Here is a 144,179-nt window from a genome sequence, read left to right on the forward strand (position 1 = left end):
GACACCACCCTTATGGCAGAAAGTGAAGAGGAACTAAAAAGCCTCTTGATGAAAGTGAAAGAGGAGAGTGAAAAAGTTGGCTTAAAGCTCAACATTCAGAAAACTAAGATCATGGCATCTGGTCCCATCACTTTACGGGAAATAGATGGGGAAACAGTGGAAACAGTGTCAGGCTTTATGTTTCTGGGCTCCAAAATCACTGCAGATGGTGATTGTAGCCATGAAATTAAAAGACACTTACTCCTTGGAAGGAAAGTTATGACCGACCTAGATAGCATATTCAAAAGCAGAGACATTACTTTGCCAACAAAGGTCCACCTAGTCAAGTCTATGGTTTTTCCAGTGGTCATGTATGGATGTGAGAGTTGGACTGCGAAGAAAGCTGAGCGCTGAAGAATTGATGCTTTTAAACTGTGGTGTTGGAGAAGACTCTTGAGAGTCCCTTGGACTGCAAGGAGATCCAACCAGTCCATCCTAAAGGAAATCAGTCCTGAATATTCATTGGAAGGACTGATGCTGAAGCTGAAACTCCAGTACTTTGGCCACCTTATGCAAAGAGTTGACTCATTGGAAAAGACCCTGCTTCTGGGAGGGATTGGGGGCAGGAGGAGAAGGGGACGACAGAGGATGAGATGTCTGGATGGCATCACTGACTCAATGGACATGAGTTTGGGTGAACTCTGGGAGTTGGTGATGGACAGGGAGGCCTGGTGTGCTGCGATTCATGGGGTCTCAGAGAGTTGGACACAACTGAGCGATTGAACTGAACTGAACTGGATAAAGACTGGTGCTTAACTCTAGAAGAATGAGGGAAGAATCCAGGATGATTTCCAGGTCCCAGCACGCAGTGATAGATATCACTATTAGAAAGACAGTAGTGTGGGGGATTGGGGGTTGGGGGTTGTCCTAAATTACTTAGGACACATCAAGTTTGAGAAACCTGTGGGACATCAGATGGATGTACAAATTTGAAGCACAGCAACTGGACTCATGGATGTGGATGGTAGAACCTAGGAAGGATTTTGTGATGAGCCATGGAAAACACCAATATTTAAAATAGGTTTGCCAAGGAAAGGAAGGTCAAAAGATAGAATGGAGAGAAGGGGGAGAACTGGGAATGTTCATAGAAAGCTGCAGGATTTAGGGAGAGAGCAGCTTTGAGCTCTAGTGCAGGCAGAAGCCACATTCAATGGAAATAACATAAATGGGAGATAAGGAAGTAGGAGTAAAAACATGCAGACCACCCTTGCAAGAATCTTGGATGAGAATGGCTGGGAAAGTGCATGGTAACTGGAAGTCGTACAGCCTCAAGGTAGTTAGGTGTGGATTTTTAAAAAATTGCTCAGTTTTTAAAAAAATTGAGATAATTCACATACCATAGCATTCACTCTTTCAAAATGTATTATTCAGTGGTTTTTTAATATATCCACAAAATTGTGCCATCATCACTCTTAACTCCAGACCATTTTCATTACTCCAGAAGAAACTCCATGCCCATTTGCAATCACTCTCCATTTTCCCTTCCCCCAGCCTTTGGCAACCACCAACCTATTTCCTGTCTCTATAGATTTGCCTATTCTGGATACTTCATACAAGTGGACTTATATACTATCTGATTTTTTGTGCCCGGCTTCTTTCACTTAGTTTTCAGTTTCGTCCAAATTATAGCAGGGATCAGTACTTCAGTTCTTTTCATAGCCCAGAGAAATTCCACTGTATGGATAAATCATAATTTGTTTATCCAGTCATCAAACAATGGACGTTCGAATGTTTGACTTTTGGGTTATTATGAATATGCTTTTGGGTCATTATGAATATGCTTTTGGGTCATTATGACATTTGTGTACAGGTTGTTGGGTAGATATAAGTTTTCAATTCCCTTGAGTAGTACTTAGAAGTGGAATGGCTGGGTCAAAACTGATTCTTGTTGGGAGAGACCTGGTCTTGTTTACAGGCTGAGGGTGGCGCAGAGGGAGCAGTGACAGATATAGGGAGGAGCTGGGGAGAAGGAAGCTGGCGCTGGAGAAGGGTTACTTTCTTCAGCATCCCTCCTTTTCTCTGTTGGCACAACCTTAATGCTCTAACCTCGCTTCACAACTGCTGGACCCTCCGCACACACATCATACTTGTTGACCAGGGATAGAATCCAGAGCGTGAATAAAGCACCCCCAGACCTGGCGCAGATGCATCTGAGCCAGTGGTACGTTTTTTTTGCAGCAGTTTCTAGTTTGGGGGTCTCCTTTGGTTAGAGCCTGGCCCATTCTGTTTTTTTTTTCCCGTAGATTCCTTCACAGGTGAATAAAGACAATTCATCGTGGAGTCTGAGTCTGACTTCTGGTTCTTCAGGTTACCCAAGGCTCCCAGTCGTGCCGGATAAAGTAAGATGCCCAGCACAAGAGATGGGGGACCAACTACGCCAGCACTCAGCGCTATAAGCTGTCCATCGTAGCCACTGCGCACGCGCCGCTTCGCGGCCAAGGATGGAGCGGGGGAGTGGGCGGGGCGGTTACCTCCCGGACCAATCGGAAGCGAAGGCCCCCGCCCCCCGGGCCGGTGGACCGAGCTTGACCCCGGCGGTGGGCGGAGAAGGCGGGGCCAGCTGCGCGGCCGCGGAGGGGGCGGGGCCCGGGGCCTGGAGGCGGGGCCTGGGACTGTCAGTCCCGCGCCCGCCGCTGCCGCCGAGGTTACTTACATGCCGTGGCCGGGTGGCTGCCGGCGCTGCAGACCGCCGTCCGCCGCCTCAGCATCCCGAACCGCCTTCCGCCGTGCCGGGCCGGCGCGCAGGTAAGGCCGGCCGCACTGCCGAGCCATCGCGTCCCCAAGCTCGGCAGCGGTCCGCCGCGCGGGCGCCCCCTCCGGGCTGTGTCAGCTCCGCGGCTCCCTTTGCCTCCCGGGGGCGGTCCCGGGGGGCGGGACGACCGTTCTCCCCATCCCCCTCACACCTCCCGGCGCCGCGCCTGCAGACGGGTCCCCGGGCCGCGCGGCCGCATCCCGGCGTGGGGCTGGTCCCGAGAACTCCCTTCTCAGGTCGATTACACAATCGCTGGGGCTGGGAGCGGGGTCCCTTCCTGAGCCTCGGCCCCACACCTGTCCCTGCGCCGCGCTCGCAGGCAGAGGGCAGACACCCAGCACGTTAGTGGGGGCCCGGAAAGTTTCACTTTGTGGTCCGGGTTTGTTGACATCTGAGCGATGCGGGGAGATGGAGGCTGAACGGCGAGGATGCGCCTCTCCAGCAGCTTTGGCTTTGCCCCGGGTGGCCCTGGTCCAGGTTTCCTTTCCAGAAGTCCTGCCGAGAGCCCTGCTCTGGGCTGGAGGCTGCTGCAGGGCACACGGGTCTCTCCGCCTTCACGTGAAGTTAGCTGGCCCTTGGCTTGCAGCATTCTGGGGACAGCTGAGGCTCTAGCTCTTCCGCCTTTCCTAATTGAGCGTTGATAGAACATGTAGGTGAATTTACTTAGCATTTCCCTGACACTTTGTATTTGTGAGGCGCTTTGCCGTCCCTGATTAGTTAATTAACAAGGTGGGAAAGCAAAATAGATCCTGAAATGCATGGCTAATGCCTTTAGTCTAGAAACTCTTTTTAAGAACCACTGAGAGCTTTAGGCTGTCTGCGGTGAGAGATGCTTTTGGCCGAGGTGCTGCCGTGAGAGCTGTTCAGTGTCTTCTGGTTGCCTGAGAAGGTTTTGGTGATCACGGCAAGGCTTTCTCTGCCTCTCCCTGCTTATACTGTTTATTAAGGGTCGCCAATCTATGGTGGATTATTTGGATCTCTTCACTTAAGCAAAGGAGCAATTAGAAGTGTTGCTGACAAAGCAGTTAAAAAAACAAACAAAAATCCTGAGATTCAAAAAAGTTGGATGGTTGTGTGCTTTACCAGGTTACCTCTTCTGTGCAGAAAACCTTGGCACTTCCTGATCTCTTCCCATCTTCCTGGTAGGACTGTATCCAGCTGGGCTGGTGTTACTGGTTTCTCATTTAGTCCTTAGACCTCTTGCTGCCTGTGGTTTGTAGACCTGCCTAGGGACATCCTCCAAGAGTGGGCTTAATTAGCACTTTTATCTGCCCATTAAGCAATATAGCTTGAAATCTCTTGTAATCAGGCACTGTTGTAGTGTTGAATCTTTAATAATACCTAATTCATTTTAATAGTGTTTCTTTAATAATCTTTCTATTAGTATGCCAGTTCTGCAACACCAGTACTTTTAGTATAGAAGCAGCAATTTACTCGAAATATTATCATGGCAAAAACAATTCTCCAACAGATTTGCAGCCCACTTTACTTAGATAATTACTGCTAGAGGCTATTAAGGTTTTTTATTCTTTGGCACGGTAGGTATTACAATGCATTTGATCTATGAGGTCATTATGAGGTCATTTCTCTTTGCAGAAATGATTTCAGTCACTGTGTCACTTAAATTTTTGTGGACTAATAACATGTGAGTTTTCCCCCATGCTGATTTCTTTTTGAACAAGGAACAAATTTAACAAGATTTAATCTTGACTTTCCAGACTTAATTTTAAGAAGGATAATATTTACTGTATTTTGAGGGCTATATTAGAACTATGATGCTGATTTTATTAGCATGGGTAGCAGGCATTGTTTTGTGTGCTTTATAGGTATTAACATATCTAATTCTCACAACAACCCTGTAAGGGAGGTACTATCATTACCCCAGTTTCAGACAATGAAATTGAGGCCCAATTGATTGACTCAGGTCACGTAGTTAAGTAAATTTTGCAACCCCATGGACTGTAGCCCGCCAGGCTCCTCTGTCCATGGAATTCTCCAGGCAAGAATACTAGAGTGGGTTGCCATTTCCTTCTCCAGAGGATCTTCCTGACCCAGGAATTGAACTCCTGTTCTCCTGCATTGCAGGGGGAGTCTTTACTGTCTGAGCCACCAGGGAAGCCCCACGTAAATGACAGCTACATCCTAATGACAGCAGCCTGAGTTCAGAGTCCAGGTACTTAACCCTGTGCTATCCTGCCTCTGTAAGTTATTTTTTTCCCAAGTAATATTTCTACTTGCTTCCTGATCGTGCTCTGCACTGTGTGGAGAAGAGCACTTACAGTGTAATAATGAACACTGGGAAAGGAGTTCTTATTCTGGTTTTAACTATGTTGCCAACTAATCTGTGATTTTGAAGCGAGTACCTGAGTTCCCTGCCTCCCATTTCCTCATTGGTGGGATAATTGCAATTGAAGCAGATGAACTAACCAGGCTTAACCTCTTGGGGAGCTAGAGAGATGAGTCAATGCATGTAAGAATTAAATCTTCTCTTCCCTAAGGCACAGTATAAGATCAAGTATCAAATGAGTAGGGTGTGTATGTGTGTGTGTATGTGTTATGGAGAAGGAGTGGAGGGCACACGTCATATGCTTGGAAGTTGTCACCATGAGAGTGCAGTCGTTGAGACACTTCATCTTAAAATATTTCAGGACTGTTTTAATTCTGTTACCGCCAAAACCATTCCTTTGTAATTGAAAAAAAAAAAAAAAAAAAAAAAGACAAGCAGAAAAGAAGTTATATTATGGAAGTGGGGTACCATGTGCTGGACTACTTCAGGAACATTCACGGATGATCATTTAGTATCACATTGCAGGAGGCTTGGGGTCAGATGGCAGGACCTGAATGGCAGATCTAGGAGTTCCCAGCATCATGGCAAGTCAGGATTAAAAGGAAACTTTACGGTCCTTGCATCTAACACCCTCTTCCCTTCCTCCCTTCACCACCTATCCAGTGGATGAATCCCCCACGGGTGCACACCTGTTTCACTCAATGTTCATCCTGCTCCTGCTTGGACACCTCCTGGGCCATCTATTTGGTGTGCTTCGAAAATGTGCTCCAAAGAAGAAGGGATTGTATCCAGTGATAGGGAGCGAGAAACGGCCGAAGGATTCTGGTCTCTTCTGGCTTGTGCCCTTGAAAGATCATCGTCCATGTGAAACCTGGGTTAGAAGGGAAACTCTCAACCAGGGAGATCAGTTAGGAGGCCTTGGCCAGAATCTAGGATTGAGGGGATCCAGGCTGAGACAGGCAGTTAAGTGGGATTGCAGGAGGAATGGAGCCCAAAAGACAGCATCCCCTGTGCCCAGCACCTGCCTGTCCATAGCATCAGAGAGGAGGAGCATGTTAACATCTCCATGGGGTCAGGGGGCCATTGGGAGTGGAGCTGGGAGATTCAGCTTTGTATGTAAATCCTCCGAAGCTGAATAATAGACAGACTAGTGTAAGGCCTATGCAGAACAGAGAGCAGAGAGCAGATTTTCTTTCTTCTGAAGGGGAGTGTACCACAGGAAACTCCCTCTGTGTAATGAAGAAATAGAACAGTATTTCCCCTTGGGTGTTGTCACCTCGCATGCTGCTTGCTTAGCCTTTTGTTTTGCTTCTTGGCCATGATGGCAATCTATTGATATTTGAAGCTCTACCAGGAGGGTGTGTTCTGGGTGCTTTCTTCTAATTTCTTGGGGAAATCTTCTCTTGGGGCTTCTGTTCTCCAGTGACACCTGTCGACTATGTGCTGGAAGGCCAGCACACCTCACCTCATTAGGAGTTTCCCCTCCCAACAGAGATGGTGTGGCACTTTAGAGAGGACTTGCTGTGAAATGATGTCTGCATTGGCTTGAAAACAGAATAATCTGGAGGAAACAAATAAGATTTACACAGGAAGCCACAAGACAGAAGAAATAGTTACAAGTGTTAGGAGTTCATTTTTCTCTTGTTCCTTTATGTGTTTCTGACTTGGGATGTGATATTTCGTCAGTATTCTTATTTAGAAATATATACATTGAAATATGTTATCTAATAGTGTATGTGGAAATAAACTGTATATCTCAATTTTTTTTTTTTTTTTGCCAGGACCCTATTGATCTTGGTTTTTCACTCTTTTAGACCAGTGGTTTTCAACAAGGAGCGATTTTGCCCCCTAAGAACTCTTGGCAATGTCTTGAGACATTTTTGGTTGTGGCAGCTGGGGACAGTGTATATGCGATGGGCATCCAGTGGGCAGAGACCAGGGAAGCTGCTGAACACCCCACAATGCACAGGCTGGCCCCCCCCCCCAAACAGGAAATGCTGAGATGTTCATAGGGTTGGGTTGAAAAACTGCACTTTAGATGATGAAAACAACTTCTTATTAGGAGCAAATTGAAGTTAGAAGGAAGAGGAAGAAGAAAATATAAAGTGTTCCTTGGCTCCTTGAAAGTGATAACAGCACCCTTGCTTCTGACTCGCAGGAGGGAGAACCAGCTTAACAGACGCTCGTCTGCCACCCAGGAGCTATTTCAATAACTGGATTGCTCAACACGGTAGTTTGGAACAGGAAGTAGAGGCCCTTGGAGTGGGTTGAGGTTGTCAGGGTAATTTGTGGAGGCACAAGGGTTTATAGGTCAAGAAGGGAAGCTGGGTCTTGCCAGAATAATTCTGAAAAGTTCTAGGGAATTTTTCAAAGGTGGTTTGTTGAGGACACTGAGTGTAATGCCTCGAAGATACTATCTCTGTCCTGGGAGTGCAGGAACCCTGGAGGCTGTCGATCTGAGCACTTTCCAGATTCTTCTGTGTCCAGACACAGAATGGAGAGGGTTGAGCACCTGATATTGTTTTCAGGTTGTAGCTGTGTTCTCCTGAAACGTTTGTTTCAAAACTTTTATATTATGGAAAATTTGAAACATACCCCAAAATGGAAAAAAAAGAGTATAATGAGCTTCTATTTGCCCAATGCCCAGCTTCAACGATTGCCAATTCCTGTCTCTCTTGATCTATACTCCACCCATGTTAGACTACTCTGCACCCCCACCTTTTAAATCTAGAAAATAGCTTAAATAATTACTGATGGCCTGCCTATCTGTGGAGGCTTGACAGTGAAGGAGATAAGTGATTTTCCGGTGCTTGGTACCCCCTGGAGGAAAGCTGATAATGGACGTGCGTGATTATAACAGCCATGAGGGCCTGAGGAATAGGAATAGGCCCAGGCAGATCTGGGATGGGGGAGGTCAGGTTTCCTTGGTGGGGAAGCACAGCCAATCAGAGACAAAACTCTTTTTAAACCTCATGGAGGGCGAAACCTATTTAGAGTTCCCTGCCAGGAGAAAGGTGTTTCTGATTTCTGCAGTCCAGGGTGCTCTCAGTTCTTGCATTGAGCTTCATTTGCATGTTTCATTTTAGGATGACCCCTTTCCTGTTTCATGACCCTTAGGTGTGCGTTGTGTGGCCCTCCAGCTTGCACCTGGCTCCTTCCTGGAAAGCGCAGGGCAAGGTGGGCGAGAGAGGCATTCCTCCTGATGGCTTTGGGTTCTCTGCCGTAGCAGTCGCTCCCCTGCATTTGATGGTGGATGTCGGACAGTCCTGCTCCAGCCCCCTGGCAGCCCACACCAGATGGAGTCAGCACTGCCCTTTACACCTGGCCAGCAGGGGTTTTTTTCCCTCCTGGTTATGTCTCCTTGAGCTACAGGATTAAATTTTTTAGGCCACTGGAGAATTGGCATGCATCTACTTGACTCAGTGTTGTGTTGTAATATGCATACAAAACCTGGCTTCAAAAGTTGAGAGAGTTCTTGAATAATCAGATAATTGATGTCTATGAATTTTCATGAGTGCTGGTTTCTACAACTGTATTCATTCTGGACTAGGTTCACCAGTATTTCCATTAGTGTGAAGACCTGGGCCCTTGCATGACTGTATTTCTTATCCGCATTTTATTTATTAAATGCATCTTTCCCCTCTACTTATCCCACAGAAGATTAAGGTGGTATGAGCTTGTGAACATCCTGTATCACAATTGTAGATTTTCAGCTATCATGCCTTTCTATGGGAAGACTGCCTGCTACTCTATTAATAAAAGTTACCTATTCTGTGCCTCTGCTATGTACCAGGCACTTTGCTTATATTAATTTCATTCCTTAGAATGCTTCTAGGTAGGAATTAGTATTCTCAGGTTGCAGATGAGGAAACTGAATTTTAGAGAAGTTAAGGAAAGCTAGGAGGTAGCACTGGGTTTTAACCCGATTTATTTGATTCCAAGGCTGTAATTCTTTCCACTAAGCCATGTCTCTCATGGGTAAAAGTTGGTGGGCATTTGCATCAGGACTGGCAGAGAAGATAGGGCAGGTGCTGTAAAAGGGGACCGAGAGTTCTGGTTACTCCAGCTAATGAAATCTTCACACTGAACCCCTTGGGAAACATTGCTCTTGAGTGTGATAAATTACCTGTGTCCTATTTTTGAGCTGACTGTGTAAAACAGAATTGCTCACAAGTAGCCCTGAGCCAAATTTGATCAGCAGATGTGTTTGATTTGGTCTGCACGGTGTTTTGTTTTAAAAAAATTGGATTAGTTGTCATCATTTTTAAAGTGGGAGATTTCACATTACAATTTCCAAATTTCCAAATTTCTTGGCTTCTCTTGAACCATCAGAAGATCTGGCAACTCCAGACCCACATTCCTCCTTGGCAGGAGTTAGTTCTAGTAGCTGCACTTCTTTGGATGTAGCAGAGACTCCTGAGTTTGCCATCTTTACCACCTTGCCCTCTTCACTCACTTATATTACTCACAGGACTCTGAAGACACTTGTTAGAGGCACCCTTGTATCGATAGAGTTCATGTACATTCTCTCTGCCATGGTCAGGGATGTGTTCGTGGAGGCTTGTTCTGCATCTGAGTTAAAGACTGCCAGCGTTTTCCCCATTTTTAAAGAGTTTGGAGAAGGTGACTCTACTTGGTATGTGAATAGACATGTCTACCCCCCACCCCCCATCTGTTCCTCCACAGTGGTTAATTGGATTCTGGGTGGGTTCTTGGACTAAGGCAGACCAGTCAGATATGGGATTTAGACACTGAGCCGAGGAACCTCAGGTGGGAAAGACTTGTAGACTCAGCTACAAGGATGTTGGAGGTGCCTGATGAGCAGAGAAGCTGGACGGCAAGTAGTGAGAGACGGTGTGACAGCAAAGATGGAGGAGCTGCACAATTTCTGCTTTCACTGTACTTCTTGCAATTGGGTTCCTTTGTAGCCATAGCATTCATTCAGTGGCATTTATTGGGTGCTTACTATGGCTCCAGGTACCGTTTACATGCTTGTGATACATCAGTGAACAAAAACAGACAGAGGCCCTGTTCTCATAGAGTTTATATTTTGGTTGTAGAAAACAACTCCAAACAAAAAAGCAAGTAAGTATAAGAAAAATAAAGTGGTGATAAGTGCCAAGAAGAGAAATAAACTAGGTAAGGAGACGTGGAGTGGATGTGTGGGGTAGTGATGTGTGAGAGCAGTTGTTCAAGGAAGACCTCCTGACAAAGTTATATTTGAGCAGAGATGTGAAAGAAGGGAGGAGTGAACCATGAGGGAACTAAGGTTGTAGCAATTTAGCAAGTGCAAAGGTCCTGAGGTGGGCATATGCTTGACCTGTTTGGAGAGCAGCAAGGAGGATATTGTGGCTGGAATGCAACAATAATGGGAAAGGAGAGAAGGGAGAGAGGGGATTAGGGCCTCACAGCTGTGTTAAATACTTTGAATTTTATTCTAGTGAGATAGGAAGCCATTGGAAGATTTTGAGGATAGGTGGCATGGTTTGGCTTATGTCTTAAAAAAATGTAAATGTTGCTATTTATAGTGGTCAAGACATGGAAGCAATCTAAATGTCTTGCAGATGAATGGATAAAGAAGATTTGGTATATAGATATACCATGGAATATTAGTCATAAAAAAGAATGAAATAATGCCATTTGTAGCAACATGGATGGACCTAGAGATTATCATACTAAATGAATGAAGTCAGACAGAGAAAGATGAATACCATATGATATCTCTTATATAATATATGGAGTTTAAAAATAATATGCATGAATTTATTTATAAAACATAAACAGACTCATAAACATAGAAAATAAATTTAGGATTACCAAAGGGAAACAGAGTGAGGGGAGGGATGAATTAGGAGCTTAAGATTAGCAGATGCAAGCTGCTGCATAGAAAATAGGTAAGCACACACAGGCAACTCAATTCAGTATTGTATAATAACCTAAATGAAAAAAGAATCTGAAATAGGGCATATATGTATTCTCAGTATAACCGAATCACTTTGATGGATACCTAAAACTAATGCAACATTGTGAATCAACTCTACTTCAATTAAAAAATTGAGAAATGTAAATACCTTACAGAGAATCAACTGTAAAGCACCTAAGGTATCTGTAGGACAGCTAGTTAGGAGGCTATGCAATAAACCAGATAAAATACAATGGTGACTCGGACTAGGGTAGAGATGGAGGAGGTCAAAGTGGACAAGTTATTAATATATCTCAAAGATTGAGTTGACAGGACTTAATGATGTATTTTTCGTACTGCATATGAGATACAGGAATCAAGATGATTCCGACCTTTGAGGATAAACATTATTTCAGTAGTTAGCAGTTTTCCCCTCTCTCCCTTGAAAACGTTCAAAAACAACAAGAAAGGTGAAAAAGTAATAATGAAAATCTTGCAAACTCCATTTCCAGCTCAACTAGGAGAGAAATTTAATCTATAGACTTCAAAATGTGTGTAAAGACTGTCCCAAATAGATGAGATCAGGGGGAAGCCAGGTGGGAAGAAGTGAATGAAGGCGGTACAGAGACAAGAGAGAGAGCAACAACAAAGATCAGATCTTAATAAGTACCATAAACATCACATTCTATAAGGTGAAAAGTGTACCATAATGTGTAAAAGCTATATCCCTTGCTTGCAGTAATTTTTGTGGAAACTGGATGTATAGCTGGTAGAAGCAGTCTCCTGACATAGTTTGATTCAAAGAGGAAAAAGAAGAATGACTGTTAAAGAATCACATAGGAAAGTAGCCATATCTGTAGGAAGTATTCTGTCTCTATGGTAGCAAGGAGGAAGAGAGCCTTTGGGTTGTGAAAACAGGTAATTTGAAAGGGTATCCTGGTCGTCCTCCCCTCTCTTGCCAAGAGGCTGCTGCTGCTGCTAAGTCGCTTCAGTCGTGTCTGACTCTGTGCGACCCCATAGACGGCAGCCCACCAGGCTCCCCCGTCCCTGGGATTCTCCAGGCAAGAATACTGGAGTGGGTTGTCATTTCCTTCAATGCATGAAAGTGAAAAGTAAAAGTGAAGTCGCTCAGTCACATCTGACTCTTTGCAATCCCATGGACTGCAGCCTACCAGGCTCCTCCGTCCATGGGATTTTCCAGGCAAGAGTACTGGAGTAGGGTGCCATTGCCTTCTCCGCCTGCCAAGAGGAACCTCATGCAAATACTGTAGCTGTTAAGGAAAACGAATTCAGTGATCATGAAGATAGGAAATGGTAGACATTTGTTTCTGATAATGATAGGTAAGGTTATTTGGACTGCAGTTCCCTTTGAAAAATATTAAAATGTTGGAGATATTTTTTAAAATTTAAAATTAAGACAAAAACTCTAAAGAGCTGAGAAGAGAAAAAAGAACTGTCAGGCCAAAATCTATGATCCAGTGAAATCATAGAGAGAGATGTACAAATCACTAGAGCACTTAAGTAGCTTTTATCCTGAGAAGATTTGTTGATCCTAATAAATATGGGCTTTGGTTTTGGCAGCCTTGAAGACAAGGAATTTAGCGCTCAAAGTTCAGGGATTGCTCAAGGTGGATAGTCTCATAGGAGACTGTCTCCAAACAAAGCTGGAACTATTCAGGGTAGAGGTGAACCAGAAGTAAAACCATGCCTCCCCATCCTAAGTGGCAACAGGGAAGGTGCTCAGGTACTGAGAAGAGTGAGAGAGAAAAGAAAAGGTAGGTTGTAGTCACTGGCTGGGCTTTGTACAGATTTTGAGGATGGTTTTGTATCACCTTGATTCAGAGAACTTCAAACCATGAATTAGCTTTAAGATACTTCCAGTGCTCCCTTCCCCTACCCTCCCCTACCCTGGCAGAAGATGAATCTTCTCTAAAGGAAGTAATCTTTCTGGTTTTCCAGGTCCAGTGAGCAGTAACAGCCAGAAACAAAACATGATGAGTGAACAAAAAGACTCCTAAATTTTTTATGTATTGAATTATCAGGGACAAATAAATAACTATACTTATTATGTCCATAATAATTAAAGCAAACTTATAAATGTCTTCAGAGAATGACTAACAATTAAAAGTTACTTAACAGGTTAGAAAAAGACCAAATTGAACTTCTAGAAATAGAAATACAAAACTGAAATCTAAAAACCAAATGGATTACTGTTAGACAACATATTAGATCAAAGCAAAAAGAAATAGTGAATTGGATGCTATATTATAAGAAATTACCCAAAATGCTGCATAGGGAGACAACAAGACAGAAAATATGGAAGAGATGTTAAAAGACATCTAGAGGATAGATCAACTATACTTCAGTAAAATTTAAAAAGAGACATGGAGGATAAAGTGAGGAGTTCTAATGTACTTTTAATTGAGGTTCCAAAAGGAAATGGCGAATGGATCAGAAGCAACTATTTGAGGAGATAATGACTGATGTTTTTCCAGAATTAATAAAATATGTCAAGCCAAAAGTTCACAAGAAGAGCACTAAAGGCAAAGAGAAAATTCTAAAAATATCCAGAGAAAAAGACAATTTGCCTTTAAAGAGCGATTTGCACACTTCTCAACAATGGAAGAGAGAAAGCAGTGGAATGTTTTCTGTAATGAAGTAGCTGATAACCTAGGATTCTATGCACAGAGAAACTATCTTTCAAGAAGATGACAGTATGAAGACATTTCTATGTAAAGAAAATGTAGTTTGCTACCACTTTATGAGTTTGCCTCCCATTAACTTCACTGATTTTTTTCCTTTAGGCAGAATGAAAGTGATTCCAGTGGTAAAAGATGATAGTAAAGAGGTAAACTATGTAGGTAAACATAAGAAAAATGAAATATAAAATAGGATTTTAATATCTTATGCATTAAAATATGGAAAATTGAATATAAGACAATGATGGCATATAAGTTAAGAAAGCATTCTAAGGCCTTGGTATTTCCTTTAAGGAGAGTAAAGATTAATAATTATTCTTAGACTGATAAGTGAACAATGTATGTTGCATTTTCTAGAATAACCAGGGAAAGAATAGAAACAGAGTGTATGATATCCCAGCTAGTTGAGAAAGACTTATCTATAGCTTAAAACTACACAAAGCATGAAAGGGAAAGAAGGTAAATGTATACTGTCAAATGATAAGCACAGCATCAGGTGAATCAGATATTATGGTTAAAAACATCACTGGGGATAAAAAGTTATTTTACCAGGAAAAATATCAGTTTGAAATATTAAATATATGCTCATAGCATAGCACAATATATAAAGAAAAGGATGACAGAACTATAAGGAGCAATAGAAATATCTGCAATCATAACTAAAACGTTTTGAAGAAGAACTAGGTCAGAAGACTTGCTCTATGGATATCAAGTCTTATTATAAAGCTGTAGTAATATTGAAAGAGTGGAATTGATTCAAAGATAGCTTATCAATTAGCACAAAATAGGGTGCCCAGAAACAAAACTGTGCATTTATGGACTTTTTATGTATTGCAAAGTACACATTACAGGTTAGTGTTGAGTTTTCTGATAAATGGTATTCGACCCATGGATATGCATATGGAAAAACACAATCTGACTATCACTGTATACAGTATGTAAAAATAAATTTCAAGGAGATTTAAAAAATTAAACATGAAAGGAAAAACTGTAAACATTTTGATAAATAAGAGAATGCCTTCATAATCTCTGCATGGGAATGACTTCTTAAATAAGATGCAAAGAGTGTTAAATTTAAGAAAAGATTAACAAAATCGATTCAGTTCAGTTCAGTTCAGTTGCTCAGTCGTGTCCAACTCTTTGCGACCCCATGAATTGCAGCATGCCAGGCCTCCCTGTCCATTACCAACTCCTGGAGTTCACTCAATCTCACGTCCATCGAGTCAGTAATGCCATCCAGCCATCTCATCCTCTGTCGTCCCCTTCTCCTCCTGCCCCCAATCCCTCCCATCATCAGAGTCTTTTCCAATGAGTCAAGTCTTCACATGAGGTGGCCGAATTACTGGAGTTTCAGCTTTAGCATCATTCCTTCCAAAGAAATCCCAGGGCTATCTTCAGAATGGACTGGTTGGATGTCCTTGCAGTCCAAGGGACTCTCAAGAGTCTTCTCCAACACCACAGTTCAAAAGCATCAATTCTTCGGCGCTCAGCTTTCTTCACAGTCCAACTCTCACATCCATACATGACCACTGGAAAAACCATAGCCTTGACTACACGGACCTTAGTTGGCAATGTAATGTCTCTGCTTTTGAATATGCTATCTAGGTTGGTCATAACTTTCCTTCCAAGGAGTAAGCGTCTTTTAATTTCATGGCTGCAGTCACCATCTGCACTGATTTTGGAGCCCCCCAAAATTAAGTCTGACACTGTTTCCACTGTTTCCCCATCTATTTCCCATGAAGTGATGGGACCAGATGCCATGACCTTCGTTTTCTGAATGTTGAGCTTTAAGCCAACTCTTTCACTCTCCACTTTCACTTTCATCAAGAGGCTTTTTAGTTCCTCTTCACTTTCTGCCATAAAGGTGGTGTCATCTGCATATCTGAGGTTGTTGATATTTCTCCCGGCAATCTTGATTCCAGCTTGTGCTTCTTCCAGCCCAGGGTTTCTCATGATGTACTCTGCATATAAGTTAAATAAGTAGGGTGACAATCAATATACAGCCTTGACGTACTCCTTTTCCTATTTGGAACCAGTCTGTTGTTCCATGTCCAGTTCTAACTGTTGCTTCCTGACCTGCATACAGGTTTCTCAAGAGGCAGGTCAGGTGGTCTGGTATTCCCATCTCTTTCAGAATTTTCCACAGTTTATTGTGATCCACACAGTCAAAGGCTTTGGCATAGTCAACAAAGCAGAAATAGATGTTTTTCTGGAACGCTCTTGCTTTTTCCATGATCCAGCAGATGTTGGCAATTTGATCTCTGGTTCCTCTGCCTTTTCTAAAACCAGCTTGAACATCTGGAAGTTCACAGTATTGCTGACGCCTGGCTTGGAGAATTTTGAGCATTACTTTACTAGCGTGTGAGATGAGTGCAATTGTGCGGTAGTTTGAGCATTCTTTGGCATTGATTAGGTTAAAAGTAAGAATTTATTTTAATTAAAACTATTATGAAAATAATGTAATAATAAATTACAGCACTGGAAAAGAAATTTTTGAGCTTTATGAGGACAGGCACTATGTCTATATTATTCATCACTATACTCCAGCACCTTGCACGGTATCTAAAACCAAAACTTCAGCATCCAGGGTGCTATGTAATAAGTACCTACAACCATTCCCAAATGATGAGGCTCACCTGCAGAGCAGAATCCACATCATAAACCACACGCATTAATTATTACTTTCTTCTACTGCTCTTCATTCTTTTGAAAGGAAGAGGAGAAAACATAGGGGTGATAGCTTAACCAGCCCATGGTTTAAAAATATTCAGTATAGAAACTATGTGTTTAGGGTTGGGCAGATTGCTGAGAAGCTTATATAGAAATATGAAAATAAGGATTTCCTCCTGGATGAATTTATAGTCTAGTTGGGAGACTGACAAATAGGAAAAGATACTTGACAAATCTGGATCATTAAAAAATGTTTTTTATGCTATTAAGTACATGGGAAGACAGAGATAACAATTCCAGATGTGGTAATTGAGAAAGATATCATGGAGTGGGGGAGATGTGATCTGTGTATTGATGGAGGGTCAGCTTATCAATAGGAAGAGAGAAAAGGAGAAGGTATTCCAAGGGAGGGATGAGGATGAAGCATGCTTGTAGGCAAGAAAAACTTAAGGTGCTTTGGGGAAGCAGACCCCTATGACAAGATTGGAAGGAGACAGATTAGAAGTATAGATTCTTTCAGAATAAATATGAGTGAATAGCTGGAAATTTTTTTTTAAAACAACCATAGTGATGTGAACTTAAAAGCTTTACTAGTTATTCAAAGTGTATCCATAGGTAAAGTAAGTAAACCCCGTTGGTGTTGGCAGAGGAATTGTAATTGTGGTGGACATCTGTGGACTCTGTGCCCAGCAGAATTCACTCTTTTCCTGCTCATGGGACTCCAACTCTGGCATTATTACATGAAGCCGAGGATGAAGCCCCCATGGGGGAGAGCATAGCAGACATTATTGGAGTCACACTTGGTTTTTCTTTCATTGCTGATATAAATTTGAGTTGGGTTGTCTGTTATTTGGAATTAAAAGAATGAAAACGGACACAGGAACAGACAAAAAGATCAGGAGAACAGAGTGGAGAATTCAGAAACAGGCTTAGATTACACATGAGAATTTCACTCCACTGGATGCTCCTCTGTCTTCTTTGTTATAGATCCTCTCTTCCCGGTTTCTGAAGTTGGAGTATCCCAGAGTGAAATGTTGAAAGTTTTCTCCCTGGGATATCTGCTATCACCACTTTTATTTAATTTTGTATTAGAAGTCCTAGCTATTGCAGCATGGGTAGAGAAAGAAATAAGAGGCATTGGAAAGTAAGAAATAAAACTCTGATTATTAGGAGTAACATGACTGTGTATTTAGAAAAACCAAAGATAAACTCTTAGAATTTATAAGTAAATTTATCAAGGCTGCTGAATATGAGGTCAATATATAAAAATCAATTGTACTCTATGTTTTAGTAACAAAAATAGAAAATGAAAATTAAAAAAATGATGCCACTTATCCCCCCACACACATCACATTTATAGGAATAAACGTAATAATGATGCATAAGATCTCTACACTGAATACAAGAAGACATATTGAGAGAAATTAAATGAGACTTAAAGAAATGTAGAGATATACCATGTTCATAGAATGGATGACTCAATGTTATAAAGATGTCAGTTTCCTTCAAATCATTCTGTAAATTACATGCACCATTCAAAATTCCAGTAGGCTTTTAAAATGGGCATTGGCAAACTGATTATAAAATTTGTGTGGAAAGGAAAGGGGCCAAAACAAACATGAAGGAAAAGAACAAAATTGAGAGAACTGTCAGATATATAGATAATTATACAGCTATAGTAATTAAGACTGTGATGTATATACCAGAGTAGACAAATGGCACAATGGAACATGGGAGAGGGTTTAGGGAGAAATTCTCATGTGCTCACTGATTTACAACAAAGGTGATGCTCAAATGTAGTAGAGAAAGGATATGTTTTCAATAAATTGGTGCTGGTTCAAAATTAATAGCCACGTAGGAAAAATGAATCTCGATCCCCTTCTTCAAACCATTCATAGAATTCAATTCCAGATGCATTGTAGATCTAAATATGGTAGTAAGATAATAAAGCTCTTAGAAGAAAGTGTAAAAGAATGTCTGCAACCTTAGAATAGGCAAACATCTCCTGAGTAAGACACCACAGCACTAACTATAAAGGAAAATATTGAGAAACTAGATTAGATTGAAATTAAGAACTCATCATCAAAAGACATCATTAAGAGAATGACAGAACAAGCCACAGAAGTAGCTGGTGCTGCTGCTGCTGCTGCTAAGTTGCTACAGTCGTGTCTGACTCTGTGCGACCCCATAGATAGCTGCCCACCAGGCTCCCCCGTCCCTGGGATTTTCCAGGCAAGAACACTGGAGTGGGTTGCCATTTCCTTCTCCAAAGCATGAAAGTAAAAAGTGAAAGTGAAGTCGCTCAGTCGTGTCCGACTCTCAGCGACTCCGTAGATTGCAGCCTACCAGGCTCCTCCGGCCATGGGATTTTCCAGGCAAGAGTACTGGAGTGGATTGCCATTGCCTTCTCCAACAGAGTAGAAGATATTGTAAAGAACTACAAATCAATAAGAGAAAGGCAAGTAGTCCAGACAAAATAGAAAAATGGACAAAAAACTTTACACAGCAGATGTTCAAATGGTCAATAAAAAGTACCCAACATCACTAATTCTCAAGGAAATGTAAATTAAAGCTACAATAAGTATATCTTGGTATCCACCAAAGTGGCTAAAATTAAAAAGTCAGGCAATTCCAAGTGTTGAAAAGAATGTGGAACAATTGGAATCTCATATATTGTTGGTGCCTTTTCATGCTGTTTATGGGTTTCTCGTGGCAAGAATACTGGAGTGGTTTGCTATTCCTTTCTCTACTCTAATGGCAGAAAGTGAAGAGGAACTAAAGAGCCTCTTGATGAGGGTGAAAGAGGAGAGTGAAAAGCTGGTTTAAAACTCAACATTCCAAAACTTAAGGTCGTGGCAGCCTGTCCCATCACTTCATGGCAAATAGAAGGGGGAAAAGTGGAAGCAGCGGCAGACTTTATTTTCTTGGGTTCCAAAATCACTGCAGATGGTGACTGCAGCCATGAAATTAAAAGATGCTTGCTCCTTGGAAGGAAGACTATGACAAACCTAGACAGTATATTAAAAAGCAAAGACATCACTTTGCTGACCAAGGTCTGTATAATCAAAGCTATGGTTTTTCCAGTAGTCATGTACAGATGTGAGAGTTGGACCATAAAGAAGACTGGGTGCCGAAGAATTGATGCTTTCGAACTGTGGTGCTGGAGAAGACTCTTGAGAAAGCCTTGAACAGCTAGGAGATCAAAGCAGTTAATCCTAAAGGAAATCAACCCTGAATATTCATTGGAAGGACTAATGCTGAAGCTCAGATATTTTGGCCATCTGATGCAATGAGCCAACTCACGGAAAAGACTCTGATGCTGGGAAAGATTGAAGGCAAACAGCGAAGAGTATGGCAGAGAATGAGATAGATAGCATCACTGACTCAATGGACATGAATCTGAGCAAGCTCCAGGAGATAGCAAAGGACAGGAAGCCTAGTGCGCTGCAGTCCATGGGATCACAGAGAGTCAGGCACAACTTAGTGACCAAACAACAAGAACATTATTGGTAGGAGTGTAAACTGATACAACTACTTTGGAAAACTGTTTGGTAGTATATACTAAGGCTGAACACTCTATACCCTACCCTAAATTTCATTCCTAGCTATGTACCCAACAAAAATGTATATTTATATATATATATGATTACCAAAAACATGTGAAAGAATGTTCGTAGCATTCACATTATTCACAATAGCTTCAAACTAGAAGCAAATCAAACTGTAGAAAGGATAAATAAATAGTAGTATATTCATACTCTAGCAATATATGTAGAAATAAGAATAAGTAATCTAAGCTACATGCAGAAACTCAATGACTCTCACAAGTATAATGCTGAGAAACAGAAGCCAGACACCGAAACAGGCAGAACTAATATCTGGGGTGTATAAACCAGGATAGTGGTTACCCAGAGGTGATAATGACTGGAAGGATAAATGAAGGGACTTCTGAGGTGTGGATTGTGTTCCGTCTCTTGAACTGCATGGTGTAGTACATGGGGGAGTTTACTTATGAAAATTCATCCACCTGTACATTTATGTGTTGCACACTTCTCTGTATGTATGTTGTTGCATTAAAATTTTTACTGAAAGCAACCTGCATCTTTGCTTCATTTCTTAAACTGAAGGAAATTGTAGCTAGATTCAGTATTTAAATAGAAAACAAAAGTTACACAATTAAAAACAGATGAACATTTTTACAATCTTAGAAGCATAAATTGGGCTGCATACAATTAAAGTTTTCTTTGTAAAGCAAAATTAAAATTATAGTAATACCAAAATCAAGTGTCAGCCTGAGAAAAGCATTTGTAAAATAATAATATGTGTTGCCAATCATATTAAATATTAAAAGATCAATAATAGCGAGTATTGCTGACATTTGGCTAAAAGCTACTCTCCTCCTGTGTTATTGGAACTCTCTATTTCCGTAGCATTTTTTGAGGAGTTTGACAATATCCTTTAACATTTAAAATGTGATTCCTATTTGACCTAACAATTCATTTCTAGGAATTGTATCTTCCTAAGAAAATATTTCCTAAATATTTTCATAACTGCATGGAATTATATGTATATATATATTTATCCATATGTACACATATACATACATATAAAAATATTCACTAAAGCATTTTAGAGTCGGACACGACTGAGCGACTGAACTGAACTGAATTGAAAGCAATTTTTGTAATAGTTAAACCTGGAAATGTTTTTAATGTCTATCAGTGGGCACTAGTTAAATAAGATACATCCCATGTAATAAAACATACTATGTCAGGTAGAAAAACTGAGGTTGATCTCTATCAACTGAAGAAATCAGATGACTGGGGGAAATTGATTGTGCAATGGAAAGAGTAAGTTGGTGAACATTTGTGCAGTGTATTCCTGTTTCAATAAACATCTATTTCATTGGAAAAGTCTGGGAAAATCTACACCAAACTATTAACTATGATGATGAGATTTTGGGAAATTTCACTTTCTAAGGTATCTGTTTGAGTATTTTAATAATGATGAGCATAATATTTCTGTAAGCAGTAAACAATGTAAATAAAAATCACACAACAGCAAAATAATTATTTATACAGAATGACCCCATGAAAGTAAAAATATTTAAGTACATGTATTCAAATTGGTAGAAAAAATACTAAAATGTCATCAACATTGGCTATTTCTTGGGAATGAGATTACTAATTATTTTCATATTTTTTGTATTTTCCAAATTCCCTACAGTAAGTGTGTGTTGATTTAATAATCAAAAGATACTAATCAGGGCCTTCAAATTCTGTCTGTATTTTACCAGCTTTACAATAATGATCAAACTCCTTGTGAAGGCATTTCTTTTCATCTTTCCTGCCTGTCTATCCATATTTATCTGCCACTCATCTTCCACATGCATCCTGCTTTTCATTTTTCTACAGAATACAGATTCTTTCTCTTTGGAAATAATGTAAAGAAAATAAAGCATACAGAGAAAAGGCATGGAAGTTCCCTTCCCAATTCCACTGCCCTCCCAAGAGCTTTTTCTGTAGCTTCACTCACGTGTGTATGTCCATGTACAAATACAGTCTTTTTTTAAAGCATAAAGGAGATACTTGCCCCCTACTTCTTAACCATGTTCTGTTGCTTGCTGTTCCTTGAACTGTTCCTGCTGTTTCACCCCTGCATGACTAGCCAAAAGCCCCCTTTGCCCTCTCCTCTAGTCCCTGTGCAAACAGCAATTACAACACCTAATTATTTTGATGCTTTCACTAGGGACTTTGAATGGGAGAAGTTCAAAAGGGACAAAGCATGAAAGGGAAGCAGACAGAGCCCTAGCCATGTGGACAGCTGAAGGACAATGGGGAAGGTGGCAGGATACCATTTCAAGTTATTCACTGAGGTTTTTGTTCCTCTGGTTCCTCTTAGTCATGGCACATCCCCCTGCCTAGGCGGCTAGGGCATTTCACATTCATTGCCTCAGGGGACAGGTGACATAGTGGAATTTAGAAATCAGTGCCTGACTCTTGCTTTTCCAAAGCCTGGTCCTCTTGGGGGCACCAAAGAACTCAGCACATAGACAACAGATTTCGAAGGATGCCTGATGAGTAAGAGAAGTGCTCCTCAGACATTCCCCCTCCTAGTGGGGTCATTATGCCCTTGGTGAGGGGTGGGGATGGGGGAGAGGAAGGAGTAGAGGACGATGTTTATGGCCCTTGAGGAGGCAGGCTGTCCCCTGTGTCTAGGATGAGTCCTAAAGGACAGTGAGTACCAGATGCTCACAAGCCTGGGGAACCAGACAGAGTGCAGTGGAAATCCATGCGCCTGTGTTTAGGCAAAGTCTGGAGAGGAGGTATGATTCCAGTTCCCATCACCAATATGGCCCTGGAGGATTCAAGTAGAATGGCTTCAAGTCTTAGGGAGGCAGAGAAGCCCCCCAGCACTTCCCAGGGCCCTTGCTCAGCACAGGGGAAAGTGCTCCTAAAGGGATGGAAGGCTTGGAGGTTGGCTTAGATAGTGGCAGAGAAAGCCCTGTGGTTAGGAGAGAAGGTCTCCATGGTACCCAGAGAGGACCAGTGATCCCACCCTCTGTAGGCAGATGGGAGTGGGGGATAAGTTGCAGGACCAGGCGCCTCTCTGCCTCTGGCACCTTGGCATGCAGTAAGGAAGGCCATGGAATTTGGATATTACCCTAGGAAGATGGGGTTGGGCAGAGACTTTGAATTGCATACAATTACCAAATGGAGAATTTCAAAGTACATCAGATTATTAGAGAGCAGTAAAGTTGCATTCCTTACACACCTGAGTCTGAGAACAGAGAATTGTCTCTGTTATAAATAGAAGAGGTTCAGTTTTATTTCTTTGCTTTTGTTTTGGTACTGTTGGGTTTTGATGTAACTGGCCATGATCCCAGGGATTTCCTTAAGTATGGCCTGTGGAGGCTGTCTCACTTTTTGTCCTGATGTACTGATTTTAGTCGGGGGAGCTGCCATGGACCTTTGGAGGCCGACAGTGATTTGACAGTCACAGATGTCTTTTCTATCACACCTGTACACGAGCAAAGCAGGGAAAGATGAAATCAGTGGAACGGGACTTTTTAGGGCAAGAGTATAAAGGAACCCAGCTTGGAACTCAAGGAACTCAAAGCGCTTGCTGAATAATCCAAGAGATGTAAATGAAAACCAACAAGGAATCATTTCTTAGCTTACAGAATGTGAAGGACAGTGCTTGTCACGGACTTAACATTAATTCAAGGGTTGGTTGAGTAATTTTCAGACTTACACTCAGCACTGATTCATAGAATTTAATTTTGGAAACCACCTGGCAACTTCAGCATCGTCAGTGCCCAGAATCTTCACTCAAGTAGATGTCACAAGACAACGAGCTGATGGAAAGAAGACAGAATAGCACCACTGGACACACAGTAGAGGAAATTGTCCCTCACCCCACCCTGCAACTTGTGGGATCTTAGTTCCCCAACCAGATATTGAACCCATGCCCTTGGCAGGCAGTGAAAGCTTAGAGTCCTAACCACTGGACTTCTAGGGAAATCCCAAGGAAGTTGTTTCTTCGTAGCAGTTCTGGGTACTCTCTGAAGCTCAGGCTGAGGATGTTTTTGCTTGGCTCAGCTCTGCTGTCCCACCACCATTTCAGACTTTGCTGACCTTTGCCACAGAGTCTAATCTACTCAACCCTTCTTCCCGTGCCCTTTCTGCCTTCTTGCGTATGCTGTGCACACTCTGCTGACTTCTTTGCTTTGTGCTGGGCTTTGCTTTTTCTTCTCCTCCCTGAACTCTTACCCCATTTGCCCCTGGCCCTTCTGTCCCCTGGTTGGTCCCATTCTTTCCCTGTGATGTACTCATCCTTGCTCAAGAGCAGCTCCATTGTTAATTTTGTGGCTGGCCTTTTTCTCTTCACCTCGCAGACTCTTCCCCCAGCTGGGGAGGAACATGTATCTGCTCTTCAGGAAATGCTGTCCTTTGGTGGAAAAGGACTGGCTTCCTGGCAGTACCAGCATGAAGCTCCTTCTCCCCTGGAAGCAAACAAAACCCCTTTATCTGTGGAGCTTCCTATTTCCTCCACTGAGAGCTGTGCTTTTCAAACATGGGGCGTTAAGCCAGGGGCACATGGAATCGTAGGATAAACTGGGCACATCTCCCTGGCTGTCACTTGAAACTTTGAGGGAAAATAGTTTTGCATTTTTCTTCCTCATAAAAACGATTGCCACGTATGAGTTGAAGAATATTCTGGAGGGCAACATAAAATTCCAATGGCATTTAAAGATTAAACTGAAGATACAAAAATTTCTTGCTTGGGTAAGCTGCTTTGGGTTATGTCTTCAAGATTCTTGGGGTGTCTTTCCACTCCTCAAGAATATTGAGCAGCACATAAAGCAGTCCCTGGAAGTAGCAGATTGTTATGGGTTTGACGCAGTGAATTTGGCACCTCGGCCTGATTTAATGAAGTTGGGGAAAATTTTGAAATATTAATAGAGATTTCTTTTCTTCCCAGCCCTTAAAGTTTTCCTATGTCCTGCTTATTCTGTTATTAATTTATTGTTTGGGGAGCACTTGGATTGTTGTGGGGCTTCCCTGGTAGCTCAGCTGGTTAAGAATTCACCTGCAATGCTGAAGACCCCAATTTGATTCCTGGGTTGGAAAGATCCCCTGGAGAAGGGATAGGCTAACCACTCCAGTGTTCTTGGGCTTCCCTGGTGGCTCAGCTGGTAAAGAATCCACCTGCAATGTGGGAAACCTGGGTTCGATCCCTGGGTTGGAAAGATCCCCTGGAGGAGGGAACGGCTACCCACTCCAGTATTCTGGCCTGGAGAATTCCATGGACTGTATAGTACATGGAGTCTCAAAGAGTCGGACGTGACTGAATGACTTTAACTTTGGATTGTTATAGCAGGAATGTAAGGATAAAGAGACAATCAGAGATCCTATTGAGATTTATAAATAAATGTAAATTCATAATGACTTCTGATTTGTAAGAGTTGGCATTTGAGCATCAAAAGCAAATCTTTGAGGGAATCACGGTGTTATGGTTTAAATTATATCCCTCCAAAATTCATATGTCTTAACCCCTAGTACCTGAGAATATGACCTTATCTGGAAATAGAATATTTATAGAAGTATTCAAGTTAAAATGAGATCTTTAGGATTGGCTCTAACCCAATAAGCCTGGTGTCTTTATAAAAGGGGAAATTTGGATACAGAGATGCTCATAGAAGGAAGGTGATGTGAAGGGACATAGACATATGGCCATCTATAAGCCAAAGAGAGAGGCTAAAACAGATCTCTTCCTAATTCCTCAGAAGGAACCCCCCTCACTGATATCTTAATCTTGAACTTTAGCTTCCAGAACTGTACAGTTAAGTCGCTCAGTCATATCTGACTCTTCATGACCCCATGAACTGTAGCACGCCAGGCTTCCCTGTCCATCACCAACTCTCTGAGCTTGCTCAAACTCATGTCCATCAAGTCGGTGATGCCATCCAGCCATCTCATCCTCTGTCGTCCCCTTCTCCTCCTGCCTTCAATCTTTCCCAGCATCAGGGTCTTTCCCAATGAGTCAGTTCTTTGCATCAGGTGGCCAAAGTATTGCAACTTCAGCTTCAGCATCAGTCCTTCCAATGAATATTCAGGACTGATTTCCGTTAGGATTGACTGGTTTGATCTTGCAGTCCAAGAGACTCTCAAGAGTCTTCTCCAACAGCACAGTTCAAAAGCATCAATTCTTCAGCTCTCAGCTTTCTTCACAGTCCAACTCTCACATCCATACATGACCACTGGAAAAACCATAGCTTTGACTAGACAGACCTTTGTCAGCAAAGTAATGTCTCTGCTTTTTAATATGCTATCTAGGTTGGTCATAGCTTTTCTTCCAAGGAGCAAGCATCTTTTAATTTCATGGCTGCAATCACCATCTGCAGTGATTTTGGAGCCCAAAAAAAGTCTCTCACTGTTTCCATTTTTCCCCATCTATTTGCCATGAAGTGATGGGACTGGATGCCATAATCTTCATTTTTTGCATGTTGAGTGTTAAGCCAACTTTTTCACTCTCCTCTTTCACTTTCATCAAGAGGCTCTTTAGTTCTTTGCTTTCTGCCATAAGGGTGGTGTCATCTGCGTATCTGAGGTTATTGATATTTCTCCCAGCAATCTTGATTCCAGCTTGTGCTTTATCCAGCCCGGCATTTCACATGATGTACTCTGCATATAAGTTAAATAAGCCGGGTGACAATATACAGCCTTGACATACTCCTTTCCCAATCTGGAACCAGTCTGTTGTTTCATGTCTGGTTCTAACTGTTGCTTCTTAACCTGCATACAGATTTCTCAGGAGGTAGGTGAGGTGGTCTGGTATTCCCACCTCTTGAAGAATTTTCCACAGTTTGTTGTGATCCACACAGTCAAAGCCTTTGGTGTAGTCAATAAAGCAGAAGTGGATGTTTTTCTGGAATTCTCTCGCTTTTTCTATGAACTGTAAACTACAGTTTTTCCAGAACTGTTGGCAGTAACTTTCTGTTGTTTAAGACAGTTTATTGGAGCCCTAGCAATGTAAGACACACGATGTAATAATTATACTAGAAGCAACAGATTGGAAATTTCATGTTTCATCGAAGTTAAGATGTCATCGGTTGGAGGAGCTGTGATAGAGCATATCTTGCCATGGGTTCAGGGAAGGAAGTCCAGTGTCCTACCTTGATGCAGTAAGGCTGAGCCTTGCAGGTGGCTTGAGATGAATCCAAGAGCAAGACTATTACAACTGTGCTTCCCGTTCTGGCTGTTTCCTGGGTAAAAGCCCTGTAGAGAAGTTCTTTGTATCATCATGGTACAGGACCAGCAAGTTACAAAACATCAGGGTGGGAAGTTTAAGTCTGATGTGAGAGTGTAGCTCACAACAGCATCCAAAACTCCTGGTCTTCAACGTAGTTTTGAAGTAGCAAAGAGAGCTGTGGACTAAGAGATGGAGTATGAGTGAGCCAGTGAACCCGTGAACCTGAAATTTGTGATTGAGATGAAAAGAGTACAGATAACCCCTCTGGACTTGATGCTTAGAGGCTAACATGAGGACCAGACATTAGTGAAGGATTTGGTGAGAAGAGAGACCAGTACCCAAAGATCAGGTGGAAGGAGGTAAGTGTGATGGAGGCCAGAGCAGGCACCATGTTCCCAAATGCTTGAGCCATGCTGGACAGAACCCTGGCAAGAAGGATGATTATGGTGTGATATTTTGAATTGACAAGTTGTAGCTTGAAATGCTTACTTTTACCCAGAAGTGACTGGGTTTACCTGGAAATAACCTAGATTAAATTTCTGACTTTGGAGGGAATTAGGAGAGAGGTATCTCAAGACAAATTAATTCTGATTAAAATTTATTTGAGAAAAACATATTTGGCTTTATGCATTTGAATCTAGATTAAAATATTTTTACACAGAACATTAATTTTGCTTCTAACCCGTTACCTCCCACATTATATAAATTTCACTTGCACCAAAAACACTTGGTTATTTGTCTTTTCCATTTCCTCTTGGTTTCCTAATCTGTTTTGGATTACAGGCCACTGAGAATGCTATGAAAACAGTGCTTTCCCAAGAAAAATGCACATATACATGTACATATCAAATTTGGCATACAATTTCAGGGACTTCCCAGATACTCGGAAACCTCTCACATTGTCAAAAATGGGAATAAAACATTGGTTTGTGTTAATAGAAATATATTAATAATTCTGGTTTAAGATGATAGACTTGAGTGCATTCATTTTCTTTCCTTGCCTTCCTAGGACCCACTGAAATGACAATTAAAGAAAAATAGAAAAAAATGAACCCATGACAGCTCTGAAAATAGGAATGTGTACCATGGGTAGATAAGAAATTTCATCAAATTTCTGGAAGACAGAAGTGAGATGGGCTTGCATTCTGTTATTTCATGTGTGCAATGTATAATAGGAATCCATGGCCTAGATCGCAAGTGGGAAATTGTGTTGGAGTGGGAGCCTTTCTTCATAGAGTTAATAGAATTGTTACATGTAGAGGATTAGTAAACTTTGAGGCAGCATTTGGGTGGTTAACTATAAGGATGTCCTCAGGACATTTTGGCTAAGTAGCTCCTTCCTTTCTTAGGTGTGCGTAGAGCAATTTGAATTCTAAGAATTGTTTTCTGAACTTGTAAAAGGTTTGCAAAAGGACAGTCCAAGTAATGAAGCTGAAACAAGGCAGCAAGGCAGGCTGATATTTGAAGGAGATCCATGGGATAAAATGGAAATTCTGGGGAAGAGCTAGAAGGTTAAACAAGAAAGTCATCTCAGATTAGGAAGGAAATGCACTCTTCTTTGACAGTGGTGGGGTTTCCAAATCCATCTGCTTGTTTCCTACCGAGATACACTGAAAAGAAGGACCTCTGTCTACACAAAGGTTCAGTCTGCCTTCACATTCAGAACAAACAGACCTTCTTAACTACAAAAGGAAGTCAGACATGTTACTCACACTAGCCCACAAAGTCCTTCACCAGTAAATATAAATGGTTAACTAAGGACCACCAAATGTCTGAGGGAAATCAACATCATAAAAGACAGGGATGAAAATAAACAAGTCACCTGAGAGCATATGAACTTGTAAAAAACAGTTCAGGGATTTCACATAGATAAAACAATGACATAGAAGACAAGAAAAAATTCTCAGGAATTAAAAATATAGTTATTGAAAATTTGAAAGCACAGTAAAAATGTCTAAATAATAGAAAGGACACTGATAATTTCCAAATGAGTGAACAGGAAGATAAAGTTAAGAAAATCTTTCAGAATCTAGAGCCAAAAAAGGTGGCAGGATTAAGAGATATGAGAAAAAGACAATAGATATAGTTTGAGAAAGTCTAACATCTATATAACCGATACAAAAAATAATCAAATTAAAAATAAACTTTCTCTGAAGAATCAAATTCTTCAATTAAAAGGGGCCATTGCGTATTAAGGGAGAAAAGATCCAAACCAGGACACATTCTGATGAAATTTCACTACTCTGAGAATGAAGGCACAGAAAGAGGAAAAACCAGATTATTCACAAGGAAATGAGAGACAGATTTGCATATCATTTCAGTAATCAGTGGTAGATGCTAGTATATAATAGAATAATGCTTTCAAAATTCTAAAGGAGAGTGAACCAAGAATTCTATACCCAGCTGTATTAATTAGGGTGTTTTTGACTGTAAGGAACAGAAAGAAAACCTTGAGTGGCTTAAACAAGAAGGAAATGTACTATATTACATTATAGGAAATTCAGAGATAGGACAACACCAGGGTTGGTAAATTAATCCGCTTAATAATGGCAAATAACAAGCAAGATTCCTGATTCTTCTCATTCTGCTGTGTCATCCTCAGCTTGTTAGCTTTGGACACAGGCTGGTTCCTTTCTGTTGACAAGATGTCCAGTCATTCCAAGCATCACATCCAGAAATAAGAATCTCCAGAGGAAGATGAGAATGTTTCTTGTTCAGAAGCTCCAACAGACTTTCCTTCATGTTTTGGCCAAAATTTTATCACACACTTATTCTAAAACTAGTCATTAGGTAATAGGATAGCCATAATTAATTTAGACCAGTCAGGAAGTACCCCTGGTGGATACATGGAGAAGGAGGATACCCTGCCTAAGAGAAGAGTCGATTATGAAAAGTGCGGGAGTGGAAGCTTGTGAATATTGCGAGATGCACTAGAGCACCAGATCTTGGTTTCCAGACTAAAATACATTGTGGAAAATGTGTTTATTGTGGTTTGATCATTTGAAGCAAATGGGGAATAGAAAGACTATGGAAGCATCTAGCAATGAGCCAATGATACTTCCTAGTTGGTAAACTTTCACTTTTACCCTGTGGTGACCTTAAAGCTATCTGAGTGAAATAATTTTATAGAAAAATATCTAGATCTGGAAAGTCCTAGGAAAATCATAAAAAATAAGTTAGTTATGAAAGATGATACCCTACTTCCAAATCATTCCTGTTGAACCAGCCAAGAAAAGATCATAGGCATTTGGCACCGTGTCACATTTCCCACTTTAAGCTAGAAGCAAGAGCGTTGAATTTCAGTTAACTCTGATGATTGTGCAATTTAGCTAATAGTCTTAACTTTTAAACACTGGAGAATGAGAGGAAGTTTTGTCAGATGCATGGTGTATTCAATTGATGGCAAAGCTTTCTACACTCAACACCTCAACTACTGATTCATAGTGTGCTTCTAACAATTCACTCTTTCTTAATATTGGCTGAAAAATCAGAAGGATCACCTTCAGAAAGATACACTGTGGCACCAATACTGGGACCTCAGGTGAGGTGCTATAGTACCAGTCCTCCAGTCTTCCATGGGAAATAGAAACCTCTTGCATTCATAAAGGTAGCCTCTCACTTGAATCTTTACAAAATAAAGGAAGGCTGTGCAGCCCCAAGGTTTGTGCTGGGACTTGCTTCATTCATTTATCATTCAACAAATATATGAGGGTCTACTATGTGCCTGACACTATTCCAGGCTCTCCTAATAGATGAAACAAACTATAGTCATGCAGCTTACTTTTTAGATAGTGTATTAAAAATCAGAGACATTGCTTTGCCTACAAGGTCCATATAGTCAAAGCTATGGTTTTTCTAGTATTCATGTACAGATGTGAGAGCTAGACAATAAAAAAGGCTGAGCGCTGAAAAACTGATGCCTTTGAACTGTGGAAAAGACTCTTGAGAGTCCCTTGGGCAGCAAGGAGATCAAACTAGTCAATCCTAAAGGAAATCAAGCCTGAATATCCATTGGAAGGACTGATGCTGAAGCTGAAGCTCTGGTACTTTGGCCACCTGATGCAAAGAGCTGACTCATTGGGAAAGACCCTGATGCTGGGAAAGATTCAAGGCGGGAAGAGAAGGGATGACAGAGCATGAGATGGTTGGATGGCATCACCGACTCAACGGACATGAGTTTGAGCAAACTGTGGGAGATGGTGAAGGACAGGGAAGCCTGGTGTGCTGTGGTCCATGGACACAACTGAGCAGCTGATCAACAACCTACAGAAAACCCTATATTGTAATAAGGAAGTTTTTTGTTCTTTGGAAGGAGATAAGAACTTTGGGACAAGTAGAGCAGGGTGAGGGGAATCAGAGGTACAGGGTAGGCCTCACTGAGAAGGTGACATTGGAGTCAAGTCCTGTAGGGGATTGGGTGGAGAGGGCAGTTCTCCAGCAAAAGGAATGGCCAGGAGAGAGGCCCTAAGGTGGGAGCATCCAGAACAGCAAGGAGGACTGTTGTGGGGAGGTTTCTCTTCCTCCCTGAAACAGATACTGTTGGAGGTAAAGACTCTAGAACTGTATATGACAGACATGCTGGCAGATAAAGCTAATACTTGAAACAAATGGGTTTCTCAGGTGGTGCTAGTGGTAAAGAACCTGCCTGCCAATACAAGAGACATAAGAGACACAGGTTTGATCCCTGGGTTGGGAAGATCCCCTGGAGGAGGGCATGACAACCCACTTCAGTATTCTTGCCTAGAGAATCCCATGGACAGAGGAGCCTTGTGGGCTACAGTCCATAAGGTTGCAAACAGTCGGACATGACTGAAGCAACTTAGCACAGTGCACATATTTGCTAAGTGAATCACTATATTAGTGTATCAGGAATCGAAGATTACTGGGCTCCATCCCAAAGGTTTCTGAGCTAATGGGTCTGGGTGGAGGGCTCCAGAATACGCCTTTCTAGAAAGTTCCTGGGTGTGCTGATGCTGCTTCTTTGGTCACCATTCTTAGAGAACCACTGCTCCATGGACAAAGGGATTTCTCTAATAGTGAAGTCTGCAGTATGTTTTAGGTATAACCTCTTGATGATGTGTTTAGGGATATATCTTTCACATGAATAAAGTCAATACCTCAGTAGTTTGTATAGTGATATGTTGTGAAACTCAACGGGTCATCTGGCCAAACCATTTGCCTTTTGGGCAATCATTCTTACTGTTTTAGGGCATCCCCAGATGGCACGTGGTAAAGAACCCATCTGCCAGTGCAGGGGGTGCAAGAGCTGTGAGTTCAATCCCTGGGTCGGAAAGATCCCCTGGGTTGGGAAGATCCCCTGGAGTAGGAAATGGCAACCAGGACTCCAGTATTTGCGCCTGGAAAATTTCATAGACAGAGGAGCCTGGCAGACTACAGTCTATAGAGTCGCAAAGAGTTGGGCACAACTGAGTGTGATAACATGACAACCCCATTTTTACTAATGAGGCAGTCAAGACCCAGAGAGGTTATGTCTTGCCCAAGTCACATACTTAAGTTTTAAGATAGAAGTTGCTTATGCAAAAGTAATGAAGATTAAAGTGCCCCCCCCCTGCCCCCCGCCTTGTTTCTAGAACCAGGAGATGCAGACCTGCTTAAGGTTTGCTCTGTGGTTGGGGAAGGGACACATTTTGGTTTTAAAGGAGAAAATCACAGCTCTGAAACCCCTGCTTTCTCTTTGCTACATTTTTAGGCCTGGAATGCACTTTAGGCTCTGCTTGTTTGGAGCACGTGTTCTTCTGGATTTCTCCCCTGGCCCTGGGATTCATGTCCTAGGGTTACTTCTCTCTCCTCCTTGGCTGTGCCCCGGGGCCTGTCCCCTCCCTTGCTTGTCATCCTCTTTGTGAAGGATGTCCTCTGGGCAGGAGGGGTGGCCAGGCTGTATTCTATGACTGGCCTCGTCAGCACTGACAGTATGGAGAGGAAGCCTGCCGCACAGGATGCCTTGTCACTCTGCCCAGCATTTGTGCCCAACCTGGGATATTGGTGTTGATTTGGCCCTTTTTTGGTGGCAAGATTTGTGAGACAGAAAAATCACATATTTAACAGCAGTTTCAGTTTAGTTCAGTTTAGTCGCTCAGTTGTGTCTGACTCTTTGTGACCCCATGAACTGGAGCACGCCAGGCCTCCCCGTCCATCACCAACTCCCAGAGTTTACCCAAACTCATGTGCATCGAGTCGGTGATGCCATCCAAACATTGCATCCTCTGTCATCCCCTTCTCCTCCTGCCTTCAGTCTTTCCCAACATCAGGGTCTTTTCAGATGAGTCAGCTTTTCCCATCAGGTGGCCAAAATATTGGAGTTTCAGCTTTAACATCAGTCCTTCCGATGAACATCCAGGACTGATCTCCTTTAGGATGGACTGGTTGGATCTCCTTGCAGTCCAAGGGACTCTCAAGAGTCTTCTCCAACACCACAGTTCAAAAGCATCAATTCTTCTGCATTCAGCTTTCTTTATAGTCCAACTCTCACATCCATACATGACTACTGAAAAAACCATAGCCTTGACTAGAGGGACCTTTGTTGACAAAGTAATGTCTCTGCTTTTTAATATGCTATCTAGGTTGGTCATAACTTTCCTGCCAAGGAATAAATGTCTTTTAATTTCATGGCTGCAATCACCATCTGCAGTGATTTTGGAGGCCCGCAAAATAAAGTCAGCCACTGTTTCCACTGTTTCTCCATCTATTCACCGTGAAGTGATGGGACTGGATGCCATGATCTTAGTTTTCTGAGTGTTGAGCTTTAAGCCAACTTTTTCACTCTCCACTTTCACTTTCATCAAGAGGCTTTTTAGTTCCTCTTCACTTTCTGCCATAAGGGTGGTGTCATCTGCATATCTGAGGTTATTGATATTTCTCCCGGCAGTCTTGATTCCAGCTTGTGCTTCTTCCAGCCCAGCGTTTCTCATGATGTACTCTGCATAGAAGTTAAATAAGCAGGGTGACAATATACAGCCTTGACATACTCCTTTTCCAATCAGTCTGTTGTTCCATGTCCAGTTCTAACTGTTGCTTCCTGACCTGCATACAGGTTTCTCAAGGGGCAGGTCAGGTGGTCTGGTATTCCCATCTCTTTCAGAATTTTCCACAGTTTGTTGTGATCCACACAGTCAAAGGCTTTGGTATACTCAATGAAACAGAAATAGATGTTTTTCTGGAACTCTCTTGCTTTTTCAATGATCCAGTGGATGTTGGCAATTTGATCTCTGGTTCCTCTGCTTTTTCTAAAACAGCAGTTTAATTTAACTGAAATGTCAAGTTTACGTCTGCCCAATACACAACAGAGGTTTTTTCTCTCCTGTGCTCTTGAGGTGCTGAAGGTGACATTTTTTGCCCTAAAAAGACATTTGCCCATTGAATCAGTCTCTTTACTTCCTTGAACCTTAGGTTCCTTGTCAGCAAAGCAAGAAACATGATCTTTCTTTAGAAAGGAGACGTTTGAAGGTTCTGGGGCACCATGGCTTGGTTCCCTGCCAATCTGGGCAGCCTCAGGGGAGGGGCAAGATTTCAGGATCTGTACCAGGAAGGAGTGCCTGAAAGACTCGCTTCCCAGAGCGGGTTCTCTTCCATCGCCTTCACCCTCTCTCTGGATCCATTGGCATCAAGGGTGTGTCAACAAGGAGCCCTTTGCTGAATTAAGCACATTGTGCTTGGCAGAGGGGCTCAGAAGACAACAAGGACTCATTTATACTATGTGTTCTTTTCTCCCCTTTTGTATCACATTATCTTTGATAAACCATTTATTTATTTACTTTTATTGATGTATAGTTGATGTACAATATTATGTTTAGGTGTACAACTGAGTGATTTACAAGTTTTACAGGTTATCCTTCATTTATAGTTATTATAAAATATTGGCTGTGTTCCCCGTGCTGTACAATATACTTTTGTAGCTTATTTATTTTATACATACTAGTTGGCCCTTCTTTTTTTATTCAGTTCAGTTCAGTCACTCAGTCGTGTCCGACTCTTTGCGACCCCATGGACTGCAGCATGCCAGGCTTCCCTGTCCATCGCTGACTCCCAGAGCTTGCTCAGAATCATTTCCATCGAGTAGGTGATGTCATCCAACCAACTCATCCTGTCGTCCCCTTCTCCTTCTGACTTCAATTTAAAGAAAAATTATGTTTAGCAGCACTGGGTCTTAGTTGCTGCATTTGGCTTTCTCTAGTTGCAGTGGTAAGTGGGCCTACTCTTCATTGCTTTGTGGTGGCTTCTCTTGTTGCAGAGCATGGGCTCCAGGTTGCATGGGCTTCAATAGGTGAAGCTTATGGGCTCAGTAGTTTTGGTGCATGGGCATAGTTGCCCTGAGGCATGTGGGATCTTCCTGGACCAGGGATGGAACCTGTGTCCCTTGCACTGACGGGCAGATTTGCAACCACTGGACCACCAGGGAAGTCCCTAGCTGGTACTTGTCAATCTCCTACCTCTGTCTTGCTCCTCCCCCTTCCCTCTCTACATTGTTAATGGCTAGGTTATTCTCTATATCTGTAAGCCTCTTTCAACGCCAATTATAATTTCTGTATAGGTCACTAACATTAAAAAATTAAAATATTAGTTGGTGGTTAGGAAAAAAACTCCAAATCCCTGGAAGGCAATAATGAATGATAGTGTTAAAATCTACAATCTCCTCACCCATGATAAGGGCTTCCCAGTTGGTAGTGGTGGTAAAGAGTCTGCCTGTCAATACAGGAGACATAAAAGACATGGGTTTGATCCCTGGGTCAGGAAGATCCCCTGGAGGAGGGCATGGCAACCCACTGCAGTATTCCTGCCTGGAGAATCCCATGGACAGAGCAGCCTATCAGGCTGCATTCCATAAGGTCACAAAGAGTTGGACACAAATGATGTGACTTAGCACATACTCATACCCATGATAAAAATCTCTTAACAAATTAGCAATAAATGGGAATTTCCTGTTCTGGTAAAGAGTATCTGCTAAAACTCTCTAGCAAACATTTTCCTTAGTGATGGGATCAGAAATGTTACAAGAAAGCCTGTTACCCACCAATTCTATTCAACATTTTACTGGAGGGCCTAGCCAGTAAAATAAAACAAGGAAAAGAATTAGGGACTCCCCATGGTCCAGTGGTTAAGACCCTGCACTTGGAATGCAGGGGCCATAGGTTGGATCCCTGATTGGGAAATTAAGATCCCATACGCTGCATGGCATCACCAAAAAATAAAATAAATAAAAAGAAAAAAGTTAAAAGAAAAAGAATTAAAAAGCACGAATATTGGAAAGGAAGCATAAAGACCATCATTATTTCCAGATAATGTAATAATTGTATATTTAGATAATTCAAAAGAATTGTAGAACTTTATCAAAGTTACTGACACAAGGATAATATTTTAAAAATCAATTATATTTCTGTATGCAAGCCTCAAATAAATAAAAGTTGAATTTAAAAAACAGTATCATTTACAATGGTGTCAAAACCATAATGTAGTTGGTCATAAATCTAATAAAAGATATACAAAATCTCTATATGAAATTACTGTAAGCATTATTGAAATAAAGAAAACCTAGATAAATGGAGGGTTATACCATGTTCACAGATTATAAAGTCAGTATTTTAAAGATGTCACCTCCACATTGATCTACAGGTTTTTGTTGTTGAGTTGCTGAGTTCTGTCTGACTCTTTTGCGACCCCGTGGATTGTAGCCTGCCAGGCTCCTCTGTCCATGGGATCTCCCAGGCAAAGTGGGTTGCCATTTTCTCCTTTAGGGGATCTTCCCAAACAAGAGATGGAACCCACCTCTCTTTGCATTGGTAGGATTTTTTTTACCACTGAGTCACCAGGAAAGCCCCATCTATAGGTTTAGTGCAGTTATAATTTTTAAAAAGAGCTGCATTTTTAATAGAAATTGACAAGCTTAGTCTAATATTTATATAAAAGTAGCCAAGGCAGTCTTGAAGAAGAACAAAGCTGGAGTACACTGCTGTGTACTGTGCATGCCTGCACGCGAAGTCCTTTCATTTGTGTCCGACTCTTTGCGACCCTGTGGACCATAGCCTGCCAGGTTCTTCTGCCTGTGGCATTGATTCTCCAAACAAGAATACTGGAGTAGGTTGACATGCCCTCCTCCAGGGGATATTCCCAGCCCCTGGATTGAACCTGCGTCTCTTAGGTCTTCTACATGGTCAAATGGGATCTTTACCACTAGCACGACCTGGGAGGTCCTGTGCTAGGTATCAAGATCTATTTTAAAGCTATCGTATGGCACTAGAAAAGACACACAGACCATTGAAAGAGGATCTAGTTCAGAGCTAGACTGACACGGAAATGATCACCTGGCTTTTTGACCAAACTGACACTTGAGTGCAGCGGGGAATGGCAGTCTTTTCAATAAATGGTTCTAGGTCATTCACAATCCACTTGGTATCTATCTATCTACCTACCTATCAATCTGTATGGTTGATGTATACTATGACAATCCAGATTAATTACAGTTTTAAATATGAAAGGCAAAGGAAAACATCTTTATGACCTTACAGTAAGCAAAGATAAGTAAACAGGACACAAAATATACTAACCATGATAGGAAATGTTGGCTTCATTAAGAGTAAGAACATCTGTTCATTAAAAGACACCATTAAGAGAATGAAAATGTAATCCTCAGAGTAGGAGACGATAACATATATTTGACAAAGGATTTGCAACAAGGATATATAAAGAACTACAAATCAATAAAGAAAGATAGAAAACAGTGGAAATATGGCCAAAATTATTGAACAAGAACTTCAAAATAAGGGCTGTCCCCATGGCCAGTAGACATTAAGAAAGGTGCTCGATGGCATTAGTCATCAAGGAAATTCAAATACCCGTGTACCCACTAAGGTTTAAAATTTTAAAAAGACAAATAACAGCAAGTGTTGGCAAAGATGCAGAACATGTAGAACTCTCATATACCATTGGTGAGAGCATATAATAAATTGGTATAACCATTTTGAAAATCCCTTTGGTGATATCTACCAAAACTTAATATATGCATATTATTCTATGACCAAGCAATTACATCCCTAGATACATATCCAACAGAAGTGTGGACATCTGTTCAACAAAATATAAGTACAGGACGATTTTTAATAACTCCAAACTGGAAGCCACCCAAATTTCCTTAAACATTAGGGTGGATAAGTAATTTGTGGCACAGAAAATTTGCACTCTCATCTTAGGATCTAAATAAGTATCTCTCTTGTTTTCACTGTCCTGCCACCATGTGTGAGCAAAATGCCAAAATCAGGGAGCTTCCAGACCTTGACCAGGCAGAAGGAGGGCACCTCTCATGGCCCATGGCTCAATCTGCTGTATGAGTGCATGGGCAGGGTGGGCAGGGAGGACCTGCAGCCAGAATGGCATCTGAACACTTTCCACCTGGACTGCAGGCTTGTCTGTAAGAAAGGGGAATTCTTGGGGTATAACTGATCCATGGAGTCAGTTCACAGGTCTGGAGCTCTCTACACCACAATAGATCCCAGTGGATTGGTGGTCAACACGGTGGTGTCCAGCTGTGGCCTGGTCTCTATATTTAAAGCACCTCTAGTTGATTTTATGGGCTTCCCTGGTGGCTCAGACAGTAAAGAATCTGCCTGCAATTCAGGAGACCTGGGTTCAGCCCCTGGAAGATCCCTTGGAGAAGGGCATGGCAACCCACTCCAGTATTCTTGCCTGGAGAATTCCATGGACACAGGAGCCTGGCGGGCTACAGTCCATGGGGTTGCAAAGAGTTAGACACGACTGAGTGACTATCACACACGAACACAGGTGATTTTAAGGGGCAGCCAGAACTGAGAGCGTAGTAATAACGGGGAACCTGACTGCTTTTTGCAGACCTCTCTTTGCAGAGGTCTGCAAGAGAGTCTGCTTTGCAGACTGCAGGGCCAGTCTTCATCTTTTCTGGCACTGGGCAGGTAGGGGGATATCCCAGTGAGTGAGGCTGTCACGTGAACAGACAGGTAAAACTCTCTGACAGGTGTGATTTGCATTCCTTTGTGACTGATGTAGCCAGTAGGAGTCTGAGCCGTGAGAGGCCCCTCTGGTTACCTTGACTGCTGGGCTATCTGGGTCTGGCTCACCGAGGTCTCTGCTCTGAAGCTGTCTGTTGAGAGGAGCTGCAGTGGGTGGCAGGGGCGGAGGAGGTAATTTGGTCTCATCTTGGCAAGACGTCCTCTGAATCAACAGGCGGTGCTCAGACAGTTGCTGATTGTCACATTGTGTGTCTGATGCTTTTCTTTTTTTTTTTTTAAACATAAAGAAGTACTGTTTCTAAAGAGAACTGGAAATCAACCAGAAAAGTGTGAGTTTAAAGCTTGTCTAGAGGTGGGGAGACACTTTTTGCAATTTGGCTGTTTTTAGTGCATATGAACAGAGGCATGGGTACTCACCGATCACACTGCATGCAGATCACATGCTGGAGAGCATCCTGGAGACCCCTGCCCGTCCTGGGTTAGTCCTCTAGTTAATGGATTGTGAGAACATTCCAGGGGGTCCTGGGAAGGAGGCCAGGTTAGGGCGTGCGATGGTGGGGCAGTTAAGAGATTTAGGTAATGGCTATTTACTAAACGGTGAAAAATATCTGGGCTTCCCTGGTGGTTCAATGGTAAAGAATCCGCCTATAATGCAGGAGATGCAGGTTCGATCCCTGGGTGGGGAAGATCCCCTGAAGAAGGAAATGGCAACCCACACCAGTATTCTTGCCTGGGAAATCCCATGGACAGAGGAGCCTGGCGGGCTACAGTCCATGGGGTTGCAAAGAGCTGGATACAACTTAGTGACTAAACAACAGTAACAAATTCAGTATTTTACCAGCTGTATGCCTGTCAGGTGCATACTGTCCAGATCCTAGGTCTGCTTGTAAAAGATGCTGGAAACTCTAGTTAACCTCAGCTAGAATGTGAAGCAAATTGGGGCTAGGTGGAAAGTATTATGAGGGTGTGGCCGTAACTGTCTGGTCATTGTCCTATGTCCTCAGAACCTAGCCCATGGCTGGCACATAATAGGTGCTCAATAAATACATACTTGATCCCAGAACCTAGTCTCTCTGCCCTTGTGACTCTCCTAATAATAGGTGCCACAATATTCAAGGAACACTATTGCACATGGCAATGAGCTGCCTTGGGTCCTGTGTAAAGAGGTGAGCCCTACATGCGAGGCTGCCTTTGTGGGCCCAGCATCTGTGGCAGGGAGAGGATGTTTTCATGCCTTTGGTGTAGGAGGAGCCCTTAATCTGGATTAGTTAAAGCAGATTGCTTCCAGCTTCTCTTGACAGTGTGTCCTGGTGTCCTAGCCAGCGTTGGGACCATGCCCGTAGGTTCATGCTGTGGAGCTGACAGTTCTGTGTCTAGATTATGTTATTACATCTGCTTGCTTGTTCTTTTGCAGATTACTTCTTTTAGTGGAGTATTCATCACTGTTTTTTTTTTTTTTCTTTCTGTCCCTGAATCTTCATTTTTACTTTATGATCTATCTTGAGTGGGGTGACTCCAGGGTTGGGATTAACAGCATGGACTCTGGAGCTGGACTGCCTGGGCTCATATCCAGGTGTGTATGAGTGTGGCCTCTCTCTGGTTTGACTTCCCCATCCATGATGGAAATAGTAATAGATCCTGCCTCATGGATCATTGAAAGTATTACTGTATGTAACAGACTTAGGGACAGGGCCTGGCACATATAAAGGGACATATTGAGACAGGCTGGGACCTGAGACCAGGGACCCTTTTTCCTGCAGTGCTGCAATGCTTGCATCAGGACAAATGTCTCCTCTAGCAACACAATACAAAGAAACTATAAGGAGCTACAAATAACCGTGTGCCCCTGCAGCTGGGGCAAATTATGGACAACATGTTACAAAAAGACCAAAAAAACTTCAGTTGCCACTTCTGAAGAGCCAGGAGCAGAGCCAGGAGCAAAACCAGGAGCAAAAGCAGCAGTCTATGCATGCCTGCTGCACTCAACACATCAGGGTGGGCCAACCACCTAAGCCAGCCCTCTGGCCTGACCTGATACACTGCTACTTTTACCCCATTCAAGGAACCAGCTCGCCCTGACTCAGGGAGCCAGCAAGCAAGGAAACCTGCTACTTGTTTTCATTCCCTCCTGCTGCAGCAGAAGCCCCAATAAACCCTTGCCTGCATTTCTTATCTGGCCTCTTATCAATTTCTATTGATGGGGGAAGGCCAGGAACCCTGGTTGGTAACAGTATGAATGCTTGTTCAATCTCTGATCTGATTTAAATGACCATATTTTAAATATTCTAACGTAAGACACAAGAGCTGGACATAGATATCTCTTATACTTGGGGGTGTGTTTAGGGAGTGATTGGATCCTTTGGTTCTCCATTTTGCAATTCAGTGAAGCTTTCTGTTTTGAGTATTTTGTGGAAATCTTTGTCAGGGGAGTCGTTTAGGTGCTAGCTTGAGTGTGTCTTTAGTATACCTCTCAGTAGCACGTATTGTAGGAGAGCCACCATCCACCAGCAGTGAGGCACGCTCACACTCAAGTCTGGGGGACTGTGAAGATATTTGAGAAGGAAGAAATCCTCCTAAATATCTGGGAGATAGACTGATGGTTAAAGCTGCTATGTGCCAGACATACTCTCCCGTCCTTCTCTTCTTCCACTGGAAGCTGCTCCCTCACTTCGTGTGGTCCTGGTGGGGCTGACTATGAAGGTGACATACGCCGCTCACGGGCGTGAGCGACTGTCACGTGGGGCATGTGACCTACAGTTGGCTGGACCGACTGTAGTGTATGTATCCTTCCAGCCATAGTGGGTGGTTTTAGGGATGGGTCACAGAGATGCCTCCCTGGGGCTCTTCTACCAGATATAGGGAGGAAGACTGTTCTCTTCACTTGTGCCAGCAAGTGGTAAGGATGTTGGCCTGGGGCTGCTAGAAATTCTCCATCCTGTGTTATGGGAAGAGTCCATTTACAGCAGTAAAAAATGGAGCTAGTCTGCAAAGAGAAGCAGGAACAAGCAGAGTAGAGAAAGAAGGAAACATGAGCATCATATGAGCACCTAGATCAAGCTTTACCTGAACCAGTCAGCTCACTAAACTTCTCAATATGTGAGTTAATAAATTCCTATTTTTTGCTAGTTTGAATTGAGTTTCTGTTAACTGCCTTTAGAATAACCCCATCTAGCAGAGTTCAGAAATGTTAGAAGATGCTAGATTTTCTAGAGTGCCCTGACATGGACTCATAAGAAAACACTGAAAAAAAAAAACCCAAAGAACGATGGATCAAATTGTTGTCTGGTTTGACTTTCTTGATTTCTGAGAGTGGGTCACCAAGCCATTTCTTCTGTGACTTGATCACTGTCCTTACTGAATGTCACAACTAACTCTGTGCTTTCCATTGTGTTCCCTGTCCTTTGGAGTGCGTTCCTTTGACTTCTCAACTTCTTGATAGCTAAGGTCACCATTCACAGGTCCACTCAAATGCTTCTTTTCTGACACAGTCTCTGATCCTGCTAGTCAGATCCCTTTTCTTTCTTCTCTGTGTTCTAAGTTTTCTCTATCTATTTCAACTTGCATTATGTTTTAATGAATTTTCCACATGTCCCATTTGTCCTCTGGAGTTTTCCTGGCTTTGAGATTCTGATGGTACTGGCTTGAATGCCCACTGATGTGGGGAGGGGGGGAATGCTGATAAGATCCTTGGGGTGGGATTGCTGGGGAGGTACCCATAAAAAATCCACCTGTATCTCCCTCCAGCACTTTTATGAGTTAATTTTTATATTTACCTTTTTGCTCCAATTCTAATTTCTTTTGAATTCAGGGGCTTTAAAAATTATTATGGAGGATTTTTACTTTTTTATTTAGTTGGTTTATGTTTTCTAAATTTTCTACAATGAGCATGTGTTGCTTTTATAATTAGACAAGAGTATTAAAAACATGAAAAATAATTCCCAATTATGTAGATGAGATAAAAATAAGAGTGGCAAAATAGCCTGAGGGAAGTGCTCAGGACAGCTTGTGTGATCCTCTGGCAGTCTTCTTGTATGACAGGAGTCGTAAGAAAACCATTTATGAACTAATGCTTGATTATTTCAAATATTTCAGGTGGTTTTGAATGGTCAGATCTCAGACAAGGGTTTATGATCTTATTTTCAGCTATTAGCTTTGGCATCTAACACTCTCTAATGTAGATGCTCAACTTTACATTTGACAGAACTAAGCCATATACCAACTACTTAACTCTCAGGATGATTAATATCTGCTGGGTAGTAGACAAACATTCACTTAAGGTAGAAGACAGAGGCCTGTTTGCAATACTTAGCATTCTCAAAGAATACATAAAATTGAGCAAAAACCATGAAGTCATGAGGGTATACATTTTGCTTGATCTCCCCTTCTCATTTGTGTGAAATAGCCAGGATCAAAAGTGGAAGGAAACAGTGATGCTCCATTTAATGGGGCAAAATTCAGTGTCCAGTCCCCTGAAGGAACAATAGTGAGACAAAAATGATTGAATCCCATACTTAATTTAGAAAAAATTAAGACAGAATAAAGACTTTTTTGATATGAAATGTGAACTTAATGTATTATGTTCATTTTTTTTATGGTATACTGACTTTTCTTTTAAACATTAGTCTTATATTTTACCCCATTGCTAATCCTTATTTTTAATAGGCAGGCTTTTAACACCCTAAGGAGCATTTTGTTCACTGAAGTTAAGCCAGAGGACTTTAGGATATTTTAGAAACACATCCACTGAAATTGCTGACTTCTCCAGTTTTGACAGTTTACTAAACTGATACAACAGGTAGTTCAATTTAGCTGCTGTGAGGAGAGCAATTGTTTAGCACAGTTTGATATTTAACACTGCAGCTTAACCGTAAAAAATACAATTTATGCTAATATGTTCTATTCAGGCCTGTTTCCAACAAAGCCTACAATTTAGCCACTTCGAGTTCTCACAACTGCTGTTTACTAATAATGCTTGATTTCAACAGCAAAAAACATTCCTTCAATTCAAACAGCATGGGAAACTCGTATTTTGAAGGAAGTTAATCATTTGGTGATTCTTTAATCCTTATGCTGAAAGTTGCTTGTAATTTTCACATCTCCTCTGTTTTCTTTCTTCGTGTTATATTATGTTTTGGACCCTCACAGAATCAAAACAAGTACAGCGTGTTCAGAGTTTATGTAAGGGATGCATTCTGAAAGTACTCACGTAATTCGAAACTCACACAGTTCAAGTCTGATTCTTACAGAGGAATACATTTAAACTAGGATTTGCTTGACTGTGCATAAAGAGCAGAGGGATTAATTGTTTTATATGACGCTGTTTAAAATTAGCCCAAACTGCAACTGCACTGTGTATCTTTCACCTTCTCTTACATGTCTGTGGAATCGTTAGATTGTCCATCTCTTTGCTGCTGCTGAGTGAAGAAAGTAATGGAGCTCCTCCCTGCCCAGGAAGCATGGAGCAGCCACACAGGGATGGTGGTGGGATGTTAAAAACATGCCATAGAGTCATTGGCACTCTTTCCATTGAGAGGCTGGTCTGTGCCCCTTCCTCTTGAATTGGGACCAGCTGTGGTTGCTTTGATTACTAGGGTAGAGCAGGAGTGACACTGTGACTTCCAATGTGTAGCAGGCAGAATAATGCCCTCCCTCCATCCCTTTGTAGATGTTCATGTCCTAATTAGTCCCTAGAATCTGTGAATATGTTGCCTTACTCACAGAATGGGCTTTGTCAATGTGAGGAAAGATTTTGAGATTATCCTGGTGGATCCAGTGTAATCACAAGGGTCCTTATGAGAGGGAGGCAAGAGTGTTAGAGGTAAAACTAATACAATTATGTAAAGTTTAAAAACAAAATAAAATTAAAAAAAAAAATTAAAAATTAAAAAAAAAAAAAAGAGATTTGAAGATGCTATGCTGCTGGCTTTGAAGATGGTGGAAGGGGCCATGGGCCAAGGAATGCAGGTGGTCTCTAGAAGGTGGAAGAGGCAAGGGAACAAATTCTCCCCTAGAGTCTTCAGAAGAAATTCAGCTCTGCCAGAATCTCAGTTTTAGCTCAGTGAGATCCATTTGGGACTTCTGACCTCTGAAACTATAACCTAACAATGATAATCTCTCTCATCTTTCATTAAACCCACCTCCATCTTTCCTTTTGCTTATGATAAAGCCTTTGAAACTTACATATTTTGAATGATGTATGTGTCTGCTCTTGTGTATGTATCTATATCTATATATTGATATCAAGTTTCATTTGGTATTTGAATTATATATCTTTTCCAAATTTCTTTATAATTATTTTGCAAATGGCATACATACAGCAGGATTTTTTATGTTCAGTCCGGCAGTCTGATTTTTAGCTGGACTACTTAGCTCATTTATATTTAATTTTACCTCAGATCTGTTTGGCTTCCCTGGTGGCTCAGAGGTTAAAGCGTCTGCCTGCAATGCGGGAGACCTGGGTTTGATCCCTGGGTTGGGAAGATCCCCTGGAGAAGGAAATGGCAACCCACTCCAGTACTCTTGCCTGAAGAATCCCATGGATGGAGGAGCCTGGTGGGCTACAGTCCACAGGGTCGCAAAGAGTCAGACACAACTGAGTGACTTCACTTTCTTTCACTTTCAGATCTGTTTAGGTTTACATCTCTTATTTGGGCTTGCTGTTTTTTCTACCTATTTCTATGTTTTGTTTTCTTTCCTTTCTTGCCTCATTTTGGTTAGTGGCTCAGGTGATAAAGAATCTGTCTGCAGTGCAGGAGACATAGGTGTGATCCCTGGGTCGGGGCAATCACCTGGAGAAGGGAATGGCAGTCCAGTCCAATATTCTTGCCTGGATAATCCCATAGACAGAGGAGCCTGGTGGGCTACAGTCCATGGGGTCACAGAGAGTCAGACAGGACTGGGTGACTAGCATTTTAACTTTCACTTTCATATTCCTTTTTTTTTTTCCTGTTCCTGGTTCTGAATATAGGCACTCCATTTATATTCTTTTAGTGATTCTTCATGAAGTTATAACATACATGTTTCACTCATCAAAGTCTAAAATTGATTAATAAATTTCTTTATTCTCTTGAATGGTACATTGACCTCAGAACCCTTTAATTTCATTTACCTCCCTCCTGATTATAAATCATGTTATCAGGTATTTTTTTCCTTAAAAAAAACAAGAAATTTTTTTAGTTTTAGGCAAATAGTGTTAATTTAGATATATTTATAACTTTGTTACTTTTTCAGCTTTTCTTCCTTCTTGGTGCTCACATCTTTTACCTGGGGTTACCCTTCTCAGAAAAACATCATTTAGAATTTCTTTCAGCAAGTAACTCTTCATAGCAAATTCTCTCAGTTCTTGCTTGAAGATGCCTTTACTTTGCTCTCATTTTATTATTTTACTTATTTATCAGTTTTTGGCTGTGCTGGATCCTTGTTGCTGCATGTGGGCTTTCTCTAGTTTGGTGAGCAGGTGCCACTCTCTAGATGTGCAAGGGCTTCTCACTGCTCTGGCTTCTCTTGTTGCAGAGCAGACTCTAGAGCATGGGCTCAGTAGTTGCGGCTGCTGCTGCTGCTAAGTCACTTCAGTCGTGTCTGACTCTGTGCAACCCCATAGATGGCAGCCCACCAGGCTCCCCCGTCCCTGGGATTCTCCAGGCAACAACACTGGAGTGGGTTGCCATTTCCTTCTCCAATGCATGAAAGTGAAAAGTGAAAGTGAAGTCGCTCAGTTGTGTCCAACCCTCAGCGACCCCATGGACTGCAGCCTTCCAGGCTCCTCGGTCCATGGGATTTTCCAGGCAAGAGTACTGGAGTGGGGTGCCATTGCCTTCTCCGCAGTAGTTGGGGCACACAGGCTTATTTGCTCTGTGTGGAATCTTCCCAGAGCCAGGGATTGAACCCATGTTCCCTGCATTGGCAGGTGGATTCCTATCCGCTGTACCACTAGGCAAGTCCACTCCTATTTTAAAAAGGTGTTTTCAATGAGGCTATATTTCTAGATGGGCAATTGTTTTCTCTTAATACACTGAAGATGTCATTCCATTGTCTTTGACCCCCATGGTTTTTACTGGGAAGACAACTGCCAGTGTTTCAAAGTAATCTGTTTTTTCACCCCTGGCTATATTTAAGATGTTTTCTTTGTCTTAATCTTATGAAGTTTCACTCTGATGTGTCTGGTGGTGGATTTTTCAGATTGTGTTTCACTGAACCCTTTGAATCTGTGATTGTTCATTTGTCCTGCAAAATTATCAGTGATTCTCTTAAAATATTGCTTTTACCCCATTCTCTCTTCTCTACCTGGGACTTGAAATAAATTCATATAGGACTATATCCTCTCTATATTTTAATATCTTCTCTGTATTTGCTCTGGTATTTTCTCTCTTTGCAGTATTTTGGTTAGTTTCTTTGGACTTTTTCACTAATTCTCTCTCCAACAATGTCTAATCTATTGTTAAACCCAGACATTGATCTTTTGTGCTTTTTTTTTCTTGGAGATTCTCTTTAGTTATTTTCCAAATCTTTCATGTCATTTCCAGATTCTTGTTCCCTGCAGATATTGTCAGACTTGTGCTTTATTTCTTTAAACAAAGTAAGCATGCTTGTTGTATACTTTGCATTTCATAATTACAATAATGATAATCTTGGCTTATGTGTTTCTGCTCATGTTGTCTGCTTATAATATATTGTTTACTAGGGTGTTTTGATGGATTTTTTTTGTGAGTTTCTCATTGTCCTTTTAAAAAATAGTTTGTGAGAATCCTTTGAGATGAAGATGCTCTTCTCCAGAGAGATTTTTTTGTTTCTCTCAGGTGCCTAGGATTATTCCTGCTCCAATATCATTTTAAAATAAATTTACAGCTTGATTTTTTTGGGGATAGGGTCCTACACAGTGGAAATACATTTGGCAGTGAATTCTTGCAAGTACTGCTTTTTCTCTTTCTCTAGTTCTCCTTTCCACTCATTTCTTAACTCTCCACAGAGCTCTGCTCAAATATCACATCAGGGGAGCCTTCCTTAACTACTCAGTATAAAATACTATTCTTGGGACTTCCCTGGTGGTCCAGTGGCTAAGACTTCATTCTCCCAAGGCAGGGGACCCCAATTCAATCCCTGGTCAGGGAACTAGATCCCACATGCCTCAGCTAAAGATCCCACATGTCACAGTGAAGACTGAAGATCCCATGAGCTGCAACTAAGACCCCGTGCAGCCACATAAATAAATAAAAATAATAAAATATTAAAAAATTAGGTTGGTGCAAAAATAATTGCAGTTTTTACATTATTGAAATTTGCTCTTGATATTGGAGTACATTCTAAAATACTTTCTAAAGTGTGGTTATTCTAACCACGTTCTAAAATGTGGTTATGTTATATATCATTTTAATGTACACTTCTTGCTTTATGTTTTTTTGCTAATGAGTTATTACTTATATTTGTTTTAGACTATGGAAATGATGTTAGACAAAAAGCAAATTCAAGCGACTTTCTTATTCAAGTTCAAAATGGGTCATAAAGCAGCGGAGACAACTTGCAACATCAACAACGCATTTGGCCCAGGAACTGCTAACGAACGTACAGTGCAGTGCTGGCCCAAGAAGTTTTGCGAAGAGATGAGAGCCTTGAAGATGAGGAACATAGTGGCTGGCCATTGGAAGTTGACAACAAATTTAGAGGCTCTCGAAGCTGATCCTCTTACAGTTACACAAAAGGTTGTTGATCATTCTATGGTTATTTGGCATTTGAAGTAAATTGGAAAGGTGAAAAAGTTCAATAAGAGGGTGCCTCATGAGCTGACCACAAATCAAAAAATTTGTCCTTTTGAAGCATAATCTTCTCTTATTCTATACAACAACAATGAACAATTTCTTGATCAGATTGTGACATGTGATGAAAAGTGGATTTTATATGACAATCATTGACAACTATCTCAACGATTGGACTGAGAACAAGCTTTAAAACACTTTCTGAAGCCAAACTTGCACCCAAAAAAGGTCATGGTCACTGGTGGTCTGCTGCTCATTTGATCCGTGACATCTTTCTGCATCCCAGCGAAACCATTACATCTGAGAAGTGTGCTCAGCAAATTGATGCTGCTGCTGCTGCTGCTAAGTCGCTTCAGTCGTGTCCGACTCTGTGCGACCCCATAGATGGCAGCCCACCAGACTCCCCCGTCCCTGGGATTCTCCAGGCAAGAACACTGGAGTGGGTTGCCATTTCCTTCTCCAATGCATGAAAGTGAGAAGTGAAAGTGAAGTCGCTCAGTCGTGTCCGACTCGTAGCGACCCCATGGACTGCAGCCTACCAAGCTCCTCCATCCATGGGATTCTCCAGGCATGAGTACTGGAGTGGGGTGCCATTGCCTTCTCCACAGCAAATTGATGAGATGCACCGAAAACGGCTACACCTGCAGCAGGCATCTAATTCTCCACGGCAACTCCTGGCCACGTTGTACAACCAACTCTTCAAAAGTTGAATGAATTGGGCTACAAAGTTTTGCCTCATCCGCCACATTCACCTGACCTCTTGCCAACTGACTACCACTTCTTCAAGCATCTCGACAACTTTTTGCACGGAAAACGCTTCCAAAACCAGCAGGAAGCAGAAAATGCTTTCCAAAAGTTCATTGAATCCCCTAGCATGGATTTTTATGTTACAGGAATAAACAAACATATTTCTCATTGGCAAAAATCTGTTGATTGTAATGGTTCCTATTTTGATTAATAAAGATGCGTTTGAGCCTAGTTGTAATGATTTACAATTCACAGTCCAAAACTGCAGTTGTGTTTGCACCAGCCTAATACTATCCCTGGGTAGTGCTACTTTCAGCCCACCTTATTTTATTCATGGTACTCTTTGCTATAGAGAATACTTTGGAATTACTCATTTATGTGTTTGTTGAGACTCTCCTTTCCCTATCACATATGAGTGAACAAACATTCAGATACTCAGAATCTTTTAGACTTGATTTAATATGATACAGTGTGCCTGTGTGCGTGCAAAGTCACTTCAGTCATGTCCAACTCTTTGCAACCCCATGGACTGTAGCCTGCCAGGCTCCTCTGTCCATGGGATTCTCCAGGCAAGAGTACTGGAGTGGGTTGCTATGCCCTCCTCCAGGCCTCCAGGGGATCTTCCCGACCCAAGGGTCAAACCCTCATTTCTTATGTCTCCTGCATTGGCAGGTGGGTTTTTTTTTTTTTAACCACTAGTGCTACCTGGGAAGCCCACAATACAGCAGACAGAAAAAGAATAATACAGCAGACAGATTTTTTAAATCAAATAGCATGTGGAATAATGTATTGCCATTTATAGATCTGCTAAACTAAAATATAAAACCTCTTTATCTCCCCACTACTAACTCAGTTTTTAAAACATCACATTTTAAATATAATTGAATACTTTGCATTGAATATTCTGCCAGAAGTTGAGTGCATATTCTAAATAATAGTTTGTTAAATGGACAATGCTTAATAAATATATTTGTGCTAAAATTTTCCTATTCAATATAGGAAAGCTATGTCACTAGTTCAACAAATATAGAACCTCTGTTATACATGGAAGACTTGCTATTATGGAAATTAATATGATAATGTTTTTGTTAAAATAATATTTAGTATCTTGTGCAAGGAAAAACCTGAGCAGATTACTTCAGTTTGGCATTAAAATTGTCCTCCACTTCTGTCAGCAATAAGCTGTTTATATACAAGTGGGCTCTCCTCTCTTGGAGATTTTCTGTGTTTTAAGTTCTAAAGGGGGCTTAGAGACCAGGTTGTTCTCTCTCCCCAGGGCTTTACAGATGAGGAAACTGAGGCACAGGTAGTATGACATGAACGAGGTCACGCTTAAGAGAGGATATTAAGATACAGACATGATACAGTCTGGCAACAGAGAAGAGAGAGCAAGAATGGGATAAAGGATCCAGGTCTCAGCTCAGCAGACTTCCCATCTGCTATGGCTGCCTCCTCTTCTATAAAGATCTTAACTTTGAACTAGTGAGACTATGTCTGTGACAAGGTTAGCATGAATGGATGGATTAAAAAAAATGGTTATTGGAGTATTGTTGCTTTACAATATTGTATTAGTTTCTGCTATGCAGCAAAGTGGATCAGCCATACATTTATCCCCTCTTTGTTGGATTTTCTTCCCCTTTAGGTCACCACAGAGCACTGAATAAAGTTCCCTGTGCTCTACAGTAGGTTCTCATTAGTTACCAATTTTATGCATGGTTGGTGGTGGGTTAGTCATTAAATTGTGTCCAGCTCTTGAGACCCCATGGTCTGTAGCCCACCAGGCTCCTCTGTCCATGGGATTTCCCAAGCAGGAATACCAGAGTGGGTTGCCATTTCCTTCTCCAGGGGATCTTCCTGACCCAGGGATCAAACTTGCATCTCCTTCCTTAGCAGGTGGATTCTTTACCACTGAGCTAACAGGGAAGGCCCATATATGTCAGTCTCAATCTTATGCGTCAGTCCCAATCTCCCAATTCATCCACCCCTCCTCTTCCCCCTCAGTGTTCATACGTTTGTTCTCTGCATCTGTTGTCTCTGTTTCTGCTTTGCAGATAGGTTCTTCTGTACCAGTTTTCTAGATTCCACATATATGTGTTAATATATGATATTTGTTTGTATCTTTCTGACTTACTCTGTATGACAGTCTCTAAGTCCAGAAAGGATTGCTTTTTAAATTCACTTTTGTATTCATAGAAGTGATTTGATACCTTAGCCCTGGGCTGAAAGTTTTGCTAGTGTGACAGTGAAAGTCGTTCAGTCATGTCCGACTCTTTGTGACCCCATGAACTGTAGCCTGTCAGGCTTCTCTGTTCATGGAATTCTCCAGGCCAGAATACTAGAGTGGGTAGCCATTCCCTTCTTCAGAGGATCTTCCCCACCCAGGAATCAAACCTAGGTCTCCAACATTGCAGGCGGATTCTTCACCATCTGAGCCACAAGGGAAGCCCAAGAATACTGGAGTGGGTAGCTTATCCCTTCTCCAGGGGATCTTCCCAACCCAGGAACTGAACTGGGGTCTCCTGTGTTGCAGGCGGATTCTTTACCAACTGAGCAACCAGGGAAGCTGCTAGTATATTAGGAGGCAAAGTTATAGCTGACTACATCTAACACAGGCAAAGGGGCAAACATCTCACACAGGTCCCTTTGAGCCACTATCTTTGGTGGCTAGGTGGGATGGCACAGAATCCCCTCCTTCTACCTACTGGTCATCCCCCTGATCCGACAAGCAGGGGGAGCTCAGCATTTCTCAGAATAAACATTAAGGAGACCATTCAAATTCTTTACAGTGGCCTCCAAGATTCCATGTGACTGGGACTTCCCTGGTGGTCCACTGGTTAAGACTGCACTTCCAATGCAGTTGGCCCGGGTTGGATCCTTGGTCAGGGAACTGGATCCCACACACCAGGGCTGAAGATCCCTCATGGTGCGATGAAGATTGAAGAGCCCATGTGCCACAATTAAGACCTGGTGCAGCCAAATAAATAAATGAATGCTAAAAAAACCCCAAAGATTCCATACGACCCGGCCCCTGCCTATTGTTGTTTCATCACTAAGTCATGTCTGACTCTTTGTTGCCCCCATGGACTGTAGCTTGCCAGGCTCCTCTGTCCGTGTGATTTCCCAGGCAAGTTTACTGGAGTGGGTTGCCATTTCCTTCTCCAGGGGATCTTCCCCACCCAGGGATTGAACCCACTATCCTGCATTGGCAGGCAAGTTCTTTACCCCCGATCCACCAGGGAAGTCTGGCCCCTACCTACTTCTTGCGTATTAATTTACACTGCTACAATCTAGCTCCTTCTGGAACTCACCATGCTTTTCATAGTTCATAGCCTGGCCCTAGCTTTCCATTCTTCCCAGGCCTGGCTCCTTCTCACCCTTCATTTCCCAGCTTAACGTTGTCTCCTTAGAAGGACCCTCCCTGCTGCTCTGTCAAAAGCAGGCTCTTCTTTTTTGTTTGTTTGTTTTCTGTCTCAGCACCTTGTTTGTTTCTTACCTGTGACAGTTGATAATTGTTTTATTTGTTTCTCTATTATTTGTTCATGAATTTATTCATTCTCTGCTCCTTTACTAGATGATGTGTCCTAGGAGGACGGGAACCTCTTGTGTTTGATTTAGTGAGCCTATGGGCTCCTTGCCTATAAAAGGCAACCAGTTAACACCTACTGAATGAATGAATGTATAATTAAATGACCTCAGTTAGAGTTACCTCTAAACTCTCTATCCTGTGGCTTGCAGGGAACTTGCCCTGAAGCAAAATCAGATTGATGTGTTAGAAGTGAATATACGTTTTCACAATAAACAAAACTTCTATGCCATCTTGCCCTCCATAGTTTCTCTATTTATCCTTTATCTCTTATCTGTCTCCTCTGCCTTTCAGGTGATTTTTCTTCCCCCTCCTCTGAAGGCAGGCTCCTTACCATAGATTTGATTTTCTGCAATGTTAATCCTGCTTCTGGATGTTTCTCCAGCATTTTTTCAGTTCTGAATTCATATTGCTTTTTTCTTCATTTCTCATTAGCTCTAGCATGTCAACTTTGATTTTACAGCATTGATATCTTCGTTTTTCTTTTCCACTAAGGTGTGTGCATGCCAGGTCACTTTCGACTCTATGGACTGTAGCCCTCCAGGCTCCTCTGTCCATGGGATTCTCCAGGAAAGAATACTAGAGTGGGTTACATGCCCTCCTCCAGGGGATCTTCCCAACCCAGGGATCGAACCTACTGTTCTTAGGTCTCCTGCATTGGCAGGCAGGTTCTTTATCATTGGCACCACCTGGGAAGCCCCTCCACTAAGGTGATACTCCTTTTAAGTTTCCTTACGAGAACAAAACATTGTTTAAATTCTTTCTTATATTTTTTCTTGTAGTTTTGAAGGGCCCTTATTTATTGTTGGCTTATTCTTTTTTTTTTTTTTAACCAAAGAAAATTCTACCAAGACCTAATATTTGGTCTGAAAAATAGTTTGAAGTTTTTTTCTTGATTTCTCTACTTACTTACCTGGCTATGCTGGAGTACTCCACTTGGCATGTGAGAGTCTGTATATTTTTGTTAAGTCCTTCCATTGCCCAGGAAAGTGGATTGAGGGCTGAGCCTTTAGATAGGGTAGTCATCATCAGTAAACTATGCTTCTATTTTTCTCTCTAGCTAAAAATAAAGCTTCCCTCTTCCCCAAACAAAATAAGACCTCCAGGAGCTACCCAGGCACTCAGAGGGAGGTGAATAACGGTGTCCTAGTGCTTCTCTTTGGCACCCACTCCAGCACTCTTGCCTGGAAAATCCCACGGACGGAGGAGCCTGGTGGGCTGCAGTCCATGGGGTCGCTCAGACTCAGACACGACTGAGCGACTTCACTTTCACTTTTCACTTTCATGCATTGGAGAAGGAAATGGCAACCCACTCCAGTGTTCTTGCCTGAAGAATCCCAGGGATGGGGGAGCCTTGTGGGCTGCCATCTCAGGGGTCGCACAGAGTCGGACACGACTGAAGCGACTTAGCAGCAGCAGCAGTGCTTCTCTTTAGCTCTGGTGTCCTGTCCCATCCTACTTGGGGGTGAGCTAGCCACGTAGGAGTATGGAACTTGTGTTTCCAAGGCTTGGCTTGGTGTGACTGTATTTTTTTCTCCACCCAGCTGCACCTGTTTGCTGTTGCTGTTTTCTACTGAGACCGTTAATCTTTGTTGGTTAGTCTCTCATCCCTTTCCTTCCTTCTCATTCACTTTCCAGACAGGGGTGGATCTATCTATCCATGTGTCTATACTTAAGGAAAAGGATAGCAGTGTGCACCAAGTTTTGAACTATTGAGTGTGTTCCCTACTATACAGTATTTGCATACTGAGTTTTAAATGCATCACAGGGGACTTCCCTAACAGAAACAGAAGGTTAAGAAGAGGTGGCAAGAATACACAGAAGAACTATACAAAAAAGATCTTAATGATTCAGACAACCATGGTGGTGTGATCATTCACCTAGAGCCAGACATTCTGGAGTGCGAAGTCAAGTGGGCCTTAGAAAGCATCACTACAAACAAAGCTAGTGGAGGTGATGGAATTCCAGTTGAGCTATTTCTAATCCTAAAAGATGATGATGTGAAAGTGCTACACTCAATATGACAGCAAATTTGGAAAATTCAGCAGGGGCCATAGAACTAGAAAAGGTCAGTTTTCATTCTAGTCCTAAAGAAGGGCAATGCCAAAGAATGTTCAAACTACTGCACAATTGCACTCATCTCACATGCTAGTAAAGTAATGTTCAAAATTCTTCAAGCTAGGCCTCTGCAGTACCTGAACCTAGAACTTCCAGATGTTCAAACTGTAATTAGAAAAGGCAGAGGAACCAGAGATCGAATTGCCGACATCTGTTGGATCATAGAAAAAGTGAGAGAATTCCAGAAAAACATCTACGGCTTCATGGACTATACCAAAGCCTTGGACTGTGTGGATCACAACAAAATGTGGAAAATTCTTCAAGAGATGGGAATACCAGACCACCTTACCTGCCTCCTGAGAAATCTGTATGCAGGTCAAAAAGCAACAGTTAGAACCATATGTGGAACAACAGACTGGTTCCAGATTGGAAAAGGAGTACGTCAAGGCTGTATATTGTTTGTTGCCTTGCTTATTTAACTTATATGCAGAGTACTTCATGTGAAATGCCGGGCTGGATGAAGCACAAGCTGGAATCAAGATTGCTGGGAGAAATATCAATAACCTCAGATATGCTGATGACACCACCCTTATGGCAGAAAGAGAAGAGGAACTAAAGAACCTCTTAATGAAGGTGAAAGAGGAGAGTGAAAAAGCTGGCTTAAAACTCAACATTCAGAAAACGAAGATCATGGCATCTGGTCCCATCACTTCATGGCCAATAGTTGGGGAAGCAATGGAAACAGTGACATATTCTATTTTCTTGGTTTGCAAAATCACTGCAGATGGTGGCCGCAGCCATGAAATTGAAAGACACTTGCTCCTTGGAAGAAAAGCTATGACAAACCTAGACAAGATATTAAAAAGTAGAGACATTACTTTGCTGACAAAGGTCTATCTAGTCAGAGGTATGGTTTTTTCCAGTAGTCATGTATGGATGTGAGAGTTGGACCATAAAGAAAGCTGAATGCTGAAGAACTGATGCTTTTGAGCTGTGGTGTTAGAGAAGACTCTAGGGAATCCCTTGGACAGCAAGGAGATCAAACCAGTCAATCCTAAAGGAAATCAATCCCGAATATTCATTGGAAGGATTGATGATGAAGCTGAAGCTCCAATACTTTGGCCACTTTAGGTGAAGAACTGACTCATTAGAAAAGACCCTGCTACTAGGAAAGATTGAAGGCAGGAGGAGAAAGGGATGACAGAGGCTGAGCCGGTTGAATGGCATCACTGACTTAATGGACATGAGTTTGAGTAAGCTCAGGTGATGGACAGGGAAGTCTAGCATGCTGAAGTCCATAGGGTTGCAAAGAGTCAGACATGACTGAGTGAATGAACTGAACCAAGGGGATTTGCCTAGTGGTCCAGTGATTAAGACTTTATCTTCCAATGTAGGGGGTGCAGGTTTGATCCCTGGTCAGGGAGCAAAGATCCTGCATGCCTTGTGACAAAAACAAAAACAAAAGCAAAAAAATCCCAGACATAAAACAGAAGCAATGTTGTAACATATTCAATAAAGACTTCAAAAATGGTCCAAAAGTTAAAAAAAAAAATTTAAATAAATGCATGGTGAAAAGTGAAAGTCACTCAGTTGTGTCCAACTCTTTGTGATTCCATGGACTATACAGTCCATGGAATTCTCTAGGCCAGAATACTGAAATGGGTAGCCTTTCCTTTCTCCAGGGGACCTTCCCAATCCAGGGATCGAACTCGGGTCTCCCACATTGCAGGTGGATTGTTTACCAGCTGAGCCACAAATGCATGGTAGGTATTTATGAAAACTTAAAGAGCATCATTTCCTCCTTCAGGGAATCACTCATGTTGATCTTTTGTTTTGTTGGCATTTATTCAATTCAACCAACATCTATTGGACACCTGCCTTGTACCAAGCAGAGCCCTGGAAATACCCAATGGTCCCTCTTTGTCTCCCAATTTATTAACACCTATTTTTATTTTAACTATTTTTTTTCTAAATTGACATGTTTAATGATATACCTCCAATCCTATCACCTGTTCTGTCAGCAAGTAATTAATGAAAATGTTAAATAGTACTGGGCAAGAACTGGCCCTTATGGAACTACATTTGTTAAATTCCCTCAAGCTGACATTTACACTGACCTGTTAATCAATTTTGTGTTCACGGGATACATAAATTATAGTTTCCCAGTTTCATAATGGGTAGGTCAAAAGAGATAAAACCTTTGGCATTAACTAAATTTCTTTCCTTGAAGGACAAGAAGCATCAGATTTATTCTCAAGACCATGTTGATTTTCACTCTAGCTGCTGCTGCTGCTAAGTCACTTCAGTCGTGTCCAACTCTGTGCGACCCCATAGATGGAAGCCCACCAGGCTCCCCCGTCCCTGGGATTCTCCAGGCAAGAACACTGGAGTGGGTTGCCATTTCCTTCTCCAATGCATGAAAGTGAAAAGTGAAAGGGAAGTCGCTCAGTCGTGTCTGACTCTTAGCGACCCCATGGACTACAACCTACCAGGCTCCTCCATCCACGGGATTTTCCAAGCAAGAGTACTGGAGTGGGGTGCCATTGCCTTCTCCGTCACTCTAGCTAGAGCTGTTTATTAAAGTAAATAAGAGCCGGTTTTCCTTTTTTCCAGACTTTGAGTGCTATAATAGGCAAGGAATTAGTTCCAGTAATGCCTTTCACTGTTTATGTTTATAAGGAGGATTTTGTTATCTTTGAATCCCTTTTAAAATTTCCATTCTGAAAACTTTAGCAATAATTATCACTCAAGTCAATACTGACCTTTCCAGCCCCTTTGACATGAATGACATATTAGGCTCCAATTTCAGTGCTGTGCATTTGTTGCTAATTAGAAATAAGCACGGAGAAGGCAATGGCAACCCACTCCAGCACTCTTGCCTGGAAAATCCCATGGATGGAGGAGCCTGGTGAGCTGCAGTCCATGGGGTCGTGAAGAGTCAGACACGACTGAGCGACTTCCCTTTCACTTTTCACTTTCCTGCATTGGAGAAGGAAATGGCAACCCACTCCAGTGTTCTTGCCTGGAGAATCCCAGGGACGGGGGAGCCTGGTGGGCTGCCGTCTATGGGGTCGCACAGAGTTGGACATGACTGAAGCGACTTAGCAGCAGCAGCAGCAGAAATAAGCAAACAAGGAAAGCTTGTAAAATACTACCATGAGGCAATTCACTTTGGAGGTACATGCTTTGATGTATGTGTGGGGGTACTCACAAGGGGAGTAAATAAATTCCCATCCACTTATCCTTTTGTCCCCAAAGCATTTCTTGACTTTCAGAAATACCTGCTCCTCCCTCCGTTTAAATTTTAGGTAAGAGGCACCTTTGTCATATCTCCTACAGCTGCTAATTGCTAGAAGTTTATGTCCTAAAGATGGGAGGGAACTCTTTGTTGATCTTGGACCTCCATGCATTCCCCACGTGGAATTAAAGTCATAGTTTATAGTAAAGAGGCCTTTTGGGAGTCTTCTAAAATTAAGATAAGTTTTAAGTATGCAATCTCAGCAGGGAATGGGTTCTATAGCCAGGGACTGTGCTAAGTCAGTTGAGAGAGGGATACTGTCTGAAGAAGAAATACCAACATGTTTTGCAGCCCCATACAATGGGCTTTCCCCTCACTGGACTATTGGCATAAGAAGGACATCTTGACCCAGTGCAGGTTTCTCTTCCTCCAGAGTGGTTGACTTTACTTGCTCACTCACTTCATGCTTACTTTTCTAACTGTTCCTGGATATTGGTTCATGATAATCTTGGTATAATGTGAAATACGATATTTTCTTTCATCTTTTTCTTTCTTTTCCATTACCTTTACGGGGATGTAGAGGAATGGGAGTCCCAGCATGATGAATCCAGCGGTGGAACCGTGAAAAACTCTTTACGTTTTCATTAAGATACTATACCCTTTTCTTTCAGTGCCTTATATTCCCTTGTTAATCCTCACAAAGACTTTTTGTAGTGGATAAAATCTCCATTGCACATCTGAGGAGATGGTGGAGGGTGGGCCCCAATGGCCCCGTAAGTTGGGGAAGGTCCCAGAATGAGTCCGGTGTGGAGGAGGATTCATGGTGGCCGTTTGAGTCCTGACTCCTCTCTCCACGCCCAGCCCAGCAGGCCTGACTCAGCCAAGCCTCTGCCTTCTCTCCCCTTCCTCCCCTCTTCCCATAGTCCAAGGGCCTGCAATCTTTTGATTTTATTTTCTGATGAGGCTCCCATGAGCTTTCTCCAGGTATTTTTCCAACATCGTACCCAGCCCAAGAGAAGTCTGAGGTGGTGCCAAGCTCTCTGAGGGAGCTTGCTGCCTGGGGACCACAAGCTTCCTGTCGCTTGCTGTTGGCTTTCCCCCCTCCTGGCTGCTCCTGTGAGGGAAGCGCTGCCCGTCTCCCCTCGCTCTTGGGCCCTGACTGCCAGGGCTCACTGGCACCTTGTGATCACTGGGTGCCTCCACTTTTGCAGGCCGTGGATCCCGCCTGTGCTTCTGACCCAGGCTTCTCCAACACCCGCTCAGCTCAGTCGTGCGGCATGAACCTGGCTGGGCACGCTCGCCCTGGACTGAGACTCCAGCAGGTCCGTCCCTACCTTGCTTGCGTTTGTTCTGGAATATTTGCTCAGCGCAGAGCTTCTGCCTCCGTGGAACTGTTTCCCCCAGGTTATCTTTCGAGGCATTTATCAGAGAAGAAAATGAGGACAACCTTTCCTCTCCCTGGGGCTTACCTGTGTGTTAGTGTTAATAAGCCTTAGTTGTACCAAGTCCAACAGCTCACGCCTGTGCACCTCAAGTGTCCCACTGACAGCGCCCTTCGTAAAAACAGCTTTATCAAGATGCAATTTGCATGCCACAAGATTCACCGGTTTCAAATGTGCAACATAATGGTTTCATAAGCTGCGCAGCCATGACTATAACTAGCTTTAGATTATTTCCATCACCACAAAAGATCTGTTGTTACAGTTACAGTAATCTCCATCCCACTCCCACAAAGTCTAATCTACTTTGTGTCTGTGCCGAGCTGCTTTCTCTGGACATTTCGTATAAATGGAATCACACAGTATATACTGTTTTACAGCTGGCTTCTTTGAATAAGCATGTGGTTTTTGAAATTTGTCCGTGTTGTATCCTGTATCGGTAGTCTGTTTCTCTTTATTGCTGAATGGCGTTCCTCTGTATGACTGGCCGACGTTTTGTTTATCCGTTCACCAGCTGATGGACATTTGGGCTGTTTCCGTCTTTTGGCAATTGTGAATAATGCTGCTGTGAACACTCATGCACACGTCTTTATGTGGACACATCCTCATTTTTCTTGAGTAGATACTTAAGAGGGGGAGTGGCTGCAGTCATAGAATAAGTTTACGATTAGCTTTTTAAGAAACCGCCCAACTGTTTTCCCAAGTGGTTGCACCATTTTATGTTACTATCAGCAATATAGGAAGGGTTCTGTTTCTCCCCATCCTTGCCAATATGTTCCCTTGTGTTTCTGACTCAGACACATTTTGAAAGCCTGCTACTCAGTCTGTTCCTTTTCTGGGCAATATTCCCTTGCTGGACTAAAGATTTATTCATGTGGGCATTTCTGCTCCCCCAAAGCAAGTCTAAAATGGCCAGGGATAATAAAACTTCCCAACATTTTTATTCTCGCTTCCCTAACTAGTAGTGGATTCTATTTAGTTTTTTTTCTTTATGGTAGTTTGCTGCTGCTGCTGCTAAGTCACTTCAGTTGTGTCTGACTCTGTGCGACCCCATAGACAGCAGCCCACCAGGCTCCCCCTTCCCTGGGATTCTCCAGGCAAGAACACTGGAGTGGGTTGCCATTAACTTCTCCAATGGTAGTTTAGGTTTTTTTTTTTTGTCCTTTTTCTCCTGTAAAGAAGGTAAAAGTATCCCATTTTCCTGAATAGTATAGTGAACTTAGTAATATACTGTACATGAGAAAGGAGATTTTCGTATTAAATTTTAGATGAGCATTCTGAGTATGTAGACATCAATCAGAGTTACTTTCAAAATGCAGACATGGCTAAACCAAGGAAAGGTGAGCTGAATCTCATTAGGTCAGTGGACTCTGACTGTAGGGTGCTGCAAGAGCCTGAAAAAAGAAAGGAAGAGAAGAAAAAAACTTACTGATAGTAATAGGAAGAGAGAACAGGATGCTGAAAGGCCTGAGGAAATGCTTGCATTCTGGCCCTTGCATTGGTACCCTGACTGTGAGTCCTTTAGAAGGGAGAAGGCTTCCCTGAACCCCAGTTTCCTCTTCAGGACCTTGGAGTGACTGTGTCCACCTTGTGGGCCCTGACAGCTTGGGGCCAGTGTGCAGAGTGCCTTGCACAGAGCCTGGCCCTCGGGGGTGCTAGAAAAGGACTGCGGAGGAGGCAGTAAGGCTGGGTTCTAGGTCAAGGTGAACGCTATGGAGTGTAGACCAGGCATTCTCAAACTTCCACATGCCTAATAATCACCTGGAGCTCAGGTGGCACCCCTAGTGTTCATGATCTAGGTGGTCAGGGTGAGGCCCGAAAAATGGCATTTCTAGTAAACTTCTAGTGCTGCTGAGGCCACCATGCACATGCTGCTTCGAGAGCCACGGGTGCAGAGAGGAGGAGCTGCTGGGAGCCAGGTACCTGTTCCCAGGGAAGAGAGGGTGCCTCCTGGTGCCTTCTACATCCCAGACTGTTTAAAAAGATGAGTCAGACACCGTCCCTGGCCTCGACCTGCCAGTCCAGGGCTGTGAGTTTTTAGTGGAGTGTGGCTAGTTTTCAGTGTTGTGTTAGTTTCAGTATACTGCAGAGTGATTCGGTTATAGTATATATGTATATATCTGTATTCTTTTTTCCATTGTACTTTATTGTAAGATATTGAATGTAGTTTCCCTGTGCTGTGCAGTCAGCCCTTGTTGGTTATGTGCCATGATTCTCGGGGCTGGAGGGAGGCCTGGGAAGGCAGTTCCTGACGTCCATGTGAGATCCTTCATGGGGACCCCTCCAAACTCCCCCTGTCCACATCTCCCTCCCCTACAGCTTCATCTCTTTTGTTCACTGCTGAATTCTGGTAATCAGAAGAGTGCCTGGCACCTAGTAGGTGCTCCTTAAATATTTGTTGAATAAATGAATGAAGGTTGAGAATTACCATTTGTTATTTGCTTACAAGGCTTGCTGTCACAAAATACTACAGAATATGAGGCTCAAGCAACAGAAATTAATTTATTTTCTCACCTTTCTGGAGCCTGGAAGTCTAAGATCAAGGTGCCAGTAGGTTTGGGTTCTTGTGAAGCTTGTCTCCTTGGCTGGTAGATAGCCACTTGGTCGCCACTGTGTCCTCACATGGCCTCTCCTCTGTGTGCATCACTGCTGTCTCATGCTCTTCTTATAAGGGCACCAGTTCTGTTGGATAAGGGCCCCATCCTTATGATCTATTTAACCTAATTATCTCTTTTAAGGCTTCCCTGTGGCTCAGCTCGTAAAGAATGCGCCTGTCATGTGGGAGACCTGGGTTTGATACCTGGGCTGGGAAGATCCCCTGGAGAAGGGAAAGGCTGTCCACTCCAGTATACTGGCCTGGAGAATTCCATGGACTGTATAGTCCGTGGGGTTGCAAAGAGTTGGACACGACTGAGCGACTTTCACTTCACTTCTCCAAATACAGTCACATTAGGGGATAGGGCTTCAACATGTGGATTTCGGGGGGACAGAATTTCGTCTATATCACCATGAACCACAGCTGCAGACTGGAGGAGTCATATTTCTAGCTTGGGGTTCCATAAAGGTTGAGAACCTCCAATCTAGTAGATTCCTTTGTTTCTTACTGAAACACTGAGTAGAGACATAAACTTAGGTTTTAATTGAAAAAAAGAAATAGAAGTACCAACAGACAAAGTTTTGGTGGGGAACCACTCATTAAAAAAAAAATTGTTTATTTTTGACTGCACTGGATCTTCGTTGCTGCATATGGGCTTTCTCTAGTTGTGGAGAGCGGGGGCTACTCTTTGTTGCAATGTGCAGATTTCTTGTTGGACTGGCTTCTCTTGTTGCAGAGTACGGGTTCTAGGATGTATGGGCCTCAGTAGTTGCAGCTTTTGGGCTCCAGAGCTCAGGCTCTGTAGTTGTGGTGCATGGGCTTAGTTGGCCCCCCGCATGTGGGATCTTCCTGAACTAGGGATCGAACCAGTGTCCCCTGCATTGCAAGGTGGATTCTTAACCACTGGACTACCAGGGCAGCCCCAAACCACTAATTTTTTAAATTCCAGAGCCATTGCCTATGGGAAGTATGATTAATTTTTCTTGACTATACAACATGAGATTGTGAGATGATTGCTCAGCTACACGTTGTTCACAACCCCAAATTTTCCCATGCTTCTAAAATTTGACTGTAGAGCTAAAGCGCTAAGGAGAAGTGTCTTGCCCTGAATGCAGTTAGGGAAAGCCGGCTTCCTGGAGGAATCAGATGAAGGGTAGACACAGCAGGGAGTCTCACTGTTTTGCCTTTGGGTGGAGGGAGGAAATGTGGAATTTGTCGCTTAAGCTTTGAGTCTCTTAGCATCTAGTCCCCCTACAGCATAGCCCTGAACATTGCAGGTTCTTATCAAATCCATTAAACTGGAGGCCTCTAGTTTATTTGCAAATGTTATGATTAATGACTTTGGTATCACTGGGGTGACAGCCTGATGTTTCCGGAACTGCCTGCTCTCCCTCCCTTGTTCATGCTCCGGTAGGAGCATCAGTCCATCTGGGAGCTACAGGAGGGACAGTGTTCACTTCTTTGCAGGCACCTGCTTCCTCCCCAGACTGGCAGATTGGGACCTCCTGAGGCCAAGAGAGGAAAGAAGGCAGGCAGCTGGGAGGTGGGAGAACTGGGGGTTGCTTCACTCTCCCAGCGTGGTTATTTCCCTCACTTGGTGGTAGCAGCAGGTGCCAGCTAGAACCAGCTGGTGCCTCTGGATCGTACAGTTGCAGGAGCCAAGGATGGTGATCATTCTCATACTGTCCCTGCCAGGCCCTGTCCCGAATGCCCGTTTGGTTTTGCTTTTGCCCTGCCTCTTTCTCTCTCTGTTTCCACTTGAGTCAACTCACCCTACTTTACAGACTCCATCTGCCCAAGCTCCTTCTTCCCAGTTCTCAGCTCACCTACTTCCTTGATCCTTGAGTTCTAAACAGGTAGCTGTGAGCACCATCAGGGTTTTAAAGTTGTAACTTTGACGCTCTGTACTACGGTCATATTCTTTTGCTAGAGCTCCTGGAGCAAAGTGCCACAAATGGGGTGGCTGAGCTTTTTAGAACAACAAGAATTTATTGTCTCTCATTTCTGGAGGCCACAAGTCTGAAATCAAGGTGTTGCCAGGGCCATTCTCCCGCTGACGGCACTAGGGAAGGATCTGTTTCAGGCCTCTCTCGCAGCTTCTGGAATTCTTTGGCTTGTTGGCAGTGTAACTCCAATCTTCACATGGCGTGTGTGTGCGTATCTGTGTTCAACTTTCTTCTTTATTAATGTTTTTATTTTTTAATTCAAGTATGAATGGTTTACAATGTGTTAGTTTCAGGCGTGCATCAAAGTGATTCAGTTATATAGTCTATGTATATTTTTCTTCAGATTTTTTCCCCTTATAGTTTATTACAAATATTGAATATAGTTCCTTGTGCTACCCACTAGGTCCTTGTTGGTTGTCTATTTTATATATAGCATTGTGTTCACGTGTATCTCAAACTCCTAATTTATCCCCTTCCCCACCTTTCCCCTTTGGTAACCATAGTTTGTTTTCTATGTCTATGAGTCTGTTTCTCTTTTGTAAATAAGTTCATTTGTACCATTTTTTAAGATTCCACATGTAAGTGATATCAGATGATTTTTGTCTTTCTCTGTCTGACTGACTTAGTTTGATAATCTCTAGGTCCGTTCATGTTCCTGTGTGATGGTTTAGTCGCTAAGTTGTGTCCGACTCTTTGTGATCCCATGAACTGGGGAAGCCCCTCTTGTTGCTGCAAATGGCATTATTTCATTCTATTTGTGGTTGAATAATATTCCATTATCTATCTATCTCTATATATCTCTCACATCTTCTTTACCATTCATCTGTTGATGCCCATTTAGGTTGTTTCCATGTCTTGGCTATTGTAAATAGTTAAATTTCCCCTTTTTTATAAGGACACCAGTCATATTGAATTAGAGGCTCACTCTGCTCCAGCATAATCTCATCTTAATTTAACAAACTACATTGTCAAGACCCTGTATTCACAGCAGTTTTGATTTACTATGAGAAATAACTTTAGATAGGCTGAGTCAGGGTTTCTAAGAATATGCTTATAAATAAGCCTCCTACATTTTTATATCATCCTTACTTTTAAGATAGTAAGAGATGGAAGTTACATCTTATTTACATTAGGAAGCAGAGAAAGGGCAGTGACATTTGCAGGTGTGATATCTTGGAGATAGAATTAGAACAGATGATTTCAGGGGATGGAATAATAAAGCAGTCTTGGAGAGGAGCAACAGGAATGAATGCGTTATGTGTTTAGGAGATCCTCCCCCAAGACAGAGTCATCTAAAGCTCAGAGAGGATGGCAGTTGCCTCAAGTGGAGACATTTGAAACCAGAAACCCAACTGGGAGCTCCCAATTCATAGCCAGACTTGATGGGCTTGCTTGTTCCAGAATGCTACACTGAAACAGGCAGCTAAAGGACCACTCAGTCTCTGGTCTGTTCTAATTCTGCCTCCAAGAAGTCACACCTGCAAATGTCACTGCCCCTTTCTTTGCCTCCTAACTGATCTCCCCAACTCCAAACACACTCTCTGCTTCCAGTCCCTCCCACACAGTACTGTGTAGTCTCTCTGCAGAGAAACTCTGCTCCTGTCACTCCCGTGCCCCTAAAACTGTCATGGGATCCCCACTGCCTAGTAAAATACAAGTTCCCCTCACTGGTATTCAAGAGTCTGCACAGTATGATGCCATCTCAGACAGACATAAGATGCCCCCCAGTGATCCCCGTCTCCTCATTCCCTATGTTGACCGGACCTAGTGACTTGCTTCCAGTGAACAGAACAGGGCAAAAGTGATGGTATTACTTCCATTATTAGGTTACAAAAGACTGTAGCTTCTATCTTACCAGCAGACTCTCTTTCTCTCTGTCTTGTTTCTTTGATGAAGTCAGCTGTTAGAGAGGCCCATGTGGCAAGAAACTGAGGATGACCTCTGGCCGATAGCCAGCAAGGCATGGGATCCTGCCAACAGCCTGTGAATGCCAACAACTGCTGAGTGAACTTGGAAGCAGATCACACCCTGGTTGAGCCTTGAGAAGACTAGGGCCCCAGCAAGTGCCTTGACGGTGGCCTTATGAGAGGCCCAGGGCGAGGACCTTGATTGCAGCCTGAAGAGACCCTAAAGCTGATAATGAAGACCCAGCTAAACCTGCCCTGGATTCTTGACCCAGAGAAATGGAAATAATAAATGTGTATTGTTGTAAATTTCTCAGATTGGGGGGTAATTTCTTATTCAACAGTTGATAACTAATGTATGCTGTAATGCCTTTGTCCCTTACCAAGGCCTCATACATCTTTGGAAGTAGAGTCCATGCTGTCTGCTTTCTTGCCTTCATGATTTTCCTGTGGACTTTACTTAGAAGGCTTTCATCTGTCTTCTTCACATGAAAAATTCTTGTTTGTCTTTATGTCTTAAGCACTTAAACACTTGCATATCATAAGGTTTCAATAAATGCTTTTACATTTTAATCATTGAAAAGGATTTCAAAAGTAACAATTATTATTTGGAAGAACCCACTTATAGACAAGGGGCTTCTCTGGTGGAGTTAGTGGGGCCACAAAGAGTTGGACATGTCTGAGCGACTGAACACACATAGCCCCCGCCCACACACACACACACACACACACACACAGACAAAGTGCTTGAGTTCAGTTCAGTTCAGTCGCTCAGTCGTGTCTGACTCTTTGCGACCCCATGAATCACAGCACGCCAGGCCTCCCTGTCCATCACCAACTCCCGGAGTTCACTCAGACTCACGTCCATCGAGTCAGTGATGCCGTCCAGCCCAGATACTCAAACACTTTAAAAAATTTAATTCAGTAAGTATTTATTTAGAATCTGCCTGAGTCAGGTCCTATGGATAGGAAGATGTCAAGAACCAGAAAGCTTTGTTTCGAACATGGAGTGCTGCTTTCATACACGTTCAACCCATAGCTGATTAATTCCTACTTACCTTTCAGATCTCATCAGTTATGTGTCACCCATTTAAGGCACTTTTCTTTGACTCTCAAAATAGATCAGGTCTACTTGTTAGAAGCATTCATTGATTTGGAAACATGCCCTCCGTTGTAATTAAATAATTAATTGTGTGAGTGAAAGTTTAATATCCATCATCCCTATTGGACTGTGGGCTCCGGGAGGCCAGGGACCTTCCCTTTCCTCATTCATCCTTGAATCTTTATGACTGTTTGGTCCCATGCCTTGACTCTCATAGGAGGCTAATAAATATTTGCTGGATCACTGTTGACCCAGTTTTTCCTGGACCACAGAAGATCACATTCCGGGTGGGTGGCTCCAATGGCAGTCCAGCATGATGGCAAGAGCTATGACATAGGTCTTGGTCCTGGGTGCAGTGGGGGTGGGGGGGATGGCAGAGCTGAGGTATGAAAGACATCAGAGATGAAATGGTCATTGAGCTGGGTTTTGAAGTAGAAACAGCAGTTTGTGAGGTGGAGGAAGGTGGACTCAGTGAGAGGTAGGGTTTTCCTACCTGAGAACAAAGGCAGGGATGATCCTGGTGGATTAGAACAGAACTTCCCAGCAGAGAGTGAGCTGTGGTGACCCAGGGTGCCTTGAAGAGGTACGGGTTTGCCTCCTTATTGACCCTTGTCTATTTATCCCCGTGTACCCTCAAAGATTATTATTTTCTGAGTGTGCCTTGACCTGAAAAAGTTTGAGAGGCACTGGATCAGCTTCAGATGAAACAGAGCAGGTAGGATATAGGATTTGGCGAAGATGAGCCTAGAGAAAAGGCTGTGAGTGGACTGCAAAGTGTGTCCATTCTCTGCTCATGAGTTTGGATTTTGCACCGTGGGACGTGGTGAGACAGTAGCAGTTGGATCTTCTCTTTTCCAGTCTCCTCCTCAATCTTCTTAAGATTATTCCTAGACTTTGTATATGTGTTGTAGATTTTAAATTAATGAAAATGAATAACTGTTATAAGTTCTACCTCTTAATTCTCAGGGGCACAACACCAAAATCCTGTGCTGTGGCAAATTTCGCTCTCGTGTGGTGAGACGTTGGTACATTGGATCAGCTATGATTGCATTATTAACACAAGTGTAGTGTTAGCCAAAAAGTTTGGGTTTTTCCATAAAATGTTACAGAACTTTTGGCCAACCCAATAGTTTACTGCAACTAGTAAAACATTGTTGATGTTTTCACAGTATGCCGTAATTTTTTTTAAAAGACCTAATGTTTTCTAGAGCATTTTTACGTTTACATAAAAATTGAGAGGAAGGTACAGAAATTTTCCACATACTCCTTGCCTCCTTTATCAACATCCCCCACCTGAGAGGTGCATTTGTTACCAAGGATGAACCTACATTGACACAGCATAATTACCCAGAGTCCACGGTGTACCTTAGGGTTCACTCTCATACATTCTGTGGGTTTGGACGAATGCATGAGGAAATATATTCATCATTATACTATCATGCAAAGTATTTTCAGTGCCCTAAGAATCCTCCCTGCTCTGCCTGTTCATCTCTCCTCCCTTGACTCCTGGCAACCACTTATCTTTTCACTGTCTCCATAGTTTTGCATTTTCTAGGAAGAATGTCATATTGTTGGAATCATACAGTATGTAGCCTTTTCAGATTGGCTTCTCTCACCTACCAATATGCGTTTAATGTTCTTCCATGTCTTTTCATGACTTGATAGCTCTTTTTTTTTTAGTTCTGAAAAATATTCTATTGTTTGGCTATACCACAATTTATCCACTCACCTACCAAAAGACATCTTGGTTATTTCCACATTTTGACAATTATTAATAAGGTTACTGTAAACAACTATGTGCAGGTTTTCATGTGGAAATCACTAAATTTAAAAAATTGAATCAGGTTTACAATTTTTCCTAGATCAAATCGTAGGGCTGCTGTAGTTAAGTATCACAAACCGAGTGGCTTAGAACAACAGAAATATATTATTCCAAAGTTCTGGAGGCTAAAAGTCCAAAGTCAAGGTGTCAAGAGGGTCATGCTCCCTCTGAAACCTGTAGAGTTGTATTCTATTATATATATATATATACATATATATATATATATATCTCACATCTTTTTTTTTTTTTGGCTATACTGCGTGGCTTGCAGGATTTTAATTCTCCAACCAGGGGTTGAACCTGCACCCTTGACAGTGACAGCATGAAGTCCTAACCACAGACAACTAGAGAAGTAGTGTATACTGTATCTTCTTTATCCATTCACCTGCTGATGGACATTAAAGTTGTTTTGGCTATTATTGATAGTGCTGATATGAACACTGAGGTGTATGTACCTTTTCAAATTAGGCTTTCCTCTGCATATATGCCCAGGAGTGGGATTGCTGTTAGTAGATCAGATGGCAACTCTATTTTTAGTTTTTTAAGAAACCTCCGTACTGTAAGGTTTCTTAAAAACCTTCATACTGTTTTCCATAGTGGCCACCCTAATTTACATTCCCACCAACAATGTAGAAGGGTTCTGTTTTCTCCACACCCTCTACACTATTTATTATTTGCAGGTTTTTTGATGACACCCATTCTAACTGGTGTGAGGTGATAAATCATTGTAGCTTTGACTTGCATTTCTCTAATAATTAGTGATGTTGAGCATCTATTCATGTGCCTATTGGCCATCTGTATCCATATATCTTTTTTTTTTTGAGGGACACTGTTCAATCCATAGAAACAAAATTTTTACCAATTTGGATTTTAATATTTTTTTTTTAGTCAGAATAAACTGGTAGAGTTTTGCATTTCACCTACAGTCATAGTATGTCAGAATCTGAGTATGTCCATGAAAGTGTTACACTTGTGAATTTGAATCTACCAGGCAGACAAAAAATTTTGAGAACTGGTGCTATAATATAACCTTGTCTAACTAATTATCCCCTTAAATCTTAAAGACTTTTTGCTTGTCTTTCATCCATAGGAAGCTGGGCCTTTATGGCTAGGCCACACTGAGGCACTGGTCATCAACTGGAGAGATTTTGCCCGACAGGGGATATTTGGCAATGTTTGGAGGCATTTTTGGCTGTGACAACCAGTGGCTGGGGTGAAGGGCTACTGGCATCTAGTTGGTAGATGCCAAGGATACTAGTAAATAAACATCATGCAGTGAACAGGAGAGGCCCCCACAAATAAGAGCTGTTTGGTTCACAATGTCAGTTGTGCTGGTGTTGAGAAATCCTGAAACGGTGGGTTTTGTGGGCCTCCACATCTAGGGTGGTCGTAATAAAATGGTTGATCTGAATTAGATCAGGCTCTGGTGATTCCTTCTCTTAGAAATGTTTCAAGGTTGACTTTCTAACAGACTCTGATAGTCTCAATACATTTGCCAGTCTGGTTAGTGTGATGAAATGAGTTTGAATGTAGACTCAAGTCAGTATCCCAGAGTCAGTATCTAAAGTTGTTCAAAAATGAGTAAGAGTTTCAGTATCCCATCTGTTCCCACTTTATGGACTAGAGAAAAGTGAAAGTGAAGTTGCTCAGTCATGTCCGACTCTTTGCGACCCTGGGACTGTAGCCTACCAGGCTTCTCCATCCATGGGATTCTCCAGGCAAGAATACTGGAGTGGGTTACCATTTCCTTCTCCAGGGGATCTTCCCTGACCCAGGGATCGAACCCGGGTCTCCCACATTGGAGGCAGATGCTTTATCCTCTGAGCCACCAGGGAAGCAGAAAGATACATAATTACTTTCATATACTCATGGTCCAGTGAAGCCCCAGGGATACTCAGGAAATACGGTTTTGATTAACGACAAGGCTAATGTGAAATTAACATTAACACCAACACGAGTTGTTGAATAATTTGATATGATATTTCCTTTCCCAATCAGTTTATATTCCATTTAAAAAAGGCACTAGGTAATGATTATTCTTTGTATATTGTGAATTATCTTCAAATATTCATTTGGATCACTGGACCCAGGAAAGCTGAGCCCTTATGGCCAAGACTGACCCTGAGTAAGCCCCAGATTTGACGTTTGCTTTCGTCTGGACACCTGGCCCCTGGTTCCTCTTCTTGTTTTGCGTGGCTCTTCACTTTGGTCCTGATCACGTATGGGTAAATATCTACAGTCCTTTTTCTTTTAGGTTTAAGTTTATTTTCTATATTCCTGACTTAAATGAATCATTGGTGCTTTTTACTTATACCTATAATATGCTTCTTGGATGGATCACTATCTGTCCCTTTTTGAAGGGATTTCTGATCTCTTATCTCAAGGGACTTATAAATTAACTCTTGGCTTCTGTTGCCTCTCATTCTAGTTAATGGCTGCTGAGATTTTCTATCCATTGTCCTCTTTTGAGGCACTCAGGGCACCTGACAACATTTCATTCTATGGAGGCTGATTAATGAAAACCCTTGAGGTCATTTGTTACATGTCTTTAGGGACTCAGAAAAGGGACCTATATCACTAATTGGGCTTAGTTGAAATGAAAGGAGAGGAATATTGAAATTTCAGGACAAGTGTGTTATTGGAAAATGCTGCTATTTTCACTTTTATATTAATAATCATCATGAAGCCCCTTTAATTATAAATTATGAAGTAGCCTATTCTTGGGAACAGGGAATGCTTTCCTATTTCCTCGTGGATCAGTTATTGGCATCATGCTATATAACAACAACAACAACAACAAAAATCCCACAAAATCGCAGTGGCCTAGAGTTATAAGCATTTATTTCTCATTCATGCATTTGCAAGTCAGTTTGGCTAAAGTTAAACTAATCTGGACTGGCTCCAGGTTGCATGTTTTGTTTATGTCTGCTACACACATCTCTCACTTTTCTTGTATCTGTGACTTGTTTGCACCCAAGACATGCTCTTCTGATGATGATGGCAGAAGTACAAGATGTAAAATCCCATTGGCCAAACAAGTGATGTGACTAAGCTCAGTATCAGTAGGTATCCTGGTTACTATTGCTATGGAAAAAATTTTCCTAAACCTTAGTGGCTTAAGTAGTAGCAATCATTTTATTGTTTCTCATGGTTCCTCTGGGTCAGGAATTCAGGAAGGGCTCCACTGGGTGGTCCTGGCTCAGGGTCACCGGTATCGTTGCAGTCTGAAGATGCTTGGGGTTGGCATAACAGGGGGCTGGCCATTATTCTTAGGCTTCTCCACATGATCTTCCTCCATGGGCTAGCTTGGCCTTTCTCAGCTTGGTGACTGAAGGGCTGTCAGACTGCTCACAAGGAGGTGTAGAACTCTAGCACAGTTGTTCTGGAGAACCAAGTGGAAGCTACGTTGTTCTTTCTGACCAGCCCTGGAAGTCACATAGCATCACTTCTGCCGCTCTTGTTTGGTTAAAACGGTCACAAAAGCCTGCCCACATTCAAGGGGAAGAGATACAGTTCCCAACTCTTGATTCAAGGGGTGTTAAGGTTACATTGTAAGAAGCACATGAGGGATGGGATACAGTGCTGCAGCTATTTTGGGAAAATATAGTCTGCTGCAGTGGAGCAGATGGGATTCTCTGCCCACAGTGGAGGAGAGGAGAGTAGATATTTGCTAAACACAAACCTAGACTATCTTATGTCTTTAGGACTTTATGTGGAATGCACACGGCTTCCCAGTTATCACTAGTTGTTAAGAACGCACCTGCCAATGCAGGAGACATAAGAGATGCAGGTTCAGTCTCTGACTCGGGAAGATTCCCTGGAGGACGGCGTGGCAACCCACTCCAGTATTCTCACCTGGAGAATCCCGTGGATAGAGGAGCCTGGAGGGCTGCAGTCCATAGGGTCACAGAGCGTTGGACACGACCGAAGCGACTTAGCCTGCAAGCATGTGGGATGATGCGCAGAAATGTACAGTGGATAGCTTTACTAGGTGGGTACCCAGAAGCATGGCAAGATGGGAGCATGTGCAAGAGATTTATTGAGGGATTGCTCTTATGAAATGCCTAATGGGATGAGAGAAGCAGCGTAGGACAGGAAGAAACTAGTGGTGGATTTGGAAGAAGTCTGGCTTCAGCTTATGTTAAGGACTGAAAGTTTGTGTTCCCCCAGCTCATATGTTGAAATCCTAACCCTTAATGTGATGATATTAGGAATGGGGCTTTGGGGAGGGGGGTAATTTAATCATCATCATGATGGTTGGGAATGCATTTATAATGAGGTTCCAGAGAGTGTTCCATCTTTTTGTCCTGCCATATGAGGATATAGGAAAAAAGCAGTCTTTAACTTGTAAAGGAGTTACAAGTCGTGTTTCATCAGAATGCAGCCATGTAGCACCCTGATCTTGGACTCCCAGAGAGGTGAGAAATCAGTTTCTGTAGTTTATAAGTTATCGCTGACTCATTGGAAAAGACCCTGATTCAGGGAAAGATTGGGGGCAGGAGGAGAAGGGGACGACAGAGGATGAGATGGTTGGATGGCATCACCGACTCGATGGACATGGGTTTGTGTGGACTCCGGGAGATGGTGATGGACAGGGAGGCCTGGCATGCTGCGGTTCATGGGGTCACAAAGAGTCGGACACGACTGAGCGACTGAACTGAACTGATAAGTTATCAGTCTATGGGACCTTGTTATATCAGCCTGAACTAAGAGCCTAACTCCATGAGGAAGAAGCTTTAGAGTGTGAATTGTACTATAGAGTGTTTACTACCTTGAGGCAAAGGGGTTGAACTTTTATTTCCCTGCATCATTCAGTCACAGGTATCCCTTTGGGGAGCAGGGAAATGCATTTCTAGAAAAAGCAGCTCCCATTAGCTAAGAAGAATCCTCTAGAGATGGGTACAGGTGTGAGCCATAAGCAGCCAACACCTGCAGGAGGATGGGTAGACCTGCTGGTGAATGGGGATCGGAGGGGACCCCAGTAGCGTCTGCCGCACTGTACCATTCAGATCCTTGCACCTCGTACCATTCAGATCCACTGGTTCTTACTTTAAGTTTACTCTCTTCTCTCACATCTTGTTCAGGATTCTTCTTGGTCAGAATTTGGGGGTTAGTGGGATAAACTACAGCTTCCATTGTTGTAGTGGGTCCTGAGACCATAACTTGGACCCATCATCTCCCTTGTCTGCTATCCTTTCTAAAATTTCCTCCCTTGGCTAGCACATCTGCTGATTAAGGTGCTTGTCTGGTAAAGTGAGTCATCCCTGAGAGGTCTGAGCCTCTGGTTACCATGCCCTTATCAGGCAGTGGTTGATGTATGTGGTTGACAATGTACAGTTAAGGTTGGGCATTGACATACCAAGACACACTCTGTGGATCATCTGTCAGCCTATCACATATCATCTATATTCCTTTCTGTCCTGTTATATAGCAGCATCACGACTTTCTTATGATGGTCATGGTCAAACCCCCTTGCCAGTAACACAACTCAATTTCTTTCTCTGCTATTGGAATGCATAACCAAGAGTAACCAGGCAGGCAGCAGCTATAGCTTTGTTTATAGCTTTAATTTTAGCAGAAACTATGTCCTGTGATGGAAGCATCTCTAAGACCCACAAAGCCTAAACTGTTAAATATCAGAAACACAGATTTCACAAGTGCTACTGGGAGTTTTAGTGAGTAGGGTTACTCTCACTCTGCCTCTCTTGGCTCCCAGACCTATATTCTGTTCATTGGGATCAAGCCTCATATTATGGCTCTTATTTAAAGTGTATGTTGTTCAATCACTCAGTTGTGTCCTACAGTTTGTGATTCCATGGACTGCAGCATGCCGGTCCTCCCTGTCCTTCACTGTCTCCTGGAGTTCGCTCAGACTCATGTCCATTGAGTCAGTGATGCCATCCAACCATCTCATCCTCTGTCACCCCCTTCTCCTCCTGCCCTCAATTTTCCCCAGCATCAGAGTCTTTTCCAATGAGTTGGCTCTTCACATCAGGTGGCCAAAGAATTGAAGCTTCTGCTTCAGCATCAGTCCTATCAATGAATATTCAGGGTTTATTTCCTTTAGTACTGACTGGTTTGATCTCCTTGATGTCCAAGGGACTCTCAAGAGTCTTCTCCAGCACCATAATTCAAAAGCATCAATTCTTCAGTTCTCAGCCTTCTTTATGGTCAAACTCATAACCGTACACGACTACCGGGAAAACCATAGCTTTGACTCTATGCATCTCTGCCGGCCAAGCGATGTCTCTGCTTTTTAATGTGCTATGTAGGTTTGTCATAGCTTTTCTCCCAAGGAGCAAGTGTCTCTTCATTTCATGTCTCCTGTCACCATCCACAGTGATTTTGGAGCCCAAGAAAATAAAATCTGCCATCATATGCTGCCTCCCCCCAAATAGTGACTCATCTGTGCAGGTATAATGTCTAAGCTTACACCTTAGCTGTGCTGTCGTGGTTATTGCAGTGTTCTGGCATGCCAGCAGTTTCTGAAGGATTGCTAAGTAGTGGGACCAGAGGGTCACACAATCCTGTGCCCATGTGCACCTTCTTCACTGCAGAGTGAATTTCTTTGTCCAAAGTGAATTTATGCAGGATCAGGCTTTCAAGCCCTTGGATGATAGTGATGGCTGAGGCCTACAGGCAGGAAAAGTAAATTCATATCTAGAATATTTGACAATCTGAAAGTTGAAATATTACCCTTTTCAAGATAGAAGGAAAGCAACTCATTGCCAACTAGCCAGTTGGTCTCCTCTAAGGACGTACCATGTTGGGGGCCCAGTATTGGCCTTTATGTCTGGCAGATTGAACATTTAGCAGCAGAGTAGCTAGAGAAGGCTTGGAGAGTGGGAGCCTGTATGTTGGACACATGTGTAGCCTATGTTCCTGTCATCATGGTGGCTCCATTTATGAAACTGCCCCAGCACATTCCTGGGCAACTCTCAAAACTAGCAGCCTTCTATGCCCCCCATCATACAGATGAGAAACGTATGTTTAGAGGAGGTAAATAATTTTTTGAGGTCTCGGAGCCAGTGCATGGTGGCTCAGGAGTTCATAGCCACCATTTCCGTGGAACCATGTTGCCTCTTCTGTGCTTTCAGACTGATTTCCACACCATCTATGAACAGAAGGAAAAGTCACCTGTGGTTGATTCAGATAAGATCAGATCAGTCGCTCAGTCGTGTCCGACTCTTTGTGACCCCATGAATCGCAGCACGCCAGGCCTCCCTGTCCATCACCAACTCCCGGAGTTCACTCAGACTCACGTCCATCGAGTCAGTGATGCCATCCAGCCATCTCATCCTCTGTCGTCCCCTTCTCCTCCTGCCCCCAATCCCTCCCAGCATCAGAGTCTTTTCCAATGAGTCAACTCTTCGCATGAGGTGGCCAAAGTACTGGAGTTTCAGCTTTAGCATCATTCCTTCCAAAGAAATCCCAGGGCTGATCTCCTTCAGAATGGACTGGTTGGATCTCCTTGCAGTGGTTGATTGCATGTGGGTAAATTGGCTTGCCCTTGAAATGCCAGATGTAGATCAGTTTTAGCTTTTCAGAATAGGCTCTGACTCAGGTAACTGTACTGTTCAAGGACAGGGGCGGGTGTTGTGTCCTGCCCTGACTCAGGGAGTGATTCAGACCATGAGCTGGCTAAATCTGGGAGGATTTTTTCATTGTATTATAACCTTTTAGGTATTCATCTTATTCCTTAGCTAAAAATAGATCTGAACCATGAACAAACCCTTCTGAAATCCTTCTCCTCCACTACCCTTCTGAGTTTTCTTTCTGTGTCCAATCTAGACAATAGGGGTGACTGCATCTTGAACTTTTCTCTCTTTGCCCAGTTTGTCCTTGAATGGTGAGTTCTCCCAGGTACTTGTAGATGGACTGGGACATTAAGGACATGGTTGGCTCAGAGAGGTTCATTCACTTGCCTGAGCTGTTTGTATGTGGGAACCAGGACTTGACCCCAAATGGCTTGGCTCCAGAGCCCCCACTTTGTTCCGCTGTATTAGACTAGGGCTGTGCAAAATATATTTTATATTTATTGGCAACTATGGATGAGAAACCCCTACCTACTTGTTTAGCAGTGTTTTACAGAATTAATGACTGTTTGGGGATTGGATCAAGATTAGTGTAATACAATTTTGGAGAGTATTCCACTTGCTTTGATGGAATGGACTTTTAGTTACCTGCATAAAGATTTTTATGGCAAAAATTTAGCTTTTCTTGGGATGTAAGACTTTTTTTTTTTTAACTTTCGTTTATAGTGGCTTACGGATTATTGGGAGGTAAATTTTTAGAAAGGATGGTAAAAACATAAATGATTTCCCTTACTTTATTGAGTAAAGAAAAACCAATCACTGGATCCTTCTATGCTAATATAATTAATTTCACATATAAGTTTACCTTCTAAGTGTGTCTGTGTATATGTTTGTGTATATATATGTATCAGTTCAGTTCAGTTGCTCAGTCGTGTCCGACTCTTTGCGACCCCATGAATCGCAGCATGCCAGGCCTCCCTGTCTATCACCAACTCCCGGAGTTCTCCCAGACTCATGTCCATCGAGTCAGTGATGCCATCCAGCCATCTCATCCTCTGTCATCCCCTTCTCCTCCTGTCCCCAATCCCTCCCAACATCAGAGTCTTTTCCAATGAGTCAAGTCTTCATATGAGGTGGCCAAAGTACTGGAGTTTCAGCTTTAGCATCATTCCTTCCAAAGAAATCCCAGGGCTGATCTCCTTCAGAATGGACTGGTTGGATCTCCTTGCAGTCCAAGGGACTCGCAAGAGTCTTCTCCAACACCACAGTTCAAAAGCATCAATTCTTCGGCGCTCAGCTTTCTTCACAGTCCAACTCTCACATCCATACGTGACCACAGGAAAAACCATAGCCTTGACTAGACAGACCTTTGTTGGCAAAGTAATGTCTCTGCTTTTGAATATGCTATCTAGGTTGGTCATAACTTTCCTTCCAAGGAGTGAGCGTCTTTTAATTTCATGGCTGCAGTCACCATCTGTAGTGATTTTGGAGCCCAGAAAAATAAAGTCTGCCACTGTTTCCACTGTTTCCCCATCTATTTCCCATGAAGTGGTGGGACCGGATGCCATGATCTTCGTTTTCTGAATGTTGAGCTTTAAGCCAACTTTTTCACTCTCCTCTTTCACCTTTATCAAGAGACTTTTTAGTTCCTCTTCACTTTCTGCCATAAGGGTGGTGTCATCTGCATATCTGAGGTTATTGATATTTCTCCCGGCAATCTTGATTCCAGCTTGTGTTTCTTCCAGTCCAGCATTTCTCATGATGTACTCTGCATAGAAGTTAAATAAGCAGGGTGACAATATACAGCCTTGACATACTCCTTTTCCTATTTGGAACCAGTCTGTTGTTCCATGTCCAGTTCTAACTGTTGCTTCCTGACCTGCATACAGATTTCTCAAGAGGCAGGTCAGGTGGTCTGGTATTCCCATCTCTTGAAGAATTTTCCACAGTTTATTGTGATCCACACAGTCAAAGGCTTTGGCATAGTCAATAAAGCAGAAATAGATGTTTTTCTGGAACTCTCTTGCTTTCTCCATGATCCAGCGGATGTTGGCAATTTGATCTCTGGTTCCTCTGCCTTTTCTAAAACCAGCTTGAACATCAGGAAGTTCACGGTTCACGTTTTGCTGAAGCCTGGCTTGGAGAATTTTGAGCATTACTTTACTAGCGTGTGAGATGAGTGCAATAGTGTGGTAGTTGGAACATTCTTTGGCATTGCCTTTCTTTGGGATTGGAATGAAAACTGACCTTTTCCAGTCCTGTGACCACTGCTGAGTTTTCCAAGTTTGCTGACATATTGAGTGCAGCACTTTCACAGCATCATCTTTCAGGATTTGGAATAGCTCAACTGGAATTCCATCACCTCCACTAGCTTTGTTCGTAGTGATGCTTTCTAAGGCCCACTGGACTTCACATTCCAGGATGTCTGGCTCTAGGTCAGTGATCACACCATCGTGATTATCTGGGTCGTGAAGATCTTTTTTGTACAGTTCTTCTGTGTATTCTTGCCATCTCTTCTTAATATCTTCTGCTTCTGTTAGGTCCCTACCATTTCTGTCCTTTATCGAGCCCATCTTTGCATGCAATGTTCCCTTGGTATCTCTAATTTTCTTGAAGAGATCTCTAGTCTTTCCCATTCTGTTGTTTTCCTCTATTTCTTTGCCTTGATTGCTGAAGAAGGCTTTCTTATCTCTTCTTGCTATTCTTTGGAACTCTGCATTCAGATGCTTATCTCTTTCCTTTTCTCCTTTGCTTTTCGCTTCTCTTCTTTTCACAGCTGTTTGTAAGGCCTTCCCAGACAGCCATTTTGCTTTTTTGCATTTCTCTTCCATGGGGATGATCTTGATCAAAAAAAAGAAAAATAAAACATATGTACATATATATGTGTGTGTGCATATGTTTTATTTTTCTTTTACAAAATGGATATAGGTTTCTTTTGACTAAAAGAAAATTTCAGCCCCCTTCCCCACCCCTTGTAAGGCTTTTTGACAATCTGAGGGATTCACTTCCTGTCAACCTGAACACAGAGAAAGCCATTTGGAAAATGTATGTAAATGACAAGACAGAAAAGCAAGAGGACCTTCCCTTTCCTTCAAAGCTGATATTATAGCTTCAGTAATTTGTTTCAAGTACTACTTAAAAACTGTGCCACTTTATAATCAAACAAAAATAAAAATGACTTTCCAACTCTATACATACCTTTTAGGCCCATATCTCTTTTTATTACCATTAGTGGAAATACTTTTGAGTGTTTCCTTCCACCTTCCACGCCCTTCCACCTTGCCAAAGCAATTGCTCTGTGTTCTAGAAGAAAAAATAGAGTAGCCTTGGTGCTCTATGAACACCAAGCACACTTGGATGGGAACAAGACCCTAAGATATCATACTTAGATTGATGTTTGGCATGAATTTGTACCGCTGGTGTGTTAGCACAGCTGACCTGGAGTGGCTGCAGTTACAGAAGCTCCTGGAATAGAGTCAAAGGCAGAACCTGCTTTCTGTTGCTTTCATTTTAGAGATCCTGACACAAGGAGCCTTTGAGTTCTTGTCTCGGATCAGCCCACATTTCTCCTAAGAACTCATAGCCCCCTGGACTATTCTATCTCATCCTGACCATACAAGAATAGATCATTGGCTGCAGACTAGTGCGTACTCTTCTGCAGACTACCACAGCCCAGCCTCCTTCTCCTAAAGGCAGAACATGGTCATCTTGCCTGGTCTCTCTCCCCAGCCAGGCGTCCACAGATACAGAATATTTCTAGGTTTGAGCTCAAGAGAGAAAATCCAGTGTGATGCTGCCTTAGCTTTTCATGTTCTCCTAACTTATAATTTCCCGCAGGATATTTACACCAGGGAAGTAATTGATGCCAGAGCCTTGTGCTGTTAGCACCAAAGGGATAATGACTCCCTTGGTGAATTCAGCCTTTGCTATTTTCAACTTCTGCTGGAAGTGACTCCTGGCTACCAATCTAGATCATTTGAGGAGGGAAGGAAGGGATCCCAGGTGGCTCCTCTGTCTCTTTTGAGTGTGGAAGGGTTCCAGAATTTTCCTTTCATTTCCAGATCGTCATCAGAAATAATTTAAGTCCCAGAGGCCCTTTTCTAACCAGCCTAACCCCTGAGTCATTCCTGTGTACTCCCCATCTCCTGCAATGATTGTATTCCTCTGTCCATTCGTAATTTTAATTATGCGTTTACTCAATGGGCTTCCCTTCTGGTGAACTTCTCCTGGTAACTCATTAAACCTCTGAGTCACACATTCATTATTAAAGAGGGGGTGAGGTGGGGAAATGAAAGAACGGAAAGGAGCTGTGCCCTGGGAGGAACTTGGGGAGTATCTCTGTGGTTGAGTGTAGCTGAGTCTCTGGAGGCCTCAGTTAGCTCTTCTCCCGTCTGGGATGTACCCCGCACTGCAGGGTGCTGTTCTGACTGTAGGGAGGTCATTGGTCAGGTTGGCTTGAAATTGAGTTTTTACCATGGTAGAAGACTACTTACAATTTTGGTGAAAGTCCTTCCCTCCTGCTTAACCCTGCCCTTTGGAATTCAGATCAGATCAGATCAGTCGCTCAGTCGTGTCCGACTCTTTGCGACCCCATGAATCGCAGCACGCCAGGCCTCCCTGTCCATCACCAACTCCCGGAGTTCTCCCAGACTCATGTCCATCGAGTCAGTGATGCCATCCAGCCATCTCATCCTCTGTCATCCCCTTCTCCTCCTGTCCCCAATCCCTCCCAGCATCAGAGTCTCTTCCAATGAGTCAACTCTTCCCATGAGGTGGCCAAAGTACTGGAGTTTCAGCTTTAGCATCATTCCTTCCAAAGAAATCCCAGGGCTGATCTCCTTCAGAATGGACTGGTTGGATCTCCTTGCAGTCCAAGGGACTCTCAAGAGTCTTCTCCAACACCACAGTTCAAAAGCATCAATTCTTCGGCGCTCAGCCTTCTTCATAGTCCAACTCTCACATCCATACGTGACCACAGGAAAAACCATAGCCTTGACTAGACGGACCTTTGTTGGCAAAGTCATGTCTCTGCTTTTGAATATGCTATCTAGGTTGGTCATAACTTTCCTTCCAAGGAGTAAGCGTCTTTTAATTTCATGGCTGCAGTCCCCATCTGTAGTGATTTTGGAGCCCAGAAAATAAAGTCTGCCACTGTTTCCACTGTTTCCCCATCTATTTGCCATGAAGTGATGGGACCAGATGCCATGATCTTCGTTTTCTGAATGTTGAGCTTTAAGCCAACTTTTTCACTTAGGTGGTCTCAAAACAACGATGGAGCCACTAATTAAAAAGGAATTCCAATCTTAACTTGTGACTCTGAAAGAACATTAAAGGAAACTGATTTGTAACCCACAGAGGTACTTTGTAATATTCCCTTTCCTTTCCACCACAGTTTTTTAAAGAACCACTCCAACTTCCCTGCCCATACCGCTCAGCCCAGGGAACTATCTCCTCTCTCACCCTCTCCTCAAGGTGACTAATTGTATGCCCTTGGGCCTCTTACACCCCTCCATAAAATGGGGTCCATGGTAGTACTTGGATGATATATTGTTGTGAGGGTTAACCCAGAGAAAATATGTAAACGTCACCTATGCAGTGCCTGGAGCATTGTCAATGCTCCTGCTGCAGCTGCTAAGTCGCTTCAGTCGTGTCCGACTCTGTGCGACCCATAGACGGCCGCCCACCAGGCTCCCCCGTCCCTGGGATTCTCCAGGCAAGAATACTGGAGTGGGCTGTCAATGCTCCTAACAGTCTGCTATTATTATCATTTCCAATTCTGCATCCTCAGCTTCAGATTTGACTTTCTGTCTCAGTGGAAGCACTAGAGAAAACAATCTGGAGGCTGAGAGAATGATTCCTAAATAATAGTAACAGTAGCTGTCGTTTAGCGAGTGTGCCTGTGTGTTCAAGAGCTGTCCCGCATCCTTTCTATGCATTATCTGTTTAATCCTAACCACCACCCTCAAGGGTGAATGCTATTACTATCCCCATTTCACAAATGAGGAAACTCAGATTTAGAGAGATGAGGCAACTTGCCCCGGGGCCACATAGCTCGTAAGTGGTAGAGCTGGAATTCAAACTCAGGCCTGACTGCCTTCCAAGTCCACGGCTTAATGGTTTTGCAAAAATCTGTAAGCCAGTGGTGCTGCCAGCCACCAGGAAGGCGGGTGTTCTTTCTGTGGGTTTTGACCCCTGAGGACTGTGACCCTTGGCTCAGAGACTCTGGGCCTCTGGTGATGAGTGAACTGCCCTTGAGAACAGCTGTTGGGGTGGAACCGGCCCCCACACCTGGCATGAAACCATCAGGCCTCAGCCGGGGTGAAGGCCCCGAAGGCCTCTTTGATACTCAGTCAGAGACAGAGAGAAATGTATTTTTTCTGCAAAGGTTGGCATTTATTTCTTAATAATCAGTTAAAAATTGATGTAGTCTCCCTAATCAGAAAAACAAAGGCTTTCTGTACTTTTATGTATGCTAGAAACCACTTATGATTTCTTGGGGATTTATCACTGAATCTGGAATAGAAGTAGAAGCCAGGATATCTGGAGTCAGTAAAAGAAGATTTTGCCAAGCTACTTCTGCTGCAAGGGAACCTTTAAATATTCCGCACATATAGTGCTACATCCGTCCCCAGTCACGTGAGGATGAGATTATGCCTTCCACAGGATGCTTGCTGTGCCTTCTTCTTCCCCAGCTGACCCAGAATTTCCTTGGGAGGCCCTGTTCAGTCGTGGTAGACTTGAATCTATCTAAGGGCCTGCTCTCTGGGAAGAGTTCTGGTTATATAGTTTGGTTGTCCCAGGGTCCAGAATGTAGTGTTGAGTTTTGTACTAAGCTTAAGGATGAATGTGTCCTGAGTTTCAAGGGGTTAGCAGCAAGAGGCAAGCTGGAGTACTGTGCTGGCTGCTGCCTGCTTTCCGTGCACACAAAACTCAGATACCATTCTTAGTAGTGTCAATTCATGTCAACGTATGGCAAAAACCATCACATACTGTAAAGTATTTATCCTCCAATTAAAATATTAGTAAATAAATAAATTGATTACTAATTAATAAATTGATTAAAAAAATTCCTTGCTCGCCTTTGTTTCTTCCTCCTCCTTTCCACTTTATTTCTTTTTCTTTCCCCCTTCCTCTTCCTCGTCCCCTTTCTCCTTCTCACCTCCTCTTCTTCCTCTGCCTTCCCCTCCTCTTCTTCCTTCCTCTTTTCCTCCCTCTTCTCTCCCTTCTCCCTCTCCCTCTCCTGCTTCTTCTCATCTTTTGTCTCTTCTTCTTCCTTTTTCTCCCCATCTTCCTTCCCCTCTTTTTTTCACTATGAGAGTATGTATAGCAAGAGTATATGTCAGGAAGATTTGACAGATCATTCATTTATTTCTCATACATTTATAAATCACTTCAAACTGAGCATAGGCAGGAGGTAAAAAGACAGAAAAGAAATCCTTCCTGTAGGATGTGCGTGGTGTAGGGGGAGGAGACAGACATTTGACAATGATAATAAGTAACGTTCTGAGGACTTATTATGTGCCTGGCATCGTGCTAAGTGACAAGATCACCTCATTTAGTCTTCGTAGAATTACTCTGAATGGAGTTCTAGTTTTTTATCCTTTTATCCCTGAGGCTGAGGCAAAGACAGATTAAATAATTGACGCAGTTACATACCTGGCAAGTCACAGATCTGACTTGAACCCAGGCAGTCTGACTCCAGAGTCAGCATTAACGCTGCTTCCCACGCAGTTACAGCATGTTGTGACAGGCGTCACGTATGTAGGGTCTAGTAGAAGTGTGATTTTTAACCTGGCCTTGAAAGGTGTTTAAAGATGGAGAGTTGAAGAATGAAGAGGGAAGGGCCCTGTGGACATTGGGGATGGTGTGACCAGAGACAGGGTGGCTCAGAACATCTGCATCCACAGGCCATGACCCCTGTCCCTTAGCGGGTGGAATAACTTGATCCCTTCCAAGAAGAGAGGAAAATGATCAGATTTGTGTACTAAAGAGAGAGATATCATTTCAAAAGTTATAAATGAAATGGTCACATTATTAAAAATCTTTGAGTATTAGAAATATGAATGATGGAGTATGAATGATAGTCCTTTATATATTTTCCAAACTTTCTTTAATGAGCTTCTCTTGCTTACTTAAAAAGTGTGTATGGATTTTACCAATGTGCCCATATTTACATATGTTGGAGAAGGGAGTTGTGAGTTGGTGGCAGTGCAGAGGGAAGATTGAATTGAGGAGGAAGCTTGTTGGTGAGACTATGTAGAAAGTTTCATCTATGTAGGAAGCAATTAGAGTCTAGGTGAATTTGGTAAAGTTTCAGGTTACAAAATTAATGCACTGAAATCTGTTGCATATTTATAAACTAACAATGAAAGATCAGAAAGAGAAATTCAAGAAACATTTCCATTTACCATGGCATCAAAAATATATATATCTGGGAATAAATCTACCTAAGGAGACAGAAGACTGGTACTCTGAAAACCATAAGATGCTGATGAAAGAAATTGAAGAAGGCACAAAAAAATGGACACACATACCATGTTTGTAGATTGGAAGAATCAATATTGTCAAAATGACTATACTACTCAAACCAATCTACAAATTCAGTGCAATCCCTATCAAATTACCAGTGGCATTTTTTTTTTTTTCACAGAACTAGAACAAAAAAAAAAAATCTTAAAATTTGTGTGGAGGCCCAAGAGACCCTGAATAGGCAAAACAATCTTGAGAAAGAAAAACAGAGCTGAAGGAATCAGGCTCCCTGACTTCATACTATACTACAAAGCTACAGTCATCAAAGCAGCATGGTACTGGCAGAAAAATAGAAATATAGAGCAATGGAGCAGGATGGAAAACCCAGAAATAAACCCATGCATCTATGGACAATTAATCTGTGACAAAGGAGGTAAGACTACACAATGTTAAAAAGAATCTCTAAAACAAATGGTGCTGGGAAAACTGGACAGCTACATGCAAAAAATGAAATTAGATCATTCTTTAACATCATACACAAAAATAAGCTCAAATCGAGTTAAAGACCTAAACGTGAGACTGGACACTATAAAACTCCTTAGAGGGAAACATAGGCCAGGACACTCTCTGACAAAAGTTTCAGCAATATCTTTTTCAATTCATCTCCCAGAATAATGGAAATAAAAATAAACAAATGAAACCTACTTAAACTCAAAAACTTTTGCACAACAGAGGAAACAATAAACAAAACAACAACTGATAGATTGGGAGAAAATACTTGCAAATGATGTGATTGACAAAAGATTAGTCTCCAAAATTTATAAATACCTCATGATGTTTAAGAACATCAAAACAACCAAATTAACAAATGGGCAGAACACCTAAACAGATATTTCTGAAAGAAAACATACAAATGGCCAATATGCATGTGAAAAGATTTTGAACATTGCTAATTATTAGAGAAATGCAAATCAAAACTATAAAGGGATATCACCTCATACCAGCCAGCATCAGTTAGTCAGTTCAGTCACTCAGTCATATCCGACTATTTGCCACCCCATGGACTGTAGCACGCCAGGCTTCCCTGTCCATCACCAATTCCTGGAGCTTGCTCAGACTTGTGTCCGTCAAGTCGGTGATGCCATCCAACCATCTCATCCTTTGTTCCCCAGAGGAAGGTATCCCCATCTCTTGAAGAATTTTCCACAGTTTGTTGTGATCCACACAGTCAAAAGCTTTAGTGTAGTCAATGAAGCAGAAGTAGATGTTTTTGTGGAATTCTCTTGCTTTTTCTGTGGTCCAGTGGATGTTGGCAATTTGATCTCTGGTTCCTCTGCCTTTTCTAAATCCAGCTTGAAGTTCTCCACTCATGTACTGTTGAAGCCTGGCTTGGAGAATTTTGGGTATTACTTTGCTAGTGTGTGAGATGAGTGCAATTGTATGGTAGTCTGAATATTCTTTGACATTGTCTTTCTTTGGGATTGGAATGAAAACTGACCTTCCCAGTCCTATGGCCACTGCTGAGTTTTCCAAATTTGCTGGCATATTGAGTGCAGCACTTTCACAGCATCATCTTTTAGAATTTGAAATAGTTCAGTGTGAATTCCATCACCTCCACTAGCTTTGTTCATAGTGATGCTTCCTAAGGCCCACTTGACTTCACACTAGGATGTCTGGCTCTAGGTGAGTGATCACACCATTGTGGTTATCTGGGTCATTAAGATCTTTTTTGTAGAGTTCTTCTGTGGATTCTTGCCACCTTTTCTTAATATCTTTTCTTTAATATCCCCAACCAGAATGGCTTTCATCAAAAAATTCACAAAAATTAAATGCTGGAAAGGGTGTGGAGAGACAGGAACTCTTCTACACTGTTGGTGGGAATGTAAATTGGTGCAGCCACTATGAAGAACTGTATGGATGTTCCTTAAAATAAAAATATAGCTATCATATGACCCTGCAATCCAATTCCTAGACATATATCTGGAGAAAAAGGTGATCCAAAAGGATACATGCACCCCAATGTTCATTGCAGCACTGTTTACAATAGCCAAGACATGGAAGCAGCCTAAATGTCCATTGACAGAGGACTGGATAAAGAAGATGTGGTATACATATATAAAATGGAATATTACTCTGCCAATTAAAAGAATGAAATAATGCCATTTGCAGCAACATGAATGGACAAAGAGATTATCCTACCAAATGAAGTAAGTCAGTCAGAGAAGGAGAAATATTGTGAAATCCTAATATGTGAAATCTAAATAGAAATGATACAAATGAAGTTATTTCTATACAAACAGTTATTTCTATATATAATAAATGAAGTTATTTATATAAACAGGAAGAGACTCACAAACTTAGAGAAGGAACTTATGATTACTGGCGGAGGGGAACGATGGTTGAAGGGATAGTTACGGAGTTTGTGATGGACATGTACACACTGCTGTGTTTGGAATGGATAACAAACAAGGATTTGCTGTATTGCACATGGATTTCTGCTTAATGTTATGTGAGCCTGGATGGGAGGGAAGTCTGGGGGAGAGTGGATACAGGTATGTGTATGGCTGAATTCCTTTGCTGTTAACTTGAAACTATCACAGTATTTTTTGTTAAGTGACTATACCCCAATAGCAAATAGAAAGTTAAAAAAAGAGAAAGTCAAGGGCTTTGGTTAATGGAGGCCATGTCTGACTTGCCTCCACAATCATCAGCCCCTCTCAAAGGGACCAGAATGCTCTCCACATTTCACAAACACACAGTAGGTCAATGAATGAATGAATGGACAAAAGAGGAAAAGTGAAAGCAATGTGGCTGGAGAAGAGGGCATGGACCTGAGGAAGGCTTCTGAGGGAGAACCTCGAGAAACTGCATAATGCTGCCCCAGGGATGAGGTTTCTATTAGGTTGGTGCAAATATAATTGCAATTTTGGACCTTAAATTTTAAATCATTATAACTAGCCTCAAACACATCTTTATTAATCAAAATAGGAACCATTACAACCAACACATTTTCACCAAGACATACATTTGTTTATTCCTGCAGTGTAAAAAATCTGTGCTTCAGGATTTAGTGAACTCGTGAAAAGCATTTTCTGCCTGCTGCTGGTTGTGGAAGCATTTTCCCTGCAAAAAGTTATCAAGATGCTTGAAGAAGTGGTAGCAGTTGGTGAGAGGTCAGGTGACCACGGCAGATGAGGCGAAACTTCGTAGCCCAATTCCTTCGACTTCTGAAGCCCTGGAGTTGGCAGTGTGCAGCTGGTGTTGTCATGGAGAAGAGCTGGGCCCTCTCTGTGACCAGTGCTGGCTGCAGGCATTGCAGTTTTTGGTGCATCTCATCAGTTTGCTGAGCATACTTCTCACATGTCACGGTTTCACTGGAATTAAGAAAGCTGTAGTGGATCAGACTGGCAGCAGACTGCCAAGCAGTGATCATGACCCTTTTTAGTGCAAGTTTGGCTTTGGCAAGTGCTTTGGAGCTTCTTCTCAGTCCAGGCACTAAGCTGCCATATAAAATCCACTTTTTGTCACATGTCACAATCTGATGGAGAAATGGTTCATTGTCATTGCATAGAATAAGAGAAGATGACACTTCAAAAAGACAATTTTTTTTAATTTGCGGTCAGCTTACGAGGCACTCACTTATCGAGCTTTTTCATCTTTCCAATTCGCTTCAAAAGCTGAATGACTGTAGAACGGTCAACGTTGAGTTCTTCAGCAACTTCCTGTGTAGTTGTTAAGAGGTTCGATGATTGCTCTCAATTGGTCGTCAACTTCCAACGGGCGGCCACTACACTCCTCATCTTCAAGGCTCTTGTCTTCTTTACAAAACTTTTTGAACCACATTGTACTACGTTCATTAGCAGTTTCTGGACCAAATGCATTGTTGATGTTGTGAGTTGTCTCTGCTGCTTTATAACACACTTTGAACTTGAATAAGAAAATTGCTCGAATTTGCTTTTTGTCTAACATCATTTCCGTAGTCTAAAATAAATATACCCTTAGACTGACACTGCTATAAAGACTCTGAGGCTTGAGACTAGCAAGAGGGGGAGGCCCAATGCCCCTCACCATCCCAGCTCAGAAGTAGCCAGGAAGTACAGGAAGTAGCCAGAGAGACCTCAATGCCCCCATTCCCAAAGAATTGGGCCTCCCATCTCTTGAGGGGGGAATGTTAGGTAGACAGAATAGAAGAAGGAGTCCAAAATGGCAGCTGCTAAAAGACAGACAAAGAAAGGGGAAAGCCCATGAAAAGGAAACAAAGGAAAAATCCTAGGACCGGAATGGGAACGTCAGGTGAAAAAAAAAGGAAGAAAAAGCAAACATTCCTCCTTCCTGATGGATGATGGGTATGGGTACTAGCCTTAATTTGCATAGGGCAGGCTCGGGATGGAGGGGTGGGAAGGAGACAAAAAGTATAAGAAGAGGGAGCCGAGGCGGTTGAGGCCACTCCTTTGAATTCAGCCCACCCTCACACCTTGGGGATGTACTATCCTTTGTTGTTGTTGTTCAGTTCCTCAGTTGTGTCTGACTCTTTGTGATCCCACGGACTGCAGCCTGCCAGCCTTCTCTGTCTGCCACTATCTCTCAGAGTTTGCTCAAACTTATGTCCATTGAGTCAATAATGCCATTCAACCATCTCATCCTCTATCGCCCCATTCTCCTCCTGCCCTCAATCTTTCCCAGCATCAGAGTCTTTTCCAGTGAGTCAGCTCTTGTTTACCAAATAAAACCCTGAACTATAACCCCCAAAATATATAAAATAAACAGCAAGTAATAAGTCATTAGCAAAAAAACCATAAAGCAGTAAGTACGCATTAAAATGATGTATAACATAACCATCTTGATTTAAGAATGTATTCCAATGTATTCCATTGTGTGTTAGTTGCTCAGTTGTGTCTGACTCTTTGTGACCCCAGGGACTGTAGGCCACCAGGCTCCTCTGTCCATGGAATTCTCTAGACAAGTATACAAGAGTGAGTTGCCATTCCCTTCTTCAGGGGATCTTCCCAACCCAGGGATTGAACCCAGGTCTCCCACACTGCAGGCAGATTCTTTACCATCTGAGCCACCAGAGAAACCCTGTTTTCTTATAGAGAACATCTTAGGTGATACCAAACATATTCATTAATGTTTTCAAATACTTTTAATTTTTTCCTAGTAATTGATGTCTTAGTATCTTTTATATAAATAAACTTGCATCACTTAGCTTAAATTGGAGCAGCTTTAGAATCTTAAGTTACCAAACATCTAGAAAGATCATTTTAAGTAAACTAAAACATGATTAAAGCTTTTATTCAAAAATTTTTATCTCATTTACCTGGATGTTTCATCATGTCCAGTTATTTTCTTGCAAGAGGTTAGTAAGGTCTCATTTATTCAAACAAAAAAGGTCAACAGTGTAAGACCACAATTACTTTTGCACCAACCAAATACCTTCATCAGCAGGAAGTTGATGATCCTCATATTTGTGATAGAGACTATGGGAAGGAAAGCATGAAGGGAGAAATGACAAATGGTGAAGAGTTTAGTCTTGAATATGTTAACTTTGGGGTTAAACTGTTAAAAAATCTAATCACTTGCTGCAAATCCAAATTGGATGTGGAAGACAGGGACCAAAGAGAGAGAGAGAGATAAGAGCTCCAAAGGGAGCTGCTATGAGTGAATCACAATCGAACATTGTCTCTAGAACCTTGTAATCCAGGTGCCCTTCGTCCCATTGTTATGGAATGTTTAGTTGTCCAGATAATTTACTTTTCTAACTACTGTGAGTGTTTTGGTTACTTTCTATTCAGGTGCATTATACCTACACAAATCTTAGGTATACAGTTTGTAGTGCTCAGTTCACAAAATGAACACACTTCTCCACTATCCACCCAAAAGAAGACTAGAATATTCTGTTATCAGAAATCTTGCTTGTGCCTTCTCTCAGTCATTATCTGCTTCCACTGAATATCACCACTATCCTCAGTCACATCACAGTTGTCTAATTTTACCTGGTTTTAGTCTTTAGACTCATAGAGTTTGCTCTCTTTTTTGTCTCGCTTTTTACCTCAATATTATATTTATAAGCTTTATCATCATGGGTTGGGTGAATGAAGTTTGTTCTTTTTTTATTTTCTTATATTATTGCATTGGATACATGCAGAATGGAAGAGACCATTCTGCTGTTGGTGGACATTTGGGCTATTTGCCATTTGTACACGTGCTCAGTCCCTAAGTCATGTCTGACTCTTTGCACTCCCATGGACTGTAGCCTACCGGGCTCCTCTGTCTATGGGATTTCCTGGGCAAGAATACTGGAGCAGATTGCCATTTCCTTTTCCAGAGGATCTTCCTGACCCAGGGACTGAGCCTGTGTCTCTTGCACTCCAGGCGGTTTCTTTATCACTGAGCCAGCTAGGAAGTCCATATTTGCAATTTAGACTATTATAAATAAGGTTTTTATGAATATTCATATCTGTTATCTTTAAGTTGATATAAACACTCATTTTTTTGTTATGTGTATACCCAGGAATGGACTACTGGATCACAGGATATATGTATGTTTAGCTTCTGTAACTTCTACATAACAACATTTCAAAGTATTTGCATCAATTTACATTTACACCAGCAGTTTTTGCAGTACAAATTAATTTATGTCCTTATCAGTACTTAATGTATTTTTAAGTATTAAAATACTTAATGTATTTTAAACAAATCTGGAAGATTTGTAGTGTTATCTTGTGATTACTAATGATACTGAGTTTCTTTTCATATACTTATTGACCATTAAAGTATTCGCTTTTTCTTGTGAAGTATTGGTTTAAGTATTTTGGCAGTTAGTGGAAAACCCATGTCTGGTAACTCCAGTATATGGATCACCTTTCAATCAGTTTATCCTGTCTATTTTTCCCCTTGGTTTTCAGTCATTTGGTTCTGTTTTAACTGAAATGTTTGGTATTTTTCTTTGAATGCTGGACATTATATATGAAAAATTGTAGAGTCTCTGCATAATATCTTCCTTAGAGTTTAATTTTCTGAGATAGAGCATGGGAAAATCACCTTGAGCCGGTTAAGGCTGGTCTATTTCTAGTTTTTTCTTAGTCATAGGTCATGGCTCTTCTAGAGTCTCAATTGCAAGCCTACTGTTTAATGACCCCCTTACTCCTTAGTGGTCCATAAATCCCAGGTGTTATCTTTCCAGCCCAATGAGACTGCACAGTCTCTAGGCTGCTAATTTCTGATCTCCATGCTCTGCATTGTATAGTATTAAATGTCCTGAGGGAAAAATGTGGCTCTGTGAAAGGGTTCTCTTCAGGGAGCATTTCTGCTCTTTGGGATCTTTGTCCCCCTAGTATTGGCTGTTTTACTTGTTCTTCCTTATCTTCAAGCAGCTGGGGTGTGTGTGTGTGTGTGTGTGTGTGTGTGTGTGTGTGTGTGTGAGTGATATTTCCCTCAGCTTTTATAGATGTTCTTAGCAGGAAGATTAGTCTGATACCAGCTACTCCATCATAGCTGAAATTGTAAGCTTGTTATCTACATTTTAAACAACTCTTAGAAGGGCATTTCAATAACTTATTCCTTCCAGTATTTAATTGCCTCTAAGGTCAAGGATTTCAACATGTCTGTTTCTATTCTCTAAATGGCAAGAGAAAAGGAAAGCCATGAGTTGGAGATGTGGAGTTTCCAATGCAGACAGGAGCAGAAATTATGGGGTTATAATTTTGGGATTGATTGCATTCTTACAACTTTTTTTTCCCCTCTTCTAATGTTCAAATATATTTTGAAAAATGACTGGCTAGCAAAATATCCCTTAATTTATGGCCAGATATATTGCATATTAAAGGAGAATGTATTTCCTTATTAAGAAAGCATCATTTTACTTACATGGATCAATATGATTATTTGCTATACCAACAGCACAGGGAACTTAAGATGCAGAGCTTTAGTTTTTCAATTAATAGACTATGTTTTTTAGAGCAGTTTTAGTTTTACAAAAAATTGATTGAAAAGTGTAGAACCTTCCCACATACCTCTTATCCCCCCACAAACAATGTCCCCTATTATTTGCATTTTGTATAAGTGTGGTGCAAGATGCAGAGTTTTACCTTGTGAAGGTAAATTCTTCCCAAGGGGTTTCTCAACCTCAGCAGTAACTCACTGTTCAGTGATTTTTTTCTGTGGGAATGGAAAGGAAGGATAGAGCATTGCTCTACTCAGAAGCATCAAAGCAAATATGGATCAATGCCAATACAAAGCTTTGATTAGAAACAACTATCAGAGTCTTAGAAACACCTTTTAAAGTAATCAGCTGTGTGTAACTTCTGGTTATACAAAGCCCAGGGGGTAAAGCAGTCCACAGGCAGGACGTTTCTGTTGGAAATACTCCTCTAAGGGGAGAACATGGTACCAAGTTTAAAGCAAAAAGCCAACTTTCTCTTCCCTAGGTAATCTTTAATGGCCCTGGAGGGGATCAGTTCAGTTCAGTCACTCAGTCCTGTCCAACTCTTTCCGACCCCATGGACTGCAGCATGCCAGGCCTCCCTGTCTATCACCAATTCCTGAAGTTTACTCGAACTCATGCCCATTGAGTCGGTGATGCCATTCAACCATCTCATCCTATGTCATCCCCTTCTCCTCCCGCCTTCAATCTTTCCCAGCATCAGGGTCTTTTCAAATGAGTCAGTTCTTTGCATCAGGTCACCAAAGCATTAGAGTTTCAGCTTCAGCATCAGTCCTTCCAATGAATATTCAGGACTGATTTCCTTTAGGAAATTTGGTTAAACTGTTTTTATATTACTATAAGGTATTAAAGGGCTTCCCAGATGGCACTAGTGGTAAAGAACCCACCTGCCAATGCAGGAGACATAAGAGACTTGGGTTCAATCCCTGGGAGGAGGAGGGCATGGAAACCCACTCCAATATTTTTTCCTGGAGAATCCCATGGACAGAGGAGCCTGGTGGACTACAGTCCATAGGGTTGCAAAGAGTCAGACACGACTGAGCGACTTAGCATGCACCCACACACAAGGTATTAAAAGGTCACCATTAAAATGTTTTCTCGTGGCTCATTTTCTTTGCTTTAAAATTTTTTTTAAAAAAATTGTGATAAAATATACATAACATAAAATTTACTGTTTTGTCTATTTTTAAGTATACAGTTTAGTGACATTAGGTACATTCACTTTGTGTAACCATCACCACTATCCATCTCCAGAAGTTTTTCCATTTTACAAAATTGAAGTTCTGTACCCTTTAAATAATATTTCCCTACTGCCTGCTACTCCAAGCTTCTGGCAACTAGCATGCTCCTTTCTGTGTCTATGAATTTGACTACTCTGGAAACCTCTTACATGTGAACTCATATAGCATTTGTCCTTTTGAGACCCATTTCATTTAGCATAATGTCTTCAAGGTTCTGTGTTGTGGGAGGTGTCAGAATTTCCTTCCTTTCTAAGACTGAATAATCATCCATTGTATGGATATACCATATTTTTATCCATTCACCCATAGGACCCTTGGGTTACTTCCATTGTTGTCTTTGTTTTGTAACTAGAAAGTTACACTTTAGCCAGATATTTGATATACTATTAATATCAAGGAGCTCTGGCTTCCTTGAATTCTCCAAAATAAATACAAAATTTCCAGCCAGTAGCTTTCAGATGCCAGAATTTATCACCAATTTATGTTACCATATGATAATTCTAGAGATTGAACATTGACGGTTTCCAAAATGGATCAGAGGTGGGTTTCATTTTCAAGAGGTGTATGATCTAACTGGGGAGATAAACTGGGTGCTTGGATATTAGTGGTTAGTCTGTGAGTGTGTGATGCCAGGGGTGTGACAGAATGGGAAACATCAGAAAGTAAGATGGGGGTGCCTGGCTGGATCAGCCTCAGAGTCCTGAGACAACATTGAGGAGTTTGGACCTAGTGGGTAGGTAGTGGGAAGCCGCTGAAGATTTCAGATTGTTTGATGTTTATTGATTGCTTTGTGGTTTTTCTATTTTATTTTATGTTTTGATTATATAGAACATTTTAGTGCTTTTAAAGTAAAAACTATAAAATATGGCACGTGACTTCCATGCCTGTCCCCTCATTGTTCTTTCCTTTCTGTTATAGGTAATCCTTTTTTTAAGGTTTTGATTTATCCTTACATTTCTTCTTTTTGACAACATAAGGAAATATGTATAAGTATTACTATTCTTTGTCTTTTTTTATTTAAAAAGCAAATGCTATGTATGCTCTTCTGCATCTTGCATTTTCACTTACATTCTTTCCTATCAGTATGTAGGGAGTTTTCTCATTCCTTTTTATGTCTGCATACTGCTCCAGCATATGAACATATTGTAACTTACTCAGCAGTCCCTTCTTGATGGACATTGAGGCTTGTTTTGAATCATTGGTTATTATAAATCGTGGTACAGTGAATGGGCATGTGTACATATCATTTTATGTGTTGCCAATGTGTCCTTAGGATAGATTCCTAGGTCAAAAGTCAAGGTGTAGGTAATTGTGCTATATTATTGCAAAAATCCACTCCATAAGGATGTGCCATCTTTAATTCTCACTAGCAATGCATGTAAGTCTCTGTTTCTCACAGTCATTCCAGCAGAGTATGTTGTCAAACTTTTGGATTTTTGCCTGTTGGCTAAGGGGAAGTGGTATATTGGTGTAGTTCTAATTTGCATTCACTGAAGTTACTAATACTTTAGGAATAAATCAATGGGTCTTAACAACTTCTTAAATGTGGAAGCCAGAGAGTAAGAAGAATCAATACATTGAAAGACCAAGAAGAAGCAAATATTGGGGGCAATTTGTTGTTTTAATTGCTGGTGGGACACGTATATGGCTGTGTCCATTAGGCCTTTGGAGCTAAGAAAGGAGTCATCATATCCACATAAAAATGGCGATTGAAGCTGTGAGATTGTATGATGTTGCCAAGCCTGGAAATGTAGAAGAGAAGAGGGGCAAGAAAAGGTATTTCCAATGCAGACACTCCTCCACCTTCTCCATGCTTCCCTCCTTTTTAATTATTATCATTTTAATTTAACTGTTTTTTATTATTTTCAGACTTAGAGGTGACAGACCTGCTCTCTACTTAAGTGCTTGAGAAGAAAATGACAAAGGAACGGGCTGTAGTCCCTTGTCGCTTCTCAGACCATCAATACCTTTGTCGTTCCCAGATTATCCCCATCAGTAGGCAAACTTGATCTGATATCAACTGCCTTTTTGTCTTTCATTTTTTATTGTGGTAAAGTGTACATAACATCGGAGAAGGCAATGGCACCCCACTCCAGTACTCTTGCCTGGAAAATCCCATGGACGGAGGAGCCTGGTAGGCTGCAGTCCATGGGATCGCTAAGAGTCGGACACGACTGAGTGACTTCGCTTTCACTTTTCACTTTCATACATTGGAGAAGGAAATGGCAACCCACTCCAGTGTTCTTGCCTGGAGAATCCCAGGGACGGGGGAGCCTGGTGGGCTGCCGTCTACGGGGTCGCACAGAGTCGGACACGACTGAAGCGACTTAGCAGCAGCAGCAGCAGTACATAACATAAAATTTACCATTTGACAATTTTAAGTGTGAAGTTTAGTGGAATTAAATATGTTCAAAATGTGCAACTCTCACCACCATCCACCTCTATAACTCTTTGTACTTATAAAACTGCAGCTCTGGTCCTATTAAACAATAGCTCATCATTCTCCCTTCCCCCCATCTCCTGGAAACTGTGATTTCACTTTTTGTCTCTATGATTTTGACTACTCTCAGTATCTCATATAATTGGAATCATACTGTATTGGTCTTTTTGTGATTGGCTTATTTCACTTAGCATAATAGGCCCAGGTTTCATCCATATTGTAATATAGGTCAGTATTTCCTTCCTTTTTAAGGCTGAATAATATTTTATTGTAGGTATTTACCACATTTGGCTTATCCATTCATCCATCAATGGACACTGGTTACTTCCACCTTGTAACTATTGTGAATAGTGCTGCTATAAAATATGGATATACAAACATTTCTTAGATCCCTTACTTTCATTTATTTTGGGTATATATGCTGAAGTGGAATTTCCAGTCATATGATACTTCTGTTTTGAAGTTTTTGAAGAGCTTCTGTTTTAAAGTTTTCCATAGTGGCTGCACCATCCATTTTCTATTCCCATCAGTGGTACACAAGTGTTCCATTTTCTCCACATCTCTTCCAACATTTTTTATTTTCTGTGTTTTTTTTAATAGTAACCATTCTAAAGTATCTTATGTAGTACCTCAATGTATTTTTTTAATTTAAATTTATTTACTTTAATTGGAGGCTAATTACTTTACAATATTGTATTGCTTTTGCCATACATCAACATGAATCCACCACGGGTGTACACATGCTCCCCATCCTGAACCCCTCTCCCACCTCCCTCCCCGTACCATCCCTCTGGGTCGTCCCAGTGCACCAGCCCCAAGCATCCTGTATCCTGCATCAAACCTGGACTTGCGATTCGTATCTTATATGATATTATACATGTTTCAATGCCATTCTCCCAAATCATCCCACCCTCTCCCTCTCCCAGAGTCCAAAAGACTATTCTATACATCTGTGTCTCTTTTGCTGTCTCACATACAGGGTTATCATTACCATATTTATAAATTCCATATATATGCATTAGTATACTGTATTGGTGTTTTTCTTTCTGGCTTACTTCACTCTATATAATAGGCTCCAGTTTTATCCACCTCATTAGAACTGATTCAACTATATTCTTTTTAATGGCTGAGTAATACTCCATTGTGTATATGTACTACAGCTTTCTTATCCATTCATCTGCTGATGGACATCTAGATTGCTTCAATGTATTTTTTAATTTGTGTTTCCCTAATGAACAAAGCTAGTGGAGGCAATGGAATTCCCGTTGAGCTATTTCAAATACTGAAAGATGATGCTGTGAAAGTGCTGCACTCAATATGCCAGCAAATTTGGAAAACTCAGCAGTGGCCACAGGATTGGAAAAGGTCAGTTTTCATTCCAATCCCAAAGAAAGGCAATGCCAAAGAATGCTCAAACTACCACACAATTGCACTCATCTCACATGCTAGTAAAGTAATTCTCAAAATTCTCCAAGCCAGGCTTCAGCAATATGTGAACCGTGAACTTCCAGATGTTCAAGCTGGTTTTAGAAAAGGCGGAGGAACCAGAGATAAAATTGCCAACATCCGCTGGATCATCAAAAAAGCAAGAGAGTTCCAGAAAAACATCTATTTCTGCTTTATTGACTATGCCAAAGCCTTTGACTGTGTGGATCACAATAAACTGTGGAAAATTCTGAAAGAGATGGGAATACCAGACCACCTGACCTGCCTCTTGAGAAACCTGTATGCAGGTCAGGAAGCAACAGTTAGAACTGGACATGGAACAACAGACTGGTTCCAAATAGGAAAAGGAGTACATCAAGGCTGTATATTGTCACCCTGCTTATTTAACATACGCAGAGGACATCATGAGAAACGCTGGGCTGGAAGAAGCACAGGCTAGAATCAAGATTGCCAGGAGAAATATCAATAACCTCAGATATGCAGATGACACCACCCTTATGGCAGAAAGTGAAGAGGAACTAAAGAGCCTCTTGATGAAAGTGAAAGAGGAGAGTGAACATTCAAGCTCAACATTCAGAAAAGTAAGATTATGGCATCTGGTCCCATCATCCCATCACTTCATGGGAAATAGATGGGGAAACAGTAGAAGCAGTGTCAGACTCTATTTTTTTGGGGCTCCAAAATCACTGCAGATGGCGATTGCAGCCATGAAATTAAAAGACGCTTACTCCTTGGAAGGAAAGTTATGACCAACCTAGATAACATATTAAAAAGCAGAGACATTATTTTCCCAACAAAGGTCCATCTAGTCAAGGCTGTGGTTTTTCCAGTGGTCATGCATGGATGTGACAGTTGGACTATGAAGAAAGCTGAGCGCTGAAGAATTGATGCTTTTGAATTGTGATGTTGGAGAAGATTCTTGAGAGTCCCTTGAACTGCAGGGAGATCCAACCAGTCCATCCTAAAGGAGATCAGTCCTGGTTATTCATTGAAAGGACTGATGCTGAAGCTGAAACTCCAATACTTTGGCCACCTCATGGGAAGAGTTGACTCATTGGAAAAGACTTTGATGCTGGGAGGGATTGGGGGCTGGAGGGGAAGGGGACGACAGAGGATGAGATGGCTGGATGGTATCACCGACTTGATGGACATGAGTTTGAGTAAACTCCGGGAGTTGGTGATGGACAGGGAGGCCTGGCGTGCTGTGATTCATAGGGTTGCAAAGAGTCAGACATGACTGAGCGACTGAACTGAACTGAACTGAATGATTAATGATATTGCGCATCAATTCATGTGTTTATTGGCATTTGTTATTATCAACTCTTTTAAAAAACTGCCTTACTTGATAGCTTGTCCCACTTTAATGACTGCCCAATTTCTTTGCTCCCTTCAGAGTAAAACTTCTTAAAAGAGTCGCCTTCATGCTACCTCTATTTTTCTGTTTTCTATCTACTTTTCAAAACATTTCAGCCTGGCCTCCAGCTCCAGCACCATGCTGAAACTGCCCTTGTCAAGGGTACCAGTGACCTCAGTGTTGTCAGATCCAGTAGATGTTTTCAGCAAAATTTGACACAATTGGCCTTCTACTCCATCTTGAAACATTTACACATTGTGGCTTTTGGGACACCATGCTTTCTTGGCTTTTCTCCTATCACAGTGGTCTCCCTCTACCTGCCTCCTCTACGTGACTTCTCAGTGTTGAAATTCTGGAGTTCCTCAATGTGCAGTCCTGGTCCTTCCCTTTCTTTTATCTTCCCTCCTCTCCCTCCGCACTCTTCTCCCCACCACTCCACCTCTCTCTTCTTCCTCCTATCTTCGCATTGTGTATCTTCTCTTTTTTCATTCTTTCTCCTAAAATAAAAAATAACATTCTCTTCTTCATTGCTTGTTGCCTTACACTCAACTTGTTTCATGCATTTACACTGTCTGCTTGGCTTCTGAATATTCTAGGTATTTAGGTAAACATGTTCCTCTATCTGTTGCTTGTATGTTCTCTAAGAGTTGTATCTGTATCTGCTTTATTCTCAACAGTGCCTACCAAAATGCCTGGAGAACAATGGAAGTAAAATGTGCTGAATAAAATAAATAAACAAATGAATAAATAAAGGCATTCTTAAAAAATCTTAAATTGGAAACATTTTTATCCTGAAGAAGATATATGTCTGAAACATTGTTGGCAACCTGATAGGCATTCAAAATATTTGGTTAACTAATTAAATAGTAGCAAGGTGGGTAGGTTCCTGATATGGCAAAGAACTTAATGGTTATCATCTCTACCACTTAAAAGTATGCTAAAGTATCTTTATTTTTGAAGATTCAGCTCAATTTTGTGTTTTATTAGAAGTAGAAATAAGGTAGAAGAATGTAAGGATATAAAAAAAGTATGATAGAATATTCATTGACTTTTGATTGAAAGCAGAAATGCTGTTATGAATAAGATAAAATGTTTTGCATTGACATGAGTATATATCCCCTTTTTATATACCACTCAAAATTTATTTTTTATTAATATTGTTAAGTGAAAATGCTGATACTTTGTTCCGGCCAGATACCTCAGACTAAAGTAAGATGGTCAATAATGTGATCAAGTTTTTAATAATGAAAATCTATCAATGATGGGAATTAAATAATAGGAAATAAAAATAATTATTTAGAGACTAAAGACATGTATTTAGCTGAATGACTTTGTCAAGTCCTATACCTTGGTTTTCTCAGCTATAAAATGAGAAGATTGGATTTAATTATCTTTAAAAGATTTTCCAGCTATCAAACCTGTGTATTTCTGTAATAAATAAATGGTTACCAGCTCTACGATCCTGATGTTTGTTTTCCTAGTGCATATCTGATTTTATTAAGAAAAATACCTGGTAAACCCTAATGAAAACCAACTGGTAGAAAAGGGAGGAGACAGAATTGCAGGGCTTTGTACCTGCTTCTTCTATAAGTAGACTTCCCTGGTCCTTCCAGCAGAGAAAGGAGGTATGTAATTTTTTAAAAAGTTGAGAGGAGAAAGAGAGAAAGAAGAGGAACACTTCCTTTTTCCTCTAAGAGATGGTAGCTCTCCCACCTTTCTGAAGACTCATCAGCACCTGCAGGGTGGACAGCACCAAATCTCTTCCAAAGTTCTCACCCCACTAATCTAAGCCTAGGTGCCTGGGGTTCACTGATTAAGTGGTTTTTATTTCAAAAAATATACAAAACCAGGGCGGGCCATACAGAGGACTTCAAAGGTAGTAGTCAGATCTTAAATTGGGTGCCCGGTTCAAGAGTGTCATTTTTCTCTTGTGATTGTATCATAACATACATTACATGAATTCTGTTGTGTCTATCAATTTTTCATAATAAAAGTAATGCATTAAAAATATGGCTCAGGAAACTCAAACAGGGACTCTGTATCATTTTAGAGGGGTGGGGAAATTGGAGGCAGGTTCAAAAGGGAGAGGATATATGTATGAAAGGGAAAGTGAAAGTTAAGTCGCTCAGTAGTGTCTGACTCTTTGTGACCCCATGGACTGTAGCCCACCAGGCTCCTCCATTCATGGGATTCTCCAGACAAGAATACTGGAATGGGTTGCTATTTCCTTCTCCAGGGGATCTTCCTGACCCAGGGATCGAACCCAAGTCTCCCACGTTAGAGGCAGACGCTTTAACCTCTGAGCCACCAGGGAAGCCTATACCTATGGCTGATTCATGTTGAAGCTTGACAGAAAACAACAAAATACTGTAAAGCAATTATCATTCAATAAAAAGTAAATTAAAAATGTATCTCATTAAAGCAAAATGAAGAGACATTCTCATTAAAGAGAGATCTCATATTCAAAGGAATAATTAAGAGGCTTATATATCAATCTTAAAGAGTTTCAGTAACTAACCATCCTCCTTCCCTGACAAATAAAGTAAGGTGAGTAAACCAAGGAAGGTAGATCCCATGGGAGAACAAGGATGTGAACAGAAAATGAGCAGATATTTTCACTTTTATGGAGCCCAAAAAGGCTGGTTGGGATATGGCCAGGTCAGCATTTCAACCAGACTCATGAGAAGTTCCACAAAGCAGAGGTCAAGAGTGTGATCTTGTCCTTAGAGCAGTCAGATGAGAGCTTTTAGAGTAGACCCTAGATCCTTCCATATTTTTGCAGTCAGGTTATAAAAAGGAGCCTAAGAATCACACTGTCTCTAAATCAGAACAAAACCTTAGTTAGAATTTTTATTGTGTGAAGTTCAGGGATGCTTTGTACTGCAGGCTTTACCTTTTGAGTCTCTGATCATTTACTTTTATGCTTGGGGGAAGGTCCAGGGAGCTATTAACTGTTGAAATCCTTCCAGACCTGTTGTTCCTTTGTCAGTTCTCATCCTTACTTTCTTTATGGTTCCGCTAGACAGCGTGAACCATAAAGAAGCTTTCCTTAGCTTGGTTATACTGGATTATCTAGGCTCCCTTACCATATTATGTCACCTTCTCCTGGCCTTCCTGTTTCTCCTGCTCCCTTCAACATTCATGCCTGGCCTTCAGAAAATGTTTATTGAGTACCTACTATGTGTCCAGGCGCTAGGGATGAAAAGAAGAACCACATAGCCATGACATGCTCTAATGCAGGTTATGGTATAACAGGGAGGGGGAAAGTAGATGTCAAACAGACATCTAAGAAATTAACATATATTTTGCCCTACAGATATAGAGAAGGTGAGGTGCTGTGAGAGGCAAGTACAGGGTATATTCTCTAAATTGAATGACCGGGGAACTCACCTTTGAGGAGATAGCACTGAATTTGCAACCTGAGGGAACAGGTGAATGAGAGGACAGCATGGTCCAGGCAGAAGGGAAAGTGTGTGCAAAGGCCCAAAACAAGAAAGAGCATTGATGCTGCGGGACCTGAAAGAAAGCTGGTGCCATACACTGGGCACATCCAGTGGTGTTAACAGAAAAAAATGGCTGATTGGTCCACATATGGAATACTTTGTGCACAAACATGCCCATGATCTTTCAGTCAATGAAGAGTGGTATCCTGGAGACTACTGGGTTAAGTAGTAGGGTTCGTCCAATGGTTTAAGACTCTGTGCTTCCAGTGCAGAGGGTACAGGTTCAATCCCTGGTTGGGGAAGTAGGATCCCACAGGCCATGTGATATGGAAAAAAAAAAGTTTCCTGAATGTGCTGTATGTTTCTTCATATGACTATACATTATCAGTTAAGACTTTCAAGTGCAAGTCCTAGAAAGCCTAATCAAAATTTACTTAAGCAAAATAATTTGCATTAGTTCACATAGCTGAAAAATCCATGGATAGGGCTACCACTAGGCCTGGCTTTATCAGGAATTCAAATATTTTGGACCAGCCCTGTTTAGTAGTTCACCATGAGCCACATGCATCATCACTTCACCATGTAATCAACAAAAATTATTAGTGAGATATTTTATGTTCCTTTTTCATGTTGTCTTTGAAGCCCAGTGTGTCTTGTACACTTGCCTCATGTCTCACTTTGTACTAGTCCCATTCCAAGGGACTAGTTGGACATGTAATGCACAGTCATGCCATGTGGCTAGTGGGTACCATCTTGGACAGTGCAAGTCAAGGCTTTAGATCCTTTCAATTTCAATACATGTGAGAGTGAGCTAGAGAATGAGTCTTCAAAGAAGCCCAAGTAAAAGTTTCTTTGTATCTCAGCTCTAAAAGAATTCTGTGACCGTACAGAACCATACAGTTGAACCAACCATATGCCCAGGGAAAAAAGTGATTCACCTAATGGTTTAGACCTCAAATCACCCAAATCATATGCTGAACCCCAGAAGTGCAGGAAAGGGGTAGGTCCCATCTGAACTCAGTAGATGGGGTAGACATTTGCTATTTTTGGCCATTTGGTACTCATTCATCTGGTCTCAAATAGTAGTGTTTGGGAATTCTGTCTTCTCCATGTGGAGGAGGACTGGAAGACAGACTGTTAGTGGAAGTTATATCTGAGGATGAGATTCTAGGGGTTGTAAACAGCACACTTTTTATTTCCTGCTTTATATAGTTCAGTTTTTACTTTCTTGCTATTATTTTATTTTTATTTTTAAAGAGGAAGACAGGTGAGCTTAGGTTTCCTTGTTCTAATATGGGAATGTGGTCTCATGCCTGAGTGACCAGGTGTTTTCGTTACTTAGGAATTGTTGTTGTTTAGTCACTAAGTCATGTCTGACTCTTTTGCAACCCTATGGACTGTTGTCTACCAGGCTTCTCTATCCATGTGACTTCCCAGGCAAGAACACTGGAGTGGGTTGCCCTTTCCTTCTCCAGGGGATCTTCCTAACCCAGGGATCAAACCTGCATCTCCTGTATTGGCAGGAGGATTCTTTACCACTGAACCACCTGGGAAGCCTAGGAGAGCCCTGGCTTATTCTTGTTATTACAGAGTAATTACTAATAGAACTCTCTTCACCTCTAAAAGGTCCCAGCATTGAAGCATATGGTCATTCAATCTAATGCTTTAACTCCATGGTGAGTACTGATTAAGTTGATTCAGTTTTTTTTTTTTTATTTTATTTTATTTTTAAACTTTACAATATTGTATTAGTTTTGCCAAATATCAGAATGAATCTGCCACAGGTATACCTGTGTTCCCCATCCTGAACCCTCCTCCCTCCTCCCTCCCCATACCCTCCCTCTGGGTCGTCCCAGTGCACCAGCCCCAAGCATCCAGTATCGTGCATCGGACCTGGACTGGCGACTCGTTTCATACATGATATTATACATGTTTCAATGCCATTCTCCCAAATCTCCCCACCCTCTCCCTCTCCCACAGAGTCCATAAGACTGATCTATACATCAGTGTCTCTTTTGCTGTCTCGTACACAGGGTTATTGTTACCATCTTTCTAAATTCCATATATATGCGTTAGTATACTGTATTGGTGTTTTTCTTTCTGGCTTACTTCACTCTGTATAATAGGCTCCAGTTTCATCCACCTCATTAGAACTGATTCAAATGATTCAGATTTTAAAACAATATTTTGAGATAGTAGGCTGTTTTGACAGACAGCCCAATAAAAGGCAGAGTATTCATATCTGGTGTTTCTGCATCCTCAGGGAGGAAGGCATTCCAAGAGTTAATTTTTCTAATAACTGAACAAAATGCTTGAGCATTAATTTCTTTTGATGAAAACATTGCTCTGATGTGTTATATATGCTCCTAACTTCTTTAGTAGAGTAAATCAAACATGATTGGAGTACCTGTAGACACATGCTATTGCAGAGCTTCCCCTGCTGGGCAGCTGCTCGCTGTGTGTCATGAATGGATTACAGATGTGTGGAGCTATGCTCTCCTCCTCGCCCCCCACCATCTTCATCTCTCAGGGAAGCCAGGTGGGGCCTGGGGTGACAGAGGCCCCTGAATCAGTTGCCTCTGACTGGTTCCCCAATGTGTTGTCTAAATAGACTCATGCATGCATGCATGCAAATTGGAGAAGGCAGTGGCACCCCAGTCCAGTACTCTTGCCTGGAGAATCCCCATGGACAGAGGAGCCTGGTGGGCTGCAGTCCATGGGGTCGCAAAGAATTGGACATGACTGAGTGACTAAGCACAGCACTAGCCTTAATTACTGGAGAAGGCAATGGCACCCCACTCCAGCACTCTTGCCTGGAAAATCCCATGGATGGAGGAGCCTGGTGGATTGCAGTCCATGGGGTCGCTAAGGGTTGGACACACTGAGCGACTTCCCTTTCACTTTTCACTTTCATGCATTGGAGAAGGAAATGGCAACCCACTCCAGTGTTCTTGCCTGGAGAATCCCAGGGACAGGGGAGCCTGGTGGGCTGCCGTCTATGGGGTCGTGCAGAGTTGGACTCGACTGGAGTGACTTAGCAGCAGCAGCAGCAGCATGTATATATTAGGAGAAGGAAATGGCAACCCACTCCAGTACTCTTGCCTGGAAAGTTCCATGGATGGGGGAGCCTGGTGGGCTGCTGTCTATGGGGTCTCACAGAGTTGGACACGACTGAAGCGACTTAGCAGCAGCAGCAGCATGCATGCAAATTCGCTTCAGTCATGTCTGATTCTTTTAGTCATGTCTGATTCTTTGCAGTCCTACGGACTGTAGCCCTCCAGGCCCCTCTGTCCATGGGATTCTCCAGGCAAGACTGCTGGAGTGGGTTGCCATGCCCTTCTCCAGAGGATCCTCCCAACTGAGGGATGGGACCTGTGTCTCTTACATCTCCTGAACTGGCAAGCAGATTCTTTACAACTAGCGCCACCTGGGAAGCCTCATTTCTCATGTGTGTCTTTGTGAAAGGTCAGGAAGAGCCAGTTACTGCTTTGTGTTGTCACTCAGAGAGTCTGGCAGGGCCACCTGGTGAAGTTCTCCATCTCGGGTGAAATTCCCCAGATGGCTACTGCTCTTTGTTTTTTGGGAACTCTTCTTTCCTTGTCTGGTGATTGTCACTACTTCTTACTTTTTTTTTTTTTTTTGTATTTCACTTGCTATCTTGTTTTACACGAGCTTGTTAGGTAAAGATGTGTGGAGCTTGCTTCTTCCAGCTGAAGATTTAGTAGGGGCTGTTTGCATTATTATCTTTGTAACTTTGTAACTCATTTCTATGCTGTTGCTGTACTCCATATATCTAAGATAAGTTTAAGATGTCATGTTATGCCTCCTCATTAGAGATGGTAAATGTCCCATAAAGAGTTCTTTATTCTTTATTTTTTTATACGTTTAAAAAATAATCTATTTATTTTATTTTTTGACTGCGGTGGACTTCGTTGTTGCATCCAGGCTTTCTCCAGAGGTCAGCAGGGGCTACACTTGTTTGAGCTGTTCAGGCTTTGTTGTGGCAGCTTTTCTTGTTGCAGAGCACAGGCTCTAGGCATGCAGGCTTCGGTAGCTGCGGCATGTGGGCTCAGTAGTTGTGGCTTGCAGGCTCTGGAGTGTGGGCTTAGTAGTTGTGGAGCACAGGCTTATTTGCTCTGCAGCATGTGGGATCTTCCCAGATCAGGGATTGAAAGGGTGTCCCTTGCCTTGCAAGAGGGATTCTTAGCCACTGGACCACCAGGGAAGCCACTTTATTCTTTATTTTTATTGTTGAATGAACCAATTGATTTTTAGTTAAAATTTTTGTATATTTTATTTGTTTTTGAGCTCTTTATTCTTAAGAGATAGTTGTGGTTGAGATAGATAAATATAATTTCAAGAAGACTGTAAGTAAATTACTGATGACAGCATTGTAATGCAGCATCATGTGGAAGAGAAGAATATTCAATACACACACACATGAATAAGGTGGCCAGGGAGAAATTAAAAAAATGTGGAGGACAGTTGTACCCTCCTTTCAAACTAACCGCATAAAGGTCAGTTGTCATCCTCTCTCAAAAACTGATCCCTTATTACCATTCTGAAACAGAATAACTTTCTGATTGGACAACTGCTGTTAGCCTGTATGGCATTTCTGCTGCTTTTGTGTTTTTATGCGAGGGTGGACGTCTTCCAACCTTTTCCTTGAGAAGGAAATACTTAATGGGCCACACAAAATCTTAACTAGTATCATTCTAAGGCAGTCTCACTCAGAAGCTAAAAGCAAGATCTTTGAAGTATGACCTGGGTTTGAATTCTGGTTCTAGCACATACTAGCCCTGTGTATTGGGCAACTTTCTTAATCCCTCCGAGTTCCATTTCTCTCATTGAGTTTTGTGATGATGAAATGAGAAAAATCTTGTATTATCTCTGGTTTGTCATAAGTGATCTCTAATCGTATTGTTCCATTGCTGCTGCTAAGTCGCTTCAGTCGTGTCCGACTCTGTGCGACCCCATAGACGGCAGCCCACCAGGCTCCCCCGTCCCTGGGATTCTCCAGGCAAGAACACTGGAGTGGGTTGCCATTTCCTTCTCCAATGCATGAAAGTGAAAGTGAAGTTGCTCAGTCGTGTCTGACCCTCAGCAACCCTATAGATTATGGTTTACACTCAAAGATGTAGAGAGCTAGAAAGAGAATTACTTCCAAACTTACAATGCAAAAAAAAATGGACCAATAGCAGATTCACATCCTTTCTTGAACATATTGAAGTGTTGAGGTTGCTGGGAAACCAGAATTTAGGAAGAGACAGGTATCTGCAGGGAAAAATAAAACATGAGCCCTGATTTACCTGGGCAAGAAACAGCTAGACCCTTGTAAGAATTCAATTAGAGTTGAGTAGGTGGAGTCTGGCTGAGTGCACACTGGCAAGAGAAGATGAATCTAAGGGTCACAAATAAAGGGGGGGCATGCCTTCTTATAGGCATTTTCCCACGAATCCCACCATGAGGTCCCTGAAATGATTTGGAACATCTACAGAAAGTCTCCCTTGTGCTGCACAGGGAACAAAGCTGCTGTGGGAGGGAAAGAAAACTCTGCCTGGACCCTTCTTTTCTGTGAACAAAAGCCTTAAATTGTGGTGTGTGTGTGTGTGTGTGTGTGTTTATGTGTGCGTAAGGGGATGGACACTATTACCCTTAGGGTACAGATGAAATCCTGTCATTTCTGGAGCAAGGGCACAGGAAAACAACTCTTGACCCCTGGAAAAAGAGCAGGTATAAATGCTGGATTCAGAAGTAACCCAGAGAAAGGGTGGGATCACTGAGAAGGCTCAGTGATGCAGTGCTTGTCTAAGACTAAGTCTTAATCAGAACAACAGGCACTGTTTCCTCCCTTATTCTGCCCTTAAACCAGGCAAATGAAAGAATGCAGAAAAAAGAAAAGAAGAAAGAACAGATAAAAGAAAGAAAGAAACAACAAAATAGGTTTTTATCCAACCATATAAAAAATCATTGAGTATGAATGGTCTAAACACACTTGTTAGAAGATAGGGATTGTCAATTTGGATAAAAAAGGCAAGAACAAACTATATACTGTCTATAAGAAACTCACTTCAAATATAAAGACAGGTTAAAAGTAAGAGGATAGAAAAGGGTGCTGTGCAAATGCTAACTAAGATAAAGCTGGAGTTGTTCCAGTAATATCAGACAAAGTAAACTCCAGAACAAGGACTATTCTCAGGGATAAAGAGGGATATTAAATTATTGTAAAGGCTCCAATTTTCCAAGAAGTAGTAACCCTAAATATGCATGTACTTTACAACAGAGTTCTGAAACACATAATGCAAAAGCTGATAGAATCGAAAAGCAAATTAGACAAGTTCACAGTTAAACATGAAAACTTCAGTGCTTTTTTCCTTAGCTAATTATGGCATAAATGGGAAGAATATCAATAAAAGTATATTGATCTGAATAGCATCATCAAGCAACTTGGCCTAATTGACATATAACACTACCCGACAACACATCTTTCTGGAGTGCGCATGGAATATTCACCATGGGATACTACATTTTGGGTCATGAAACAGACCTTAACAACTTTAAAAGAATAGCAATTTCAGAAAGTTTGTTCATGAACCATAGTGGAATTAAACCAGAAATCAAAATAGAAATATGTCTGGAAAATCCCCCAATATATGAAAAACAACATCGGTCTAAATATCCTATGTATCAAAGAAGAATAATTAAAAATATTTTGAACTGAATGAAAAGAAAATATAACTTGTCAAATTTGTGAGATGCAGCTGAACAGTGCTTAGATGGGAAATGATAGTGTTAAATGATTTATATTAGAAAAGAAGAGAGGTCTCCAATTAGTAATAGAAATATCTGTCTTAAAAAAAGCAACACTAGAGAAATAAGAAAAAATTAAAACTAAAGCCATCAGAAGGAGGGAAACAATAAAAATAAGTTCAGCAATCAATGAATTGAAAACAGAAAAGCAATTCGGAATTATTAATCAAACCAAAAGCTGGTTCTTTGAAAAGATAAATGAAATTAATAAACCTCTAGCCAGACTGACAACCACTAAGATGGCCTAGAAACAATGCATTCAGGTAGCAGTGAGCACACTTAGTGCTCAAGTCTCGGTTTCTAAATGCCATTATCCAAGAAGAGGATATCCAAGTTTCTTCTTGGAAAAATAAACTCCAGGACTGAGCAGGGAAAATACAAGATGATTGTGGAGCATCTTGTGGTGCTAATCAACAGCAAAAAAACCACAGCAGGATTGTGTCAAATACAGGAACTAACATAAAACAGCTCCCAATGGCCAAAGTTGAGACAATTTTAGCTGAAATAAAATGTAAAAATTTGGTCATAACTCAAAGAATAAAATAACTATCCATGAGTCCATATTTGATAAAAATAAAAGTTGGATGAGCTTTTATTTTATAGATAGAAAGGACAACTCTTCCTTACAGAAGAATTCCAATTAAGTATAGAGGGATGAGGGAAATAGAAAATCCCATTAGAATACCATAGTCATAACTCTTGTAGATAGTTCACCTGAAGGATGCTAAAGTTAGTGGGTGACAGTTTCAAGGAGTAGCAAGACCATTTCCAAAGTTTCAAAGACTCTGACTTGCTTTTTATTATGACTTTCCCTTGTTTGTTCTTGCGGCATTCTTAGGTGGGCTGTGAGTTGCTGAAAGACAGCCTTTCCCGCACCCTGTACCCTGTACACACATGTAGACTTGATGTTGCCAGGATATGCAAACAGAAGCCAGGTGGTCACATGGAATGGGAGCTGTGAGGTCTGTCTCAGTGCAGAGTTGGCACTCAGAGTACCCATTTGGGGCACCTGGATGCCATGTCACTGGCTGCCCACAGTAGGGTCTCACCAGGTCTGAGAAGTTTGTTTTGTGTTATACTACACTCCTTTTGCACTAGAAACTTTTCCGATCTTCTTCCCTGGTTACTGAGGTCCCAGATGGTGCCTCTCATATCTTAGGTGTGAGAGGTGAAAGAAAGGTTAAGAACCAGTGCCCTAAGGTTTTGTTTGTTTTGCCTGTGTGTGCCTTTAGAGTCTGAAAAATGCACTTTTAGGTAACCAGAAGCAAGAAAGGAGATACACATTGACCTTGGCTGGTTTTTTATGTATTGGAAACCACCCTACCAAGATCCAAGACAGGGTGAATGACTGTCAAAAGGGATTGGGTCTTGAGCCAGCACTCTGTTTTTTAAACACCATTCTAGGGTGTTGTTCCAGCCTAAGTGATGGAAGCTCTGAAGGAAGTTAGAAGAAAACCTCATTATCCTCAGTTGTCTCTCATCTCAAGTACCACATTAAGAGTTTTCTGACCTTCCCTCTGGTGGGCAGGTCATCTTTTTCAGCATGATTCAGTAACTTTATTTTCTATCTTTCTCTTTGATCATATGGGCATGAGATGGGAATCAAAAAGACCTAAGGTTTAAGCCTCATGCTGACATTTTACTAGATGATTACCTTCGGACAAGGACATACTCATGATCATATTCATCATCTGCAAAAAAGAGGGTGGAAACCTGTCTTGGAGATGGTTTGGTAAGAATAACACGTCCCCATTTTGCAGATAAGGAAACCTGAGGCAGGAAAGGATTAAGCAGTTGGCTCAAACCCAGAGGGTTTGAATCCGTATAGTCTGACATTACTCAGAGCCTCCACACTCTTTCTGCCATCCTGCTTTGTAGAAGGCCAACATGTACTTACTTCTCACCTGTCTTAAGATGGCAGAGGTTTCTGAAAATACTGTCCACTGTTCTACACTGAACAGTTCCTGAGTTTGGTGCTTGGGGTATTTTTATCTTTGACTCTAAATCTTGCAAGGAAAGCCAGCAATAAACTCTTCAGGTGTCCACAGAGGGTGGGTGCCCATGGTCTTAGATAAAGAGAGCTTTGGATGGGCTCTGTTTTCATCAGTGTTTATGGATAATAGTTTTCTGCCCCAACTGGGATATTAGTAGTTACTGTTTCAAAAAATTAAAATTAGTGCTTTAAAAATGAATGAGTGAATGAATGAATGAGTGAAATATTTAATAAATGAGATATTGCTGGATCACTGAAAAAGCGAGAGAGTTCCAGAAAAACATCAATTTGTATTTTATTGACTATGCCAAAGCCTTTGACTGTGTGGATCACAATAAACTGTGGAAAATTCTGAAATAGATGGGAATACCAGACCACCTGACCTGCCTCTTGAGAAACCTATATGCAGGTTAGGAAGCAACAGTTAGAACTGGACATGGAACAACAGACTGGTTCCAAATAGGAAAAGGAGTACATCAAGGCTGTATATTGTCACCCTGCTTATTTAACTTCTATGCAGAGGACATCATGAGAAATGCGGGGCTGGAAGAAGCACAAGCTGGAATCAAGATTGCCTGGAGAAATATTAATAACCTCAGATATACAGATGATACCACCCTTATGGCAGAAAGTGAGGAAGAACTAAAGAGCCTCTTGATGAAGGTGAAAGAGGAGAGTGAAAAGGTTGGCTTAAAGCTTAACATTCAGAAAACTAAGATCATGGCATCTGGTCCCATCACTTCATGGCAAATAGATGGGGAAACAGTGGAAACAGTGGCTGACTTTATTTTTGGGGGGCTCCAAAATCATGGCAGATGGTGACTGCAGCCATGAAATTAAAAGACGCTTACTCCTTGGAAGGAAAGTTATGACCAACCTAGATAGCATATTCAAAAGCAGAGACATTACTTTGCCAACAAAGGTCCGTCTAGTCAAGGCTATGGTGTTTCCTGTGGTCATGTATGGATGTGAGAGTTGGACTGTGAAGAAAGCTGAGCGCTGAAGAATTGATGCTTTTGAACTGTGGTGTTGGAGAAGACTCTTGAGAGTCCCTTGGACTGCCAGGAGATCCAACCAGTCCATCCTAAAGGAGATCAGTCCTGCGTGTTCATTGGAAGGACTGATGTTGAAGCTGAAACTCCAATACTTTGGCCACCTGTTGCGAAGAGCTGACTGATTGGAAAAGACTCTGATGGTGGGAAAGATTGAGGGCAGGAGGAGAAGAGGACAACAGAGGATGAGATGGTTGGATGGCATCACCGACTCAATGGACATGAGTTTGGGTAAACTCCGGGAGTTGGTGATGGACAGGGAGGCCTGGTGTGTTGCGGTTCAGTTCAGTCACTCAGTCGTATCCGACTCTTTGCTACCCCATGAACCGCAGCACGCCAGGCCTCCCTGTCCATCACCAACTCCAGCTCAGCGTTTCTCATGGGGTCTGAAAGAGTCGGACACAACTGAGAGACTGAACTGAACTGAACACTGAGGAAGTTCACAGAAGAGTGCCTGGAACACAGTAAGCTCCTCATAGCTGCTTGTCTCCATCCTCCACACCTTCTCCTTCATTTGACCTTAGTTTAATCTGTTATTTTCTTCCCCCACAAACTGAGGTCACAGTCTTCTCCACTACATTATACTTAACATTTATCATGTACTTTGATAAGCACTGTATTTAGTTAGAGTGCCACACCTAAAGTGCTTCTTGAAAAATGGCATGAAATTAGAAAGGACAGTAGCTACTTTGGATGACAGAATTGAGTCCCAGATGCCAGGGTAAAATGATAGACTGGTTCTTACAAGGTCGATGCAAGGTCTTGTGATGGTGTCCAGAAAATTAACTGCATGATTGGAGAGTGGAGGAGATGTGTGTCTTAGCGGCCACAAATATATAAAACACTCGGGAGTTAAAATTGATAGTTGTATTGGTTAGGGCATAGATTCGCTTGCTGTCACAAAGACCTAAAATAACAATGGCTTAAGTAAACTACAAGTTTATTTCTCTCTCAGACTGAGAATAAGCAGTATTGGGTAAAATGGCAGCACCAGAGACCCTTGATCCTTCTGTGTTGTTGCTCTGCTAATTCATCACAGGACTGTCAGATCCACATTCCACCCAATGGGAAAGGGGAATGGGAAGGGCATGAGCCTCCCCTTTAAGAGCAGGACTGGAAAATTACACTGGTCATGTCTGGTTACATCCCATTGGCTAGAACTTTGCCTCCTGGCCACACCTTGTGACAAGGGAGACTGGGAAATGTAGTATTAAACTGGTAGCCATATTCCTAGCTAAGATTTTTACTACTAAGTAAGAAGGGGAGAGAAAATGGGTACTGATTGAATAGTTAGCAGCCTTACAGTTAAGTTGGTATGATACAAGAGTGCAAAAGACTTTTTTGTTTGCACAAATGTCTTGGATAATATTACATTGTATTGATAGAAGTATAGGATCTTCTAGAACAGGAATTGGCAAACTTTTTCTGAAAAAGGCCACACAATAAATATTTTCAACTTTGCAGGCCATATATAGTTTATATTGAAAATTCTTCTTCTTCTTCTTTTTTTTTTTTACAATTCTTAAGAAATGTAAAAACCATTCTTAGCTCATAGACTGTTAAAAAATATAACCTGCATTGAGGGCTAGTTTCCCAACTGCTGTTCTAGAACAAGAATGGTGATAAGTCTGGGATCTTATCTAAAGATATGCAAGAATATGTCCCGAGGAGGTGGTCAGGATGAGAAAGGAACTATGATGCATTCACAAGAGTGGTGATTGAAGGCATTGGTTACTTTCAGTCTGGAGAAGCTGAGACTCTTAAAATAATTTTTTTTTTAAATTTATTTATTTAGCTGTACCAGGACTTAGTTTTGGCACACAGGATCTTCAGTCTTTGTTGTTGCATGTGAGGTCTTTTAGTTGTGGCATGTGGGATCCAGTTAGTTCCCTGACCATGGACCGAAGATGGGCCCCCCGCAGTGGGAGTGTGGACCACCAGGGAAGTTCCCAAAGCTGAGACTATTAATGAGATGATCATTGTCTTTAGATATTTGATTGACAGTCAGGTGGTTTGGAGAGACTTTTGTTCTATAAGTACCCAAAGGGAAGAACTAGAATCAGTGAGAGATGCTCTGGGAGACAGACTGCTGCCCGGCATAAGGAAGAACTTTCCCATTATGAATTATTATTTGTGGAGTCTTTATTGCCAGGCAGTGTTCTAAGCCCTTTACATAGATAGTTTCACTTTATCCTCAACAGCCCTGACAGTTAGGTACCACCTCTACTTTATGGATGAGACAAAGCAGCTTTAGAAGGTTATATAGCTTGCCCAGGCATACATGCTACTATGTGGTAGAGCCATATTAACTTCAACTCTCTATTGCCACCTTGCATGCGAATTAAATGAGATTAGATCTGTATATAATTTAACAGTGCCAGGCATACAGTAAGTATTGTTGCTGGTAATAATAATTATTGTAATCCCTAGGAAGTACTGTCTCTCATCATGGTGGATGTATTAGTTTACTATGGCTTCTATAACAAATGACCACAGACTTTGGGGCTTAAAACAATATTTTATTTCCTTAGAATTATGGAGTCCAGAAATGTGAAATCAGTTTCACTGGGCTAAGATCAGGGTGTCAGCAGGGCTGTGCTTCCTCCAGAACCTCTAAGGGGAGGATCTGTTCCTTGCCTCTTTCGGCTTCTGGTGCTTCTGGTTTCCTTGGTTTGTAGCTGCATCATGCCAATCTTGGCCTCTGTGGTCACATTTCCTTCTCCTCTCTGCCTTCTGCCTCCCTCTCTCTTTTCCTTTTCTTTTTTTATTATTCATGTGCTTTATTTATGTTTTCAAATTTTAAACTTTTTATGTTGTGTTGTGTGTGTGTGCACTTAGTCACTCAGTCCTGTCTGACTCTTTGCTACCCCATGGACTGTAGCCCACCAGACTCCTCTGTCCATGGGGACTCTCCAGGCAAGAATGCTGGAGTAGGTTGCCATACCCTCCTCCAGGGGATCTTCCCAACCCAGGAATCGAACCCAGGTCTCCCGCATTGCAGGTGACTTCTTTACCGTCTGAGCCACCAGGGAAGCCATGTTATACTGAAGTATAGCCAATTAACAATGTTGTGGTAGTTTCCACAAAGAAATTCAGCCATACATATACGTGTATCCATTCTCCCTCAAACCCCACTCCCATCCAGACTGTCACATAACACAGAGCAGAGTTCCATGTGCTATACAGGAGGCCCTTTTTGCTTATCCACTTTGAATATAGCAGTGTGGACATGTCCATCCCAAACGCCCTAACTATCCTCCCTAGCCAGAAACCATAAGTTCGTTTTCTAAGTCTGTGAGTCTCTTTTCTGTTTTGTAAGTAAGTTCATTTGTGTCATTTCTTTTTAGATTCCATATATAAGGAATGTCATATGATACTTTTCCTTCTCTTCCTGACTTACTTCATTACGGTATGACACTCTGTAGGTCCATCCATGTTGCAGCAGTTGGCATTATTTCATTCTTTTTAATGGTTGAGTAATAGCCCATTGTATATATGTACCACATCTTCTTTATCCATTCCTCTGCTGATGGACACTTAAGTTGCTTTCATGTCTCGGCTATTGTAAAGAGTGCTGCAATGAATATTGGGGTGCATGTGTCCTTTCTGATCATTTTTTTTTCTGGATATATGCTCGGGAGTGGAATTGAAATGTCATATGCTAGGTCTGGTTTTAGTTTTTTTAAGGAACCTCCATACTGTTCTCTATAGTGGCTGTACTAACAGTACAGGGGGATTCCCTTCTCTCCACATGTTCTCCAGCTTTTGTTGTGGATTTTTTGATGATAGCCATTCTGACTGGTGTGAGGTGGTATCTCATTGTAGTTTTGATTTGCGTTTCTCTAGTAATTAGCAATGTTGAACATCTTTTGCGTCTTTGGCCATATATATGTCCTGATTGGAGAAATGTCTATTCAGTTCTTCTGCCCATTTTTTGAGTGGACTGTTTTGATGCTGTTAAGTGTCATAAACTGTTTGTACATTTTGGAGACTAATCGCTTATTGGTCATGACATTTGCAAACATTTCTTCCCCATCTGTGGGTTGTCTTTTTGTTTTGATTATTGTTTTCTTTTTCAGCCCCCATCTTATAAGGTTACTCTGATTATATTTAGTACCTTCCCAGATAATCCAGCGGAGAAGGCAATGGCAACCCACTCCAGTACTCTTGCCTGGAAAATCCCATGGACGGAGGAGCCTGGTAGGCTGCAGTCCATGAGGTCGCTAAGAGTCGGGCACAACTGATGGACTTCACTTTCACTTTCATGCATTGGAGAAGGAAATGGCAACCCACTCCAGTATTCTTGCCTGGAGAATCCCAGGGACAGAGGAGCCTAGTGGGCTGCCATCGCTGGGGTCTCACAGAGTTGGACACAACTGAAGTGACTTAGCAGCAGCAGCAGCAGCAGCAGATAATCCAGGATGACCTTCTCATCTCAAGAGTCTTCAATTAGACACATCTTTCGCCATATAAGGTGATATTCAGTTTCCATAAGTGAATGTCTTTGGGGGGCCATTATGTAACCTACCACAATGGTATTTAAATAGACTGAAAAACCACTATTTTTCTATTCTTTCCACTATTAGGGAAAAAAAAACCCAGCAACTTTATAACATTCCATGATTTATTGGTCAGTCGTAGCACCTGTTTTTCCTTGCAGTATTGTGTGTGTGTATGTGTGGAAATAGAATATATTTTGTATAAGGTATGAGTTAGGAGCAATACTGAACACCACACTGACACTGTTTATTGAGCAATACATTTTTTCCTCCCATTGATTTGAAATTCAGTTTTTATCACCTATTACATAGCAAACACTATACTTGAAGCTGTTTCTTAACTTTATTCAATTCCATCATCCATTTTTAGGTTTCTGCAATTGTGCTATATTATTTTATTTATTGTAGCATTTAAGTAGATACTCATAGCTGATAAATTCAGTTCCTCTTTATTCTTCTTTTTCAGTTTTCTTGGCTAATGGCTCTTCTACTGTTTTCTTTCTCATTGTGTATTTGAACTTAAAAAATTCTTTATTACATTTTAATGTGGTCTTGGGAAGAGAGGTGATAAATGGAGTTGTAATTGCCTTCCATAATGATCCTCCCACCCTACTTTTTTGTTCTAGTGATTTTACTTACCCATCTCCATTGAGATTTTGCAGTGTTTTGGATGAAATCATATAGAAATTTAAGTCCAGATTTCTTGATTTCTTTCTCTAGTCCTCTCTTTCTTTCTACCTATCTTATGTTAACAATTAAATTAAACTTTACTACTACATTATCAATTGTATTTGTACTCAACCATACATTTTATTGGCTTTATTCATTACATTTTCTTATATAATATCTTTTTTCTTGAGTTTATTATTCTGGCTTATTTTTTCCATTGTCTGGAACAGATCTTCAAGTAATCTTTTTTTTTTAATTTAATAAAGATATTTCTGTGTCTTTGAACATGCCTTTCTTTTGTCATCACATGTGAGAGAAATTATAATTTGGCAGATGGTTGAATTCTTGAGTTACAATAAGATTTCCTGAGAATTTTATAAAAATCGTGCCACTGTCTTTTAGCCTCGTGTTGCAGATGTGAGGTATACTGTCAGCCTGATTTTCTTTCCTTCTAAGCAACCTGATTTTTCTCCTCTATCAGGAAGCCTGTAGTTGTTTCCCTTTGTTCTTGGAGTCAGAGACTGCATCTAGAATTGTGTATTCTTTCAGTAATCCTGCTACTCAGCACTCAGACCCATATGATCTAAGGCCTCCGGTCTCATCAGCTCGAGGAAATGTTCTTCTATTTCTCCCTTGATTGTTGCTTTCCCCCTTTCTTAATGATGTCATCTCCTTCCAGTACTTCTATTAGACTAATATAGGCTGTTCTGGATTTCTCTGTTATGACTTGTGTCTTATTTGATTATAAAGATTTTTCTTCTTCTGTTTTTTCTGTCTTCTTCATCTTTGTGTGTGTGTGTGTATGTGCGTGTGTGTGTGTATGTGTGGGATACCTAAATAAAATGGGGTGCTATCCCTATTGAGACTTTGACTTTTTCCTATATTAGGGACAAACTTCTCACTTTCCAAAGATGTTAGGGAATAATTGCTGTTCTGTGTGGAGAGAATCTTCCTAGTTCCTAATGTCCTTTCATTTGCCTCTGAGCTGATGCCTGTGACCCTCATGTGACCTTTGATCCTCTGAGCTTGGGGTTTTCCAGGACCCTTTTCTGGAAGTCTGTGTACTTTCTTCTTAAGGGGCCTAGGCAGAATCATGCGTGAACTTATCAGCACTAATCAGCCTTTCCTAACAGATGTCTCATCTACTTCATATCTTCCCCGTATTCTTCAAAATGTTGGCTTTGTTGATGACATCTTTCTCTGGGTCCCAGCACTGCCACTATTGTTTCAGTCATGTACATATGGGGTTTGGTTTTGTTTTGTTTTTGGAGAGAAGGAGGGAGTAAATGTCTGAGCCCAATTTTCTCTCCCCCAAACCCAAAACTCCAGAGTAGAAACAGCCGACACAAGTGAAGCATCACATGCATGGCTTAATGGAATAACCTTTGAACTACATCAGCTCTGGGAGGCTTGTCTCTGAAGTCTAAAGAACAAAGCAGCATAATTAAAGGTTTGAGAAACAACTTTTACACCACAGTCCAGAGAGATGGGGTTTAATTTAGCCAGGAGAACACAGTGAGGTGAGACTGAAATGGTGAGTCACACTGAACCTGCTAAAGATACAGCCGGAGAGACTATGCTTCAGTTACAGTCAAAATGACTCAGGTTGGTCACTACAAAGACCAGTTAACTCTGAAACACTTGTGCGGCATCACAAAGCATTGGGTAGCCAAGTTAGGAAGCCTCTTTTTCTGGTGAGTTTTCCTGGAGGGCTAAGAGCTGTTCTATTTAAGGGAAGAGGATGGACAAAATTGTCTTCCGGTTTCCCTTGGGATATTATGGTTATGATACCTTAGTGCATATGATATTAGATGTGGGATAAAGAGCAGCAACAGATAAACTGCCGAGGATAAACAATCTTGTTTTCACCAAGCCTTACTGATAAGTTTTCTTTTTCAGTGTGAGGAGAGAGAGTTTTTTATCAGGAACACTTTCTCTAAATTTTTAAAACCGAATGGAGACATCTTCCTGCTGGGAAGAACAGGAATTTCAGTGGCTCCCTTCCTCCCTGCAGTTGGAGGCAGTTCAGTTCCTAGCTTGGCTGGAGAGACTGGATCCACATCTCCTGGAGGTCCCCTCCCCCAGGGGGGTGTAGGGAGACCAGCAGGGAGGAGAGGGCCTGAGGCAGACCAGGGAGAAGAGTGACAAGCTCCCGGTGGGAGGTCTTCACCTTGTCACGGAGCCTCCTGGGCTCAGGTCTGGGGTGGCCGCGGGAGAGTCAGTTCCAAGCTGTGTGGCTGTTGACATTTCCGGCTGCGGGTGCCCAGCCAATCAGTGAAAGGCCCAGCTAGCTTGGGTGATGACACATGAAATATGATAATTTTCTGCTAAAGAGCCCTGGAAGCTGGGAGAGAAGGGAGGGTGTGTGTGTGTGTGTGTGTGTGTGTGTGTGTGTGTGTGTGTGTGAGTGACTGGGAGCGGGCAGTGCAGGCAGTGGCTGTGATGAGGTGAGAGGGTGGCAGTGCATTGGTTTTAGTGCTTTGCCCAGGGAGGGTGGGCTCTGAGGCCAGGGCCAGAGGGACTGGCCAGGAGTGGCTGTGGGAACATCGGGGTGGCTTTTCAGGTAAGCTACTAGTGTTGTTGCTGCTGGGCGGGAACCAAGGGACCAACAGCCAGCACCATTCTGAAGCCCTGGGGTTCTTGGGGTGAAAAAGAAACTGTAAAAGGCATTTTCATTCCTTCCAAACATATATGAGGTGGGGAGTTTTGGTTTCTTCTCAGTGCTGCTTCTTTAAAAGCCAAAGCAAAACTGGACTAATAAACACCACCTGGGTGGCTAAAGTACTTAATTAAAAAAAAAAAATTAGGGCAGGGTGGGGGTTGTTTATCCTCAATCCCCAGCACCCATTTTTCTATCTTCATCTTAATCTAGCCCTGGTGAAAAAAAAAAAAAAAAAGAAACAAAAACCCAACACCAAACAAAACCCTCTTGTTAACAAAATCTTGAAGAAGAAGGACCTACGTCTGGATCTTAGAGATGGTGAAGGTTCAGGTTGTGGTTCTGATTTCAGATTCTGGTTGGAAAAAAAAATGTGTGTTGGAACAAGGTCTGGTTCTAGATTACATTATAAGTAGTGCTAGAGGATTCTTTAATTTGAGGACGTGGCAGTGCCCTGTGGTTAATTTTGAGCTGGCAGGCCCCCCCCCCCCACTTCCTTCAGCTGCCCTGCCAGGCTTCCTGGTCCTTTCCCAGCAGGTAGGGGCTTCTGAGGGGTGGCACTCATGCTGACAAGTGTCCCTGGAACTGTCTCACCCCATGAACATGTGTGTTCCGAAGTGAAGGATGGTAGTGTTTACATAACATGCTGATTAGTCACTGAGGAACTCGTCACTGCAACAACTATGTGTCTAGTTTTATGGCTTGCCTTTGCTAGTTCTCTGTGTGTGTATATATATGTTTGTATGTTTGTAAAAAGGCACCGATGAATGGAATCATTATCTCTGCGTGCAAGCCTGCCCTGTGGCTTTAGGCATGGGACTGGCTTCCTGCTCTTGGAGTGACAGCTATTCACAAGTGATAATTGGTGTACTGTATCTTTAAAAGGTTAAAACCCCTTTCAAAAAAGGTCTGAACTCATAGTGGAAAAGACAGGGTAGGCAGGGGTTGGCTCTGGATTCAGAAAACAGCTGCTGATTAGATGCCATGTCTCCGGGCTGCGTTTATTCTGTGTTTTTCAGCAGCAGGAATTCAAGAGGGATGCTGCTGTTTGGGTTTCTGATCGTGATTTATATTTATTCAGAGGAATAACAGAGGGTGGATCTGTTCCCGGCGCGAGCATGCTCACAACCAGCCGACTCTCCCATTATCCAACTGCCTAGTTTGGTGCTTCAATGTACATGTATATTTCGTGTGCATATGTGTGTATACAAACACGCATGCATGCCTGGATGGACATATGTGTGCACAGCTTATTTTTTAAGGACAGTTCTTTCAATAAGGTCTTTACCCCTTACTTGAAACAGGTGTTCAGGAAAAAAATGCACAAAATCCTGACTGACCGGAATAATTCATGAAGAAGGGGCTGGATCCGTGGGTCAGAGAACACAGGACCAGTGTGCCATCCCAAGGCCGAAGGTAGGGGACTCTGGATTTTTATTCGGCTGATGGTTGCCTCGCATTTTATTTATTGTTTTTTGCCGGCGGCCGCCACGGGCAAGTGAAATAACGAGCTGCGATTCCATGTTGTCGTGGCCCTTCTTGGGCGAGGTGTCCGCGGGCAGAGGCGCGGGGAACGACCGGGTGGGCGGCCGCGGGGCCTGCGTTGCCCTCGGTGGGCTGAGCGGGCTGCCCGGTCGGGTGCCGGGGGAGCGGCGGGAGCCTCAAGTGACCCCCGCGCGTCAATCACGGCGGCGGCGGCGGCTGTAACCCTGTGCGCGCCGAGCGCTCGCAGCTCCTGGCGGCCGGGCTGCACCCGCGCACTGGCGGCCGGCTCTGCTTTGAACCTCAGTGGTCCGGCGGATGCCTAGTCCACCGCAGAACCTGCAGTTTCTTCAGCTGCCCTGGCTGCGGCTCCAGGATTGTTCAGCAACCCCCAACCCCCAGCCCCCCGCGAGCCCTCTCTGTCGCCGAAAATGAAATCCGGAGGATGCTAGGTGCCCAGGCAGATGGGAGATCTCCAGCTCCCTGAAATCCTAGCGCCCCTCTGCAAATGTTCCCAAAGCAAAATCACAACCTCGTGCCCACCCCAAGAAAACCAAAGCAAACCCAAAGTCTTCCTCTCTTGGGGAGTCTTGCCTTACCGCTAGCAAAGCAAGTACCCCCTCTTCCAGTTGTGTCCCACATTTTACCATCCTTCAAAATTAGAAACACCGCTGGTGCTAAGTGGCTTTCGCTGAGACGGTAGGAGCTGCTGGAGGACTCTTTTCCTGAGCGTGTCAGACAACCTGAACTCGCAGAGACTTGGACGAAAGTCGTGGCGAGGCGCTGGGGGCCAGGCTAAGGTTTGGTTGATTAACGGCCAGGCTTTGGTTGATCGCGGCTTTTTTGGTTCATGTTGCAGGTTCGCAGGTCTGGATGATTTCTTTGGCTCGGCCCACCCTTGAACTTTGGGGGTCTAGGGTGCAGGCAGGAGGGTCTTTGGGGTCTGGCTGCTGGGTGAGCGGCTGCTTGGCGCTCTTCCTGCTATACACCTCAAGTTTCGGGCCACCATTGGAATTGTAACCTCAGCAGTCGGCTGCTCGCCACCCCCCAGCCGAGTCTGGTGCTTCGGTTGTGGTTGTGTTAAAACTTGCTTTCAGGCTGTCGGGGGAGGGGAAAAGGGGCGCCTGCGGAGTGCGCTAAACTGATCTCCACCTAAGCGGTTCTCCAGCTCTTGTTTGCATGATTATGTAATTTCAACTAATGATCAGACCGTGCGCCCCAGCAGCTCCCACCATCTCCTGGTCCTCCCCCAGACTGAAGAAGTTGGGTCCTATGTTTAAGATGCTTTTATGTAACTGTATGTATTAGGGGGCAGGGAGAGTGTGGGAAAGAGAGAGAATGATTTGAGCAATTTATGTGTGAGGAACGGGGGTGGGGTGGGAGGCAGAAATCACGTGTCCATTGGGATGAGCTTGGAATTGGGCTTTGGGTTGGTGTTGATCTAAAGATCCTCCCACATCCCTTTTGGCCAGTCATTGCTTGTCTGGACTTTCATGTGGTCATTTCACCCCTGCCTGAACCCTGGAGAAGGTTGACCGTCATCCCTGCAAGAACCCTGAGTGACTAGCTCCATGCACAACTGGAATCCTGAATCCAGGGTGACCACCAGGTTCATTTGTTTTAGGTCCTGGCTGTTCCTCGTGCTTCCTGCTAAGGGAAAGAGTTTCTGCCACACTTAGAGTTTCAGTTTTGCTCTAGGGTTGGGCCACATGGTGTGGCTGAATAGCAGAACCCAGATGCTGGCTGAGCTCCTTGACATATGCTCTTTAAAGTTCTGATAACTTGCAGACGCTGGAGGCCCTGTACATTCTTGCATTAAATACTGTGGGATTATTATTACTTTTTGCAAGGTAGGAGAACAACTGTTTCACGGAGATATCTGCAGGCAGAGGAGGAAAGGTGGGTATGACACTTAGCTCTCTTTCCTTCTGTCTGTTTAGCTAAGGCACTCACAGGACACAGAACTATTGCAAGTTCTTATCACACCCCTTAGTGCCTCAGCCTAGGGCTCCTGGGCAGACATTAATTTAATGGGAAGTCTGGCCCCTTCAGGGGCTTCCCAGGTGGCACAGTTGGTAAAGAATCTACCTGCCAATGCAGGATTCTCGGGTTTGATCCCTGAGTTGGGAAGATTCCTTTGGAGGAAGAAGGAAAAGGAAAAGGCAACCCACTCCAGTATCCTTGCCTGGGAAATTCTATGTACAGAGGAACAAGGCACGACATGATTGAGCGTGTGCGCGCGTGTGCACACACACACACACACACACACACACACACACACACACACACACACATGGACTGGCCTCTTTGGCCTCAGATGGTTTTACTGTCCTCAGCACCCGCCGTATCTGCTCTGAGGGCCGATGACTAAGGGTGTGCACTTGGCAGTGGGTGATGTGCCCACGAGCGCTGCTACTGCACTGTTTCACCCACTGTCTCAGTGGCAGCCACCCTCCTTAGAGTGGAGAAGCATGTGCTGCCTTTGGGCTCTTGCCAAGTGAGCCATTGAGGCACTCAATGTGTGAAAAATACCGGCAAGCAGAAGATGCATTTAGTCTGAAATCCTGGCAGATTCCAGACCTCGACTTGATGGAAGATAATGTTAAGAAAGCTGTGTGACAACTGGATAGCTTTTAACTTGTCTCTAACTTGCTTTGTGAGCTCCCTGATGCCTTTCAGGTCCTTTTCTGCTCTCCAAGCTGCCCATCAAGGAGGCTCAGACATGCTGTTCTTCATTCTCTTTCTGGTAAAATCAAAGCATATTTATAAATCAGTAGATAAACTGGGCAAGCAGGGCAGGAAACACTGGCTATATGAATAGACAGCACTGGTATTTCAGACCAAAGTTAGACAAAGCCCTTGATCAAAGTCATTCTTCATTCTGTAAAGAGGGTGTCACCATGTTAGCCTTACCAAGTGCACCGAAATATCTTTAAAAGAAAATGAGTTGGACTAAAAAGAAACATGTCCCCTATAGTTGCTGGGTGTTAGGATGATACCATGACCATCTGGAATGCACACTGACAGAGTGTCACTTATCCAGTTGGGACCTAAGTGGTAAAGCAAGAGAGATGTCATAAGACATGAGCCTCAGGTCAGGTATTATAGCCATTGGAAAATTTCATTGCAGAAAATTTCATACCCTCTTGCAGGATTCATTTACACAAAGTTCTAAGAGGCTCTGTGATTAGTTTGCAAATACACCCAGCAAATTGGACAAGATTGATAAAGTAGTGTACAAGGGTTCTAATATAGTTCTTTTGTAAAACATCACTAAGAAGTATTAGTAATGTAAGACAGAAATACTAAGCAAGTTTAAAATAAAATTTAAAAGGCACGGGAATTCAAAGCATAGAATTTAATATAAGTATTTAATGGGAGCAATTCAGTGAAATTTTATGCATTTTGATGGGTCTTCAGAACTCTGTTTTGTAGCTTAAAAACGGGTGCTTACAGTGACCTATATGCACCAAGAGGAGTTTAACTGACTTTTTGTGTGACTGGTTTCAAAAAGCATAAGAATTTGAAGTATACCCCTAATGACTTTTTTCAACATGATGCTAAAAGAAAAAAACTTCATTTATGCAGGACAACAGAATATCTGAGTTTTCTGGACAGCCAAGGACTTACTGATCAAAATTATAACTGTAATCACCCCCTCACTGAAATTAATTGAGACCTGTATGATATTTTGCTGAAATTTGGCAAGAAACTATTAGGCTAGAATTTGTAGTGCTTATGTTCTCACATTTGATGTTGTAGAAAATTCTAAGGAGGAGGCATGGGAGCCTCAGCCTGTCTTGTTGTGACCATAGACACACTTAGAACTTTCCAACTTGGCAACTTTAATGCTGGAAATAATTGGAAGAGACTGGATAGTGGAAAAGATGAAGTAGGAGAGGTGTGTGTTTCTTATGTCAATGTAGGGAGTGTGGACTCCCCACCACCAGTGTGCTGTTAAAAAAGTTCAAGGTGTCATGACAGCACCCTCATGTTAAACTGTGGTGTTGGCTCAATTCAGACATGGTGCTCAAAACTGGAAGGATGTGTGAGTTACACAAGCAGTGTAAGCTTTGTCTAACCCTCTGCCAATTTGCTTAGTTACAATGTCTTCCAAGACAAAGGCAACAGGAAAAACAAAAGTAGAAGAAAATGAATGCTGACACTTTTTAAAGAGTACTGTTTTTTAAGTTTAATGCATATGTTGAAAAATGTGAAGACCCTAATTAAAAGGAGCAGAAGAGTCTCTCTTGGTTTCTAGACACACAGAAATTCATCATTTTGGTAAATTATTTGAAAAAAGTTTTGAACTTGTTAAAAGAAATTGTCAGTAACAGGCCTTTGAATATAATCAGAAATGTTCAGAACTAGCCAAAGTTTCTATGTATATAAGCAAAAGGATACTGATGTAGTAAGATGGATAAAACACTATTCTCTGAAATTCCTAGGGGCTTGAAAGGCAGAGGAGGTAGGAGCTGGTTGTGGTTGGTGGTCGTGGGGTAACTGAATCACTCTCTCCAAGGGGCTGCCCACTTGGGAGGATCACATCTGGGAACTGGGCTTGGGCTATTGATCTGGTCTGTCCGTGAAAAACATGCATGCACGAGAGATGTGATTCCTCTCTTTGTTACTTTTAAAAAATACTAGGTGTGACTGGTCACCATCTGAAAAAAAAAAGAAGGGTGGAGCTTTACATCTAGATGTTCAGTGGAGGTGAACTGAGAATGCATCTTATTATTTTTTTTTAATTTTATTTTTAAACTTTACATAATTGTATTAGTTTTGTTAGATTCAAGTAGCGAAGCCAGGGAAAAGCATACAGAAGTCAATCTCAAGAATCTTGGAGCTCTCTGGATGTCCATGGGTACTTGAATTGGAGGTCAGGGCCAACATTTAAAAAAAAATGAGTACTATACATGACTGGGATCCAAAGAAAAACTTGTAAACAAAAAATAGAGATGGAAAAAAAGAAAAACAGTGTTATAAATACATGGGATGCTCTGCTGAGCCTCTGTTACCAAACTTGGTCTGTTCAGGACTTGCAGGCTCAGTGTTAGATGCTGAAGCTCTCTTTAAATCAGAGGAGCCCTGATAAAAATGAACCAACAATTTTATTAGAAGAAGAATTCTGAAAACCTCCTCAGTCAAGATTCTATACAGTAGACTCTTGACATTCTTGATGGATGCACCTCAGACCCTTTTCAAACTCCCAAATTTGCAAATGCAGAAAAATTTGCATAGGCTCTTGACTTCCTTCTGAATCAGGTTTCTGTCCAGAGAGGAGAGGTTCCCATAATTATTCACAGCCCTCCAGTGATTTGCCTTTTCAACTTACACTCAAGGAAGTGATTTCCCATCCAGGGAGTTTCTGTTTCCCTGGCGGTGTGTTGGGAAGGGGAGCTTTGATAAGACTCCGTCTCTGACTGAGTGTCTTGCTCGTGTGCTGTGTAGTTTTGTTACACAGTTCACGTCTGTACTTTAGGAAAGAGAGAGTTGCCCTGTGGTGTGCTCTTAGGAGTGGCTCACAAATAACTGAAAATAGCGAATGGTGAGTTTACAGATGCCAAGCAGCTGTTGGAGTTGCTAAAAAATCACACATGTCTGCAACCTCCCAAACATACTCTTTGGCCCTCGATATAGATTTAATACACTCTTAGAAACTTCCCCTGACTGTCAGCGTATTTCATGAGGAGAACTGGGGCATCACACGGCTGAAGCGTATGGTAAAAGACAAAATGAGAACATCACCATTTGAAATCTAAGCAAGAGAGACAGAATGTAGTCATTTGCACCGTGCCCTCATTTGAAAGATTTCAAAATTTGAGAAGATTCCAGATTAAAAAAGACAACAAAACTCACTATGCTTATGATTATATTAAATAAAAGAGCCAGAGCAGAATGTACTCTGGAGGTTGGACTTTGCTGCTTCTCATTGGAGGGATTCTTACAAGAATGTTTGTGGAGTGATTTGCGGAGAAGCTCATAGAATTTTAAGTAGATTTAAGAGTTCCACCAATTACAATTACAATTGAGGAGATCATTTTTGCCAAGCCCCTAGAAGAGTTATGGCAGGAACCATAGAGATATGATATGAGAGTTTCTTATTAAATTTTTCCTAATGAATTCCTTTTAAATGATTTTAATGACATAACCACTGGATACAAAAGAACACTTGTATACTATATATAAAGAATAATCATTCTTTATATTATATTAGGACCAACACTCATGTCCTTGCCAGTCAATTTAAGAAAAAAAAAGACAATTACTTTTACATTGGAAGAATGGTACCTCTCTCCATCCCATCCTACTTCTCCCTTTTAGGGATAGCCATTTTTCTGGACGCGTTTGTATCCTTTCCCCATGCTTTTCTTTATTGTCTCACCCTTTATATTTGCATCTCTAGACCACAGCTTTAGTTGTACTTGTTTTTGAACATTGCATCAGTGGAATCATACTGTTTATATACTTGTGTTCCTAGTTAGCCATGCATACCAGAGGCTGCGCTGGGTGACAAACAACAGAAATACTGAAATATTTCCATGTTAGTTGGTGGTGAATTGCTGCTTACCTGAGTACTCCCATGAGACTTCAAGTCCCTTTACCTTCCTAAAGGGATTACACCTGGCACAGCAGTGGGTGTTGGTCATCTCTGATATTATGTTTGGAGTCCCTTTTGACTATCAATCCCTGTGCCAACTAGTTGTTAAATATTTCACTCCTCAGTTCAGTTCAGTTGCTCAGTCGTGTCTGACTCTTTGTGACCCCATGAATCACAGCACGCCAGGCCTCCCTGTCCATCACCAACTCCCGGAGTTTACCCAAACTCACGTCCATCGAGTCAGTGATGCCATCCAGCCATCTCATCCTCTGTCATCCCTTCTCCTCCTGCCCCCAATCCCTCCCAGCATCAGAGTCTTTTCCAATGAGTCAACTCTTCGCATGAGGTGGCCAAAGTACTGGAGTTTCAGCTTCAGCATCAGTCCTTCCAATGAACACCCAGGACTGATCTCCTTTAGGATGGACTGGTTGGATCTCCTTGCAGTCCAAGGGACTCTCAAGAGTTTTCTCCAACACCACAGTTCAAAAGCATCAATTCTTTGGCGCTCAGCTTTCTTCACAGTCCAACTCTCACATCCATACATGACCACAGGAAAAACCATAGCCTTGACTAGACGGACCTTTGTTGGCAAAGTAATTTCACTCCTAGATTTCTCCATATTGTTGAGTATAGCTCATTTGTTCATTTTGCTGAACTGTATAGTTCAGCATGGAATGAGTATAGTATGGTATCTGTATCTATTCTGTTATCAATAAACATGAACTATTATTATTTCCAGTTTTTTGCTGCTGTAAATGGTACTGCTCTGAACTTCCCCCAGTGAGCATATATATAAGTTGACTTAGGGAGTATACACAGGAGTAGAATTACTAGTCTCAATTATGGACATCTTCAAAGCTTCCAGAATAATTGAAAATTAATTTCCATCACATTATGTGAATCTTGTGTACCTGTGGCGGATTCATTTTGATATTTGGCAAATCTAATACAGTTATGTTAAGTTTAAAAAAAAAAAAAAATTTTCTTCCAGAAAAAAAAAAATAAATAAATAAAAGCCATCCGAGTGGATGTAAAGTAAAAAAAAAAATAAAATAAAATAAAATAAAAAAAAAAAAAAAAAAAAATTTCTTAGCAGTTTCTCAGCTTGTGAGTCATTTTAAAAGATGTTTTCTCTCCAGTATTCAGTTTTCTTAGTTGTTTTCAGTAGAGTTGCCTGTATACTTGACCCACCATAGCACTGAAAATAAAAGTCTACAGAGTTTTTTCAAATACCACAGTAAACCTTAACTCTTGTTAATTATGAAAGGCAATGCTGAGTCTTTTTACAGGATGTATATATTTACACATGTCGATCCCCTGAAGAAGAGAATGGCAACCCATTCCAGTATTCTTGCCTGGAGAATCCCATGAACAGAGGAGTCTGGTGGGCTACAGTCCATGGGTTCACAAAGAGTCAGACATGACTGAATGACTAATACTTTATTCAGTTCAGTTCAGTTGCTCAGTCGTGTCCAACTCTTTGTGACCCCATGAATCGCAGAACACCAGGCCTCCCTGTCCATCACCAACTCCCAGAGTTCATTCAGACTCACGTCCATGAAGTCAGTGATGCAATCCAGCCATCTCATCTTCTGTCGTCCCCTTCTCCTCCTGCCCCCAATCCCTCCCAGCATCAGAGTCTTTTCCAATGAGTCAACTCTTCGCATGAGGTGGCCAAAGTACTGGAGTTTCAGCTTCAGCATCATTCCTTCCAAAGAAATCCCAGGGCTGATCTCCTTCAGAATGGACTGGTTGGATCTCCTTGCAGTCCAAGGGACTCTCAAGAGTCTTCTCCAACACCACAGTTCAAAAGCATCAATTCTTCTGCGCTCAGCCTTCTTCACAGTCCAACTCTCACATCCATACATGACCACAGGAAAAACCATAGCCTTGACTAGATAGACCTTTGTTGGCAAAGTAATGTCTCTGCTTTTCAATATGCTATCTAGGTTGGTCATAACTTTCCTTCCAAGGAGTGAGCGTCTTTTAATTTCTTGGCTGCAATCACCATCTGCAGTGATTTTGGAGCCCAGAAAAATAAAGTCTGACACTGTTTCCACTGTTTCCCCATCTATTTCCCATGAAGTGATGGGACTGGATGCCATGATCTTCGTCTTCTGAATGTTGAGCTTTAAGCTAACTTTTTCACTCTCCACTTTCACTTTCATCAAGAGGCTTTTTAGTTCCTCTTCACTTTCTGCCATAAGAGTGGTGTCATCTGCATATCTGAGGTTATTAATATTTTTCCCGCCAATCTTGATTCCAACTTGTGCTTCTTCCAGCCCTGCGTTTCTCATGATGTACTCTGCATAGAAGTTAAATAAGCAGGATGACAATATACAGCCTTGACGTACTCCTTTTCCTATTTGGAACCAGTCTGTTGTTCCATGTCCAGTTCTAACTGTTGCTTCCTGACCTGCATACAGATTTCTCAAGAGGCAGGTCAGGTGGTCTGGTATTCCCATCTCTTGAAGATTTTTCCACAGTCTATTGTGATCCACACAGTCAAAGGCTTTGGCATAGTCAATAAAGCAGAAATAGATGTTTTTCTGGAACTCTCTTGCTTTTTCGATGATCCAGCGGATGTTGGAAATTTGATCTCTGGTTCCTCTGCCTTTTCTAAAACCAGCTTGAACATCTGGAAGTTCACAGTTCACGTATTGCTAAAGCCTGGCTTGGAGAATTTTGAGCATTACTTGACTAGCATGTGAGATGAGTGCAATAGTGTGGTAGATTGAGCATTCTTTGGCATTGCCTTTCTTTGGGATTGGAATGAAAACTGACCTTTTCCAGTCCTGTGACCACTGCTGAGTGTTCCAAGTTTGCTGGCATATTGAGTGCAGCACTTTCACAGCATCATCTTTCAGGATTTGGAATAGCTCAACTGGAATTCCATCACCTCCACTAGCTTTGTTCGTAGTGATGCTTTCTAAGGCCCACTGGACTTCACATTCCAGGATGTCTGGCTCTAGGTCAGTGATCACACCATCGTGATTATCTGGGTCATGAAGATCTTTTTTGTACAGTTCTTCTGTGTATTCTTGCCACCTCTTCTTAATATCTTCTGCTTCTGTTAGGTCCATACCATTTCTGTCCTTTATCGAGCCCATCTTTGCATGAAATGTTCCCTTGGTATCTCTAGTTTTCTTGAAGAGATCTCTAGTCTTTCCCTTTCTGTTGTTTTCCTCTCTTTCTTTGCATTGATCGCTTCTTATCTCTTCTTGCTATTCTTTGGAACTCTGCATTCAGATGCTTATGTCTTTCCTTTTCTCCTTTGCTTTTCACTTCTCTTCTTTTCACAGCTATTTGTAAGGCCTCCCCGGACAGCCATTTTGCTTTTTTGCATTTCTTTTCCATGGGGATGGTCTTGATCCCTATCTCCTGTACAGTGTCATGAACCTCAGTCCATAGTTCATCAGGCACTCTATCTATCAGATCTAGTCCCTTAAATCTATTTCTCACTTCCACTGTATAATCATAAGGGATTTGATTTAGGTCATACCTGAATGGTCTAGTGGTTTCCCCTACTTTCTTCAATTTCAGTCTGAAGTTGGCAATAAGGAGTTCATGGTCTGAGCCACAGTCAGCTCCGGGTCTTGTTTTTGCTGACTGTATAGAGCTTCTCCATCTTTGGCTGCAAAGAATATAATCAATCTGATTTTGGTGTTGGCCATCTGGTGATGTCCACGTGTAGAGTCTTGTGTTGTCGGAAGAGGGTGTTTGCTATGACCAGTGCATTTTCTTGGCAAAACTCTATTAGTCTTTGCCCTGCTTCATTCCGTATTCCAAGGCCAAATTTGCCTGTTACTCCAGGTGTTTCTTGACTTCCTTCTTTTGCATTCCGGTCCTCTATAATGAAAAGGACATCTTTTTTGGGTGTTAATTCTAAAAGGTCTTGTAGGTCTTCATAGAACCGTTCAACTTCAGCTTCTTCAGCGTTTTTGGTTGGGGCATAAACTTGGATTACTGTGATAGTGAATGGTTTGCCTTGGAAATGAGCAGAGATCATTCTGTCGTTTTTGAGATTGCATCCAAGTACTGCATTTTGGACTCTTTTGTTGACCATGATGGCTACTCCATTTCTTCTGAGGGATTCCTGCCCGCAATAGTGGATATAATGGTTATCTGAGTTAAATTCACCCATTCCAGTCCATTTTAGTTCGCTGATTCCTAGAATGTCGATGTTCACTCTTGCCATCTCTTGTTTGACCACTTCCAGTTTGCCTTGATTCATGGACCTGACATTCCAGGTTCCTATGCAATATTACTCTTTACAGCATTGGACCTTGCTTCTATCACCAGTCACATCCACAGCTGGGTATTGTTTTTGCTTTGGCTCCATCCCTTCATTCTTTCTGGAGTTATTTCTCCACTGATCTCCAGTAGCATATTGGGCACCTACTGACCTGGGGAGTTCCTCTTTCAGTATCCTATCATTTTGTCTTTTCATACTGTTCATGGGGTTCTCAAGGCAAGAATACTGAAGTGGTTTGCCATTCCCTTCTCCAGTGGACCACATTCTGGCAGATCTCTCCACCATGATTTATTCAGTTTATTCCATGATTCATTCCATAGATTAGGATGGTGTGCTCTTAGTAGTATAATGTAGACAGGTTTCTTCCAGGTTTCTTTTTTCTAAGATAGAAGATGAGTTGGTGCTAGTGGACTGAGTGTGAATATTCTAAACCTGCCAGTAAGAGCCTGGCAAAGTGGAAATGAGTGATATTGAAGAGATGACAGACAGTTTAGCCTTGTAAATGCAGAAACACATCAGCTACTAGGGAATTTGTTCTTTCTTGGTAACCTGGGGGAGCTGATGGGTTTTTGGTTGCTTTCCAGTTCCACGCCTTGACAGTCCTGTTTCGATAGAACAGTTCCCTGAGATCCAGTTCTGTTCCAAACGTAGAACAGAGTGAATTCGGGTTAGAGACTGCCTCTGCCTTCTTTCATTTACTGAGAACTAGGTGCCTAGAATCACTCACCTCTTCTCCCCTGGATGCCTGTTTGTGTGTGTGTGTGTGTTTTCCCCATATCTTGGGCTGGAGTTCTACCTTCATGCCACCCTTATCTCTTTACTTTTAGCTTGTTGTTGAATGATAGGTTTCACCACCTGGAGACCAACTCTCTTTGGGGAAAAATAAAAGTGCTGTCATCTTGTTCTCTAAGACCGGCTCGCTCCATTTCCAGCAAAAGGCTCAGATGGCAGCTGGCATGCCCTGCCCCTCCCCTGCCCGTGTGGCTGGTTGTGCTTCGCTGAACTCAACTTTCAGGCCTTTTGGCCAAAGGCTTTCATAGCTCTCCTCTGCTGTGAGGGGTTCGTCCCAGAGAGTCCTGACGGATGACTGCGATGTGATTTACCCCAGGCTGGTGGGCCCTGCTTCTCACTTCCTGGTGTGACTTCTGAGCAAAGAACCTTCAGGTTGTCACTGTCCCCTTCCCTTCCTGTGAGGCTGCTGGTGGCGGGGCACAGCAGATGGACATTCCGGCTGCCTCGAGCCTCCTGCAGGCCCAGGGGAGGAACCCATGCCAGTCTCGTGTTCTGTTCCCACGCCCGCTGCCTCCTCCCCTCTCGATGTCTCTGGTCCTTTCTCATCCAGCCTGGGGAAGGGGCACCCTGATGTGGTGCTGTCTTACTTAGGTAGCCAGGTGAGAACGGGGTGGGGGCAGGTTTCCTCTTCTACCTCCATCCTTTTCAGGGTTTTGGATGCTAAGAGCTCATCTTGTTGCCACTTCAGAGCAATATGACCCTCTCCACTGCCCTTTCTCCCATGCTGTAGCCCCTCAGCCCCGCCCCCAGTCCTGAATGTTCTGGAGAGAACAATTCAAAGGTGAGTGAACATTTTTTCTTGGACAGAGACAAATGACCTCCCTCCCTCCCCAGGCCAAGTGAATCTTGGAAAGGTGTTTCCTCTTTTTCATCTAATATATGCACAGTTTCTACCTGGGAGGCCAAAGTCACAGAGGAGCCCAAGGAGAGACTCGTGGGCTTGCCAGCCTTCTCTGTGGGTCACTGGCCAGTCTTGCTGAACATCTGCCCCTCTGAGGTCAGCTGCGAATCAGTCTGCCTGGGTGTCTGATCACTTCCACTAATTTGTAATGGCAGCGCTGGGAATGCCCAGAACTCAGCAGCCTGCCATGATGCTTGGCTTGGAAAGGGCTTTAGAGAGTAGGCTTTCAGGAGAGAGAGAAAGGAAGGAAAGGAGAAAGGATGGAAGGAAGGAAGGAAGGATGGAGAGAAGAAAGGAAGGAGAGAGGGAGGGGGAAGGAAGGAGAGAGGGAGTGGGAAGAGGATGGAAGAAAGAAGGAAGGGAGAAGGGAGGAAGGAGGGAAGAGAGGAAAGAAAGAAAGAAGCGAAGGAAACAGAACATATACACTTTCACTCCGAGCACCTCAGAGGGGGCTGTATCACATCAGATCTCTTTTTTGAGTATAATATACAAATAATAAAATTTGCTCTCTTACGTGTCCAATTCAATGAGTTTTGAAAAATGTCTTCACACCCATGTAGCCACATCACAGTTAACATATAGAAGATTTTCCTCATCTCCCCAAAGTTCTCTTGGACCCTTTCATTCATTTCTTCCCTCCTACTCTCTTCCATTGGCAAGCACGGATCTGTTTCCTGAAACTGGAATTTGCCTTTTCTAGGACTCCATATCTGGAGATGGGAATGGCAACCCACTCCAGTATTCTTGCCTGGAAAATGCCATGGACAGAGGAGCCTGGTGGCTACAGTCCATGGGGTCACAATGAATTGGATACTATTGACTGATTAACACACACAGAACTCCATATAGATGGCATCATAAAATAAAGCCTTTTTCTTGCTCTTGATTTTGTTCCCTATATGGAATCATAAAATAAAGCCCCTCCCCCCCCCTTTTTTTTAATTTTGATTTTGTTCCCTAAGCCCAAGGCTTTGAGATCATTCCTGATGGGAGCATCAGCTATTCATCTTCTGTGTGGCCAAGCAATGCTCTGTTGTATGGATGTACTGTAAATTGTTGATCCATTCATCTCTCGGTAGAAACTCAAGTTGCTTCCAAATTTTTGGCTACAGTAAAAAGAACTGCTGCGAACAATCACATAAGATCTTTTTGTGTACATATATTTTCATTTCTCTTGGGTGAATCAAGTTTCTTTTCTTCTTTATCTCTCCAGCAATTGGAAGGTTCATTTTATCTGCCTTTGTGACTGTCAGGCTGTCACCAGGTGGCTCCTTCCATTTTCTTTCTTATGTTCAGTTCAGATCAGATCGTCGCTCAGTCGTGTCTGACTCTTTGCGACCCCATGAATCGCAGCACGCCAGGCCTCCCTGTCCATCATCAACTCCCGGAGTTCACCCAGACTCACGTCCATCGAGTCAGTGATGCCATCCAGCCATCTCATCCTCTGTCGTCCCCTTCCCCTCCTGCCCTCAACCCCTCCCAGCATCAGAGTCTTTTCCAACAAGTCAACTCTTCGCATGAGGTGGCCAGAGTACTGGAGTTTCAGCTTTAGCATCATTCCTTCCAAAGAAATCCCAGGGCTGATCTCCTTCAGAATGGACTGGTTGGATCTCCTTGCAGTCCAAGGGACTCTCAAGAGTCTTCTCCAACACCACAGTTCAAAAGCATCAATTCTTCGGTGCTCAGCCTTCTTCACAGTCCAACTCTCACATCCATACATGACCACAGGAAAAACCATAGCCTTGACTAGACAGACCTTTGTTGGCAAAGTAATGTCTCTGCTTTTGAATATGCTATCTAGGTTGGTCATAACTTTCCTTCCAAGGAGTAAGCATCTTTTAATTTCATGGCTGCATTCACCATCTGCAGTGATTTTGGAGCCCCCCAAAATAAAGTCTGCCACTGTTTCCACTGTTTCCCCATCTATTTGCCATGAAGTGATGGGACCAGATGCCATGATCTTCATTTTCTGAATGTTGAGCTTTAAGCCAACTTTTTCACTCTCCTCTTTCACCTTTATCAAGAGATTTTTAGTTCCTCTTCACTTTCTGCCATAAGGGTGGTGTCATCTGCATATCTGAGGTTATTGATATTTCTCCCGGTAATCTTGATTCCAGCTTGTGCTTCTTCCAGCCCTGCGTTTCTCATGATGTACTCTGCATAGAAGTTAAATAAGCTGGGTGACAATATACAGCCTTGACGTACTCCTTTTCCTATTTGGAACCAGTCTGTTGTTCCATGTCCAGTTCTAACTGTTGCTTCCTGACCTGCATACAGATTTCTCAAGAGAGGCAGGTGAGGTGGTCTGGTATTCCCATCTCTTGAAGAATTTTCCACAGTTTATTGTGATCCACACAGTCAAAGGCTTTGGTATAGTCAATAAAGCAGAAATAGATGTTTTTCTGGAACTCTCTTGCTTTTTCGATGATCCAGTGGATGTTGGCAATTTGATCTCTGGTTCCTCTGCCTTTTCTAAAACCAGCTTGAACATCTGGAAGTTCACGGTTCACGGATTGCTGAAGCCTGGCTTGGAGAATTTTGAGCATTACTTTACTAGTGTGTGAGATGAGTGCAATTGTGCGGTAGTTTGAGCATTCTTTCTTATGAGTGAGCATTAAATAGTGGGATTTTGGACACCATCACCTTTGCTCATCCTTAGTATATCCTGTAGACGTGTTATTCTAATTGTCTGTTGACGCCCTTACTAGCCTAGAGACAATGTGGCATAGGATCTGAGAGCACAGGCTTTGGAGCCAGGCTGCCAGGTTCATAGTCCAGGGTTTATATTTTACTCTGTCACAGGTTAGCTGTATGACCGTGGACACATTACTTAACCTCTACATGCCTCAGTTTCCTCATCTGCAAAGTGAGACAATCAGAGTACTTATTGAATGGGGCTGTGAAATATTGATCAGTTGATCGATAGATGGATATGCTTAGCCTATAGTAAATACAGTGTTCAAAATTCCCCAACGGTACAATGGTTTGAACTCCATGCTTTCACTACTGAGGGCTGAGGTTTGATCCCTGGTTGGGGAACTATGATCCCACAAGTCATGCGGCTAAATAAAATCAAATAAAAATAATAAATAAATACTGTGTTGTTGAATGGCTTGACAAAAAGGGATTTCAGAATCTGGAACACACATGATCAGATCTCTCTCTCTTTTTTTTTTTCAACTCATGGTGAGATTGGAACAGTCTCCATCCAGCTCTGTTGCCTGGCACCCTGGCATCCTAGCTCCCATTGAACTGCAAGGACTCTCTCTCCACTGTTGGGCAGCACTGTTTTCCCTTGTCACCCACCAGTTCTTCTTCCAGCTAGGATGCTGGCTACCACCTTTTTATTCCTTGAATTGAAGCTCTGTTCATTTCTCCCCAATGTTTATTACAGAAAAAACATAACTGTATAACTATAAGTTGCAAGGGACCCCACTTGTTTGCTTTGTCCCAGTTCCTTTTCTGGACATACCAGTAAGGTAGGAAACAAGGCCTGGAAAGGAAAGGCCCCTGCTATGCTCTGAAATCCTCACACCCAGGTTTGCACTCATCTTCACGTATTACAAGGTTTGAAGCCCCGTGTCAATGAATGATATGGCAGGGGAGCCACAGGCCCAGAACTGTTTTTCCTACAACTCCATTAAGGATGTAACTGTACAGGCAGCCTCCAGGGCAGCCAGGGCTTATGGATGCCCATCCCTGGGCCCTGTCACCCCTGTAAGCCAAGGATTCAGGCTTCCTTTGGATGGTGACTCTCTTATTAGGATGAGGGACAAGAGGTCATTGAGTGCCTAACTGGAAATGAGGACGTAGCTTCACAACCCTACATCCAGAGAAACTCTTTCTGGGTCTGACCATTTTCTCTCTTGAAGAATAAGACGATTCAGGGCCAGGAAGATCAAAGAACTAGAGATATCACAATGTGGGTTTGATCCTTGATACTTGCCAAAATGAGGCATCTGAACAGAAGCTTCCTGTGGAAAGAATGAAACTCCCAGAGTATGATCCTCTGTGGGTCTGTGCAGAGAACTCTGAGTGGTATGATGTGTTAACCACCTTTGCTCGGACACTGTGTAAAACATGGTATTAAACATTTCCATGATTAATCTCAGTTAATTCATTCTGATGAGTAGATGATGGCCATTTGCCCTTCAGCAGTGTTTCCCATCTTAGGAATTCTGACTTTATTGGTCTGGGGTAAGTCCTGGGCATTTGGACTTTTAAACACTCCTGCAGTGATTTTAAAGTGTAGCCAAGTCTGGGAACTGTTTTACAGACTAGGGACTTGAGCCTCCAGAGGTCAAAGTCACTGGTCCAAATTCACACAGCTGGAGTGGAGGTGCAGGAAGGAACACATGTATGATTGCATCGCTTGGGCCTGAATGACCCATTCTGTTGCTGATCAGGAACCTGTCAGCACTGGCTCCCAGGTGCTGGGCAGGAAAGCATTGATAAGGATATAAAGACGCTGACGACTTTCCCAGTGCTTCCTTACTGACCCAGTGCTCTCTAGAGTCTGAGCATGTATGTGCTTCATGTCTGATAGGCTCCCAGGATGGAAAGCCAGCGGCCTCCACCCCAGGCCAGCCCAGGAGAGGTGCATGCCATGTCCCAACTCTTGATCCTTGCTTAGTTTTCACTTGTGTCCAGGAAAACAAGGATGGATGTTTCTTTTATTTTTTTAGATTAATTTATTTTTTAGTTGAAGGATAATTGCTTTACAGAATTTTATTGCTTTCTGTCAAATCTCAACATGAATCAGCCACAAGTACACATTTATCTCCTCCCTTTTGAACCTCCCTCCCATCTTCCTCCCCAAGAAATGGATTTCTTATTTTTAAATTTACTTTTAATTGGAGGATAATTGTTTTACAATTGTGTTGGTCTCTTCAGTGCAACAGTGTGAATCAGCCACAAGTGTACATACATCTCCTTCCTCTTGAGCCTCCTTCATTTCTTGATTTCTTGTCTGGTATGGCCCTTAGCCAGGCATAAATGTCTGGGTCCTTCTTGAACAGAGCCAGATAGAAGACAAATCGGGTGATTTTTCCTTTCCTCACCTCTGATAATGGCAGCAGCAGCGAAACTCCCAAGGACTGAGTGCTTACTGTATGCATAAGGCGTTGCTCTAAGGGCTTTACACAAATGACTTCATTTTATTCTCAATAGAACCTTGAGAAGGAAGTACTATTATTACTCCATTCTGCAGATTGGAAAACTGAGGCAGAAATTCAAGTAGTCCCAAGCAGTCTGACTCTGAGGCCCCACTTTTAACCATCAAACTACATTGCCTCCCACAGGTCCTATCTTGTCTTGTTCTTTATTTCAGGAATATCAATTGCTCCCTGGCCTGATGATGAACTTCTAGCACAGAAGTCATTTTTCCACATCACCTTTTCTGGCACAGAGCTGGATGTACAGCAGGTGTTCAGTAAATATTAGTTGGTTGATTTTATTTCAATTGATTTTATTTCTGAGGATGCCACAATATCACATTCTGTGATAATAGTAAATATGTCCCAGGATTGTAATACAGGTTCTACAGTTTCCCCCTTTTTGACTTTTAAGTATTTCTGAACACTCTACATACTTTCTTAAGAATTATACATCATATTCAGTATTAGTAGCAGGACTAATTCTTGTCCTTATCATTTTCCAAGAAGAACACTTTTGTGTGCTCTAGCAGCCTTGATAAGGGCTTTTTGGTGGCTCAGTGGTAAAGAATCCACCTTTAATGCAGGAGATGCGGGTTTGATCCCTGGGTCAGGAAGATCCCTGCAGAGGGAAATGGCAATCCACTCCAGTATTCTTGCCTGGGAAATCCCATAGACAGAGGAGTCTGGCGGGGTTGCAAAGAGTTAGATATGAATATGACTTTGGACTAACAACAGCAACAACAAACAGCCTTGATATCTTTCTTTGTAGGATTGTTTTCCAGAACAAAAGTGGTTCTAACTGGTAACTAGCCCTGTGCCCTCTCCAGCCTCCTGGAATGAAGCTGTCTGTTGGGTGGCTCTTCTGGGGTGATCGGGACAGATTTAATAGACATTGTTGGTGCTCTGCCTGGACACCCTGGGATCACTTTGACCAGTTTTGTGCTCCCACCCCACAGCTTCTAAGGCCTTTGCTGCCCCTTTAAAGAACTGACCTCTTGACATCTTGGTATCTCGGTAGCCAGTATTAACTGGTGTGGGAATGAGAAACTCAGCTGCCTCGCTTTGGGAAGGAGGGAGCAGATTCGGGAGGAGGCCAAGTTTGTACTCTAGGAGTCTCCTGGGGTCAAACCGAGGCTGGAACGTCACCTGAGGTTAGAGTGACTTGGCTTCTCCCCGGACTCTTTTCCTAAGTCCCTTGGGAGCATTCTTTAATGAATCACCTGGCCAGGAATCCTTGTCCTACTCTGGGGGAACATGTCCTCAGGCCAGGGCTATGGGTTAGATGTCATTTAGACCAGAAAGATACCTCTCAGTCTCTGTTTTACCTCTCATGTTGGTGAGGGTGAATGCAAGGCACTGTCTCCCTACACCTGGTACCCCACCGTCTCAGGGGCACCCATCCATCTCTCTCCTCCTCACCAAAGGCTCATTCCATCAGTAGCTTCTGCTTGCAGCCCACTCCTTTTCCAGATCCCCCTCTCACTTTTTATTTACCAAACTATCACTACTGTCTGTTTCTATTTCAGTCATTCAATTTTCAACAGGTATTTCCTGAGTCCCTGTTTGGCGCCACGCATTCTGCTAGGTGTTGGGGGATCCAACTGTGCAGAAAACTAAGTACTTGTCCTAACAGACCTTACGCTTCTGGGAGGGAAGAAGGCAGCAAGCAAGCAAAGAAATCAATAAGCAGGATAACCACACATTAAGATCAAGGCTGGGAGGGAGATGCTGAGTGGTGCTGAAGGAGGGTAATGTTGGGGCAGCTTCCTGAGGTCTGAGTGCCTGTCTTCCCTCCCACTCCCTCTTCAGTCTTTGTGTGAATCACACCCGCTCCTCATAAGAAGACCTCTGACCTGCACGCCCATCACGACTGGTGGAGTTCAGACTTCATCTTTCTTGCTTTCTGAGCAGCATTTTATTAAGTTTCATTAAAACTCTGCATCCTCTTTTCTGCCCTTGACTTCTGAGCCACCTGGTTTCTGTCCCATTTTCCTGGCTTTCTCTGCCTGGTCTCTTTTGCCATGGCTCACACCCCCTCTGCTTGGCCATTACGGGCCGAAGTAGCCCAGGACCTCTTCTTCCTGTGGACTCCCTGCTGGGTTCAGTTTCTGAACATTCCATCTGGACCACTCTTTGGAACACCTGACTATCTCTACAACTGTCTTCTTGACATCTCTGTTTGGATGACCCCACGTGTGCACAACATGGCTTGGTGTCTGCTCACACCCACTCCCCCACCCTGTCAGCCCCACCCTCGGCCTTTGAGTCTCTCCTTTTTGACATCCCCCTATCAGGAAGGTGCACCTTCAGCTGCTTGAGTCAGAAACCAGACTTCTTCCTCTCATCTTCACTGCTTATCACACCTATCATCACGTCCTCTCCATTCCTCTTCTTAAGGCCATGGGTTTGGATCCATCCACTTGTCTATTCTGACTTCCACCCCTTTGTCCAGGCTTGGCTTTGGCCAAATCTTCCTAACTGGTCCCCCAAGCCCTACCTTGATCCTTCCAGACTGTTCTTGCCCTGGCCCTGATCATGTCTGCGGTTTCTTGCTGAATGAAAGATGATGGAAAATTCTTAATACGAGCTACACAGCCCTAGAAAATCGACCACTGACTCGTTCCCCAGCCCAGTCCCTCCTTTCCCCCCTCACCCCACCCTGCCACCACCAGCCTTCCTAACCAGCATATTCTTTCCCAGTGATGAGCTTAGCTTTGCATGTGCATCTCCCTCTCCCTGGATAGCATTCCAGGGAGGCCCTCTGTGGACAGGCTCACATGTGTATGAAGGATCTGCTGTCTTTATCCCTGAAGTGTTAGGATTGCCATGGTGGGGTGGGGGATATGGCCACTATCTCTCTATTCCCTCTCTGGGGAAACGAAGCCATCTAGGCTGTGTCATGCATCTGGTGGGGAAGGAACTTGGAGCGGGAGGGAGGGAATGGGAGGAATCTCCCACAGGTGCAGGCAAGAAGGAGGTACATTGTCTGTAGAGAATTTAAAAGCAATAATAAAACCCATTAAAAGTCTGTTTGCTTTTTACTCTCACCATGCACCAGAAATTCTAAAAAGTGCTGATAACAAAATGCTCTCCCCCACTGAGGAGGGCTGCTCTCCTCTTCCCTCAGGTGGATCTAGAAATAAGTCCGGGACTCCACCAAGAAATAATAGCAATAATTGCATCATTTACCGACCAGCGTGTGCTAGGCATCTTGTCAGATGTGGAAGGATTCTGCCACTGACTCCTCATGGCAGCCCTCTAGGACAGGCATGATTGTATGTTTAAAGGCAGGCACACCAAGACGGAAAAGGCGAAGTCGACAAAGGCGCCTCTCAAACTGTTGCTGAGGAAGCCCTGAGCAAAGGCAGTTGGTCCTGAAGCACGTGGCTGTGTTTCGCCAGATGCAAAGTAGGCTTCCTGATCTTGTTCTGTTCTTTCTCCTCATGGGTCTCACAAGGCCTGCACTTCCAAGAAATCTGCTCTAGGGAAGGACTTTGTAATTCAGAACTAACCCAGAACACTCCTGACACGGTCCAGCCTTGCCAAGATGCCAAGGTTCTGTTGACCGGGGAGAGGACTATGGCCTGGAAGCTTTCCAGTACAGGGCCAAGACCCTGGATTTGGAGAAACTTGGGCTGGATTAGAATTCTGGCCCTACCGCTTTACAGGACCTTGGGAAGACTGTTCTTAGAGCCTCAGTTTCCTCATCTGTAAAATAGGGATAATAATAAAACTTATTTCATAGAGCTCTTGGGAGAGCCAAATGACTCAGTGAGGGTGAAGCCTTTACCACTGTGCTCATTAGATTTTAGACTCTATTGTGTACGTCAAGCTCAGGGTAGAGTAAATGATGTGTAAGGGACATGGGACATACATGTTTTCCTTCCACACAGAGGTCATCAGGAGGAGTTTCAACATCCGTATTCCTAGGAAGACACCCCTCCTCAGCGGGGTCATGAAACAGACAGGAGGGAACTAAAAATGCACAAACCCCATCAAACAAGCAAACAGATTTCTGGTTGAAGCAGTCCCCTGGTGGAGAGAGGGCCTTTCTGTATGAACAATCAGTAAATGGATGTGTTCCCTGAACATAGCACTTTGTTAAAAAAGGAACTCATTGATGCAAATGAAGACATTATGGCAGAGGTTTGATTTTTCC

The 144,179-nt window shown here is 42.4% G+C and overlaps 1 protein-coding gene and 1 long non-coding RNA gene across 2 annotated transcripts; both read left to right on the forward strand.

Moving 5' to 3' along the window:
• The first annotated feature begins 1,267 nt into the window (after positions 1-1,267).
• Positions 1,268-60,310, forward strand: LOC129656502 (uncharacterized). Its single transcript, XM_055587129.1, has 4 exons — positions 1,268-1,312; positions 2,283-2,378; positions 2,590-2,784; positions 59,684-60,310. The coding sequence occupies exons 1-4, from the start codon at positions 1,268-1,270 to the stop codon at positions 59,966-59,968; spliced, it is 621 nt and encodes a 206-aa protein (XP_055443104.1). The 3' UTR covers positions 59,969-60,310.
• Positions 4,904-49,824, forward strand: LOC129655602 (uncharacterized). Its single transcript, XR_008716054.1, has 2 exons — positions 4,904-4,964; positions 48,526-49,824. It is a non-coding gene; the product is annotated as an uncharacterized LOC129655602 (long non-coding RNA).
• Positions 60,311-144,179: the final 83,869 nt, after the last annotated feature.

This window comes from Bubalus kerabau, chromosome 6, assembly GCF_029407905.1.
Source record: "Bubalus kerabau isolate K-KA32 ecotype Philippines breed swamp buffalo chromosome 6, PCC_UOA_SB_1v2, whole genome shotgun sequence".
Lineage (NCBI taxonomy): Eukaryota > Metazoa > Chordata > Mammalia > Artiodactyla > Bovidae > Bubalus > Bubalus kerabau.

Excerpts from the sequence above, each read along its gene's own strand:
- LOC129656502 (XM_055587129.1), top strand. The coding sequence starts at position 1,268 with ATGGCTGGGAAAGTGCATGGTAACTGGAAGTCGTACAGCCTCAAG. Across the intron at positions 2,379-2,589 it reads TCCCAGTCGTGCCGGATAAA|GCGGGGCCAGCTGCGCGGCC; the intron begins GTAAGATGCCCA and ends TGGGCGGAGAAG. Across the intron at positions 2,785-59,683 it reads CGTGCCGGGCCGGCGCGCAG|GCCGTGGATCCCGCCTGTGC; the intron begins GTAAGGCCGGCC and ends CCACTTTTGCAG.